The following is a 143,798-nucleotide window of genomic DNA, read 5'->3' as shown; positions in this document are numbered from 1 at the left end:
TTCTCAATAGATCCCAACAAGGGATTATTCCATGATGGAAATCATAAAAGCAATTCTCTTTTTGTGAACTTTATAATGGGGTTCAAAAGCATTGAGAAGGCTTTAGTGGAAGACGGAACGACCCTTGGTCCATTCTCTTTGGATGAGGGACCCTTTGTGTCCTTTCTTTTATGGAAGATTTGGAATCAAGTTTTTAAATATTAGTGGGATGGCTAGGAGTCCCATCATATCAAGTGTTATGGTTGGGTATCATCTTGAGTATTTGGATGGCACATCTTGGAGAATTGATCGGGATGGGATGGGACATTCACCATCTTGAGTGTCGAGATGCAAGGTGCCCCGTTCCATGGAAAAACTAGAAGAACCTCGTCCCACAATATTTAAAACCGTGCTCGGACTATATATAAGAGTGGGAATACAGGTGGTTAGGTGGACAAACAAGAAATGTGTACCGCCCGGTGCGCCGCTCTCTCTCTCTCTCTCTCCCCTCTCTTTTTTTTGTGCCTGTTGAGATGCGACTGTTGGGCATAGGGGTGCTCTTTTTCTCCCCTTTTCTATTAAGATCAATAGTTGAGATAGGTGTCATTGAGTTTTCAGATGGGAGTTTGAGTCGATCTTTTCTCTTGATGGATAAAGAAAGATGATAAAGGGATCTTTGGACCATGATGGTAAGTAGAGGAAAGATGACTCATACTAAACCACTTCTCTTAGAATCTTATTTCTTTCTTGTGCTGGGATTAGGGCTAAGTTCTCCTAGATGGTGTAGTTTTTAAGCTGTTTCCTATGTCTAGAAGAAAAAAAACTCGCACCTTTTCTCAATAACATGCTAGGCCAACTTATGTTGTGCCATGTAGTGTTATGGGATCCCATGGATTGAAGGTGTGGAGTCATTACTTGTTGTGGAGAAAGGCAATCTATACCTGCACATCTTTTAGAATTAGTTCACATGTTCTGTTCGCAACCAACTTGCTCTTTGACTAATAGAGATTTACCATGAAGGATAGCCATATGATCTTGATCATGGGATTTATAGTTTCTACTTTGGAATTTGATGTTTTGATGGCTAGTCTCCATAAAAAAAAAAGATGTTTTGATGGGTAGGACTTCTTTTGTGAAGCAAAGTATGGGAACCTGGCTAGAATATTGATTTAATCGTTCTTGTACTCTATTATTGCATGCGAATTTACCTTAAAACTCATACACGTGAACCTTTATTCCCACATTAGCTATGCAGTTTTACAACCTTTGGCCAATACTTGTTCACAAGTATATATATATGAATGTTGTCATATGCGCTTGTTTAGAGGTTTGTCAATGTTCACCAATATTTATTCGCTGCCTAAACGTAGACGTATACATCTGGCTCTTCACATGGGGCCAATGTGTAAGTTCCTACTCTTGAGGCTAGATACATGCACATGTACATGATGATGGTTGTACGGGAGCTAATGCAAGATCACAACTGCATGTGCATGAATATATATGATTTCTCTTAATAGTCTATTAGAGGCAGGTGAAGAGAGAAAAAGTGGTTAAAGTGTTAAAGAATGAGGACAAGGTTGGTCATTGATATTCATGCACACATTTGCTCCCTTTCTCCCTAATAATCCTTTTGTTTGTGTCAATATATTAAACATATTCATTTTATTGGTTTTTTATTATCCATTGATCATGTTTGTCCCTCTTGAACCAGTCATGCGCTCCTCATGTGCTGAGTACTAGTGGTTATAGTATACACATTTGATATTATAAATAAATATGCTGTGCAACTATATCACCGTGGCTTATCTATGTTTTGATTATTTATGAGAGATTTGGTGGAGTACTTGATGTTATCAAGAGGAAAGACAGCTAGGATTCTGTGGTCTCTCTTTGAGACTTTATTTAGTCAAAGCTTTTCCTTTTTGGGAGTGGTGGTGAGTAGGAAATAGAATTTGATAGAGGCTTATGTTGATGATGCTTGAAGTAGGACTTCTGCTAAATGATTCTAGCTTCATGCCTATTCTTTTATATAGTAGAAAAAGATTTCTATTTTTGTTATTTGCACATATTGAACAATTTTGTAATAATGTTATCTTATTTTTGTTTTATCTTCAAATTCCCTGTAAAAAAAGTTGGTTGGATGCAGGATCTACTCCATGAGGAGTGGTACGGACGTAGATGATATCTTCACAACCTCTCTTTGCGTTCCGGCTTTCTAGCCATTAGGATAAAAAAGTAGATTGTTCAACTCTAGCTTATGTTCGTTCACTTACCAAGCAGAGGAGAAGAGCGAGGCTATGGAATAGTGTGACTTGGCGGCTTCCTTCGATAACATGCTTATTCCTTTTTTTAAGACTATATCCGTAGCCTCATGCTAGCTTCTGTTTTGGCAAAAACCAAAAGATTCTTTAGACTCATTTGGCCTTATAGGAATGTACTGTCTGTGGAGATGTGTAGGAGCATTCTTGAATATATATTATGCCTATGCAACTTCTATTAGAGATGATGCCATTGTGATGCACCTTGTTGCATAATGCAAAGAGCATTAGTGATGATGAGAAGCACAAATATTATATTTCACTAATATGCACCCACGCAAGTTTTAATTGAACTGAATTCTCATCCTCTTTCGTTTTGAAATGCTCATTTTTTAAAATGTGCTACATGTGTTGCTTATTTTTTCAATACACAGCAATCATCATGATAAGACTGATAAGTTATTAGTTATTGGATTTCATCAATTATCAGGCTTATAATTGATTCGGCATTTCTTAGAATTATATTCCCTTTTGCTTTGGACTTTCAGATTGCCATGCTGTTGCCTCTTCAGAAGAAGTACATGCACCTGAAATCTCAGTTGGAACTCAAGTCATATGATCTTTCACTCTTCCAGAGCAGAGCTGAGCAAAATGAGCACCATAAGGTTGCAGCTTTCCTCTTACAGCTATTTACCTGGCTTACTCTGTTTCTATGTATCCAATGTTGAATCTTGAGTTTTTATTTTCATGTAATCATATTTTGTACATGATTTCTTTTTGAACTAAACATTTGCCTGAAATGCAGCTAGGTGAGCTGGTGAAGAGGATTGAACAAGAGCTTGAAGAAGCGAAACTGAAAGCAAAAGAAAAGCAACTTCATTATGAAAAATGTGTTTCCACTGTTTCCGCTCTTGAAATATCCATCAAGGAACATAGCAATCATCGTGAGAGTAGACTCAAAGATCTTGATAAAAAGATTAAAACCTTGAAATCTGATATGCAGTCAGCTTCAAAGCATCTCAAGGTTGTGGATTTTTTAAATTTCTTTTATCTTGGCAATCTGTTATAAACCATTTTCCCCTTTTGTCTTGTTAAAGTTTCCTGCATCGTTATCTTGCATACAATTGGCTATCCTTTCATTTAAATGTTTTCTACTTAGGCTAAATTTTAATTCAATTTCTCAAAATTTGGTCCAAAATTTTCTATTCCTTTATAGAATTTGACCATTCCGAATGTTATTCAATTTACATTGTTTGCTTCTTATTTGGGTTCTATTGGCTTTCTGAGAAACTGAAAGAAAAGAAAGTTTGTTACCGAGGAAGCTTCTTTTCCATTTTTGCTAATGAAAAGAACATTCAGGAAGAGAAAACCTAAGAGACAACATAGGGCTAAAATTTTCTCAAACAAGTCTAAATTTTTTCTCCAAAAGTCAGTGGTTTTGAAAGAAAGTGACAAGTAAGCAAGTGGTTCTATCTGATGGAATCATATCTTTAATCACTGTCTCAATAACTTTCTCTCCAATTTTCTTACTGAAACCATACATGAGAAAATACTCTATTTTCTGTTCAAAATATAAGTTCTGAAAAATGTAAACATTACTTTCTAATTGTTAGGTTCTTTTTATTTTTCTTTCTTGGGCAATTCCTTAAGATGCCACTGCTAGAACATTCCTTAAAGCCAATGTTATAACTGAAAGTGAGTTTTTAGGAAAACTGTTGATATGCCTTAAGAGGTGATAGTTATTACTGAATGAAGCCTTTCTTTGTCGATGACTGGTGGCATCATTGCACCTGCTGAATTAGTTATTTCTTTGATAGATACATTTCTTATTGTTTAGATTTATATGCTTGAAAAGTTATGCACTAAATTGTTTTTATTCATTTTCTCTTCTGTTATTAAGCAAATTGACTGCCTGTATATTTTTATCCATGTTATATTGATGCTATACTATGTAGAGATTTTTTTTCTGTTGCATATTTCTGCATTGTCATATCATATGTAGAGCTTTTTCTGTTACATATTTCTGCATTGTCCGAAATACTTGCTGCTGGTTATCTTGTTGTATAATTCCAGAAAACCTTCATGTTGCATTGATTTTTCCCTATTTGTTAGATAGCGTGAATTTCAACAACATGAGGTGGGTGCATGATGGAAATATGATTACTTATGTTAGAATTTTTTGTTAAATGAATTGCAGCACCTACATCATCTAAGGTTAAGGTTACATACTTGACCAAGATGATTGGGGCATTCACCCAAGTTTAAATACTAAATTACTAATACTGGAATTTTGTTTCTTATTCTCTCAAATTTATGCTTGAAGATTGTAGTGTATGTGATTAATGAAGATGTTAGTTGTAATTTTACTATTGTTGAATATTAATTTCTTTTTATTAAAAAAATTACTGGTGTGTTGGATAAAGTTTAAAAGAAAATGAAGAAGAAATGTGTTTATCTTTAAAATTTTGAAAAAAATTGACAGCTTGTATTACAATCAGTGTTAAATAGTTTCTATTCCAAAACAGTCTTTTACGTAGACTGGATAAATAACTTCCAGGCAAAAGTTTTTTTTTTCCTATCCCTCTATTTACAGATTATTGCATTTAAAGAGTCCTCTGTGATATATTTGCATATCAAGGCCTCTCTTATCCGATAGATTTCCCAATATGACCCAATTTATTTTTTGATGAACCGCAATGAAATTTATCACATTTTTTCCGGCTTCCTTGCTCACTCCGTCCTTTGGAGTTTCTAGCTATTGAGCTACTCTTTCTTCTCAATACCGTTGTCTTTGAGTTTGAGCTCTTCGCTGCTATCATTGTTGGAATTAAGAATCTAAGATCTGGATTCTATCTTGAATCAGCGTAGTTCACTAGCTAGATGCTTAGAACTGCTGGCCATGTGGGAGGAAGAATGGGAAGAAACATGATAAATATTTTATTATGATTGATGAAATGTCTGTTAGGGGTCCCATTGGGTGATTTCTGGGAGAAAAGAGGTCTTGATGTGCAAATTTGTAAAAGAGTGGTCTTTTTGTGCGATTAATCCGTAATTAGGGGTTACATGCTGCCAGCTCCAAAAGTTTTTTCCGTTACTGATGTCAAGACCTTAAAAGATATAAAATACTTAGTCAGGATGGTTATATACTGTCAGGATGACAAGATCAATACAACTGGGTTTGTTGGTGAGTTTATTATATTCTGAAGGCGGTCCTTAATGTTCTTTTTTCTTTTGAAATCTTGGGCTTTTCAATCTTCCCCATCCAAAAGCTACTCTTTCAATAGAGAAGCATGAAGAAGATGAATTTAAAGCTGGGCAAAATAAATTCTGGCTATTATGCATTTACTGTAGCCAAATATGCTTAAGAATGGCATTGGGTTAGCAAGCTGACAAACCCAAAGACACCGGTGTTGGTTATTTAGCAGAAATCTGTATACTTTCCTGTCAGCCACACTCCTCAGCAAACTTGTATACTTCCTTGTTAAGTTGCACTCTGAAAGGAAACCATATAGTTATAAACCTCTCATTTTTATATTAAAAGGTAACAAAGCTCTTCATGGCCATCAGTGGAACGTAGTATCTCAAAGAATGATACACATCTTTCGTGCTCTACAGTTTAAACATTATTTTTCTCATCTTCTTTTGCCTCTTTTTATAAGCTAATCTGTTCAGTTTACTCTTTATGAGATCCTAACTTGCCCACATAGATCCTGTAGCATAGGATGTATTTTCTCAAGTCATTTATATAGTAACATTTAATTGATTAGTGTTTGATTTTTTTTTTTGCTTCTTGCTTTTTAAATTTATGATAGGCTTCATAGTAGCTTAAATCCTTAACTAATGCACATTTAGATTAAAATCTTGTCCCATCGCGCTGGTAAGAAAAGACTTTTAGTCAACCATTTATTGAATGAAGTCTGAAGTCACTGGTATATCCTCAAAAGAAATCCTCAAAAAGAAAAAAAGAGAAGTAATCCACCCCTTAAGCCCGGCCAGCAAAGTTATGATAACATCAATAACTTAGGAGAGCTAACAGCAGTTCATTATAACAGAAATGCAGTCAAACCGATATCTGAATTTGATTTGGTAGGAGAATAGTTTTTAATTCTTTTTTTTTTTACAGTGAGGATTTTTTCAACTTGGTTGCACTCACATCTCTCAGTTTTATGTTATTTTCTTCACCTTCATTTTACAATCCTTGCAGTTTGATTTGCTGCCCCACTATAAATTGAATGATGGAAATTTAATTGGTGTTGCAATGACTTTCTTATCCATGATATCAGGGTCATGAAAGTGAAAGGGAGAAGCTTATGATGGAGAAAGATGCTGTTATTCAAGAGTTTGCTATGCTTGAAAACCAGTTAGCTTCTTCAGAAACTCTGATTAGTACTCTTACCACAGAATTGGAAAAACAAAAAAGCAAGGTATCATCAATTGTTCAGGAATGCAAACCTTTTATCTTATTGCATTCATTCAGTTTTGTGATTATCTCCTCCTCCTGGGACAGGTTGGCTCCATAAAGCAGGAATTTGATCAAGCTGAATCCGAATTGAACTTGAGTCGCTCAAAAATGAAAGAATGTGATTCACAAATAAGTCACATTGCTAAAGAGCAGCAGATGCTTCAACAGAAACTTAGTGATGCAAATGTCGAGAGAAAGAAGTTGGAAAATGAGGTAAATATCATGGGACTTTATTGATTCTGCTAAGTGAAAACTTGGAGAACTGTTATGTTCATTTCATGTAACTCCTAGGTAAAACGTATGGAGATAGAGCAGAAAGAATGTTCCTTGAAAGTCGATAAGTTACTTGAGAAACATGGATGGATCACTACTGAGAAGCAACTGTTTGGAAAAAGCGGAACAGACTATGACTTTTCATCACGTGATCCTTACAAATCAAGGGAAGAACTTGAAAACCTGCAAGCTGAACAATCTGGGTGCGTGAATTTGCGTGCAGGATCATGCTTGGTGTTGGTGTAGCTGTAAATTGTATCCCATAAATTTGCAAGCTAGTTTGAAGATTGATTACTTTGATATTTACTAATCAAAATGTTAGACAGCATTACTTATTATATGAATGTTGTTTGTAGCCTGGAGAAGAGGGTAAACAAAAAAGTTATGGCAATGTTTGAGAAAGCAGAAGATGAATACAATGATCTAATATCCAAGAAAAACATCATTGAGGCATGCTTCTCTCTGCTATCATGTTAAAGAACAGTTGTTCAAGATATTGTTTGCTTATTATTTTTTTTCTAATTTTATTTATTGAAATTCACTTCTGTAGAATGATAAGTCAAAAATTAAGAAGGTGATTGAAGAGCTGGACGAAAAGAAGAAAGAAACTCTGCAAGTAACATGGGCCAAAGTGAACAAGTGAGTGCACAATCTTCATCTTATAAATTTACATAATCAGTTAAATCTGCCATCAGTATTGCTTAGGTGGTCTTCAGAAGGGGCCATTCTATTTATGCTTTTTTGTTATTGCTTCCACTGTTAACTTTTTCCTTTGCTTTAGCTGAACTTATATTTAAGTAAGAAACATCCTTTACAGGGATTTTGGCTCCATCTTTAGTACGCTTTTGCCAGGCACAATGGCTAAGCTCGAACCTCCTGAGGGATGCAGTTTCTTAGACGGTCTTGAGGTTCGTGTAGCATTTGGATGTGTTTGGAAGCAGTCTCTATCTGAACTCAGTGGAGGACAACGATCTCTTCTTGCACTTTCTCTTATTCTGGCATTGCTTCTTTTCAAACCTGCACCACTTTATATACTAGATGAGGTATTTTAATATATATTTACTATACATGCATCTATGGTTACACCACCTACTTGTCTGTGATTGAGCAATATTTCTTGTATTTGAGACTAGAATTCTAAATTAGGACAGTGATGTTTATGTTTTTGGTCACTGGTTTCAAATAACCTGCCTGCGCAGGTAGTTTGTAGTGCATTTATTGTTGCAGATTTTACAAAGTAGCTTAACTTTGGATGTATTAGTTTTTATGTTGATCTTTTAACCTTCCTTTCATCTTCTTTTGGTATGGAGAAATCATTCTACTCACTATATTTTAGGAAATGAGGTATAAGAAGAGGAGAACATGGTTCTGAATTTTATTAAAAAAAATTCTGTATCATGCACCATAGAAAAGAAATAATCAGGAAAGTTACAAGCAGTTTTTGTTTGGCTGCCATCTTGCATTAAGTCCTCCACACAGTTTGCATTTTATGTTAGTCCTTGTAGACAGTCAGGCTGTTTATGCTCACAGTTAGGCTTGTTTCTGTACAGTTGTATCTTTTTTGTACACAATCAAGGGCCAGAGATTGAACATAAAGTAACCATTGACATCATGGACCGGGCATTAAAATTTTCAGTCAACAGGGATTACATGTAAAAGTCAATTGAGGGGAAGGACCTACATAACCCCCCAAAATAATTGTTTTGTGTATCATGGCTTCTCATAAAGGCCAGTGCTCTAAGGGTTTGAGTGGCATGTTTGCAATTGCTAAAATCCTGGGTGTTTGGGAATGGGCTGGTTCACAGATGGGCCTGAGTGTTCCAAGCGCACATAAGATATTGTTCAAACCCAGAAAAAACCTGGTGATATTTCAATAAGATAACTACTGAGGTTTATGCATAACAGAGGAAAGGTGAAGGGCCAATTTATATGAAATTACTGCATGACTGAGGGCTACTAACAGGAAATGATGGTTGAAACTAATTACAGGAAATACAATGCTAAATATGTAAATATAGGCTGGAAACTGATGGATATGAATGTTCATGGGTGGAAAGGGAGCTAACAAGGGATAAGAAAGCTTATTGTAAACAAGATGAGGGATCGCCAGGGAGGCTGGATCCCTGTTGTAAAATACCTCACCCATACATCATCATAGAAGGATGAAAACTTAGGCATGGAGAGGAGTGAGATGACCACATTGACACACCCTCTCCACCCCCTAAACATACAAATACACAAAAAGAAAAAGCACCACCACCACAACAAAAAGGTCCTAATTTGAGTTAAACCTTCAAATCAATCTCGAAATCAAATCATCTAATTTAAGTGAACCCGTATAATCTGGTTTTATATCTAAATGACTAAGTGAGATCTAGGCATGGACCTTAATATATTATATGGAAATTATATATGTAAAATCTAATGGAACCATGCTTGAATAATATGTCAAATGACAACATGACTGAAAGCTGTGTAAAGTCCAAATGTTGAACTAGAACTATGGAAATCAATCTCTCAATGAAGAAAATGAAAAGCAAGAAAAAATGCATTTGAGCCATCAATCTCCAGCCGGTGCGTGCATCCGTTTCTATTGATAATCTCATTGCTCCTAGCTTATTACCAACTCTTCCAATATGAATATTATTTTACTTTCGATCTAGGATTAAGAGATGCTTTTTAATGCTGTGTATCATATATGAAAATGTGCAGTCACTGGTTTGCCGTTTGTTTGTGCACCTTTTGAAGGTTATATTTCTTAAAAAAAGGAATATGTTTATCATTCCTACAACCCAACTTGCTTCACAATATGCCTCACAATGTCCCCAAATGAAGGACCAATAAAATCATTGTGGCCATTTTATCAGCAAATATTGATTGCCATTTGACATGCTTTACTATGTTTCACTAGTTGAAGCACCCTATTTTTAATATTCGCAACCATCTTAACCTTCAACTAACACCAGAATGAAGCATTGAACTGGTTCCAAGAATGAATGAATCTTCACTGAGAGTTTGTTTCGGCTTTGAATCTCCTGCTCATGCTTTGCCCACCCACAATGCAACTATGGCTTTTCTTCTTTGAGTTTTGTCTTTTACACTGGTTACTAACATTTTGACAATACTTATGGTAGTATGACAAGTATTTGGAAGGGCTTGTCCTGAATGCTCTTTAACTGATGACATAATCAACCAATTTTATTGTACATGCCTTTTCATTCCATAGGCTGTTGGCGGTTCAATTCCTTGATTAATATTTCATCAACATCAAATTTTGTCCAGTAGTAGATGGTAGGATATTATTATAGTCGCTTTTTTAATATCTATACACACACACACATACAAACATACATGCCCTTGAAAATACGACTTAATGCATATCTACCTTTTGAAAATCACTATTTGCATATATACTCCTGAAAGTATTCTATATTTGCAAAGATGCATTATTTTTTTGACGCTTGAAATGGTTATTTATCTGCATTGTATGGCAAAATTCTAAAGAGAGGGGCATCATTGCAAAAACAAGATATATAACTAGTGATTTTTGGAGGGTAAATATGCAGCAAGCCATATTTGCGGGGGCACATATGCAAAAGGCCCTAATAATTGAAGAACTCTGCTAATGTCCTTCATACATCTATTTCATGTCATTGTTGACAACATGTGGTGAACATGCTTGTCATTCTATGTTCCATGAAACACATATGTTGTCCGTAGTACTGGCTTGTATGCTTTTGCTAGTTGCAGGCTCAGATGAATTCTTGAAAGGTATACGCCAATTTGCTCGGGTATTTAATAGATCCATTCTTAATAACGTGTCACAACTATGCCAGCACCTCTAGATGGTAATATTGTATGGATATAGATACGGGAATCGAATTTGGACATATATCCAAGTGTCTAACTCGGCAAGAGAGAAAACGGAGATACGTAGGATATATTTATATTTAAGCAAATAATATATATTCATACCTTTAAATATTCTATAAAGTTAAATTTTAGAAGACATTGCTTTATATAGTCTTCAATATATATTTCTTATCCAAATTCTCCAATTAACTTAAGGATATAAGAAAAAATAATAGATCTCAAATTGTTTTTTATACCCACATCCTTGATAATCTTGAACAATTAGCATCTAAAATAAAAGGTCTTACTCATTGTTGGTAGAGTCCAGCTTTCCAACAATCTTTAAGTGCTGCACAGAAAGTATTTCATAAATATCTAAGTGAGTGATTCATATTTGATTTGATTATGTATCTGACATGGATTTGCAGAGCTAGATGCAAATGTCCAGTAACAGTACTAGAAGGCACACACTAACATGCTATAATCAAGTTTTTTTTGTGTGTATGGGGGGGGGGGGGGGGGGTACAAAATGGAATCCTTGAATTGAGAGTTTATGCATGTATACTTACACATATTCTTACTTTCAGCTTATTTCATATGTTTCAGACATGTTTCCAACACCATATCTAGATAATTCATTATATTACCTCTTTGCCTAGTAAATTGTTGTGCAACTTGTGTACATTTTGGTTCACACTAGTGAATCCTATTCCTTTTTTGTTCTAAAAGGCTTAAACTTCATAAAATTTCAGCTGCGACATCATTCCTATTGGTACTTTCTTCATTGAAACTTAAATTGATCTTGTGGACCACCTTACTATTTTTTTCCTTCTAAAACATGTCAAACTTAGAGTTTTGGAAGTAAATTGTTCCCATGGATCAACTTACTTTATTTTCTTTTAGTTTTCTTCTTCCTTTTTTCAAGCCATGGTTGCATGAAAGGACAAAAATTTGGCCAATTGTAACTGAAGATTGAAAGGCTTATGTGATACAGACTTATCATTAGGAGCAATTTTTGTGAATAGAGGAAGGAAAGGCTGAAGATATTTAAATGCAATTGTGGAAGAGTATTATTTCGGCATTCTAAGACATAGAATGTGACTTTCTATATAAGTGAAAAAAAGAAAAAGATAGTCATCCATATGTACTATATTTTAGGCACCCTGTTAGTAAAATGCATGCAAGTGCTTGCGTTCTTGCTATGCATTTAATGACAGAGCCTTTAATGGGCTGATTTAGATGTTGCAACAAAGGAGATGGAAGCAGAGAACCTTATGGTGGATGGATGACGCAAAGCTGGCTAATATTTTCAAAGATTTCTGATGTTAGCGTTCAGATATTAAAAGCAGCCAAGTGCATGAGGTTCCCACCATTGTGGGGTATGGGGAGGATCAGATGTATATAGCCTTACCCCAGCATGTTGAGAGGCTGTTAGCATTATGATGGCGCTTCAACCAACTCTGACGCTGGTTCAGTGGTTGCTTTCAGTTCTATCCTAACATTGATCTTTCATTTGGTTCTCACTCCCTTTGTTCTCCTAGTAGCAAGCTGTAAACTTTGATTCAGCAGGAAGCTCTAATTTGAGCATGGAGAAAGGAGATCACGAGAAGAAACTAAATATGTCTCCGGACACTCAAGCTGGAGACATGATGCCTTAAGGAGCAACTCGGGTTTGCTGTCCAAATTTCAGCAAACTAGTAGTGGAGAGAGAGAGAGAGGGAGAGCAACTAGAAGGACAATTTAGATTAATCATCTTTGGATTTTGACTATTTACCTTGATTCGGCCTCCATCAATCTCCAACTAGAGAGTTGTTGCGATCATTCTCAATCATTTGGGGGGCGAATAACTACTAAAGGTATCTTGGACGTGTGGAACTATGCTGGATCAAGGATCTCTTTCAGTTATTTGGAATCTACAATAGACTATGCCCTATGATTTAAAGAAGGTTGAAGCCTTGAGTGAGCGGAACATTTTTGTTGGTCTTTTTCCCCCACCACTTGTATCATTTTATCTTTTGAGTGGAATGGTGGCGATTTTCATTTTATTTTACTCAAAATGGAAAGCATAACTTTGTAATTTCCTCTTATTATAGTGTAGTCCAACTTACAAGTTGAAGAGTATTGGCTATGGAATTAAAACATTTGTTTTATTTTTTATTATTTTACTTAATTTTGTGCTTAGGTGTCTATCTTTGTTGTTTTAAGTTTTTAGTAATTTAATGTAGGTCTTGAAGTTGTTAGGTTCAACAACTAAAGTTAGTTCTCAACTGTAATTTTTCTTTTTCCTCCTTTTATCCTTGTTGGTGGGTTGGTGGGGCATTTTCCTCTTTCAAAAATAAATTTTATGGTATATAACTTATTCCACTAGAATTAGGATATCGCATCCTTTAGGCCCAGCATTTACCTCCTCCTGTTTCATTGGAAAATAGAAGGCCTGCTGAGCCTATTTGCGAGACAAAAGACAAGAAAAGTTAAATAAACGAAACAAAATTGAATATTAAAGGGAAGAAAAGGAGATGGAAGAAAAATAAGAAATGAAGGAAATGAAGGGAAAAAAGGTTAAAATAGGGCCAGCTGTTTAAGATGAATTTCTCTCTTTCCTTTCTTCAGTTCTTCCTATTGGTTATATCTGTTGTCTTTACTTGCCAGTTCTCGGTAAATTGTCCATTTATTTATATAAGCTATAAAGGAGATGCCATAAACCGGTTATGGAAAATTTACTGAAATTTAGTTCTCCTTCATCTCTTTTACTAATCCTTTCTTTAATAAGTTGATTGTATTCAATCTGGGTTTTGATGATTCTCCCTTGAGCGAATTGACAGTCCCTTATTCGTCATTTTTCATTTTTCTGTAAAATGTTTCTGTAACATGCAATTAAATTTCAGTTTCAAGGCTGATATTCAGCTCAGGGTTTACTAATTTCTGATCTTCTAATTTCTAAATTGGTCCAGGAGGGCTTGTCTTATCCAGCCCTTAGGTAAATCAGGTTGTGTTTCAGTAAAATTTGGGTGAGCATATTTTTGCCACTTGAATTTAGTTTAACTGAAAGGCATAAAGATGATTGTAGGTTGTAATTTTACATAATTATCTGTGAGGAGGTTAACTTTATTCTAACAGTTTTTGCTGTTTTGATTTATAAAAATTTCTTCTTGATGGTCAAACCATGTCTTTTAATGTTTATATTTCTTTCTTCAACAGGTGGATGCTGCTCTTGATCTAAACCATACACAAAATATTGGAAGAATGATCAAAGCTCATTTTCCACATTCCCAGGTTAACTTGTTTCCTATATCACTTGGCTTGAGAGTTGTATTGTATTTAATATTCTCTAACATCATTTATCCATCAGTATTTTCTGATTCTTGTGAAAAGGAAAAGTTTTGTTTTTATTTTCCTACTACTAGGAACTTTGGTCTAAGCTGTAGGCCTGGAACTGGAGGAAATGGATTCATGTAGCCGACCCAAAATAGTTTGGGATTAAGGCTTGGTTGAGTTGAGTTGAGTTCTAAGCTGTAGGCCTTAAAATGACAAACTGTATTTTTTTTTAATATCTGAAAGTTTTGGGAGTTTAGATTTCCCTTTACCATTCTTGTTACCATGCAGAAGGCATGCTTTTATTAGTTTGTATAGGTACCTATCCTGTTCTCTTGTTCATCTTTAGGTTTTGCTTGAGTGTATTATCTTTCCACCAACTAGGATTGTGACATTAATCTGAGTACAAAAATATTCATCTCTATGTAAACCATAACTTTCATGTTTTCTTCTTTTGAAGTTCCTTGTCTTCCCTATTTCATTTATTTCCCAGTATCTCGTCTTGGGCCTGCAGAGCATTGTATACTTATCACAACTTTGACTTTGTACTGAATTCTTAGTTACTGTTTTTTTACTGCAGTTCGTTGTGGTTTCTCTTAAAGAGGGGATGTTTAACAATGCTAATGTCTTATTCCGGACTAAATTTGTCGATGGAGTTTCCACAATTACAAGAACAATAGCCTCAAAACAGAGATAATATTCTGATGATCTCTCACGTTCTTCACTGGTAACTAACTCTATACTTTTGTTTTATGATATGTGTCATGCAACTGAACAGGTATTGAAGGTTAAAGTGCCTTTGCTAGAATGCCTTTATCTTCTTGAAAAATTTCCTATGTTACGCTGACTTTTCATATAGAGAACATGTGTTACTTACATTCCGTGAGTTTTCATGCCTGTAGATCATAATGAATGTCTGGGGTTTCCTAAGAAACAAATAATAAATAACCATATGGCTAGGAGCTAACTTTTTCCATGGGTTGGCATCTTGCCTTTTTTGCTGGGCACTGCACTTTGATAATGTGAATGAGCAACAATTACATGGAGCTTCCAGTCAAAGGACAACATTACACATATTGAGTGTCAACATGCGAAAATTATGACATGGTTAGGATCTTACAAAGCTTCAGGGTAATCCTTTAATACTTGTCAATAGATGCTGTTAGTCTCTTTGGGTTCTATAGTTGGACTGGACAGCTAATGGGCCTGCTACCGAGTCTGGTTCAATGTATTTGAGTTTATTGTGTAACGGGCCTAGGTCATAAAGGCCAAACCCTGGCTGCACAATTATTTTAGGTATTTTTGTCATTTTTCAACTTGTAAGTAGCCTCCCAATCAAATTACTGTGTAGAGATGGCTCCTGTCATTCTGCTTTTTCCTTTAACCATACTTTTTCCTATACTTTCTCCTTTTTTCTTTTCTTTTTCCCTTAAAGATTCTGTTATCATGTAGTTTCCTCTTACTATATGATTGAGGGCCTGAAGTCATCTCAGCTTCTCAAGTTTGAACCTTTGTTAGTCTAGAAGATTGTCATTCGACGTGATAACCATGAATGTTTCATCTAAAGACCTTCAAACTTTTAAGTATTTATAAAGCTTTAAGTTGGTGAATTTCTCACATTGGTATTATTTCTGGTATAGCCACCATTTACAAAGGTGACTGTAATTGCTATTCTTAATTTTTTTCCTTTTTGAAACAAAAAAGTTGTGCAACCCATCCTAAAGTAGTCCCATCTCTTGTGATCTTGAAAGTTGGTTCAAAATAAGGAATCTTTTAAGCGATGTTGCTTGGACAAGTGACACGAATTTTAATATCCAATTATCCAAAAGATTGACATGGGGATCTCCAAAAATTGGACATGGGGCATGTATGTGTAAATAATGTATTTATGTGTATGCATATAATGAATAATGAGCTAAACCAATTCTATATAAGATCATAAGACCTGACAAAATTGTTGCTCACGGTTACGATAAGTTTAATAGTTTTCATAAGAAGTGCCAAAAGTAGATATGTAATGATGGTGGCTTCATGATTTGATGGTATAAAGTCTTAAGGAGTGTTGTAAAGTGTTTCAAGTATTCAGAGTGTCCAAGTGTCCTATGCATTGCAATCCCAGAATTTGGAGCGTCCATATAGCATGTTGTTGAGATTCAGCACTGTTGGATGGAGTCATATTCTCCAAACTTAATAGAGGATGCCATTAATGAAGTATTTAACCCTTGTACACGATCTGTTTAAAATACGAGGATCTTAGGATTTCTACCTGCTTAAGTCCGACCAGATCCATGAATTCCTTTATTCACCCCGAGGAGATTTCATGGTTTCTTACCTCTTTAGGCTAGTGTATACACTTCTTAGAGCTCTTTGCATAAGGAAACTGCAAGAGATAAAAATATTAGAGACGAGCCAAAATGTAACTTTAGCATATCATCCATCTTAATGATTACCATAGAAAAAAAAATTGAAAAACGATACTAATTTGGTTGGGTTGATAGAAAAGGAAGAAGGTTCAGGATCTTGCCCCCTCCTTTGGAAAATTTAACCCCCAGTAAAAACCTGAGACTTTACCGTAGTTAAAGATAATTGTGCAAGACAAATTTTATGCGGAAATCCAAAGGATAAAGCATTGAAGTAGAAAGACCAAAGAAGAATAAAGAAGCAGATGGATTTTGAAACATTAAGCCATAGCTTCAACTCTCCTGGACACAAACCTCTGCTCCGCAAGATCTTGGATTAAAAATTTAGTATATTGTCTTACTTAAGAAACAAGCTAGCCTTGCCATGGGTGACAAACTGAGGTTAGGGATGTTTTAGACATTGAGAGTGTGGGCTTATTTTGTAGGTTCCTTGATGCTGCTAGACTTTACTAGCTTTAGGTGTCCAACTAAAGAAAAAGATGAGAAATATGTAAAGATGATTTTTTGGTTCAAATAAGATGTAGAAAGCCCTAAGGATCCTCTAGAAACCAGGCTATAACTCCTTATAACATCCCTTTTATTCTGTGCCAGGTCTATCAAGATACTCTTCTGTCACGCCCCTGACTCGAGATCGCGAGCTAGGGGTCGCAACAACCGCCGCATACTCATAGAAAATTCTTCCTATAAATGTGCAAAGTATCTCATCATGATATCATAAACAATCAGTGGAATAAATTTAAATAATTAACATTCAAATTCTAATTTAAATAACAAAATTAAAAGTCTTACAAAGCCAATAATATTCCAAAATCTTGCATCAACTCTAAAATAAAATCTAGTCTAAATAAAGATGTCAAAATTTTGTCTTTAATCATTCTCCCATGATAAATCTCCGAGTCAAGCTAATTCTTTGAATTTGTAAAAATAGTAAGAAATCGTATAATGAGCTAGCCAGTCCTGTAAGCAAAGAATACTTTAGCTAGATAAATCAGATAATAAATTAAATAATCATCTGCTGAAAATAAGCATATGGAATTCATAATTCAAAACCAAATCTCCGTATGCAGCATTATCAAAACATTATGGATGCCAAATTCAATTTTTCTCAAAATCTAAATGTTGTTCATAAAAATTTTGTTGAAATCATCAAATTCATTTCGATAACTATGAACTATGACTACATCAAAGTGTCACTGCATAACCCCCAATGGCAGGGTATTAAAGTGCCAATGTATAAGCCCCATTGGTAGGGTATCGAAATGCCAATGTATAACCTCCACCGGCAGGGTATCGAAATACCAACGTACAACCTCCATTAGCAGGGTATTGAAGTGCCAACATGCAATCTCCACAGGCAGGGTATCAAAACATAGTTTGGCTGCAAGTCCAAATTCATTTCTAATCAAAACTCTTTTTCTTAAAGCATGTTTAATATTATAAATCGTAAGATACATTAAAATTATACGACATCGAAATCAATCGCGCACAATCCATATCAAAACCAATATGTTCAATCAAGAATCGTACAATATTCTAGAAAGAGGCATATATAATAATAAAATAATATGCATTAAGTTCATAAATCAAGAATAATTTGATTAAGAAAATATCTATAATTTGTTGATAAATCTAGAAAAAGAGTTGCATGACTTACCTTGCAAGTGAAACCAAACTATAGGTCCAATAATTTCGACAATCTCTTTTAGAACTTAAGATTCCGACAAACGCTCAACTAAAAATCTCTGTTGAGCACTACGAGCCAAGATTGTCGAAAGTCAAAAGAAGAAGGAACCAACGGTGGTCTAGTTGTAGTGATCGGCAACACCTGTCGGCGGTGAGGCGAAAGGGGGTGGGGGTCTTTAAATAGTTGTTGTATGAAATCGGGATTGAGGAGTCTGTCTCCTACTCCAAGTTGAACAGGGCTTTATCTCTTTTTTTTTTTGTCTCTTATTCCAAGTCGAATGGGGCTCTATCCTTTTTTTTCCATCTTCTACAATTCTTACATCCAGGCCGGTGTTTTATCTCCCTTTTTTTTTGGTCTCCTACCCCAAGTCGAATGGGGGCTCTATGCTTTTTTTCCCCTATCTCCTACAACTTTTACATCTGGGCCGGTGCTTTATCTCCATTTTTTTGTGGTCTCCTACTTCAAGTCGAATGGGCCTTTACCTTTTTTTTTCCATTTCCTACAACTCTTACATCTTGGCCGGTCAAGCGAGCTAGGCTCCGTTCTTTATTAGTTGGGCTGGGTGTTACACCTTCAATTTTGTAATTCTCTTTGAGAGTGTGGGCTTATTTTATAGGTTGCTTGATGCTGCCAGACTTTACTAGCTTTAGATGTGCAACTAATGAAAAAGATGAGAAATATGTAGAGATGGTTTTCGGTTCCAACAAGGTGAAAAAAAGCCCAAGAACCCTGTAGAAATGAGGCTATAACTCCCTAGAGCATCCCCTTTCTTTTGTTCCAGGCCGGTCACAATACCTTTCAATCCTCTGTAATTCAAAGCGTTCTGCACAGCCTTCTATAAATAGGATTTATCCTTGTAGTCCGAACTCAAAATTTTGTTCTGTAAAAAGCAGTAAACTCCTGACTGGATGCACTTTCTAGTGAATATAATATTGAAATCATATTTGGACCTAAGAAAAAATAATGAGGAAAAAAATAAAATATTGGGGTTCAATTACAATGTAAATGTGATTAGGGTTCAATTAGTTTACAGCTGGTAGTTAGTTCAGACTAACCAAGGTAGTATTAAATTAGTATTTCTGATTATTTTTATTCTCTAGTTCTGATTCTTTTTAGAAATAGTCATTAGTAGTGGATGTCTTTATTCTGAACATCTTGCTTGCCTTTTGCCATGAAAAATTGGTTTCTTTTGTTGGGCTGGTCAAAAGGTACGGATAAAACTAATTCAGTTTTCTTAATAGCACCATTTAATAATCACAAAAAGAAATTATTTGGACCTATCTGGGTTTTACCACTTTTCTTGTTGCTTATGAGTTTTGGACCTGATCGGACAGTCATGTCTGAATTATACCACAATCATTTTTTTCTGATTTACTTGTTTGTAATTTCTTTTTTTCAGTGTAAGAGAAACAAAGGCGCTTTTATGACACTTTGATGTTTCTTTTATTCATGCATCAATAATTATCTGATAATGAATATTGAATTTTTGCAGTGTTAGGAGACATTCACTGTTTGTCCTAATTCATCTAATAGATGACTGTTGCCTCGGCCTAGAGGGAGATGCAAAAAGATAAATAGCCTCAAGTTTGCTCTGAGAGTACTTGTGACTTCTATTTTGTACAGTTGGTTGTTTCAGAGCAGTTGGTGTGGTAAAGAAGGCATTTTCCGAATCTGAAGCAATATCTTTGTAATAATAGAGGTTTCCTGTCTTCTCCAGTCACTGTAAGATAAACAGAATCGAGTGTATTTATTCTTACCGAAACATGTAGGTGTATTATTGGCTTTATGCCATGCTAGAAAAATGAGATTGTGTACTCTTCACTCATCTCACCTTAGCATGCATGGCTATGTTCCATGAGAAAGAAAGAGCTCGATCTCTCTCTTTTTCTCAATATTTGTTCAAATGCATTTTCCTGGTGAGACCATAACTGGTTGCGCCTGAGCTACTTCTGAAGGCTTGGAATTTTAAAATATATTAACTTTTCAGCCATCTCTTCACCAACTATGTCCTTTGAATGTTTTTGGTGGTGATTATGATGCAAATTAATTAACATATAAGGTGTGTATTTTGTCGAGAATGTTTAAAGCCCTATAATATTTTTCTGTCACCATTAGAGGATGATTAAATGGATACATTTTATGGAGATGGATTTTTGTTGATTCTATTCTTTGATTCTGTTGATTTTAATTAGGAAGAATCCTTTATGGGGAACTGATACAGATTGATCTTGTATCTGCAATCTCTACAGTCGATGAGACGATGCTATGGTTGAATGATTGCACCACAAACCTCGGGAGGTATTCCTCCAAGTGTTCATGTGTTTTTCTTAAATAATTATCACGTCATTTTATCATTTATCTAAGTGGTTTCTCCATTGTTATTCTTAAAATATACTTGTGATACTGTATATACCTGCTAAAAACTTTCTATGTAGTGCTATTAATTTTTGAAGAAATAGTTATCATGGAGTTCTCTGTTCAGCGGTGCCTGCCTTGCCATCATTCAAAGTGCTATCCGGCGGAGGTACCCAAACTCTCATGAGCTGCTCCAAAATCTGTACTGCAAGATAAAAGCATGGAGTGTCGTTAGGCGGGCCTGGGCAAAAGACGAATTGGAGAGAAGCCAATGAGTTCCGGTCTCTCCTCCATCTCGCACAAGGTCTTCTCCTCTCCATCTCCTTCCGGCGAGCGCCATTCCCTAGCTAGTAAGTAAGATTAAATATGTTACTAAGATATAGAAAAAAATATAAGATAACTTATAAGGAAGCTGGAAAAAATCCAAATTTGCTAGTAAGTAAGATTAAATATGTAACATATGATAAATTATATGATATCTTTGATTAAAAAAATGAAAATAGATACATGAAAATAGATAATGTTATAGAGAGAAAATCTAAATATGTGGATCAAGTTTGATTCTTTTAAAGCAAGGACAATAGGATACTAGTGATATTAAGATGAGAAAAAAAATATAGAGATATTATTTTGAAAATTATTAAATAACATCTCTAGTAAAGATATATTTATTGAAGAAGTAAAATCATGGAGGAGTCAAGGTTTTTTTTTAATGTAATTTATAAAAGTAAGGTTGAGATAGTTTGAAAAGAACCAGAAAAGGTAAGGTATTAGGATCAGAATACATATATATCGAGGTATGGAAAATTATGGACGGTATTGGACTAAATGGACTTACTAACATATTTAAGAAAATTTTAAAAATTAAAAAAGCGCAGATGATTGGAGGAGAAGTAATGTTACATATGATTACACATATGAAGGTGGTGTACAAAATTGTTCCAATTATTAGAAAATTAAATTTATGAGTCACTCTATGATTCAAAAAAATAATAACTATTTTAGATAACTAATTTGGATATATGTTTGAAATATCAACAATTGAGCTTATCTTTTTATTCGGACAATTGATAGTAAAATACAGAACAAAAGAAAGTCTATATAGTCTTCATTAGCTTAAAAGAACTTATAATAGGTACCAAGAAAAGTAATTTGGTAATATTTAAGAAAATAGTATGCATAAATGTTATATTAAAATAATTGAGGATATGTATGTTGGGATATTGACAAGTGTTAGAAGTTACTACTATACAACAAGTGTTTTTCCAATTACTCCAGGTTTGTTTCAATAATCAGTATCAAGTTCATATACTTTTGCATTAGTTATGGATGAACTTACTGCTAATATCAGAAAGGCGTACCATGATATATATCATTTGCAAATGGTATAGTATTGATTGATGAAAAGAGAACTACATTAAATGCTAAACTTAATGTATGGTGGTTTGAAAATAGGGGCTTAAAGATTAGTAGAAAAAGGATAGAGTATATGTAATGCAAATTTAGGGAGAATGGAAAAGAAGATGTCATATAATTAAGATTGATGACCAAGAGATGGCAAAATGTGACTATTTTCGTTACACAGAATCTATTATACAATGGAGATATAGATGAAGATACATGTAATAGAATTAGGATTGGTTGGATGAAGTAGAAAGGTACTTTTGAAATACTATATGAGAGATGCATACTGTGGAAATTTAAAGGAATAGAATAATAGCAAGACCTACTATCTTATATCGTTCAGAGTGCTTGGTAATAAAGAAAGTACATGAAAACAAGTTGAGAGTAGTGGAACTGAATAAATTAAAATGAACATTTCGTTAAACTAGAATAGATAAATAAGAAATAAATATATCAGATGATAAAATAAGAAATAAGTATATAAGAGGAGCTTAGGAGTTGCATAATATAAAATAATAAAAAATTGATTGGGTTGGTATAAAAATGTACCATGAAAATTGGAGAAGACTCTCATAAAGAATGTTACTTTGATTTACATTGAAAGTGATGAAAAAAGGAGGAAAAGATATAAGATGATATGGTGGAGATTGTGAAGAAGGATAAGCTTGGAACAACATTATAGGTGGCCCTAAATAGAAAAACCTTGGCTAGTGAGAATGCATAAAACCGACCCTAAATATATGGGAAGAGGCTAGATGGTTATGGTACATGGCCCAATCAAATTTATGAGTCTAAAATAAACCATCTTTCTCGATGAGCATGGCCTTATTTGCTATATCTTGCGACCGAGCTCGACAACTTAAATTTTATAAAACTTGAGTTGTTGCTAAAACACATGAAGTCTAATACTACAAGCACCAAAAATAAAATAAATGGATCATTAATAAACTTTAGTAATGCCACTAACAAACTATGAAAATACTTCTATTACCGGATTGTGTATAATTAAATCAATTATTAGGAATTATTTCATTGTCAAATGCGACTTTCAAGAATGAATTTGGGATTTTACAATAGTTTGAACAACATTTTAGTACATGCCACCTGCAGCTGGCCCTCTTTGCTCTCAGTTTCTTTTCTTGTTTTTTCCTTTTAAAGCAAAATAAACAAAATCCAATATGGAAGCACTGGTCGACCTGTCACCACACGCCATCTGCTACGCCCACGAACACCAACATCACCACAGCTGCCGCCCCCAGCTCAGATCGTCTACAGATCTTGAAGATGAAAACAAACTAGCATAGGAAACCAGTTTTGTTTTCAGAATATTAGAAAAAAATTAAAAAATACTAATATATAATAGAAATCGGCCTGACTAAGACACCGAGCTAGCTATGACGGCTATGATATTGATCGCTCTCAGGGTGATATGGAATGGTGGAGACTGTGCTCGAACATTTGCTCCGATGTCAGATCTGATATGAAACAACAAGAATAGGAAAGCTCTTTTACTGTAGAGTGTCCAATGGGGGACTCTCTGATACCTAAGTCAAATAGTCTCTTAGAGAATAAGAGAGTAGTTGTGAGAGTAGTAGAGTCGCAGCATAGGGAAATAAAAAAAAAACTCGAGCACTTACTTGGAGGATTCCTCGGTAGTTGTTTATATAGATGAGGGTCGGCAACCATCGATGAGAAAATCGGGTGCATGGGTAGGCCATTTTTGGTAACCGATCACGTATCTTGAAGATCACATGCGGATGGAATACCTGTGCATCTCACTTGTACAGCTCGCTTGTTCGTCATGTGATTATAAAAATCGTTCGCGATTGTGACCGAGCTGTTGCAAGTTACGAGAAAAGTTTGAAATCTGAAAAATATTTGGCACACCTCTGGGCCGGCTATGCAGCGAACTTTGACTAGTTGGTCGGACGCTTCATCGCGAGCTCCCGTTGGTCGGTCCACCATATCGGTTATGGTAAATTCCAAGGCATATCAGATATAATTAAAATTTTGAAATGATGCCCAGAGCAATCTTAGGGAAAAAGAGAAATAGAGAGTCGGGGAGGGAGTGAGCACCTCCAACCATTTCAAATAACAATGGAAGACAAACCAATGTCCAAACACATGGGGAAACACCTCCTGAGTTCTTAACATACAAACCTATCCCCAGGTGAATGAGGAATTTAACCACTAGTCTATCCTGGTCTGACTGCACATAAAACTCTTATTCTACAGTACTGCTCGCAAGAAAGAATAATGGTGAAAGGAATATAACATAGTCTGGTTACACAGTTTTACAATGTTAACTACTTTTATCAAGCCATGACAGTAACATGTTTTTCCTAGATAGCACAAGGAATCATCTCTAACAACAAGATTTCCTTATTTTGTAATTTAGACATGAATATACTTCCAGCAATGTAACAAACAAAAACTAATTTGGCTTATGTAATCTTATGGCCCACCATGATAAAGCCTTGGCTCCCAAAACTTGAAGAAAACCGACCAAGTGAAACTAACAGCAAGAGAACTTTCTGGTTGTTTGCTTTGATTCATCAGTTCCATTGCCAGTAATGCTTACCCTGTTGAGCGATAATTCTGCTTTGTAGGAATCTGAGTTTAAGACCTTTCTGCTGACATTATTGTAGATCTCCTTGATAACAATCTCAAAGGCTGTCTTCACATTTGTGGAATCTAGGGCTGAAGTCTCGATAAAAAACAGCCCTTCAGCTTCTGCAAGGCTTCTGCCATCCTCAACAGATACTTCCCTAATATTTGCCAGATCACACTTATTACCAACCAGCATCCTTGCGACTGTTGTGTCTGAATGTGCTGCGACAAGGTTCCACACAGATTTCAGATGCGTAATCACTAAAAGGCAAAAGAAATCAAAGCACATAAACATGTAGATATATGCTTAAGAAATTGACTCTTGCATCTTACAAAGTATAGATGAACATAAGCAGTTACATACTAATAGGCTTGCTTAGAATGATAATGTATCACCACCACATTCAAGTCGTCACTAATACAATCCACAAACTTGTTTCATGTTAACTGGCTTCATAAAATAGATTTAGTCTTGATAATATGATTAACGCTGATGAGGTTTCCAGATGTATATCTTGTACATTTCACCGTAACAAATTTCTACAAGGACTTCATCAATCAGTATCAGCAACTTTTGCTCAAAAATGAAATCAATATCAGCTGCTTCTTTGGACATTAAAATCTACTAATAATATCAAGGCCTAGGTTGTTTAATCAATATCTGAATTCAATTAGTTTAAACTATCAGAAGTATTAAAGGATTTGTCTCAAATTACAGAAAAAAGAAAAATCAAAAGTTGACCTCCAACTACCATATTGCTAGTCTAGATAGCTGCCTATGCAAGGTAGTTGTAGCAATTACAGGATATGTCAACCATAGTTACTTTGATTGGGTCTTGGAAGTTTTTGGGCCACTAGCATTTCCAAAGAGGATTCTTGCTAAATTACAAAGAAAAAATGGTGGAATGCCTTTAGTTCCTAGTACTTCAATTTACAGGTCAATGAACTTTCACCTTGATAATAGGCATGATTTGGAAGATGATAGGTGTAAAAAAGAAGAGAAGAAAGTTACGTCACTGGTCAAACTGTATGCACGCATCTTTGTTTGAATAAGCACTTCATATTATAAAAACGTGTGGCCTTATCATTTTGTTTTTTAAGTTCTTACAAAAATGTCAAGTCAGACATTATGTTCAGCAACAATTTTGTTATTCATATGCAGCTCTGGAGCAGCCAGTTCAACATATACATGCATATGGAGGTCACCATGTTTGGTTCTTGAAGAACTTAACCTTGACATGAGAGTGAGTGAGTGAGTGAGAGAGACAGAGAGAGACAGAGAGAGAGAGCCATCAGTTGCGACTACTAGTGCATATGGAGTATACTGTCTTGAACCCTTTCAGTGTTTGTTTCATGAAACCAAGCATGCAGAAAAGTTCCATAACAATTGCGGTGAGGAAGAGTCCTTTATATTCAAACATATCAAGCATTTTTTTGGAGACTATCAAATCAGAATAACAGAGAAAAGTTTGAAGGGGAAGAGAAAAACACAGCAAAAAATGCATATACGTAAGCAAATTAACCTTTTCCGTCAGATCTGATTATGCAAATGCAAATACAATAAATGCTGCGAGACTTGCTACAAACTATATCCAAAATTGATGATTGGTGTCAATCGTTGGGCTTAAAGCAACTAGTGCTCATATGTTGCATAGGACTCTTGCGCTGCTACTTATAAGCAAACTAGTAGGAATATCACTGAACAAAAGCATGATTAATTTGTACAGTGTTGCTCCACTTGTTGAATCATATCTTGTTAAATGTGACTGATTTAAGAGAATGGATTATTAAATGAATGACTCTATTCTCCTTAAAATTAAAATTAATTGCCAGAAACTATGTTCTGTAATCACTTTTTATTTTTTTAAATATCTTGATGTATAATTTTATATGATTGATAATAGGATCTTCTCTTCTCTTCCCCCTCCAAAATATGAACTTGATAGAGATATAATCAAGAGAATCTCGTTAACTGAATAAGAGACTTTATTAGAGACTTCATAGTGGTTATCAACATCAGGCATACATAGTACCAAAGTTGTCAAATTGCCTAGCCAGTGTTAGGCATTCAACCTTCTAAAGGCCTAGGCAGCATGGCTAGGTGGCCAAGTGGATGCTTAAAAATTCCCAAAAATTACTAAAACATTTCATGCTTTCATGTATAGTCACATATAGTTCACAAAAAAGCACATCAAAGAATATTATATGGCTAGATAGTAAGGTTGTGAATTTGTTAAGTCATGCAATAATGAAACCTTCGACTTAATTGCTTTGGTTTTCTTAATATTTTTTCTACTAAATGATTTGAAGAATTTAAAATTTCTTAGAAACATGACATGTTCAAGCATCAATCAGTTTATAAGAGAATACGTTATAAATTGCCTTCACTTCTTTCTCTCTTAAAGTAAATACTTTTTTGCTTAAATAGAGAATTACTTAACAAATTTAATGCCTCCACCTACTCAATGAACAAGGTGCCTGCCTGTGACAAAGGCAGCCCCTAGGTGGCTAGGCACCTAGGAAACCAAAACTGCCTAAAGGGCTGGAAAATGCCAGCTACCTAGGTCATTGGATTGTTGAAGGGCCTAGGTGCCTTGCACACTAGAGAGACTTCTAGATAAGCATGCATCAGATGAAGCAAATTCTGTGTAATGCTTAATATCTGGTGCTTGAAATGTCCATTTTTCTTTAAAGAATTCTTTGGGAATCTTGCTTCTTGCTTCAATAATTTTCTAGTGAGATACTAGAAGAGTTGACAGAATGACTTTGGAATCCATTAATGGGTAACATCAAAGTGGTATGAGGGAGAGTGGATCCAATAAAGCTCAACATTAATCTTAGACATGGTTATGTTACCCAAGTTCAACAGTTGCTCCACTCAGGATCTAATTAAAAAAAAGAAGGAAGAAATGCTATAAAGAAGTTGTTTAGAATAGTTTTGCTCCCATTAGAAGTTCCTCTGTCAAACTCTCGCAGGCCAGTTAACAACAAGCATGCATGTGTCGGTATATGTCTGGTAGTTTATTGAACATCATGCCATAAAAGGACAACTTAATATCAAACAACTGAGTTCCAACACACGTTGTCATGCCTAAAGATTGGAATTTTTTGGATAAAACCTTTGAATAGGCAGAACGTGGACTTCAATAAAACATCTTAATTGCTAAAGAGACATCAATGAAGGGAAATGTTAGTAAGGATGATAATACATTAGTAACCTAGAAAGCAAAGGGTGAAAAATAGACAAGAGTCCAAATTGAACTATCCTTGATAATCAGTCTAAAACAGTGAAGTCATTCATATTCTACTTTATTTGAAACTCCTATATGCTCATCCTCAGTGTCCATTTTCTTCCCCACCCAACACTGTATGCCTTTTTAGACATCAGCAACCAAACAGTCTCCTCGACATTATCCGTTAGCAGTAATATGTAAAGGCTTTACCCAGATAGCAACTTTAAGAAGGGAATTAATTATTCAATTAAAGAAGATATTAAAAGAATAAAAGAGAATAAAAAAGAAAAGGCAATTGGAAACAGCCAGAAACAAAGTAATTATATAGCAGCAAACAAGATTTCCCGAGTACAAAACATATAAAGGTTTACAGAAAAATCCTTGATCTGTCATTGTTATTTAGGAATTGGAAAATGAAAGACAGAGCAGGGAAATTGCTTGCGGATATGGCTTTGATTTCTGAAGAAAGTTCATTAATGTCTAACCCTCTAGAGCTTCAAATTTCTCAAATGAAAACTGTATTACATTTTCTTTTTTGGGAGAGGGGCAGGAATGCTATGGGTCTTTATGAGTTTTTCTTTTAGTTTGACAAAGTATTCACTGAGATCGATAAGGCTTCTATATCAAACATATGTAGGATTATTTTGATTAATGTTCTTATCCATTTTCATACAGATTGAGAAATATGACTGTATGAGAAAAGGTGCACAGTTACTCGTAAGATTATAATCCATATTATTGCTGCTTAGTCAAAACGTTCATAACAAGATATAGTTTCATTGGATCTAGAATCCAATCAGAGCAAAAGGTTATGAAGGACCCAAAATTAATGGTATGTTTCCCATTAAAAACTACATGGGGAACATATTGGAGGAAGCTGTAGCATACTCTGCTTATAACTTAAGCATTCCAAGAAAAAAAGGTCCTGCAAAGAGGATGTGTCTTGGCTCCTAAGGCACATACGTTGAATCTCAGCTTGCTCTTTGAAATCAAAAAATATTTTGCTTCCATGTACTTTCCCATGCTTAAGTTAGTTGCTGCATGTGGTGACCTTAAAACTATTGTCTGACATTACATATTCTCAAAGTGACATGAAAAAGAGGATTCGAAAAATTTTCCAATAAAATAATTCTGACTTACTTTGTGAAGTAAGTCAGAATTATCCAAAAACTAATTGTGACCTAGACGTCATGGGTTCAATACATGGAAACAACTTATTTGCACATGAGGGTAAGGCTGCATACATTTGACCCCCTGCTTGAACCTGCAATGATGGGAGCCTTGTGCATTAGGATGCCCTTTTTGACTTAGTCTGAGAAACTAAATGCATCCCTATCCCCAAAATGATCTAAAGAGAGAATGAGGGAAAAAACTTAAAAATCAATTCTAGTGATCCTACGAAGCAAAATTTAAAATTGCATCGCAAATTTGTAATTGAAATAAACGAAAAAAATGTCAAGCCTTAGGAAAAAAAAGCAATTGTGATCAAGTGTCTTACCGGAAGCTAGTATAGATGCTTAGGCCCAAACCCAAAATCATGCACCATATAGAAAAGGCAGATCGACCACATAAATAGATCCATTCTCTTAATAACTATTAGCTAATTTGCATGTTGTCTCCATCTTGTAATTTCTGAATTTCTCAAACTAAAACTGGAATTAGCACTAAGAGTATTAAGCTAGATATATGAAGGAAATCCAAACTTAAGTTTCATCAATCATTAAGGCAGAATAAATCCAGCAAGTGAATACATCGATCCCACCATTCTCCTCACCCAATTTCAGAGTTCATTTCCTTCCTCTGTTACATTTTCTCTCCATTACACTGATTACAACTGCGTTTTCCTTTATTTTTTTTAAACAAAAAAGCAGCAAACTGATTTGGAGAATCAAACCAAATTCCACAATCACTCCTATTGTAAAGGAATAACAGATCTACTGAATCATAAACACATTCCATCCAACCATACCAATCAACCAAATTCTGGATTTATTTTGTTCCTCCATTAATGTTATAATTCATCAACTCCTCCAACGACATCTATCTATCACTAGAATTAATAATCAGTAACCCCAGTCCAAGAAGAAAACCCAAATCTAAAATCCCCCATCATACATAAACAACAACAACAATAGATGCACCATAATTAGCACATCCAACACCGACATTCCCATCAACCAAGCTGTGCCTCTGTTCCCCTTCCAAGATCCGTTTCTAATTTCTCCATTCCTCCAACCAAAAATCTACTACTAGAACCAAAGATCCCTGAATCGCATAGAATTAGACCATTACCAACAATATCATCAACAAAGTCGTCACCTTTCTCATGTCCGTCCACCCGTTACGCAGTTCTCCATCTTTCTAACTAATATTAGCAGCAAAACTACATGCCCGCGACCATCAACCATACAAAAATTACAGAAAAATGAGGGAAAAAGCACAGATCTACGACAATTACGCAAAGATTCCGAAATCTATCAATTCTCCAACAAGAAAGCAGCAGACTAGTACTGGCAGCAGAAGCTGGAGAGAAAAGAGCAGCAGGGAGCATATAGTCTATATAGTAGCATTACTGTCGAGCTCGTGGAGCCAACGGGGCACTGAATCGAAGGTGGAGCGGCGGGAGATGTCATAGACGACGAGGGCACCGACGGCGCCGCGGTAGTAGGCGGAGGTGACGGCGCGGAATCGCTCCTGGCCGGCGGTGTCCCAGATCTGGGCCTTGACCTCCTTGCCGTCGATGTCGAGGGTCTGCGTCTGGAACTCCACCCCAATGGTAGCCTTGGAGTGGAGGTTGAACTCATTCCGCGCGTACCTCGACAGCAGGTTCGACTTCCCCACCGCCGAGTCCCCGATTATCACCACCTTGAAAAGATACTCCTCCTCCTCCTCCTCCCCGTCCGACGACATCCTCTCTTCTCAATTCTCTCTCTACACCGTCTTCTCTGAGTATTCCCAACTCTACAATAAAGGTGGTGGTTATTTTACGTAGTGTTTGCTTCTTTAATCTTCGTTAACGTTGGATGAATTGGTGGGGTGGAAGAGTTTTTCTGACATTCAGACACTAGTCAAAATACTGCCGTGAGACCTTCCATTCTTTCTCTTATTGGAAGTTTGGAGCCGGGCAGGAAGTCAAGACAGCACTAAAACCTCTCACCAAACAATGCATGCACTAAAACTAGCTTGAGGCCCACCATGGCTGTATAGTTTGGACACAAGTGGTGGCATGCACGTCCTTCTTTTCAAGCTAGCTAAAATGTTTGGGCTAAAAGCTAAGCCACAGTTCGGCCATGGTTATTGATTGAATTCAAAAAGGCATATGCCATCCACTGCTAAAAAATATCGGTTAATGATGGAATAGTCTTACAGATAAAGTACGTATATTGTGAGGCCAACAGAGCTGGCTAATCATTTTAGAAAAATCTTATGACTAGAAGAGAGAATTATTCGGTGTGCTTTTGGATTTATTATTTTTTGATTTTTTTTTGCATGTATTTGCAATGGCGTGTATGGTATATTCATTTCAGGAAAAAAAAAAAACCGAACCGCAATCCAACTACAATTAATAACCACCTATCCCTTGTATACCGTGCCAATTCTTAGTAATTGTTCTGAAAAACAAAATGGTGATATCAATAGCAGTGTTCTTGCAAAAACTACTGCAGAAGCACCAGTTCCTCGTACTGGAGCCTCATCATATCAGATGGCGTTTGCGCTATCTACGGTAGTATAAGGCGGCAACAACCCTGTTAAAGAGACTTGCACAAATTTTGACGAATTTTTGATTCTTGTGTAACTTGATCTCATTTTTCAATATGATTTTGGTCGACGGTAATATTGTTTGCTATATAATATTAGGATTAAATTCATACAACACAACCATCAAAGTTCCCAGGCCAGTAGAAATATATGAGCTTGCTGGGGGGGAAAAAAAAGAGGGAATGTATGAGAAATTGGTCAAACCTGTAACCCCACCTACGATCCAGAATTTTTGTTGTTTCTTTTTTGGAGACAAGCACCAACGTTTTGTTTGGCGATATTGATGGTTTTCTCGAAATTTTGTTTTCTTTCTGCTGTCGATTCTGAGATGTCGATATGAATCACCTCTATGGATTTGCAAAATAATGGACAAAAGGTGAAGGCTTGTCAAATTAGTTCTGACCAAACTCTCTGGTGTTTAAGTCGGTAGAAATTTTATGAATAGAAAACATAGGAAAATGAAAAAAAGAATGAAAACCAGAGAGGTGGTCTTCCCTAACCAAGTTAATTTTTAGTTATCTTTTTTGAAGAGCATTCACACCCATTTATAGCTGGAGTTTGAATTTTCTAGGATCGTATTCTAATAAACTCGAGATCGTGCTATAAATATAATAGACTGCTGAGATGGTATAACAACCTTGAGGATATGCTGCAACAACTTGTTACATGGCAGATTAGGAACACCTTTGAGGCGGTGGAAGCAGAATTGCTCCTCCTGCAAAAAAATCCTGTAGTCGTTGAAGTTTGAACTTCTCAAGCTTGGTAAATTGGGTGTGGATGCATTCTTCCTGAACCTTGAGCTTAGCCATTAGCTTGTTGAGGTCGAGAGGTCTAAGCCCCATGCTGTATATCTTCAAAAGATGATGGCTATTACCCAAGCGAGAGGCTAGTGTCGAGGTATCCTCGCCGAACAAGGGCTTCAATTTCATCTTAAGCTAGAGGCACTCCTTTGTGTCATGCCCACGATCTTTATAGAATTGGCGATATTTGCCCATATCTTTTTTCTTTACGGAGATTCGTAGCATCCAGGCTAGCATAGGTACCCTCGGTCTTGAATCTCCATCAGGATTTGGGTTCTTGGTGCATTGAGAGTATGCCTCTCAAGCCTCTGCAGCGGGCTCTGAGGTTGCGCAACACTCTTTTTTTTCGATTGCGCTTTGTCCTTAGTTCCCCTTTCTCATGGTCCTTGCACTTGCTGCTTATCTTTCTCGCTATCTTTTTCCAAGCAATGATGGCCCTTTTAACATTAATATATTTGTTTGCCCGAATTAGGAGCACGGCTAGATTCGTCGAAGGTTTCTTCTCCAAGGAACAATTGAAGCATGAGTTTCTGAGGCCGTTCATTATGGTCGTTATCATAGGGTGGGCCAACTCGCGCACCTCCAGCATCTCAAGGTTAAATCAACTAATATAACTTCGAAGGGACTCATATTCTCTCTGCTTGATGGAGAATAGGTTGGTCGAGGTTTTCCTCCATCTTCTGCTATTGAAGAAGAGGCCGACAAATTGGCGCTCAAGCTGATTGAAGGAGTAGATCGAGCCTGGTCAAAGGCTTGAGTACCAGAACTGTGCCACCTTTCTTAGCATGGTTGGGAAGGTGCAACACATCACGACCTCTAAAACGACTTGCAACATCGTAAGAGCGTTGAAGCTCTCAAAGTGATCTATTAGATTTGTGGTACTATATAGAGTTCGAATTGAGGTACCTGGACTCCCCAAGCAAGGGTTCTCCCATGATCTTTTAGTAAATGGAGGCTCACAAATCACCTCAAAGTTGTCTCCAACCTTGATCTTCTGCTCTTGCAGGGCTCTGTTTGGTCGTGTATCTCCTAGATTCTCAGGTCCAGATCGTCCTCCTTCTTTGAGACTCTATTTGGTCGGTCTGTAGAGAGATTTTTGAAACCAGATCTAGTATTAGAACAAGGATGAGGGTGACCCTGCCTTTGAGTCTTGTCATGACCTTTGGGGTGGAGATGGCTGCTGCCCTGGATAGGCTTATCCTAGCAGTCAAGTGGTCCTACTACCAATGGAAGGATCTATTGCTATAGCTCCTTCACTATCAAAGTAAGAGCTCGCACTTGCTGAGTTAGCAGGCCAAGTTTCTCTGCATCGGTGGTTTCTGCATCTAATTATAATGGCAGAAACTTTGGGGTGCCACTCCGAAAGCCACTAAATTACTATTAGATGGCTTCTAAGCCATTGTTTTTTCTACACACCATTTTTAGCCTTCGTTTCTCACAGACAAGACCAATTTGTTGCTGCAATTTTAGGATGTTGATGTGGATTGCCTCCGGAGATCTGCAAAATAATGGAAAAAAGGATAAAGGCTTGGTGGATTGGCTCCGGTTGGGCTTTCTGATGTCTAAGCCCTGTTTGGGGGAGCTGTTGGCAGTAGAGCTGTTGGAAGTAGAGCTGTTGGAAGTAGAGCTGTCTGAAGTAGAGCTGTTATAATAAGCTGTTTGCTGTTTGGTAACTACATTCGTAAAGTGCTGTGGTACTTTGTTTTGTGCTTGGTAAACAAACTGAGAAAGTACTTTTGTATGACAAAATTACCATAAAGGACATTGCATAGTATTATACAAGAGAACATAATAAAACATAACATATATTAGTACATAAATATAGGATATAGTATAATATTATTGTAATATAAAATAATATTATTATAATATAGCATAATAGTAATATAATTATTAGAGTAAATTAATATTTGGTAATATAACATAATATTAAATTATTTAACATAACATATTAATGTATTACGATATAATGTAATATATATTATATTTATAGTATAATACAATAATAAAGGTATAAAATATTATAATTATTAATATAAATTAATTTTTTATAATCTAACATAATATTAAATTATTTAAAATAACATATTAATGTATTATAATGTAATGTAATATAATATAATATTTATAGTATAATACAATAATAAAGGTATAAAATATTATAATTATTAGTGTAAATAATTAATAATGTTGAAATATATTTATTTATTATCTTATTTATTCATTCATTCATTCCTTTATATAAATATTTATTTATTTATTTATTTATTTTATTTTTTAAATTTTCTTTTCTTCTCTTTTTTTTCTTTCTTTTTCTTCTTTTTTTCCTTTTCTTTTCTTTTTTTCTTCTCTTCTTCTCCTTCCTTCCTCTCCCCCGTTCTTCTTTCTTCTCCTCCCGCACGACCGGCGGCGCCAGAAGGGGGCCAGGCCGCCGCGGCCGCGGGAGGGGGCCGGGTCGGGGCCGGCAGCGGCCGCGAGAGGGGGCCGGGCCGTGGCCGGCGGCGCCCGCGGCTGGCCCTGTGGGAAGTGCCCTCCTCCTGCGAGGCTGTCAGCGCCGGGTCGGGCCGTGGCGGATGTGGGAGGGGGGCGGGTCGTGACCGCCGGCGGCCGCAGGAACCCCCTTCTTCTTCCTGTTCTTCGGCCCCTCCCCACCATTGGACCTCCTTCTTCTTCGGCCCCTTCTTCTTCCTGTTCTTTGGCACCGCCCCTTTCCGTGACGGATCGTCGCCGGCGGCGGCCGCAGGAAGGGGAAGACGACATGTCTTCCTCTTCTTCGGCACCTTCCCACCATAGGGGGGGGGAGAGGGAGGGGGTGCGACGGCGGGGCAGAGGGAGAGGGTGCGGCGGCGGGGGAGAGGGAGTGGGGTTGGGTGGGAGGGGAAGAGACGGTGAGAGAGAGGTTTTTGGGAGGAATTTTTTTTAAATGGGGGTATTTTGGTCAAAAATACAGCTTTCCGAAAAAGCTGAAAACATCATTTTTGGAAAGCTCCAATTTGGAGCTTTTCTCCAAAAGCTGTTTTCAGCTTCCCGCAAAAGCTGAAACAGCTTTTCGGAAAATTTACCAAATACTCTTTTTTAGCTAAAGGTACTTGTGGAGGGCCAGAAAGTACTTTTTGGCCCTCTAAAAGCTTCCTCAAATAGGGCCTCAGTAGAAATTTTATGAATGAAAAATGAATGAGAAAGAGAGAAAGAATGAAGAACAGTGAGATAGATTCTCCTGTAACCAATTTGCTGCTGTTTTGGTTGGCCTACCCTCTGTGTCCGAACGAGGAAACCGGTTGAGTTGACTTTAAGGAACCTCGAAAGGCTGGGGATTGCAGCACGCACGAGATGTTTTCTGAACGAATTCCTAGTCACCACATGACATCGACTATTAATTGTCAATTTTTTTTTTTCCTTTTAGCATGCGATGGTATGACCGCATCATCCAATTCATATTGTCACCCTGCCAAGATACCATTTTAACTATAAATTCCTTCAACTCATAAAAAACTCTTGAATATTATAACCAGGCACCCAAATGCTCCCTAATTTGTTGATGGTGATAGTAGCTTCTAAGCAACATCTTGTCATGGGCGCGTCCTTTTTTCATCTAACACAGCTCCAAGAAAAAAGAAAAAAAGAAGACTACATCTAAATATCAAATTTAAAAAATATAATGACGAGAACCTAATGGGACAAGTGTGGTATTTAGACCATGCGCCACTATAGCCATCATGAAAAGGAACCATGCCATCCTGTCTTCATTAGTTCTATAGTGGGGTTTGATTTCTCTTTAGAAATGTCTCCCTCAGCATTTGACCAACTTGCTTGCACGTCCATATGTTGTGGATTATGCATGACCACTCCAAATTGCTTGATTAGGGTTAGGAATATTGCACATGGCAAGGGGAATTTTGGGACAGGTTGTGGCACTGTGTATGAACGTGCGGCTGCGTAAAAACTCACCTCATATCCATGGTCATACCACGTGTTTGCAAAGGTTAGCAGGGCTCTGGAGGGTCTCGAATTATTTGGGATCACACATGTATTACGGAAGACGAACAGTGCGGCTGACTGAGTCGCCTCCTTTGCAGCACATCACACTGGGATCTTTATATGAAATGGTACTATCCCTATCCCGCAGGGACTTGCTCATGCTTTGTATTTTGATGCTTCAGGGAAAAAAGGTTGGCATGGCAAGAGTCGAGATCAGCCGATCGCCGTCCCAAGAGATTTTGGTCCACATTTTTTTTTTGTACAACGGCGGTTCACACATGACGGATGTGGGCGTAGCCAACTGGTCCACATTTCAAAGGTGAGAGGAGTTTATAAGAACAAATGCTCATACCCTGATGGTCAATTAGCACTATATAATGGGAGTTAGTGGATGATGATTCATGTTTCATAAACTTCAGATAATGGGAATTCCTGGATGTAACCAACATAGTTGTGCCCTAAAACATGGTGGGCCGTCCCAGTGTATTCAAGTAGACAATGGGAATTGTCCATTAAATTTTACATATCTTGGCATGCACAAGAACCAGATTCAGGTAGATCAGATGGTTCCTTATCATAGATCAAAACGAACAATTTATTGTGTCATTTATAGCTCGATATACGGTAACAAGCCTCTAAAATGTTTTGTATGTAAACACTGGAACAATTTTAGATCATGCTGAACAGTGTAGGTCATCTGGATGGAAGACTAAAAAATAACTTGCATATGTTTAGAATAAGAATACTTTATATCCAATGTTACTGCATTTTGTATGGAAGAACTGGTAAGTAACAATGTGGAAACTGTGGTCTCCATCACACGATGTCACTATAATAACAATTTTCTTGAGAATATTACAATGCCAATAAATTTTTATTGAATGCATGGTTCATTATTGTACGCTGCTTCGTGCCATCATCAGGTATGTGAAAAGTCTATGTATTTGCAGCGCCATGGGTTCTGGGGAATGGAATTGTGTCTCTGATGTCACGGAGGCCAGTGGCAAACATAACCATCTTCTCAAACCCAAGGCTGAAACCTGAGTGTTTGACAGTACCATGTCTTCGAAGATCCAGATACCAATCATACTGTTCTTGAGGTAGACCAAGCTCCTCGATCCTGTAACAATATTTGCAGGTGGATCTTTGCCCAATTACTTATATGTTCACCGCAACATATCCAAAGTTAATTGTCTAAGAGATACAAATAATCTTAGCTCAAAAGAGAGACAAAATTGTGCACCATAGTACCCAGATAAGATCGAGTACCTCTTACTAATTATATCAATGCGCTCCTCCCTTTGGCTTCCTCTAACCAGAACTCCAGCCTGTGGATGAAAAATCCAGCTTAGTGACAGTGAAACACTAGTGGTGCAGCTATCAAAAGCTTAACTTATAACTAAAAGTCTAGACTGTGGTTGCATGTCTTGAACTTTGTTGAGCATAAAAAAATTACCTTGGGTGCAATGATATCAAAAGTAGAAACTGTTTTTCCATCATCTCTGATGCGCACATAAAATGGCTTGACCTCTTTTGGATGCTCATAGATAATCACTGGCCTTTTGTAGATCTTTTCTGCCAAATAACTGCCACCATCACAAACAAATAGCAGAGGAATGTTGACATCATGGGAAAGGCACAATGAGGTACTAATATTTAAATGCATGGCAACCATGAAGCACAAAATTATTTACCGAATTGAATTTCCCTATTCTCTAATTGAAAACATACCTCTCATGCTCCTCTGATAGACCCTGATCTACTTTTGTTTCAAATGTCTGATCGTTTACCTGTCCATCATTTTCCATTGTTCAAATTTTTCGACCAAACAGTTTCATGGCTTCTGCCAAAAAATATTCTTTACAAGTACCTGATTTAGAACCTCCAGCGCGTTTGTGTAAGTGATTCTTGCAAAAGAACTTGACCCTATTGACTGAAGGCGATCTATGCAGTCCTTGTCTATATGTTTTGACATATATTGTATGTCATCAGAACAATTCTCCAACACCGAGTGACAAATAAATTTCAAAAAGTTCTCCACACAGTTCATTACATCCTGGAAGCATCAATACAGAATTTTTTTTTTTGTCAAAAATCTTAAACTTTGAGACATACAAAAGGATAGTCAGAAGTAAAGTGAGGATAAAACTGAAATATTGAAGTACGGAACACATTTTCTCTCTTAACAAATTCATGATAGTTACCCTCGAAACTGGTAATCAAGGATGATTTAGTATCAACAATGAGCAACTGAATTGTGAAATGTTGGAAGCTGGTTCCGTGTAGGAGACTGGAAAGGCAGGGGGAGTGTAAGTGAGCGAGTGAGAGAGAAGAGGGGGGGGGGGATCATTATGAAAAATCTTGCTATTCAACACCTTATTCTTCGCTACAACTTTTCCAATGTGACAGTCAGAATGACCATTACATAACTCTGTCAATGTTTGTAGAATTTCATATTTTAAAGTATGTTCATAAAGAAATTGATGGGCTTAAGCCCTCCTTCCCCTCAAAAAACAAAGGTTCATAAAGAGAAAGAGACACGGTTAATATGAGATTTTAATGCCATCATATAAATGTACATGTATACATATGCATATATGTATATGTATTGTGGATCAAGATGTTATAGCTAAGATCTACTGTATTGACCTGTACCATTTCATGTGGTAGTAGTACGGTACCAAGGTTCGATGTGGTATATGAGCTAAATCGGTTCGTATCGGTCCAAACTGATCAAAATTGCCTCGTACTGCCCAATACCGACTAATGCTATCCAGTTTCAAATAGTACCAGGGCTGAGAGTGACAAAAAGTGTTGGAAGTCTATCTCGGTACTAGGTGCTTACTGTACCAGTACCGACCAAACCATACTGAACAAGTATCATGACAGTACGGTTGTTAATACCAGTTTTATGAGCCTTTATAGTCATTAAATATGTATGTGTTGTTGAATCTTTTTTAAGATAAATAGTTGATTATAATGTCATTATAGTGTAATAGTTTCAGCCATGCCTGTCATGGAGTAATAACATCCCCAAAACCATGTCTTTGGGTTAGCACCCCTGTAGTTCTAGGGATTGTAGTTGTCACGTCATAGGACATAAAATAGTTCATTGACGCTTGATAAAAAGTACTAAACCAATGAAAAACATGGTTCAAATTTAAGGATGAAATGAGGCGAGCAACATTGGTTGAGTGGGTGAAAAGAATCCATCAAGGATAGGTGAACTCATAATATTATACGAAAAATCTCATAGAAAAAGTTCCCAGCAGAAACTTACTGCAGTGACAGAAAGATCATACTTACTGTCATGATCCACTCACTGCCTTACAAAATCATCCCAACAGAGCACCAATAACTCAATAACCAGGCCATCAAACTGCCTGAGAGATTCATAAGGACAATGGACGAATAACGAAACACCAAGCATACCAATGCATTGCATCATGTAAGCGGGAGAGGAAGTGAGCTGAACACGAGCCAAGCCAAGCCAGGCCTAGCTCTAGCTTGGATCCATTAATAATCAAGCTGAGCTCAATCTAGCTCATTTAGTTTCAAGCCGAACTCGCACAAATAGCTTATTTAAGACACCTAGTGATAGTCTAGAATTATTTGAGGCTTTCATTTACATAGTTTGAAGTAATAATCCTAATATATTTTAATCTTATAGTTAACATACACTCGACATAACCTATACTAATCTATAACCAATAATTATAAAAATAATTGCTAGTATAATTGATATAACTAAAATAATATATAGTTATGTAGATGGCTTAAAAATTAGAATTTCAAGCTAATTCAAGCTGACTTTGAGCAAGCTAAGCATAGCTCTAGCTTGGCTCATTTTTTAACGAAGTAAACTAAACTTGAGCCAAATTCTGTGCTGAACTCAAGTTAGCTTGCAAACAGCTTGCTCAACTGCCATCGGTACGCGTAAGCAGGCCTCTAAAAGCAAATAATGCAGACAATATAATTTCTGGTTTGGACCATTAGATCTTAAAGCAACAAAAAGATAGAAAAGTTTGCAAAATTAGAATAACAACGATACTTGATAATTTTTTAAGGTGAAAACAACACAGCTTCCACAGCTTCTTTTATCACCTCACCGGTAATTTCAAAAACCATCAGCTTCCACTTGCACTAATTTTGAGTTAATAATCAGGTTAGACAAATTGTTCAAGAAGTTCTGGTCAATGCATTACAGTGACAACATTATTCTTTTCAATAATAAAAGGAAGATTGGTCTAATGCGCTCAGATTAATACCATAGTAGCATTTTATACTACTCTCTTCACTGAAGCACCAGACACAAATTTACTTGGATTTGATGCCAATGGTTACCTAGCTACATCTGGCCAGGCACCTTTCTGTTTTGATGTCTAGTTCGATTTTGACAATGTTGAGTTACTTGTTTGAGTTTGATGGTAAAGCTTAACCCCTAATTAGTGTAGACCATTTTAGGTCTAATTAAGTTTTAAACTAGTGGTTTTAAGCTTTGACAGTCTGATTAACATTGAGGATTTTTAGTGTCAACCAAGACAAGATTTTCAAATCGATGTCTATGAAAATTATGCAATTATTTTTCCAATTCATTTATGTTTCAGTACCATGTAAAAATATTGTCTGTTTTGTTCACTTTCTTCTTGGGAAGTTGACATCCTGAAGAAAACTTTTCCAAGAGCAAGAATTATGATCCTGTAACACTTTTAATCCGAGTTGCTATAAATAGATGAACTGTCCAGTTGTGAACTCAAGCTAAATATCCTTCTTTCTTTCTTTTTTACTTTTGTTCCTCCTTTTTTCTTTTGTTTGTCTAATGCGTACATCTATGTCGTCAATAAAAAAAATAAGCCTGATATTCAAGTCAACTCAAAAAGTATTAAGAAATAAGAAAGGGATAACAAGATGCAAAGAAGCATGCATAACATGACATGGACCAACCTCTAATTCTGAAAAAGCCAGTTCAGCCTCGACCATCCACATTTCTGCCAAGTGCCTTGGAGATAGAGAATCATCTGCTTGAAATATTGGTCCAAACGTGTAAACACTACTAAGTGCACATGCATAACTTTCAAGATGAAGTCTCATAGAAAATGAGAGATATGCTGGACAAGAAAAGAAATCCTTGGAGAAATCAACTTCTCCAACTTTTATGAAGGCTGATTTTTGTTGCTTTTCCAGCTGTAGAGCTAGCTCATTAGCCTTCTGAAGATCCTGTAGTGCATCAAGTAGAGCTTCTTTATTGCTGTCACTTCTTTTCAGCTCATCAATTCTATTTTTTTTCTCCCTTATTGCGGCCTTGACTACTTCAAGGTTGATGCGTTCATCATCACTTGTTTTGATTAACTTTTCCATCTCATCTGATTTGCTGAAAAGAGTCGTAACATGGAACATCTTGCTACAAACTCTTGAATCTGTAGTTGTGATGATAGGCATGTGAACATATAAGAAACCATTGTTCTGGAAGAATGTATGAGTAGCATACGATAGGACATTACGGATACGATTGACAGATGCAACCTGCATGATTAATATTGCAAATTAGAGACGCAAAAATGAACTTTGTATATACATATGCAGTTGCGCCCCCCCCCCCCCCCCCCCCCCCCCCCCCCCCAAAAAAAAAAGAAAGAAAAAAAAAGAAAAAGAAACTTGTATATAGTCTTTTGGTTTAAATGCATTTAGATGTGACAATCAATAGGAAAGAACACTTATTTGTTATGTCCAATAATGAAAACAATTACCTTTACCATGAACCATGTAATAGTTTTCTTCATTTTTATAAGAGAATAAAATTCATTTTCATATCTTTCTTCCAAAAATTTCATTTATACATCATCCTAGTTTAAATGCATAAACAGATGTGATGATAATAGATAACAGAACTAAGTTCAAGTGGCTTTACCATTCTTGTAAATCCTTAAAGAAATCTGCTCTATATTACATTTCATATTCAGACTCAAATAGTCTCCTATATTAAAGGAAATTTTATGTTTGTTTCTAATTGTATAAATTCACGGAGCAAGTTCTATTTGCTAAATGCAACTGGGTATCTGAAGTTAGCACGATGAAGCAGTCAAAATATAGAAAAGAGTACTTATTTTTGCCATTGCACTCCTATAATCCAACAAAGGAGGTAGAGTGGCCTCTTGAAGAAACATAAGAATTATGCTGTATATCAAAGCCTGTAGCACCCAGCATGGGAGGATATATGCAACCCCCTTGGCTTTGTCCATGGACCTCATTTCAGAGAGATAATTCATCAAGAACATTACATTCATTAATTCGCAAACATAATTGATGCACTAGAAGAACATCTAGATATACACTTCAACCATGGGCACTTGTGGATACTGTGCATTCAAGTTAGAATAACTGAAAAGCTACTTAAATGGTTAAAACTTTTTTTAAACTTCTTATTTCCAGCTTTATTTTAGAAAAAGGAGCGAAGAGAATAGATGGATGGGGATTTTCAAACAAGGCCATCTCAAAGAGATTCGGAATAAGAGATTATCCCAAGAAAGTGATGTAAAGTCAGCATAGATAGTATGATAATTTGAGAAAAGCCAAGTATCAGTCGACAATCGAAAATTTGATATTCAACTAACCACAGTTGTGCGAGGACGGAGGTGGGGATAAGCTCTGACAAATTCCAAAGACAACCTTGTCTTTGCTAGTGGATATTTCTTGATATCAACAATCCCAACATGTAGAATCTTCTCTACTTTAAGTCGCACAACATGTTTGCTTGGCGATGGTATCTCCTCTAGCACACCCTCCACCAGGATAGAAGTTCCAACAGACATAACTTGGCCAAGAAGAGACATGGAGGAGTCCACCACTATCTGAAAAATATTGCAAGCCAAGTCAATGAAAAGACCCTATAAAATGCATTTCGCACGTAAACCGACAACATATATTTGTAAAAACAGTGACAGCATTTCCATGTAATTTTGAAAATGCCGAGCATCTACATACTAATCTTCAACTAGCATAGTTTATCAGCAATACAGAGAGTAGGAGTAAGTTAAAGACTTTCTTCGCCCATCCTTGAGATGCTACAAGCACTAGAGTCTATGCAGTTATTTCACTAAGAATTTTTATGATCATTACCAACCTATTTCAAGACACCCAATCAATCTGTAATCAAAAATCGTATATTAGCAATCATAGATCAAGGTAGATGCCAGAAAAATATGTGTGCTTTTTGAAATACTATTGTAAAGAATTCTCATCTACACTGGTTATAAAATAATCAATAATTCTAGCAAATCCAAACCTGAAGGTTGGCGACACAGGACCCATCATTGATGCTGAAGTAAGCAACAACCAGCTCGCTTTTAGCCGGCCCTGCAACAGGTCTCGGAACAACAGCTCCATCTTTTCCCAACAAAATTCTTGCAATTGATCTGAGGAGAGGAACCCGAGACACGAGGACTTCGCAGCACGTCACATCCGGCGCCTCCGCCGGACCTTGTGTCAGCTCCGAAACACCCTCCTCTGCCTTCTCTTTCCGCCATTTGACCCATCCCCCAGCCACAACTCTCTCTCCGACCAGTCCCAGTCCCTTGTCCTCGCGACACAAGATCGACTTCAAAACCACCCTCTTTGAGTACCTGAACCATTCGACTGATTGCCGCTGCTGCTGCGCATCGAGAACTGCACCTTCTTGGGAAGCCATCTTGCTTCTTTCCGGGAAAAGACGACGGAATATGAGGTGGAGTCGCAGAGTATATAAGTAGAAGAAGAGGAAGAGATGGGGTCGGTGGTTTTCGCGCGAGGAGTTTTGGAGGCGAAGGAGAGAAGGTTTGGGGACATGGCTTCGGTTTGGGAGACTTCACCGGGGAAGAGAGAAGATTCTGTTTGCTGCGGTCGTCGCCGGAAGGTAAGGGATAGAGGAAGGGTGGAGGGAAAGGAAGCAGAGGTTTCGAGGTTCGGGTTCCGGATTTCTTCCCCGCTAGGTGTTCGTGGGAATGAAAATTTCAATTTAACGCTACGATTTGGTTTGTTCTTTTCTTGATCAACGCCACTTAAAAAACTGATCATTTCCTTTACACAAAATGACACAATAATTGCAGATAACACAGAAAAAGAGGACGGGAAGTGGCTTTTATGGCTATTTTTGATGCATTCATTCATTTAAATAGAAAACACAGCGGTTCATAGACATTGGTAGGTTCATCTACTACCACAATCTTTTTCACCAAATATCGTGATGCCATCATTATGGTTGGCTTCTCGAGAGAGGAAAGCCCACCTATGGCCCGGGTCCTACTCGATCCTATCAGATCTTCCTCAACTTTGGTATCCTTTAGCGAGGGGTCTAATAAAGGTTGTAGCACATAATGACATTAGCTCTCATACCATTTGTTAAGGATTTAATCCAAAAGCTCGGGCTGTTAGAAGGAGGATTGGCTGCTAATAAATCTGTGCCCTTTTTTATTAGTCAATATGGGACTATGATATATTTTGTAGTTTTTTTCTTGAAGTAATACTAGAGAATAAAGGAACTGTGAATCAATCTATGCTAGAGGTTCCATTCTTTGATATTAATGTCAAGTTAAGCTTCAATTAAATGTTATCTACTTCAACATTGTCTTCTTTTAAACCCAAGTTTATTGGGCCTCAACCTTTTCTCTCGCCTTCTTGGCTGCCAACCGCTTCTCCTCAGCCTGAGCTTTTCATCAAATGGCCTCGCAGATGTAGTAATTGACACCCTTTGATTTCCGTCGGTAGGAGCGGATGATCTCAACGAGCACTCGTGTAGCATAGACCCCTAGTGAGTAGAAAAAGAATAGTCAAATTCCAATAATCAAAGAAGAGCTTCGAAGTACCGAAGCTTGTGCCCCTACCTTAATAGTAGCATGGCATGACAACGAGATGATGCTCTCGACCAACCGCTTTTGAAGCTCTTCCTTTTCCTTAAGGAAGCACAATCCCCGGACCATATCCCATATGACTTGGTGGTCACCATACTGGAGCACCGAGTTGGTGATGTTGACTGGCTAATCCGGTCAGAAGGTTGCCGACCCGGGCCTTTGTGACGAAAGCTGGGATGTGGAAGTTGAAGCTTGTGAGACCCAGCAGTAGCAGCCAAGGTAGGCTTCAGTTCAAACACCTGCACCGAGGTTGGGATGGACTCTAGAGCGGATGTCGGAGCCTAGGGAGCTTTGGACTAGCCATTGAAGCTAGGGCTGCCTCAGGGGCAACTATTGAAACTTGAGTGGCCTCTAGAGTGGCCGTAGAAACTAAGGAAGTTTTAGTGGGACTGCCGGAATAACCTTAGAGGCCCCGAATGGGATCGTTTCCTGGGAAGCCTCCAAAGGAGGTGTTTGAACAAAAATGAGGAGAGTGGCGATCTCCTCCACCTCTAGTGATCCCTTCTCAGTGGGTTTCTCCTCAGTTATAGCAGCTTCTACCGAGCCTGAGGGGATAGGAAGCACTGCCTCGACAGTAGATGAACCTACCAATGTCTTCTTCTTCCTCCCCATTGGCGAGAGGGCTCCACTAGGCCTCTTCTTTGAGGAGCCGAATAGCTCGTCAACCTTGAACTTTATTGTTGCAAAGGTAAAGGGGAATAAGTTAGCCAATCAAATTATTATGCCTAAAAAAAGCAAATAAAATTATCCCTGATAGAAGCGGAACTGAGACCGACGTTCACCAGACCCTCTCATGGAGTAGCTAGGCAAAAGTTGGAGTCTTTATGTAACAATGGTTATCGACCGATTCTTGCTCCTCATCCAACGAGATGGGGAAGAAGCTCAATGCTTCTTCCTCAGTGACTTCCATCATGTTGGAAAGCCTCAAATATTTGTTGACGTCACGAAGAAGATTGGCCCTTCCAACTGTGGATGGAGGAAGGCCCGGGTAGAAGGATGTTGTAACTCTTCCTGCAAAAAAGGTACCATCACTTTTTGTTTCGAGGATGGACCTTCACTTAGAATAAGGCTTGGAACAACCCCATAATCGGATAACCTCGTGGAGTCTCCAAAAATAGGAAAACCCAACTATCATCCTCAAAGTATTGGGGATAAGCTAGGTTGGGATGAGTTATATTGAGCCAGCAGATTGACGATGATCAAAGGAATCAAGAGCCTCAGCCCCCCCACTCAAAGTTTTCTTGTAGAGGTTGAGTTGATTCTCCTAAGATGATCTCACTCGATCAGAAGGATCATGTAACTCCAAGCAAAGGTGTAGAGGGATAAAGAACTTGGGTCAAATTTGGTTGTGGTTGGACTCTTCCAGGACACTCCTTTTAGTATCGGACCCGAGACAAACTTGGATTGGGTCTTTGCAAAGCCATGGAAGTTTAGTCTGGAGAGCCCTGACCCCCTCTCTTACTGTCTGTGGACTATTCCTCGAGAGATGGATCCATCATAGAAGAACGAAAGAAAAAGAGGGAAGAAGGCTAAAGAAAAGTCTGAAACGAAGGCTTAAGAAGAAACTACTAAAGAACCACCACGGTAGAAGACTCCGATGAAGCAATGAAACTCCAGCGAAAGCGCAAGAAGGAAACGCTTTCGGTCTCTCTTTCTAAGTTTCATAGCACAAAAGATTGAAATAGGGAAGATGCACCGGTCTTTTGCCTTATATAAAGCTTCGGACGATCTGGATTGGCATGGTGATTCACCTACCCTAGTCGATCCCCACCATGTATCGCCCAAATGTTTGCTCTTTGACGGTTATCTGAATCGCTCCCGCTCCAAACATCTAATCATTGTGCCAATATTACCGTCGTGAATGATAATGCTTCGAAAAGCGCAAATGCCAGCACGTCCTTCATACATACAGTATCCAAAAGATCTCCATAGCAAAACTGAAGGATAGCTATAGCAATACGGTTTCACAGCTTGATTTGGCTTCACGGATTACCTTAGCTTGTCGGCCTCACCAGTAAGTCTACTCTACTGTCTTAGCCAACATGTTAGCTCTACCTCGAAAGTGGAGGATAAGTAATACCCCTCGAAACCAACTATAACCAACGTGGCAGATCAACCAGAGCTCACCACTAAGACCCTATTCAACTAGCCAAATCCCTCCACATGGCTAGCTTAAAGACATGCAGAGAGTTCTTCGAATTTCAAAATCTTTTTCTTGGTGCGACACATCAACCACGATTGTGAGAGGTTTCCTTACCCGCACAGGCGAGATGTATGGAGCATGATGCATGGGCTAAACATCCATGTGTGATCTTCGAGATGTGCAATAGTTTACCAAAGATAGCCAATCTGTATGTCTGAATCCTTTGACAATGGCCATCGACTCTCATGTATACAAACCAATCTTAGGAACCCTGTAGATAACTGTTGTCATACTGCTTGAAATGCCGATCAATAGAGTAAAATAGAAAACAGTATTGCGGTAAAAATTTTACTATAAAAAACTAAAGATTATTAAGTATAAAATTTTTGCCCTCTTCTCCACTTGCTTCACTTGCTCAGCTTTGCAAAAAAAAAGATTTTTTCTTTATTTTTTTCCTTTCTAAACCCTATAAACTTAAGATATACTTAACAATTGCAAATAACCAAAATAGTTGGAGGAAGCGAGGGTTTTTTTTTTAGCCTGTCTCTCTGATTCATTCAATTGCTTAATCAGAAAACAGAACGCTTGACAGAAATTGGGTATAGAAGATTGGATCGAGCATTCCACAAGCTAATAGGAAATCAAGGAGATTTTTTCTTAATTTTTTTCCTCCCTAAACCCGGTAAACTTAAGATATACTTAACAATTGCAAATAACCAAAAGAGTTGGAGGAAGCGAGGGTTTTTTTTTTTTTTGCTGTCTCTGATTCATTCAACTGCTTAATCAGAAAACAGAACCCTTGACAGAAATCGGTACAGAAGATTGGATCGAGCATTCCACAAGCTAACAGGAAATCAAGGCTTCAGGTGCTTTACTTACAGCGGGCAGCTCTAAAAGTCTTCATGTCGAGTGTGGTACGAATGGGCCTTGCATATAGCACGGTATAAACTGAGGAAAATAAGACGCTACATCACCAAAAAAATCAAAAAAAAAAAAAACCGAAATAACAAGAAATCAAACAAGTAAGTCATCAGATCGATCGCTGGATCAAGAAACAAGGAGCTAAAGAAGGTAGAGAGAAAGGTACCTCACCAACCGGACCTAGCTAGATACCGTGCTGAGCCCGCAGGCGCCGGTACTCACCGAGAAATGAAAGGCCGACGTCGGCCACGAGGCGGATCTGTCGATTGATGCCTTCGCTAGCGATATCACCGACGGAGCGGATCTCGCGCTCGATTACTTGCATCTGATGGACGAGCCTACTGCATTGTCTGGCCTTGCGGTCGAGCACCCTCACCGTCGCAAGAAGGTGCTCCTTTTGCTTCTGTAGCTGGCAAAATATTTCAGGGTTGGCGACCACGAATCTCTGGAATTCCTGCGGCTTCTGCGACTCCAACGCGATTGTCGCCTCTAAGAGATCGACATGGCGTATAGGAAAGTTATTTGAGATGATGGCGACGATGTTAGCACTCTTGGGCGAAAGCAGTGGAAGCAAGTCCTCCTTTTCCTCGATTACGAGAATCAGCGGGTCCGAAGCGGCTGTCTGGGTTTGCGGGATGGGATTCCCAGGTCGCCAGAGGCCTAGAGGGCCCGGGGAGGCCGCGGCGACGACTGCAGGAGCGGCGGAGTTCGGTGGTTGTGTGCTGGGTTCTTGAGGTGCCCGATGATGAGGGCAGATGAAGCCGGCGAAGACGGAGGTGGCAGAGATCGAGGATAGGTGCCAGGGTTCTTGAGGTGGCCCACGAAGACCTGGATGGGCCGGTGCGGCGACTGCGGCGGTGGCGAAGGCGGCAAAGGTCGGGGGTTGCGGGCCGGGTTCTTGAGGTGGTTGACGACGACCTGGAGGGCTCGGGGAGGCGGCGAAGGCGGCAAAGGTCGGGGGTTGCGGGCTGGGTTCTTGACCTGGAGAGCCCGGGGAGGAGGCGCTGGGCGCGGGGGTGGGAGGGGTGAGGGGTTGAGAGTCGGCATGTAGACATCGCCGCCGTGTGGGAGGGCTGCGCATCGCTTACCGGATCAAGAAACACTCCCGGGAGAGCGAGCGAGCGAGAGAGAAACGAACTTGTTTTTGGCGCTCAGAGCGCACCGAGAGTGAAGTAGATATCACGCTCCCCTTTCAGATCATCCATTGCTCGTCCTGAGATCTATGCAGGCGATGAATAACGGAGTTCAGATTGCTTTGAGATCTGTGTAGCAGATGAGCCAACGGTCGCCGGGCGCGAAAGAAAGCAGTTTGTTATACAATGGAAACTTAATTCTGTGACCAGGAATCACGCATTTCCATTTTCCACCCTCTATTTTTTAAGCTATCACCTATTTGATTTCCATGAAAATTCTGAATCAACCTACCATCAATCTGCCCCATATCTGTGCTGGAAATTTTTGAATTTCCTTTATGCAAAGTTTTAAAATAAAATGTTAATTCACTCTTATTCCAGAGGAAAGTGTAAATGCAATTTAGTTGCTTATTTAAGTAGCTTATTAAATTGTTCTTTCTAGTCCAAATTGATCTTTAAGGATAGTAGGCTGGTGACCATGCTTGTGGTCTCGACTTGGCTGATCATGCCATGCACCTGTACAGGCCCGACATATACGAGGGCAAGCACATTTTGCCACATACCCAAATTAAATATAAAATTAGACTTTGATTTCTGTTTGTAACAAAAGTGTTACAGACCAAGTTCAGTTTATTATTTGATTTGGAATCCTTACATATAATTTCATATTTGATTTGGAATTGTTACATATACAATATGGATATTTAATGCGCACGCGTTGGCTGGCCTTTATGAGTAGGGGTGGCAAAATATGACCCGACCCGCCAACCCGACCCGTGTTCGACCCGCCATAAACAGGTTTGGGTTTGGCCTAAACAGGTTCGGGTCATAAACAGGTCGACCCGTTTAACCTGTTTATTAATTGGGTCGGATACGGGTTTTAGATGTCTGACCCATTTAAACCGTTTAACCCGTTTAACTGTTGGGCAGGTTAAACAGGTCTAAACAGGTTAAACGGGTTAAACAGGTTAAACGGGTTAAACAGGTTAAACGGGTCTAAACAGGTCGGGTTGGGCAGGTTAAACAGGTTGGGTTGGACAGATTAAACAGGTCTAAACAGGTTAAACGGGTCAGGTTGGGCAAACAGGTTAAACAGGTCGGGTCGGGTTGGGTAAACAGGTTACCTGTTTATTAAACAGGTTAAACGGGTCGGGTCGGGTTACCTGTTTAATAAACAGGTCAGGTTCAGGTTTGCAATTCCTGACCCGTTTAATAAACAGGTCGGGTTCAGATTTATAGTTTTCTGACCCGACCTGTATTTGACCCGACCTGTTTATGCCTGACCCGATCCGATTGCCACCCCTATTTATGAGCCTACACTAGTATCAGAGCCTTTGAGGCCTTTATGGGCCGCTTCAATAGTGGATCAATCAAATCCTCGAATTTTTGAGGCCCCATGCTATTAAGTCGAAGAAAGAGTAAAAGCTCCATCCTCTATCTTTCTCTTCCATTTCTTTTCTATTTGTTTATTCACCTTTTCTCTTTTCTTTTTTCCTAATTTTTTATTTGGGCAACTGAAATAGTTAATTGAGTCAAGCCTCCCACATGATTGTACTCATGAGAGGAGGACAGATCGAGCTAGCTTGTAGGGATGATAGCATCGTAAGCCTACAAAATGGAGGCAAATTTCATTCTTAGGATAGTGTTTTATGCATGTCTCAATGCATGCACGCTATCATCCGAGCAATTGAAGAAGTTGATCGGGTCAAGCCTTTCATGCGATCATCGTTTTCGTGAGTCGACTTGTTATACTTTAGAAATGATCTCACCGTAGACCCGCATGAGAAAGGGGAATTTCTTTATATGGCAGTATTTTACACACGCTTCGTTCAAGATGAGCTTTTATTCTCTTATTTTCTAAAATTTTTTCAATAATAAAATTTCCAAAATATTTAATTTTGCAATATTAGCAATTTTTAGGTACTACACCACCAACCGTCCGCAATTTTCTTTATTAATTTTATATATATACCTTTTTTATTATAAAACTAAATCTTCTCATGTGCTATCTATATGATTATGAAGGGCAAGAAATCGATGCCGTGAAAAATCTCTCCTAAGAAAATAAGTTGAGTTAGATTGCTCAACTGCAATAAACTAAGCAACATTTGTTCTTTGACTATATATATATATATATATATATATATATATATATATATATATAGTATCGATGTAGTAAATGCCAAGCATCTATATACTAATATTCAACTAGCATAGTTTATTAGAAATACAAAGAATAAGTTAAAAAGTTTTGTTTGCCCATCCTCGAGACACTACAAGCACTATAGTCCATGCAATTATTTCACTGAGAATTTTTATGATCATTACAGAGCTAAAATCTAGAACCACATGCTCCCTGAAATGATCTTCAGATCTGCAAATATAGAAATGTACTCTTCCCCAAACGACCGTCTGCTTGGTAAAGACATGAAGATGGCAAAAACTTATGGACTTCAGCTCTATCACAATGATGCAGCTATCACGGTACTAACACCACTTAAAAAACTGATCATTCCCTTTACATCACACAGAAAATCAAAGTGTTTTTATGGCCGTCCTTGATGCGTTCATTCATTTAAGCAGAAAACATAGCAGTTCGCATAAATTGGATACAGAAGATTGAGTTGAACATCCCAAAAGCCAACAGGAGCCAACCCATGCTACAACAAACTATATATGTTTCAACTCACGGCGGCAGAACCATTGAGACAACATCCATAAGTTCCTCTTTTTTTTTTTTCTTTTCTTCTGTTCCTTATTGTGCCGTAATTCTTGATTTCTTTTGTGAGATATTAATTCTAATCATATTTTAATCATTTTCGATATCATAAGTCACATATTATGATTTGTAATTTTTTTAATAGCAGAGAGGTAAATAATCCTATTATCATTTGTTTCGTTTTGAGTGAACATACCATAATGTCAGTTTAAGACCAAATAAAAATATTGTTTTGTTAATTTGACAATCTTGCCAAGTACCAAGAATTTTCGCCTTTTCCAGAATGATGCTACGCATCTGAAATCAGCAAGGGACTGCACATTTTGGCTCGAGCAAGCACTAAGAATTTTCATCTTCTCAAAATCTTTTGGCTTAAAGATAGGGACGACAAAACAACGCCAACTTTATGTAGAGTAAATCAACAAATCTGCTAAAATATTATAAATCTCTTAATAAAATTTTATTATTTTATTCTATTTGACTAATGGTTTTCTATATACATTGAATAAATAAATTAAGTTTTGATGTTACTCGGTTCGAGGCATGTTATGGAAGACGCTTTACCAGATTTAGAGTAGAATTCGCCCTACCAGATGTAAATAGTTAATGACCGTATACTCTCAAGATGCAACAAAGCCCTTCATAGTCTTCTCCTTGAAATGAGCTCTAACGAAAGAAAATCAAGAGATCTCAATCATCTTTTTCTTAAATGCTTAATGGGTGCACTTAAGTTTACTCATTTAGTGTTCTCAATTTCAATTTGCAAATCTCTTCTCTAATTTGGTATTGATGTTGTTCTGATGGATAAAAAGTACAATCCCTTTTCTATTTATAGAGGTAAAATGATAAGTTTAATTACATGTTTATCCTTTCATTAGATGCATCAGTTTACATAATCCATATCCATCGTCGACATAATCCATCCATATCTTTTTATTGCATGCATATGAATTTGTTTCTTCTTTTTGAGATACCGCCTGAGAAATAGTTGAAGGTGTACAGTAGAATTTTAAGAAAATCATATCTATTTAGAAAACTAAGTTATTTAGAAGTCTAACATAAGAATTTACATTTAAATACATCTATATTTAGATAAATATCAAATTTAATCTCAAAATCTTGAATTATATAAAATAATAAACCAAAAATTATCTCCTCCGAAGTAAAATACTAATCATCGCAGATGAAATAGCAATAAAAAAATATCCAAAAGAATTGGAGGAAATAATGTTTACAGAATTTGGATACAGAATATTGGATCTAAGCATTCCAAAAAGCTAACAAGAAATGTTAGTCTTCGGTGCTTCCGTTGATAGCGGGCAGATTTAAACATCCAAGAAGAAAATAGAATTCAAACCTTAAAATAGAACACTAAAACCAAATAATAAAAGAAGAAACTAAAGCCCGAGGTAAGAAATCAAACAAAAACTCGAACCCAAAATTTAACGAGAAATCAAACAAGAACACGTCACATTGCTGGCGAAGAGAAAGATAAGCTCACCAACCGGAACCTAGATCCGGTGCTTACGCTGCAAGTCCAGGCGCGCCCGACGAAGGGACCCGATGAAGCCGGCCACGATTTCGATCTGGCGATCGATGCCAGCGAGAGAGAGACCATCTACGGACTGGATGTTGCCCTTTATCTCATTCATTTGACAGACGAGCTTATTGCACTCTGTGATCTTGCTGTCGAGCTCCCACGCGGTCGTAAGGAGGAGTTCCCTTCGCTTCCGTAGCTCAGAAAGGATTTCAGGGTTGCGGACCACGAAACTCTGGGATTCCTGCGGCTTGTTCGACTCCGTCGCGATCGTCGCCTCTAAGACAGGGAGCTGGTCGAGGGGAAACTGCGGTGAGATGACGGCGACGATCTTGGCAGACCCGGCCGAAGTCAGAGCACGGAAGTACTCATGATCCTTGATCAAGAAAGGCGGCGGGTGCGGAGGGGTTGGCGGCGGGTCCGAAGCGGTTGGCGGCGGGTCTGAAGGGGTTGGCGGCGATAGCGGCATGAGATCCGGATGTGGCTGGAGGATTGGAGTGTCTGGGGTGGCGGCGGCTGCAGGGACGACGGAGATCCGGGGTTGGGGGCTGGGCTGATGAGGTGGCCGATGAAGACCTTTAGGGTCCTCCCGGAGCATCGCGAGAGGCCTCGCCCTTTTCGTCCGTAGCTCAGGAATGATTTCAGGGTTGGCGACCACAAAACCCTGAAGTTCCGGCGGCCTGGCCAACTCCTCCTTCATCAAGTCCTCTAAGAGAGGGAGATCGCGTTGAGAAAAATTCTTTGAGATGATGGCGACGATCTTAGCACCCCCAGGCGAAAACAGTGCACGGCAGTCCGCCCAATCCTTGATCAAGAGAGTCACCGGGTCTGAAAAGGCTGTCGGGGTTTGCCGGATGGGATTCCGAGGTGGCTGGAGGCCTGGAGCGCCCGGGGAGGCGGCGGCGGCTGCGGTGGTGGCGGCGGATATCGGGGGTTGTGGGCTGGGTTCTTGAGGTGGTCGAGGACGAGCTGGAGGGTCCGGGGAGGCGGCGAAGGCGGGGGTGGCAGAGATCGGGGGTCGGGGCCTGGGTTCTTGAGGTGACCCACGACAACCTGGAGGGCCCGGTGAGGCGGCAACGGCGGCTGTAGGGGTGGCGGAGATCGTAGAGCCTGGGGAGGCGGCGGCGGCTGCGGGGGTGGCGGATATCGGGGGTTGTGGGCTGGGTTCTCGAGGTGACCCATGACGACCTGGAGAGCCTGGGGAGGCGGCGATGGGAGGGCCCGTGGGGGCGTCGGGGATGAGGGGTTCAGGGCTGGGATTTAGACGTCGCCGGCGGCCGGAGGGGCCCGGGACGCTGTCCATCTCTTATTGGATCAAGAAACACGACGAGAGAGCGAGCGAGAGAGATAAAAACGAAGTTGGGACCGGCGCTATATCGTTCACGGAAGGACACCTTCCTTCGCGCGAAACCAGCGCTTGATCACGCACCGCACAGCTCTCAAAGCGTTCTGAACTCTTTTATTCGTTCATCATCCGGCCCGCGGCATCATAGATCTGAAGGCGATTCGAGAGAGGTGAAGTGAATCCTTCTTTCTTTCGCGCGAAAAGATTCACCCCCTGACCCAACGAACTGGAGTCGATAGATTTCATGCACTGCTCAATAGGGTTCAGAATACTTCTGAGAGTCGTGTAGGAGATGATTATATCGTCCGCTACATTGACATCTGAAGCGGAAAAAAAAAAAAGAAAGGAGAGAGAAGCCGAGTGCTCCACCCCGTCTTCCAAGCAAATGGGATTATAGCCGTCTATCAGTTTGCTTTTCTCTCTTGCATAGATTGCATGCAATATTACAGTGCTAGATATTAGTTGCTGTAATAATAACAATAGAGCTATCAAGAGTGCTTGGATTCATTTGAGTCCTTTGAGATCAATGATATGAACTCCAAAGTAGGACTACTAAAAGCTCAAATTATATTGAAGTCTCATGCTAAACATTCAAGATATGGCATATGCTTTACTAAATGCCAAGCAAATCACTTCCTATTAACTTGTTTTAAAACACCAGTAACTCATTCTAAGATATAGCAAATGAATATCCATTCTAAGCTTGTCAATGCAAAAAAATAATAATAATGAGCCTATATATGTGCCATATGTTAATGTATTAATTATCTAGGAGTACAATGGCCCAAAAAAATTTAAAATAATCAGAAATCTATCCCACAAAATACGAAAAAAAGAGGGCCTCATATTTGCATTTTTTTTAAACTAGTGCAGATATCTTGCAAATCACCCTTTATTAATTAAGAACATCAAGTAGTATTGCTTGCAAGAATAATCCATTCTATGCGTGCTCTTTTTCAGAGATGGGAGCTTATAGTTAACTTACATTTGACTAGTCTAAAGTTTCCTATATTGGCATGAACAATGACTAAGACTCCTCCAAAGATTAGTCAAATAATAGTTAATATTGAATTTGGACGAATCATCAAGAGATATTTTAAACTAGATCTCTTTTTTCTATCCGTCCCATGTTTTGCATGTGTCTGGTTCTAGTTATATGGAGCAACTAGAATTTTTCATTCCGAAATATCCTTCACTTTGGTAAGTATATAAAATCTCCTATTCTATGTTGATTGTATTTACAATATCCATTATTTTCTACTATTTTCTGTTGATTTTATTTACACATCCATAATTTTATTATGTTCCAGAATTTCCTTTGATTTTAGCAAAATATATTCCTTTTATGTGCCTCCTTTTCTTCACTAAGTCTGTGCCCGCCCCCCTCTCCTCATGATTCAACAATATTATCATCATATACTTTTGAATATTAATGTCTTCTCTTCTTCTAAATGCTGTCCATTTTATAGGTTCTGCAGACTTGAAAACCAACTAATTCTTATCTTTGATCTATTCTTTCTAAAATTAAAGCTTCTAATATCCCTTTACTACTAGGATAAGTATTGAACAAAATGCAAGCTTTCCCACTCTACTTAGTTTATGGACTTAGCTAGGGCTGATTGTTTCAATTATTCTTGTTTTAGATTTACTTAGTTGAGGCTTTGTCTCGTTGTGAACCCAAAAAAGAAAGAAAATCTTGCAATTTGTTTTTCGTTGGTTAATATAAAAAAGGAATCAACACAATGGTTGCATTACCATTTCAATTATTGTTAAATAATGTTATCTCACAAAGTGAGAAGACATCGAGTGTAATTTGATGATTTCATATGGTCTTAATTGCAAAATATGTATCAAGATAGGTGAGATGCACGGCGCATCAGATGCCCTTGCTTGCATAATTGCTATGCATGTAGCTTATGCATGTCATGGATCTTGATGCATAACTGGGGGCTAATTTTAGAAAGGTCTATCAAATGGCTTAGTGATCATTAGATCTAACCTGATCTCTTATTTTAAATCCAACTTAATTACGAAGTAGGTAGATGCATGTCTATGTACCTTCTACAAGTCAATTCAAGTGAAATACATTTTTGTATATCTAACCAAATTTGTAATTGGTCAAATTTATGTCGCTCGAATGTTCGCTCTTTGACGGTTACCCGAATCGCCGTTGCTCCAAACTTCTAATCATTGCGTCAATATTTTCGTTGTGAACAATAATGCTTCGAAAAGTGCAAATGCGAGCACGTTCTTCGTACATACAGTATCTAAAAGATTTCTATAGCAAAACTGAAGGATAGCTATGGCGGCACGGTTTCTCAGCTTGATTTGGCTTCACGAATTATCTTAGCTTGTCGGCCTCACCAGTAAGTCTACTTCTACTGCCCCAGCCAACATGTTAGCTCTGCCTCAGTAGTGGAAGATAAGTGATACACCTCGAAACTAGCCATAGCCAATGTGGCAGATTAACCAGAGCTCGCCACGAAGCCCTTAATCAACTAGCCAAATCTCGCCACATGGCTAGCTTAAAGGCATGCGGAGAGTTCTTCGAATTTCAAAATCTCTCTCCTGGTGGCGCCTCCTTAGCCATAATCGTCAGAAGTTTCCTTAACCGCACAGGAACCGCACAGGCGAGATGCACGGGCGAAACATCCATGTGTAATCTTCAAAATGTGTGACAGTTTACCAAAGATAGCCAATCTGCATGTCTGAATCCTTTGACAATGGGCATGATCGACTCTCGACTATACAAATCAATCTTAGGGATCTTGTAGATAAGTTTTGTCACACTGCTTGAAATACTGATCATCTTCATTTAAATGGCATAGAGTAAAATAGTAAACAATATTGCGGCAAAAATTTTACTATAGAAAACTAAAGATTATTAAGTATAAAATTTTCTCTCAAATTATAGCCCCCAACACATCAAATTTTTAGAAAACCTGAATTTCTCTCTCTCTCTCTCTCTCTCTCTCTCTCTCTCTCTCTCTCTCTCTCTCTCTCTCTCTCTCTCTCTCTCTATATATATATATATATATATATATATATATATATATATATATATATAATAGAATAAATTGATTTGGACACGATTTGGTATCCTACAATAATCCTCCCATGGGAGGACCTTTTTCGCCCTCTTCTCCACTTGCTTCACTTCTTGGGCTTTAAATTTTTTTTTTTTTTTTTGTCTCTTTAAACCCTGTAAACTTAAGATATACTTAACAATTGCAAATAACCAAAAGAGTTGGAGGAAGCGAGGTTTTTTTCAGGCACAGAAGATTGGATCGAGCATTCCACAAGCTAACAGGAAATCAAGGCTTCAGGTGCTTTACTTGACAGCGGGCAGCTCTAAAAGTCTTCATATCGAGTATGGTACGAATGGGCCATGCATATAGCACGGTATGAACTGAGGAAAATAAGACGCTACATCATAAAAAAAAATCAAAAATAAAAAACCGAAATAACAAGAAATCAAACAAGTAAGTCATCAGATCGATCGCTGGATCAAGAAACAAGGGGTTAAAGAAGGTAGAGAGAAAGGTACCTCACCAACCGGACCTAGCTAGATACCGTGCTGAGCCCGCAGGCGCCGGTGCTCACGAAGAACTGAAAGGCCGGCGTCGGCCACGAGGCGGATCTGTCGATTGATGCCTTCGCTAGCGATATCACCGACGGAGCGGATCTCGCGCTCGATTACTTGCATCTGATGGACGAGCCTACTGCATTGTCTGGCCTTGCGGTCGAGCACCCTCACCGTCGCAAGAAGGTGCTCCTTTTGCTTCTGTAGCTGGCAAAATATTTCAGGGTTGGCGACCACGAATCTCTGGAATTCCTGCGGCTTCTGCGACTCCAACGCGATTGTCGCCTCTAAGAGATCGACATGGCGTATAGGAAAGTTATCAGAGATGATGGCGACGAACTTAGCACTCCCGAGCGAAAGCAGTGGAAGCAAGTCCTCCTTTTCCTCGATTACGAGAATCAGCGGGTCCGAAGCGGCTGTCTGGGTTTGCGGGATGGGATTCCGAGGTCGCCAGAGGCCTAGAGGGCCCGGGGAGGCCCCGGCGACGACTATAGGAGCGGCGGAGTTCGGTGGTTGTGGGCTGGGTTCTTGAGGTGCCCGATGATGAGGGCAGATGAAGCCGGCGAAGACGGAGGTGGCAGAGATCGAGGATAGGTGCCAGGGTTCTTGAGGTGGCCCACGAAGACCTGGATGGGCCGGTGCGGCGACTGCGGCGGTGGCGAAGGCGGCAAAGGTCGGGGGTTGCGGGCTGGGTTCTTGATCAGGTGGTTGACGACGACCTGGAGGGCTCGGGGAGGCGGCGAAGGCGGCAAAGGTCGGGGGTTGCGGGCTGGGTTCTTGACCTGGAGAGCCCGGGGAGGAGGCGCTGGGCGCGGGGGTGGGAGGGGTGAGGGGTTGAGAGTCGGCATGTAGACATCGCCGCCGTGTGGGAGGGCTGCGCATCGCTTACCGGATCAAGAAACACTCCCGGGAGAGCGAGCGAGCGAGCGAGAGAGAAACGAACTTGTTTTTGGCGCTCAGAGCGCACTGACAGTGAAATAGATATCATGCTCTGCTCTCAGATCATCCATTGCTCGTCCTGAGATCTATGCAGGCGATGAATAACGGAGTTCAGATTGCTTTGAGATCTGTGTAGCAGATGAGCCAACGGTCGCCGGGCGCGAAAGAAAGCAGTTTGTTATACAATGGAAATTTCTGTGACTAGGAATCACGCATTTCCATTTTCCACCCTCTATTTTTTAAGCTATCACTTATTTGATTTCCATGAAAATTCTGAATCAACCTACCATCAATCAACCCGATATATGTGCTGGAAATTTTTGAATTTCCTTTATGCAAAGTTTTAAAATAAAATGTTAATTCATTCTTATTCCAGAAGAAAGTGTAAATGCAATTTAGTTGCTTATTTAAGTAGCTTATTAAATTTTTGATTTTAATTTAGTTCCATATTTGAAGTGTAAATGTAAGTATTCTTGTCCTGTTCTTTCTAGTCCAAGTTGATCTTGAAGGATAGTAGGCTGGTGACCATACTCGTGCGCTCGGGTTGGCTGATCATGTCATGCACCTGTACGGGCGTGACGTATATGAGGGCAGGCACATTTTGCCACATACCCAAATTAAATATAAAATTTGAAATTGATTTCGATTTGTAACAAAAGTGTTACAGATCAAGTTCAGTTTAATATTTGATTTGGAATCGTTACATATAATTTCATATTTGATTTGGAATTGTTACATATACAAAATGGATATTTAATGCGCACGCGTTGGCTGGCCTTTATGAGCCTCCACTAGTATCAGAGCCTTTGAGGCCTTTATGGGCCGCTTCGATAGTGGATCAATCATATCTTGACATATTTGTGGTTCCGTGCTACTAAGTCTAAGAAAGAGTAAAAGCTCCATCTTCTATCTCTCTCTTCCATTTCTTTTCTATTTGCTTATTCACCTTTTCTCTTTTCAATCCATCGGGCTGAGGAGGTCAGGAGGAGGGCGGAGTTTCCCATGGAGGTCTGCTGTCATATTGCTTCCTTCATGCAAGTACTTGGACGTCTGGTCGGGTCCTCGCAGTCCAGGCCGGTGGCGGTGCGGGCGACTTATACTGCCTACCAGATCTGGCTTGCGAAGAACGCTTTGACGTTTGGAGAGACTGTTCTTCCTTCGGGGGTGGTGGTGGAGAGAGCGCGACTTTTGGCGATGGAGGTCTTTCAGGCGACCCACTCGGATGGACCCTTAATAACTCGGGATACTTGGGGCTCTACATATGCTCGTGAAGCGCCCCGCATGGTGTTTTTCACATGGGAGCCCCCAACCCTGAGTTTCCTCAATGTTAACTTCGATGGTTCCGTCTTGCAGGGCGGTGAGAGGGGAGGTGCGGGCTTTGTTGTCAGGGGCCCGGACTCCATGGTGATTACTGCCAGGGGTTCCCAGCTTTTTGATATATCGGTGCCAGGGGCGGAGCTGAGGGCAGTCTGGGCAGGTTTGAGGTATGTGTGTCGTGCATTGCAGGCTAGAGATGTTCTCTTGGAAGGCGACTCCGCGACGGTCATTGGATAGCTTTCACAGGCTTTAGGCGGGGTAGGCAATTACCGTCCATTGGTAAGAGATATCCGGGTCATGGGGTGTGACAGGATGGTTGTTCAGGAGAGGCATGTGTTTAGAAAGGCAAATGGGGCGGCGGACTGGGTCACTTCCTTTATCGTCAACCACTCAAGGGACCATCTATAGGTGGGAGAGGCGGAGTTGCCTAGGGCCCTCCGTGATATTTTGCTTTTTGATTTTCTTGGCTGTATCCGTACACGTTATGTATAATACTTCTGTTTTTAGCGAAAAAAAAGTTTATAGATGTAAAAAGATAAGTTTAATTACATGTTTATCCTTTCATTAGATGAATCGGTTTACATAATCCATATCCGCCGGTTGACATAATCCATCTATATCTTTTCATTGGATGCATACTTATTTGTTTCTTCTTTTTGAGATACCACCTGAGAAATAATTGAAGGTGTATGGTAGAATTTTAAGAAAGAAGAGGAAAATAAAGATAAAAACTAAATCATATCTGTTTAGAAAACTAATTTATTTAGGAGTCATAAGAATTTATATTTAAATACATCTATGTTTAGATAAATATCAAATGTAATCTCAAAATCTTGAATTACATATAATAATAAACCAAAAATTATCTCCTCCAAAGTAAAATACTAATCAGATGAAATAGCAATAAAAAATATCCAAAAGAATTGGAGGAAATAATGTTGACAGAAATTGGATACAGAATTGTTGGGGTCGGGGTTCCCCGACCTCAGACCTTAGCCCCCACCGAACCGGAACAGGAAAAGAAGACTACTTTCCTACAGAAGATATTGTCCGCTTTGGAAAAGTGCGTACGTATCGCGCGACGTCTGTTGTGAGCAGCTTACTCCTCTCACGGTTTTACCCTTTAAAATGCGCCTCATGAGGAAAGGGTAATCGAGCCCTTCATTTAAGGCACAAACCTTTTCGCTATTCAGTTGATATGGGACTAAGTCCGAGACCCTTTATTCTCACAATATCAGCCACTCCAGCGGGAAGGTCTGTGCCGAGGTCAAGGGTATTGGATCTCAGCATTCCAAAAAGCTAACAAGAAATGTTGTCTTCAGTGCTTCCGTTGATAACAGGCAGATTTAAACAACCAAGAAGAAAATAGAATACAAACCTTAAAATAGAACAGTAAAACCAAATAATAAAAGAAGAAACTAAAGCCCGAGGTAAGAAATCAAACAAAAACTCGAACCCAAAATTTAACGAGAAATCAAAGAAGAACACGTCACATTGCTGGCGAAGAGAAAGATAAGCTCACCAACCGGAACCTAGATCCGGTGCTTACGCTGCAAGTCCAGGCGCGCCCGACGAAGGGACCCGATGAAGCCGGCCACGATTTCGATCTGGCGATCGATGCCAGCGAGAGAGAGACCATCTACGGACTGGATGTTGCCCTTTATCTCATTCATTTGACAGACGAGCTTATTGCACTCTGTGATCTTGCTGTCGAGCTCCCACGCGGTCGTAAGGAGGAGTTCCCTTCGCTTCCGTAGCTCAGAAAGGATTTCAGGGTTGCGGACCACGAAACTCTGGGATTCCTGCGGCTTGTTCGACTCCGTCGCGATCGTCGCCTCTAAGACAGGGAGCTGGTCGAGGGGAAACTGCGGTGAGATGACGGCGACGATCTTGGCAGACCCGGCCGAAGTCAGAGCACGGAAGTACTCATGATCCTTGATCAAGAAAGGCGGCGGGTGCGGAGGGGTTGGCGGCGGGTGCGGAGGGGTTGGCGGCGGGTCTGAAGGGGTTGGCGGCGATAGCGGCATGAGATCCGGATGTGGCTGGAGGATTGAAGTGTCTGGGGTGGCGGCGGCTGCAGGGACGACGGAGATCCGGGGTTGGGGGCTGGGCTGATGAGGTGGCCGATGAAGACCTTTAGGGTCCTCCCGGAGCATCGCGAGAGGCCTCGCCCTTTTCGTCCGTAGCTCAGGAATGATTTCAGGGTTGGCGACCACAAAACCCTGGAGTTCCGGCGGCCTGGCCAACTCCTCCTTCATCAAGTCCTCTAAGAGAGGGAGATCGCGTTGAGAAAAATTCTTTGAGATGATGGCGACGATCTTAGCACCCCCAGGCGAAAACAGTGCACGGCAGTCCGCCCAATCCTTGATCAAGAGAGTCACCGGGTCTGAAAAGGCTGTCGGGGTTTGCGGGATGGGATTCCGAGGTGGCTGGAGGCCTGGAGCGCCCGGGGAGGCGGCGGCGGCTGCGGTGGTGGCGGCGGATATCGGGGGTTGTGGGCTGGGTTCTTGAGGTGGTCGAGGACGAGCTGGAGGGTCCGGGGAGGCGGCGAAGGCGGGGGTGGCAGAGATCGGGGGTCGGGGCCTGGGTTCTTGAGGTGACCCACGACAACCTGGAGGGCCCGGTGAGGCGGCAACGGCGGCTGTAGGGGTGGCGGAGATCGTAGAACCTGGGGAGGCGGCGGCGGCTGCGGGGGTGGCGGATATCGGGGGTTGTGGGCTGGGTTCTTGAGGTGACCCATGACGACCTGGAGAGCCTGGGGAGGCGGCGGTGGGAGGGCCCGTGGGGGCGTCGGGGATGAGGGGTTCAGGGCTGGGATTTAGACGTCGCCGGCGGCCGGAGGGGCCCGGGACGCTGTCCATCTCTTATTGGATCAAGAAACACGACGAGAGAGCGAGCGAGAGAGATAAAAACAAAGTTGGGACCGGCGCTATATCGTTCACGGAAGGGTACCTTCCTTCGCGCGAAACCAGCGCTTGATCACGCACCGCACAGCTCTCAAAGCGTTCTGAACTCTTTTATTCATTCATCATCCGGCCCGCGGCATCATAGATCTGAAGGCGATTCGAGAGAGGTGAAGTGAATCCTTCTTTCTTTCGCGCGAAAAGATTCACCCCCTGACCCAACGAACTGGAGTCGATAGATTTCATGCACTGCTCAATAGGGTTCAGAATACTTTTGAGAGTCGTGTAGGAGATGATTATATCGTCCGCTACATGGACATCTGAAGCGGGAAAAAAAAAAAAAAAAAAAAGGAACTTGCTCAGCGTTCCATTTATTGACCGAACTTTAACATTAAATCCCTGTTGACCGGTTGTTTAACAACCAGTCCATATATATTTTAACATTGCTTTATGGGACAAAAATGCCCCCGCCTCTCCCATTTCCACCGAAGAAGGAGAAGAAAAAGGCAGCCGCCGGCCACGGCCCACCCCCTCCCGCGCCTGCCACCGGCCACGGCCCACCCCCTCCCGCGCCCGCCGCCCGCCCCCTCCCGCACCCGCTGCCCCCTTCCGCGCCGCCGGAAATACCTCCGCCCCCACGGTGGGGAGGTGCCAAAGAAGAGGAGCCGCTGCCCCCCCCCGGTGGCCCCATCCTGCGGCCGCCACCGTCCGACCCCCTTCCGTAGCTGCCGGCCTCGCGAGAAGAGAAGGAAGAAGAAAGAAGGAGAAGGGAAGAAGAGAAGAAAAAAAAAAGAAAAAGAAAAGAAAAAACAAAATGAAAGAAAAAGAAGAAAAGGAATAAAATAAAAATAAAAATAAAGTTAACTGTGTTCCTAGACAAGTTAACTGTGTTCACAGACAACTTAACTGTGTTCACAGACCTGGAGTCGACCCCTTAACAGCACGAGTCGACCCCTGCTCACCTGAAGTCGACTCTCAGGCTTTCCTAGACAAGTTAACTGTGTTCACAAACAAGTTAATTGTGTTCCTAGATAACTTAACTATGTATCTAGACAACTGTGTTCCTAGACAAGTTAACTGTGTTCCCAAACAACTGAACTGTGTTCCTAGACAACTGTGTTCCTAGACAAGTTAACTGTGTTCCGAGACAAGTTAACTTTGTTCCCAAACAACTTAACTATGTTCCTAGACAAGTTAACTGTGTTCACAGACAACTTAACTGTGTTCCTAGACAACTGTGTTCCTAGACAAGTTAACTGTGTTCCTAGACAAGTTAACTGTGTTCATAGACAAGTTAACTGTGTTCCCAAACAACTTAACTGTGTTCCAAGACAACTGTGTTCCTAGACAAGTTAACTGTGTTCCTAGACAAGTTAACTGTGTTCCCAAACAATTTAACTGTGTTCCTAGACAAGTTAACTGTGTTCCTAGACAACTTAACTGTGTTCCCAGACAAGTTAACTGTGTTCCCAAACAACTTAACTGTGTTTCTAGACAACTGTGTTCCTAGACAAGTTAACTGTGTTCCTAGACAAGTTAACTGTGTTCCCAAACAATTTAACTGTGTTCCTAAACAACTGTGTTCCTAGACAAGTTAACTGTATTCCTAAACAACTTAACTGTGTTCCCAGACAACTTAACTGTGTTCCCAGACAAGTTAACTGTGTTCCTAGACAACTTAACTGTGTTCCTAGACAACTTAACTGTGTTCCCAGACAAGTTAACTGTGTTCCCAAACAATTTAACTGTGTTTCTAGACAACTGTGTTCCTAGACAAATTAACTGTGTTCCTAAACAAGTTAACTGTCCCAAACAACTTAACTATATTCTTAGATACCTGTGTTCCTAAACAACTTAACTGTGTTCACAGACAACTTAACTGTGTTCCTAGACAACTGTGTTCCTAGACAAGTTAACTGTGTTCCTAGACAAGTTAACTGTGTTCCCAAACAATTTAACTGTGTTCCTAAACAACTGTGTTTCTAGACAAGTTAACTGTGTTCCTAGACAAATTAACTGTGTTCCTAGACAACTTAACTGTGTTCCCAGATAAGTTAACTGTGTTCCCAAACAACTTAACTGTGTTCCTAGACAACTTAACTGTGTTTACAGACAACTTAACTGTGTTCCTAGACAAGTTAACTGTGTTCACAGACAACTTAACTGTGTTCACAGACCTGGGGTCGACCCCTGCTCACCTGGAGTCGACTCTCTCAGGCTTTCCAGAGAGCTGTTTTTCTGCCTGATTTCAGGGGTCGACTCCAGCTCTTTAGGGGTCGACCCCAGCTCTTCAGGGGTCGACCTCAGCATAAGTCTACAATAATTTTCTAATAACACTTAACAGTGTGCACAGTCGAAATAACTGTGTTCTGAGGTAGAATAAGTGTGTTTCGGGGTAGACAACTTAACTGTGTTCCCATATAAGTTAACTGTGTTCCCAAACAACTTAACTGTGTTCCTAGACAAATTAACTGTGTTCCTAGACAAGTTAACTGTGTTCCCAAACAACTTAACTGTATTCTTAGATAACTGTGTTCCTAAACAACTTAACTGTGTTCACAGACAACTTAACTGTGTTCCTAGACAACTGTGTTCCTAGACAAGTTAACTGTGTTCCTAGACAAGTTCACTGTGTTCCCAAACAATTTAACAGTGTTCCTAAACAACTGTGTTCCTAGACAAGTTAACTGTGTTCCCAGACAACTTAACTGTGTTCCCAGACAAGTTAACTGTGTTCCCAGACAAGTTAACTGTGTTCCCAAACAACTTAACTGTGTTCCTAGACAACTGTGTTCCTAGAAAAATTAACTGTGTTTCCAAACAACTTAACTGTATTCTTAGATAACTGTGTTCCTAAACAACTTAATTGTGTTCACAGACAACTTAACTGTGTTCCTAGACAACTGTGTTCCTAGACAAGTTAACTGTGTTCCTAGACAAGTTAACTGTGTTCCCAAACAATTTAACTGTGTTCCTAAACAACTGTGTTCCTAGACAAGTTAACTGTGTTCCTAGACAACTTAACTGTGTTCCCAGACAAGTTAACTATGTTCCTAAACAACTTAACTGTGTTCTCAGACAAATTAACTGTGTTCCCAAACAACTTAACTGTGTTCCTAGACAAATTAACTGTGTTTCTAGACAAGTTAACTGTGTTCCCAAACAACTTAAATGTATTCTTAGATAACTGTGTTCCTAAACAACTTAACTGTGTTCCTAGACAACTTAACTGTATTCCTAGACAAGTTAACTGTGTTCCCAAACAATTTAATTGTGTTCCTAAACAACTGTGTTCTTAGACAAGTTAACTGTGTTCCTAGACAAATTAACTGTGTTCCTAGACAACTTAACTGTGTTCCCAGACAAGTTAACTGTGTTCCCAAACAACTTAACTGTGTTCCTAAACAACTGTGTTCCTAGACAACTTACTGTGTTCACAGACAACTTAACTGTGTTCCTAGACAAGTTAACTGTGTTCCTAGACAAGTTAACTGTGTTCACAGACCTGGGGTCGACCCCTGCTCACATGGAGTCGACTCTCTCAGGCCTTCCAGAGAGCTGTTTTTCTGCCTGATTTCAGAGGTCGACTCCAGCTCTTTAGGGGTCGACCCCAGCTCTTCAGGGGTCGACCCCAGCTCTTCAGGGGTCGACCTCAGCATAAGTCTACAATAATTTTCTAATAAAGAGCTGGGGTCGACCCCAGCTCTTCAGGGGTCGACCTCAGCATAAGTCTACAATAATTTTCTAATAACACTTAACTGTGTGCACAGTCGAAATAACTGTGTTCTGGGGTAGAATAAGTGTGTTCCGAGATGATTTAAATATGTTCCAAGCTTATTTAACCGTGTGTCATGTTAGATTAAGTGTGTTCCAAACTTATTTAATTGTTTCAAGCTTATTTAACTTTATTTTTATTTTTTTCTTTTTTTCTTCTTTTTTTTTTCTTCTCTTCTTCCCTTCTTCTTCTTTCTTCTTTTTTCTCCTTCCGCGAGCTGGCGGCACACAGTTAAGTTGTCTGCGAATACAGTTAACAAGACTGTGCACACAGTTAGGTGTTCTTAGAAAATTGTTGTAGAAGTGAGCGAGTCGACTCAAGATTCTCACGAGTCGACCCCAGCAGAGCAGGAGTCGACCCCAGTTCAAACTTTTTTCTTTTCTTTTTCTTTTTTTTTCTCTTCTTCCCTTCTTCTTCTTTCTTCTCTTCCCGCGAGGCTGGCGGCGCCGGAAAGGGGTTGGGCCACGGCGGACGCTGGAGGAGGGCGGGCCGTGGCCGGCGACAGCCGCAAGACGCGGGACGGCGCCCTTCTTCCTCTTCTTCGGCACCTTCCCACCATGGGGGCAGGGGCGGAGGCATTCCCAGCGGCGTGGCCGCGGGAGGGGGCTCGGGAGGAGGCGAGCCGGGCCGGCGGCGGCCGCAGGAGGGGGCAGGCCGCGGTCGGCAGCAGCCGCGGCTGGGAGATTACAGTTTGGAAAGTCTCTGAAATTCTTCTTCTTCAGAAGGATGGGAGATCATGAGGGAAGAGGCATTTTCGGTATCTTATTTCAAAATAAAAGGGGCTCAGGGACCGGGAATTACAGTTTGGAAAGTTTCTGGACCGGTTGTTTTAGATTTAATTAACAAGGACTTTTTGTTACAGTGGAGTCTTTAGAGGGATGGGAAAGTCAATTACCCAAAAAAAAAAAGAGAGGAGAGAGAAGCCGAGTGCTCCACCCCGTCTTCCAAGCAAATGGAATTATAGCCGTCTATCAGTTTGCTTTTCTCTCTTGCATAGATTGCATGCATTACAGTGCTAGATATTAGTTGCTGTAATAATAACAATAGAGCTATCAAGAGTGCTTGGATTCATTTGAGTCCTTTGAGATCAATGATATGAACTCCAAAGTAGGACTACTAAAAGCTCAAATTATATTGAAGTCTCATGCTAAACATTCAAGATATGGCATATGCTTTACTAAATGCCAAGCAAATCACTTCCTATTAACTTGTTTTAAAACACAAGTAACTCATTCTAAGATATAGCAAATGAATATCCATTCTAAGCTTGTCAATGCAAAAAAATAATAATAATGAGCCTATATATGTGCCATATGTTAATGTATTAATTATCTAGGAGTACAATGGCCCAAAAAAATTTAAAATAATCAGAAATCTATCCCACAAAATACGAAAAAAAGAGGGCCTCATATTTGCATTTTTTTTAAACTAGTGCAGATATCTTGCAAATCACCCTTTATTAATTAAGAACATCAAGTAGTATTGCTTGCAAGAATAATCCATTCTATGCGTGCTCTTTTTCAGAGATGGGAGCTTATAGTTAACTTACATTTGACCAGTCTAAAGTTTCCTATATTGGCATGAACAATGACTAAGACTCCTCCAAAGATTAGTCAAATAATAGTTAATATTGAATTTGGACGAATCATCAAGAGATATTTTAAACTAGATCTCTTTTTTCTATCCGTCCCATGTTTTGCATGTGTCTGGTTCTAGTTATATGGAGCAACTAGAATTTTTCATTCCGAAATATCCTTCACTTTGGTAAGTATATAAAATCTCCTATTCTATGTTGATTGTATTTACAATATCCATTATTTTCTACTATTTTCTGTTGATTTTATTTACACATCCATAATTTTATTATGTTCCAGAATTTCCTTTGATTTTAGCAAAATATATTCCTTTTATGTGCCTCCTTTTCTTCACTAAGTCTGTGCCCGCCCCCCTCTCCTCATGATTCAACAATATTATCATCATATACTTTTGAATATTAATGTCTTCTCTTCTTCTAAATGCTGTCCATTTTATAGGTTCTGCAGACTTGAAAACCAACTAATTCTTATCTTTGATCTATTCTTTCTAAAATTAAAGCTTCTAATATCCCTTTACTACTAGGATAAGTATTGAACAAAATGCAAGCTTTCCCACTCTACTTAGTTTATGGACTTAGCTAGGGCTGATTGTTTCAATTATTCTTGTTTTAGATTTACTTAGTTGAGGCTTTGTCTCGTTGTGAACCCAAAAAAGAAAGAAAATCTTGCAATTTGTTTTTCGTTGGTTAATATAAAAAAGGAATCAACACAATGGTTGCATTACCATTTCAATTATTGTTAAATAATGTTATCTCACAAAGTGAGAAGACATCGAGTGTAATTTGATGATTTCATATGGTCTTAATTGCAAAATATGTATCAAGATAGGTGAGATGCACGGCGCATCAGATGCCCTTGCTTGCATAATTGCTATGCATGTAGCTTATGCATGTCATGGATCTTGATGCATAACTGGGGGCTAATTTTAGAAAGGTCTATCAAATGGCTTAGTGATCATTAGATCTAACCTGATCTCTTATTTTAAATCCAACTTAATTACGAAGTAGGTAGATGCATGTCTATGTACCTTCTACAAGTCAATTCAAGTGAAATACATTTTTGTATATCTAACCAAATTTGTAATTGGTCAAATTTATGTCGCTCGAATGTTCGCTCTTTGACGGTTACCCGAATCGCCGTTGCTCCAAACTTCTAATCATTGCGTCAATATTTTCGTTGTGAACAATAATGCTTCGAAAAGTGCAAATGCGAGCACGTTCTTCGTACATACAGTATCTAAAAGATTTCTATAGCAAAACTGAAGGATAGCTATGGCGGCACGGTTTCTCAGCTTGATTTGGCTTCACGAATTATCTTAGCTTGTCGGCCTCACCAGTAAGTCTACTTCTACTGCCCCAGCCAACATGTTAGCTCTGCCTCAGTAGTGGAAGATAAGTGATACACCTCGAAACTAGCCATAGCCAATGTGGCAGATTAACCAGAGCTCGCCACGAAGCCCTTAATCAACTAGCCAAATCTCGCCACATGGCTAGCTTAAAGGCATGCGGAGAGTTCTTCGAATTTCAAAATCTCTCTCCTGGTGGCGCCTCCTTAGCCATAATCGTCAGAAGTTTCCTTAACCGCACAGGAACCGCACAGGCGAGATGCACGGGCGAAACATCCATGTGTAATCTTCAAAATGTGTGACAGTTTACCAAAGATAGCCAATCTGCATGTCTGAATCCTTTGACAATGGGCATGATCGACTCTCGACTATACAAATCAATCTTAGGGATCTTGCAGATAAGTTTTGTCACACTGCTTGAAATACTGATCATCTTCATTTAAATGGCATAGAGTAAAATAGTAAACAATATTGCGGCAAAAATTTTACTATAGAAAACTAAAGATTATTAAGTATAAAATTTTCTCTCAAATTATAGCCCCCAACACATCAAATTTTTAGAAAACCTGAATTTCTCTCTCTCTCTCTCTCTCTCTCTCTCTCTCTCTCTATATATATATATATATATATATATATATATATATATATATATATATATATAATAGAATAAATTGATTTGGACACGATTTGGTATCCTACAATAATCCTCCCATGGGAGGACCTTTTTCGCCCTCTTCTCCACTTGCTTCACTTCTTGGGCTTTAAATTTTTTTTTTTTTTTTTGTCTCTTTAAACCCTGTAAACTTAAGATATACTTAACAATTGCAAATAACCAAAAGAGTTGGAGGAAGCGAGGTTTTTTTTTTTGTTTTTGGGCTGTCTCTGATTCATTCAATTGCTTAATCAGAAAACAGAACCCTTGACAGAAATCAGGCACAGAAGATTGGATCGAGCATTCCACAAGCTAACAGGAAATCAAGGCTTCAGGTGCTTTACTTGACAGCGGGCAGCTCTAAAAGTCTTCATATCGAGTATGGTACGAATGGGCCATGCATATAGCACGGTATGAACTGAGGAAAATAAGACGCTACATCATAAAAAAAAATCAAAAATAAAAAACCGAAATAACAAGAAATCAAACAAGTAAGTCATCAGATCGATCGCTGGATCAAGAAACAAGGGGTTAAAGAAGGTAGAGAGAAAGGTACCTCACCAACCGGACCTAGCTAGATACCGTGCTGAGCCCGCAGGCGCCGGTGCTCACGAAGAATTGAAAGGCCGGCGTCGGCCACGAGGCGGATCTGTCGATTGATGCCTTCGCTAGCGATATCACCGACGGAGCGGATCTCGCGCTCGATTACTTGCATCTGATGGACGAGCCTACTGCATTGTCTGGCCTTGCGGTCGAGCACCCTCACCGTCGCAAGAAGGTGCTCCTTTTGCTTCTGTAGCTGGCAAAATATTTCAGGGTTGGCGACCACGAATCTCTGGAATTCCTGCGGCTTCTGCGACTCCAACGCGATTGTCGCCTCTAAGAGATCGACATGGCGTATAGGAAAGTTATCAGAGATGATGGCGACGAACTTAGCACTCCCGAGCGAAAGCAGTGGAAGCAAGTCCTCCTTTTCCTCGATTACGAGAATCAGCGGGTCCGAAGCGGCTGTCTGGGTTTGCGGGATGGGATTCCGAGGTCGCCAGAGGCCTAGAGGGCCCGGGGAGGCCCCGGCGACGACTATAGGAGCGGCGGAGTTCGGTGGTTGTGGGCTGGGTTCTTGAGGTGCCCGATGATGAGGGCAGATGAAGCCGGCGAAGACGGAGGTGGCAGAGATCGAGGATAGGTGCCAGGATTCTTGAGGTGGCCCACGAAGACCTGGATGGGCCGGTGCGGCGACTGCGGCGGTGGCGAAGGCGGCAAAGGTCGGGGGTTGCGGGCTGGGTTCTTGAGGTGGTTGACGACGACCTGGAGGGATCGGGGAGGCGGCGAAGGCGGCAAAGGTCGGGGGTTGCGGGCTGGGTTCTTGATCAGGGGGTTGACGACGACCTGGAGGGCTCGGGGAGGCGGCGAAGGCGGCAAAGGTCGGGGGTTGCGGGCTGGGTTCTTGACCTGGAGAGCCCGGGGAGGAGGCGCTGGGCGCGGGGGTGGGAGGGGTGAGGGGTTGAGAGTCGGCATGTAGACATCGCCGCCGTGTGGGAGGGCTGCGCATCGCTTACCGGATCAAGAAACACTCCCGGGAGAGCGAGCGAGCGAGCGAGAGAGAAACGAACTTGTTTTTGGCGCTCAGAGCGCACTGACAGTGAAATAGATATCATGCTCTGCTCTCAGATCATCCATTGCTCGTCCTGAGATCTATGCAGGCGATGAATAACGGAGTTCAGATTGCTTTGAGATCTGTGTAGCAGATGAGCCAACGGTCGCCGGGCGCGAGAGAAAAGCAGTTTGTCATACGATGGAAATTTCTGTGACTAGGAATCACGCATTTCCATTTTCCACCCTCTATTTTTTAAGCTATCACTTATTTGATTTCCATGAAAATTCTGAATCAACCTACCATCAATCAACCCGATATATGTGCTGGAAATTTTTGAATTTCCTTTATGCAAAGTTTTAAAATAAAATGTTAATTCATTCTTATTCCAGAAGAAAGTGTAAATGCAATTTAGTTGCTTATTTAAGTAGCTTATTAAATTTTTGATTTTAATTTAGTTCCATATTTGAAGTGTAAATGTAAGTATTCTTGTCCTGTTCTTTCTAGTCCAAGTTGATCTTGAAGGATAGTAGGCTGGTGACCATACTCGTGCGCTCGGGTTGGCTGATCATGTCATGCACCTGTACGGGCGTGACGTATATGAGGGCAGGCACATTTTGCCACATACCCAAATTAAATATAAAATTTGAAATTGATTTCGATTTGTAACAAAAGTGTTACAGATCAAGTTCAGTTTAATATTTGATTTGGAATCGTTACATATAATTTCATATTTGATTTGGAATTGTTACATATACAAAATGGATATTTAACGCGCACGTGTTGGCTGGCCTTTATGAGGCGCCACTAAGAGCCTTTGAGGCCTTTATGGGCCGCTTCGATAGTGGATCAATCATGTCTTGACATATTTGTGGTTCCGTGCTACCAAGTCTAAGAAAGAGTAAAAGCTCCATCTTCTATCTCTCTCTTCCCTTTCTTTTCTCTTTGCTTATTCACCTTTTCTCTTTTCAATCCATCGGGCTGAGGAGGTCAGGAGGATGGCGGAGTTTCCCATGGAGGTCTGCTGTCATATTGCTTCCTTCCTGCAAGTACTTGGACGTCTGGTCGGGTCCTCGCAGTCCAGGCCGGTGGCGGTGCGGGCGACTTATACTGCCTACCAGATCTGGCTTGCGAAGAACGCTTTGACGTTTGGAGAGACTGTTCTTCCTTCGGGGGTGGTGGTGGAGAGAGCGCGACTTTTGGCGATGGAGGTCTTTCAGGCGACCCACTCGGATGGACCCTTAATAACTCGGGATACTTGGGGCTCTACATATGCTCATGAAGCGCCCCGCATGGTGTTTTTCACATGGGAGCCCCCAACCCTGAGTTTCCTCAATGTTAACTTCGATGGTTCCGTCTTGCAGGGCGGTGAGAGGGGAGGTGCGGGCTTTGTTGTCAGGGGCCCGGACTCCATGGTGATTACTGCCAGGGGTTCCCAGCTTTTTGATATATCGGTGCCAAGGGCGGAGCTGAGGGCAGTCTGGGCAGGTTTGAGGTATGTGTGTCGTGCATTGCAGGCTAGAGATGTTCTCTTGGAAGGCGACTCCGCGACGGTCATTGGATAGCTTTCACAGGCTTCAGGCGGGGTAGGCAATTACCGTCCATTGGTAAGAGATATCCGGGTCATGGGGTGTGACAGGATGGTTGTTCAGGAGAGGCATGTGTTTAGAGAGACAAATGTGTTTATCCTTTCATTAGATGAATCGGTTTACATAATCCATATCCGCCGGTTGACATAATCCATCTATATCTTTTCATTGGATGCATACTTATTTGTTTCTTCTTTTTGAGATACCACCTGAGAAATAATTGAAGGTGTATAGTAGAATTTTAAGAAAGAAGAGGAAAATAAAGATAAAAACTAAATCATATCTGTTTAGAAAACTAATTTATTTAGGAGTCATAAGAATTTATATTTAAATACATCTATGTTTAGATAAATATCAAATGTAATCTCAAAATCTTGAATTACATATAATAATAAACCAAAAATTATCTCCTCCAAAGTAAAATACTAATCAGATGAAATAGCAATAAAAAATATCCAAAAGAATTGGAGGAAATAATGTTGACAGAAATTGGATACAGAATTGTTGGGGTCGGGGTTCCCCGACCTTAGACCTTAGCCCCCACCGAACCGGAACAGGAAAAGAAGACTACTTTCCTACAGAAGGTATTGTCCGCTTTGGAAAAGTGCGTACGTATCGCGCGACGTCTGTTGTGAGCAGCTTACTCCTCTCACGGTTTTACCCTTTAAAATGCGCCTCATGAGGAAAGGGTAATTGAGCCCTTCATTTAAGGCACAAACTTTTTTGCTATTCAGTTGATGTGGGACTAAGTCCGAGACCCTTTATTCCCACAATATCAGCCACTCCAGCGGGAAGGTCTGTGCTGAGGTCAAGGGTATTGGATCTAAGCATTTCAAAAAGCTAACAAGAAATGTTGTCTTCAGTGCTTCCGTTGATAGCGGGCAGATTTAAACATCCAAGAATAAAATAAAATTCAAACCTTAAAATAGAACAGTAAAACCAAATAATAAAAGAAGAAACTAAAGCCTAGGCAAGAAATCAAACAAAAACTCGAGCCCAAAATGCATCGAGAAATCAAACAAGAACACGTCACATTGCTGGCAAAGAGAGAGATAACCTCACCAACCGCAACCTAGATCCGGTGCTTACGCTGCAAGTCCAGGCGCGCCCGATGAAGGGACCCGATGAAGCCGGCCACGATTTTGATCTGGCGATCGGTGCCGGCGAGAGGGTGACCATCTACGGACTGGATGTTGCCCTTTATCTCTTTCATTTGACAGACGAGCTTATTGCACTCTGTGATCTTGCTGTCGAGCTCCCGCGCGGTCCGGCGGGTCGGAAGGGCTTGGCGGCGATAGCGGCATGAGATCCGGAGGTGGCTGGAGGATTTGAGTGTCTGGGGAGGTGGCGAAGGCTGCGAGGATGGCGGAGATCACGGGTTGGGGGCTGGGTTGTCGAGGGGGCCCACGAAGACCTGGAGGGCCCTGGAAGGCGGCGGCGGCTGCAGGGACGGCGGAGATCCGGGGTTGTGGTCTAGGTTGATGAGGTGGCTGATGAAGACTTTTAGAGCCAGCCCGGAGCATCGCGAGAAGCCTCGCCCTTTTCGTCCGTAGCTCAGGAATGATTTCAGGGTTGGCGACCACAAAATCCTGGAGTTCCTGCGGCCTGGCCAACTCCTCGTTCATCAACTCCTCTAAGAGAGGGAGATCGCGTTGAGAAAAATTCTTTGAAATGATGGCGACGATCTTAGCACCCCCGGGCGAAAACAGTGCACGGCAGTCCGCCCATTCCTTGATCAAGAGAGTCACCGGGTCTGAAAAGGCTGCCGGGGTTTGCGGGATGGGATTCCGAGGTGGCTGGAGGCCTGGAGCGCCCGGGGAGGCGGCGGCGGCTGCGGTGGTGGCGGCGGATATCGGGGGTTGTGGGCTGGGTTCTTGAGGTGGTCGAGGACGAGCTGGAGGGTCCGGGGAGGCGGCGAAGGCGGGGGTGGTAGAGATCGGGGGTCGGGGCCTGGGTTCTTGAGGGGACCCACGACAACCTGGAGGGCCCGGTGGGGCGGCAACGGCTGCTGTAGGGGTGGTGGAGATAGTAGGGCCCGGGGAGACGGCGGCTGCGGCCGCTGCGGGGGTGGCGGATATCGGGGGCTGTGGGCTGGGTTCTTGAGGTAGTCGATGACGAGATGGAGGGTCCGGGAAGGCGGCGAAGGCGGGGGTGGCAGAGATCCGGGGTTGCGGGCTGGGTTCTTGAGGTGGCCCCCGACGACCTGGAGAGCCTGGGGAGGCGGCGATGGGAGGGCCCGTGGGGGCGTCGGGGATGAGGGGTTTAGGGCTGGGATTTAGACGTCGCCGGCGGGCGGATTGGGCGGAGGGGCCCGGGACGCTGTCCATCGTCTATTGGATCAAGAAACACGACGAGAGAGCGAGCGAGAGATATGGAAACGAAGTTGGGACCGGGGCTATATTGTTCACGGAAGGACACCTTTCTGCATCATGATTTTAGACCTGAATATGGCTCATTGGCTAATTGATTTGAAATGGGACATTTCAATGGTAAACATTTTAGATTTATTGAGTCATTTAGACTAGGTCAAGTCAAAGCACGATCCGAATCCAGCCTAATGCCTTTAGGTATGGACCAAGTTGCATTTAGATTTGTGTCCAAAGCAAAATAAGTGAAATGTATGCTATTCTTTATATCTTTGGTAGATGAAATAGTAATATTGTCGATGATAAGTTGAAAAATTCACATGCACCTATATATATATATATATATATATATATATATATATATATATATATATATATATATATATATATATATATATATATATATATATATATATATATATATATATATATATATCATTACTTTAATAATCAATGTCATTATCTTTAAATATCGTTAACTAACTAATCATATGCATTGAAAGTAGCATGATTCAATGTCATGCACATTTACTCTGCCAAAATTATACTGACAAGTTGCCAACTCTTTACCTAAATTAAGCTATAAAAAGCAGTAGACTCATAAGAAGCCATACATATGATACATGCGTATCTACCCATCTTTTGGTCTTTTTTTTTTTGTTTTTTTTCTTTTTTTAATAAATGTACCCTAAATTGAGCAATCTCACCACCTAGGTATATATTTAGGGGTGAGTTGTGTTTCAAAGAAACTCGGCTTTACCACCAAGATGGTATCCTGATGGTAAGGGGGCGATAATTTTGTTCGAGTTGTCCGGGTTCAAAACGCACGGGCGTCGATTAAATTCGGAGACCGGATGCCTCACGTCCGGTTAGCTCGTTGGCGGTTATGCTTTTCTTTTACTTGTAGCTTGGTAATGTCAGGTGTGACGTACTCACCTTCGGATAGATAGGGTGTGAGTAAGACAGTGTCCATCCGTATCGAACATTCTCCTGGCGGGGTGGGAGCCCAGTGGAAGCTGCTACGTGGGGGTAGCATGATTCAATGTCATGCACATTTACTCTGCTAAAATTATACTGACAAGTTGCCAACTCTTTACCTAAATTAAGCTATAAAAAGCAGTAGACTCATAAGAAGCCATACATATGATACATGCGTATCTACCCATCTTTTGGCCTTTTTTTTTTTCTTTTTTTAATAAATGTACCCTAAATTGAGCAATCTCACCACCTAGGTATATATTTAGGGGTGAGTTGTGTTTCAAAGAAACTCGGCTTTACCACCAAGATGGTAGCTTGATGGTAAGGGGGCGATAATTTTGTTCGAGTTATCCGGGTTCAAAACGCACGGGCGTCGATTAAATTCGGAGACCGGATGCCTCACGTCCGGTTAGCTCGTTGGCGGTTATGCTTTTCTTTTACTTGTAGCTTGGTAATGTCAGGTGTGACGTACTCACCTTCGGATAGATAGGGTGTGAGTAAGACAGTGTCCATCCGTATCGAACATTCTCCTGGCGGGGCGGGAGCCCAGTGGAAACTGCTACGTGGGGGTAGGCTGATCCCTTCCTTCAGTGGGAGCTGCTACGTGGGGGTAGGCTGATCCCTTCCTCCCCAATCCCTTTTTTTATAGCAAAAAAAAAAAAAAAAACTCGGCTTTTATTTGGCGCGCCGCCAACTTTGTGGGCATACAAGAAGACACTTGGAACGGCCTAAAAGCCTCCATCCCCTATCTCGACGCCAAAAAATCTTTCAAAAGCTTCAACTTTATGGAGCCATTACATACCTCCGGAGCATATCCTTTCCCTTCCCCATCCCCTTCTCCTGTGTCTAAAAATAAAACAAATTACAAACACTTTCAAGCCTCTCTCTCTTTCTCTCAATGTTCGCGGCAGTCGGCGGTCTCTCACTCATCTCGCGCCTCTATGGCATCAATGGCTCCTCCAACCCCTCCGTCGCGACCCCGGTGACTCCATCTGGGTGCCGCCTCTCGTCTCGCAGGAGGCTCTCCTCGGCAAGATCCTCGTGCACGGCGAGGCTCGTGTCCTCCGGCAGCAGCGTCGATCAGGAGGAAGCCTCTGGCGAGGGCTCAAAGACCGCCGATGAAGACGCCCGCCAAGCTCGGGTACAGTCTTCGTCACATCCTTCTCCTCCTCCTTCGAATTATCCACCTCTTGGTCTCACATGTAGGCAATGATATTGGTTTGCATCTAAAATTTAAACAATGGTTTGCTACATACTAAAAATTTAGTATCCCTACTTTTGTATGGATTGTAATTGCTTAATTGCCCAACTGAGGTTTGGACGGATTGCAAAGATTCGTGACAAATTAGGTGCATACAGATACATTTTGTTGTCCTTGGATGCAGAGTTTCTTGGATCTGTGAAATTTCAATCAGTGTGTGTTATCTAAGATAAGGAGTAAGAGTTATGAATTGTCATGTCCTCTATTATACTCCATTGCTAATCCTCCGACTCAACTTATCTGCTCAGATGGATGGAGTCCGTGATTTGTTGCTTCAATTAAAGGCTTGCAATGTTATGATGGCTTTACTAATGACTATAGTTGATACTCATGGTTTTACCTATTATCTAATTGGTTCAATGTTTACAATACATTTCTTTCTTTCAGATCATCTGCAGAAGGTGTGAGTAATAAAAAAAAATTAAAATGTTTTAGACTAATGGTCTCATGGCGTGCACTAGTTAAATATTTCAAAAACATTTTGACGAAATAGTGGTAGTACCAATAGAATATCTTGCCATTTGTGCTAGAGCAAAATGGTCTTGTTACAGCCTGGCACCAGCACATGGGTGAAACTGGATTCATATTGGTGGCACATGCACATTTTGTCTTTCCAATATCGAGAGGAAGAATGTAGAACGATAGGATTTCAAATTAATCACATGCCTCTGTGAGTTAGGAAAATGTATGACCTCTAGAATGCCTTTTTAGAGACCTTATCAGCAATAGTTTTCTTTGATATTTTAGGTGTTCTTGTGTTCTTCTTTAATGATCACATAAAGATCACAAGTTATTAGTCCATCCCATTCCATTCCATTCCATGTTGGGAAAGGATGGGGAGCACCCTGTTTGGGTGAAATTTGATATGGCTGCACATGTTATCATGACCAAATTAGTACATATGTTAGTGCTGATTGTTTGATAGGCAATTGTCGTATGTGGTTGCCTATGACACTTAGTAAGAAGGTGGTTGGCCATTAACTATTAAAATGTATAAATTAACTCTCACAAGCCCCCTCTCCCTCAAATCCTTTTGTTTTTATAATTCTGCAATATTTTCTAAATCTGATTTACTATTTTGTGGGTTTCCCATTATGCTCTATGACTACCGAAAGGTTATACATGGGATCATGGCTGAGCTGTGGTCCCATTTAGGGAATCTACAATGCTTGAATGCTTCATATAATTTTTCATGCATAATTACAAACATATCTCAAGATTTGTGTGACTACAAATTCTTCCTTCATACATACATATTGTCTCATACTTTGTCTCTGTGAAGAAGTAGAGGTCTGCTGATTGGAGGGCGGCAAGGGCATACAAAGACAGTGGCATCATCTTTGATGGACGGATTGAAGGATTCAACAATGGGGGCTTGCTGATTCGATTTTATTCACTTCTCGGCTTTCTTCCATACCCACTGCTGAGTCCATCACATTCATGTAAAGGTACTTTTTTGACCATGTTTTTTGTTGGCAGGAATTGGTTTCTTACTTAGAATTTATTATTTTACATCTCTTATGCTAAGGAAATAGTAATATTTGTGCAAGCATAGTTTCCTCTTCTTTTTTCCCAAAATAATTACCAGCAAGTTCTTTGACATGTAAAATGTTGAAGCGTCTATAATGCTCTTACAGCATTGCTTTGTTGGCATGGAGATCATATCACTGAGTTGCAAGAACCTCTTAAATGTTGGATGAAATGTAGTACAACAAAAGTTCTTTCCCCATTCATTGCCTGTCTGAGGAGAATTAATGAAATCAGACATCATATTGATAAGAATAGTTATCAACAATCATGCGTGTATCAGAAATCTAAATGAAGAAAACATGGTCATGATACAATGTACACCAATGGTGGATATTATTCTTATTGTATATCACTTAGTGGCTGTTGGGATGCTCCAATTAGATATTTGGAACAGCATAATTTTCATTAGATATTCAGAAAGGACAACATTTCCATAGAATATGACACCATTTCAAGCTAATATTATATACGTTGTTATATCAACTACGTAATAGGACGTACATGCTATAATTGGATCTATGTATATGATCACACCTATCATGCTAATTTTTAGTTTCTGTTTGATCTTAACCTCATGAAGCTTTTGACAATATCTGGTTTAGTTAAGGGTAAGGATATACCCTGATAATTTGATCTCTGTTGGTTTAACATGTGTCTTCAGATATTAGGAGAACTAAAGATGCATTAGATACTTAATGCCATAGAATAACTTGCTTATTTATTTGACATGTAAAATATGTTTTTATGTGAATTTGTGAATTATATGCATATGAAAGTTATTGTGGCGATCACACTTGATTCTGAATTGGACAACCTTCCACATAAATAACTCCTGAAGTTGGCATAAATGGCGGAGGAAGAAGATTATTGAGAGAGTTCTACAGGAGGCTTATTTGGATTTCTTCTTTTGTTTTATACTGCTAAAAAATTCCAGTCCACAAAGTAGCATAAACTAGCATTATATAAGATTAGAAATTCAATCAGAGGCAAGGCTTTACATTTTAAAGTGGAAATCTAATATTCTAATATAAAATAGTCAAATGATATTTCATGTGAAAGGTACAAGTGATATGAATGATCAGTTGGTAATCCATCAAATTACATAAGATTCTACAAAAGAAGGGCATCCCAACACCAGGCTCTGGGCACTTCAGATGTATGCAACCTTATAATCAGGTCACAATGGAGCAACTGTACCCATTGCGCCAAGGCCTACCCTTAAATGAACAAATTATATCACTAGAAACTCCTTCAGCCCATCTGCGATTCAAGTATATGGTTGGATGAAAGTTAATCTCCAAAGTTCTTTGCTAGAATCAAAATTAAAAAGAATTCCCAAAAGCCATGCTGATATCTTGGAATCTGGATCAATCTGTGATTCATCTTTTGCCTCTTTTCCATATTTGTATTTGCCTATTTTAATTTTGCTTGGAAAATGGCTTCTTGAGGTTTGAGGAATTATCTTGAAAAAATGAGTAATCCTGGCTTGTAATGTAGTATAGCACTGTGATACATTCTGATAGAATGGCCTGTACAACATGGGTTGTCACAGATCAACTGCCACAAGTATGGGCTGATTAAGAAAACATATGCATGTATCATGTCAATGACATTGAGGCAGTTTATTTATTTACTCTAGTGTATATTTTTGTTAAATCAATTCTAGTTTCACTATCATAAATTTTTTTAGTTCTTCCTCAGTCATGCTTGAGTGTAGGGTCCTTGTTCTGTACTTTCAGAAGACATTTAAGTAAAATTTATGCCATTGAATCCATGAATTTAAAGAGGGATTGAGAAAATGTCTAGTTTGGGCAGCTGCATCAGCTGTGGCGTTGTATGGGCCAATGTGCTGCTCCAACAAAACCATGTTGAATTCATTCAGATTAACTGGGTTCTTTTAGAAGTTCTTGAAGAATTGGTCATCCTATTCCATTTCTTGATAAACTATTCTTTTATGCTTTCAACATTCATTTGCATTTTGAAAAAGAAAAGGTAGTGCTGGTTGAAAATATTGATTCTTGACTGGTTGGGTTTCCTTGCTTTCTATGTTTTATTGCAAGACATGTAATATGTGTATCATTTGTTGATACTCACCGTCTTGACATTACTTCCTAATGTCTATTTTTGCATGTAGATCCCCCGAGAAACATACAGGATATAGCAAAGGATCTAGTAGGTTCATCTGTTGCTGTGAAGGTAATTAATTTGATGCTTGAACTAAATAAAATAGTTCATTATCTTTATTATCTCACTTCATACTTCATATTATTCTAACTATGCATATGGTTGTGACCATGTATATGCTTCAGTAGCATAAGAATATGGCGTAAGAGTGTCTCAGAATACATGAAATCAAGAACCATCTAAATTGCTCTCTGAAGGGCTTGAAAATGGCAACAGGTTGGCTTGAACAAATGGTACCATAATCATGTGATTTGTGTTTAGTCATGAACCTGTTTAAGGATAAATACACTCAAAGGCACCAGCATGATAAAGCATGAAGAGACCAAAGAAATATCTAAGCAGACATGGGAGGTGCTGCTCAGGCTATGTGACACATGATAGCAGTGCTCTAAGATGTCATGTCAATCAAGAAGAGAATTGTAAAAAAGAGTTTTAGAAATGGTGTGAATATATATATATAACTGTTAGTAGGAACAACTGTAATGGAAACAGATGAGGAATTCATGTAGTAGTATCAGTAAAATAGGTTTAGCCGACTGATGTTGATGAAATATCTTTTTAGCAAGTTTGGTTCATGTTGCTGTAAGATGCATGCCAGTTTGATGATAACAGCAAAAGAATTCTATCAATGCCAGGAGGATGGAATGGTTACATAGAGTGAATTCCATGAAATTGGCTTCAAAGGATGCCAAGATAAGTCATGCACAAATGTTGCAATGCAAATTGATGAGAAGGGACTGAAATAGGTAAAATCGAAAGATGATTCTGGTATGCTAGAAGTTTCTAAATGAAAGTCTATGCACAGAACTGCCAACCAATTGCATTTTTAATGGCATGTCAATTGTATTACATCTTGCCAATTTTAACATATTTACAAAGATGTACGATACAAAAGCAAGCAAGTATTTGCACGTCTTCTCCTAGTTTTAGAACTTAGTTTTAGTCAATATTGGTTTAGAGAATTTTACTTTGATTTGTAGGTTTTGATCAAAAATTCAGAAAATTCCCAAAAAGGAAAGAAGAGACAAGTTATTTGAAATCTCGTAGCTGTATTTTGAGTTATTTAGGATTTGCAGAGTTTTTGGTAGTTTTAAGCTGAACATGTTATTATATTAAGCATAATATCACACAAGGTTCATTGTCTCGGTACTGGACCTCATACCGGTACCATCCTATTGCAATGTCGGTACATTATATGGTACAAGACGGCGAGACATACCGAGTATCAGTGTAGTATGAGACTGCGTACCGGTTCGGTACCGGTACGGTGGACCTTAGCGTCACATATTTCTTCTAGTCTACTTAGCAATACCCAAAACCACCTAATTAAGCATTAATGAACTAGAGAACAGCATAAGAGTATATGATCAGTTACATAACTAGTATGAGCTGTACCGGATTGTATTGGTAAGGTGCGGGCATCAGTACTCTCCTTGTATTGGTACCATACTGACATGTGGTTTTGACCTCTCTTTTATTGTCCTGACACCAAGAGGTATAGTATATGTCCATAAAATATCATACTGTATTAGTCCATAATGCACAGCAAGTTACCAGTATAGGTACTAATACCGATACTTTAAACCTCACATTAGAGTATAAGACTGATTTTTATGAACCTGAGCTGACCCAACCCGGCACACCTGGACCTGATTGTTTACTTAATATGTATATAATACATATGATATATGTATACACTTTCATTCCTTCCACGATTCTTTTAGCATTAACCAATTAGACTTTGAAGATATACCGAATAAATTATTTTGATAGCATGAAAGGAATCAGACATACCAAGTATTGGCACCTATTTGGGACTTGGCCTGGACACAATCCATGCCTCATTTCAAACCATGCCAAGTAAAGGTCTTAATATTACATGGATCCGACTTGTAGACTGGTGCAACTTCTGAAATCTGACCTACCTCTCTCCCACCTGGACCAGAATCTGACCTAGTTCTTGGATGGGTATGTTCTATGTCAAAATCTAGAATGGACCCTCTAATGCATCTTAGTTTAGATTAGGAGGTAATGAGATATAATTGACCTGATAACATCCTTGATCTTCACCACATAAGCCCACTAGTTCGGTCACTAGTGCAAGTGTCTCATGGGAAGTCTTACCTGATTATGATTGGCTTTGTTGGTGGAAAAATGGACCACCCCACAAATGTAATTATAGCACCCAAATCCATCAGCAAGCTCGAGCTCATCCTAAGTGATTGAGCTCTTCCGCTCTCGAGCTCATCCTAAGTGATCGGGCTCTTCCGCTCTCGAGCTCATCCTAAGTGATCGAGCTCTTCCGTTCTCGAGCTCATCCTAAGTGATCGGGCTCTTCCGCTCTCGAGCTCATCCTAAGTGATCGGGCTCTTCCGCTCTCGAGCTCATAGACCAGAGAGCCGAGACCAGAGAGCCGAGACCAGAAGGCCGAGCACAGCAGGCCAAGCCCATGCCTTAGCCAAATATCCAATTTCCACCTAACCCTCTAAGGGACCTGACAACTTCACTACAACCTGCCGCTATCTCCAAGCCATCAAGGCATAAGATCTCCGCAGGTATTCGGCACGACCTGCCATTAATGCATGAGACCCCCTCAAGTCTCCGATGCATTCAGTCATTTAATGAACACGGCTCAAGGCGATCTCCGGATCACTGAACCATCAAAGCGTATGGCTCTCCCTGACCGCCGGTTCACTTGGTAATAAATGCACTTACCATCCACGGACCCCAGGCCCACCACGGCCGGCGGTTCAACCACCCCAACAGGTCCGATCGACCGTGACAACTCCCTGGTTCCGGTCTGATTCGGCCTTATTTTCCACCACGCCATTAATGGGCCAAATCGTGCCCAATTATTACAAAACAGGACAAACCTCCTGTCACCTCCCAGGTAACAAAAATCCTCCTATAAAAGGAAACCTGGGGGGAAAAGGGAGGGGGGACCAAAACGGGAGGAAAAATCCGAAGCCGGAGAGAACCCTCCTAGACCGGGTGGAAAGAAGTAAACAACACAGACAATTGAGAAAACTGATCCTCTTGATTTTATCCAAATATTCTCTCTGTCTTCTCCACATACTCTCTTCCCCGCTCTCTCCACATATTCGCCCCCTCTGACTTAGGCATCGGAGGGCCGGCGCCGGAGAGCCCGGCCACCGGTTCTTCCTGCAGGACTCGCACCCCACAGTGGAGGACGCGACCAGCCGGCGCACCGTCGACCACCCTTCCAGCGGCGGAGCTCTGCCCCTCCAGGAGGACGCCACCAGTCGGCGCGCCGTCGATCACCGCCCCTGCGGCGGAAGCCCCTCCTTCCCCGGCTTCGCGGCGGCCCCCGGGTCCAATTTCCAGCAACAGTTGGCGCTAGAGGAAGGGCCCGAGTTCGCTGCCATGAAGCTAAGAAGCAAAGGGGCTTCCAATGCCTCTCGACGTCCTCCACCCAGTCCTGAGCATTCCGTCCGGAACTCACCACCTCCGGCTGAGTCAGTTCATCAAGTTCGGCCGGAGCAGTTTGATGCCCTGGTGCAACAAGTGCAAGCCTTGGCTACCGCTGTCCAAAGCTTGCAACCCAGGGGCATCCCAACGGCACCGCCTCCTCCGGCTCCAGTTCAACCGGAGCCCCCTACAAGCGGGTTTCTCCTTCGAGTATCATGCTCCAAGTCCCAAACGCTCAGTCCAAAATTCACCATCAAGATCTCCGGTAGATCAAGTTCCACAAGTCCAACTCGAGCACTTCGATGCGCTTGTGCAGCAAGTCCAAGCGCTAGCTATTTGCAGCCCAAAGCCTGCAACAAGTGGAGGCCCCTCCTGTGCCGCCTCCACGGAATCATGTTAAGCAGAGGAAGAAACTTTCTCCTGACTCCCGAGCCATCTCGAATCAGGCATGGCTCCCGCTGCAACGACGTATGTGGGGGCAACCAGTGAGAAGTAGTAGTCCAAGTCTCACGTCAACGAGTTGGGGGGAAAGAGAAATAAAAGCTGAGGTCTGGAGAAGGAGAGTTATGGAGCTTTAAAATGGGATTGTAAGCCTCTGTGACAAAGGGTACAGCCCCATTAAATCCCATTATCCTTCCAAGTCTTCTGTCTTCCGGCAGCAAGCAAGAAACCAGCATGTACTCCCTCCTTACGGGCGTAAGTCCTTGGGACGGCGCCCGCGACATTGCTCCCCTTTCAGAGCGTCGCCATCACTGAAGCCTCCGCCGAGCTCATGCAGACCGAGCTCAGAAACCCGAGCGCAAAACACCTAAAAAATCAAGCCAAAGAAGGCCGGTGCCGAACCAAGTCCTGAGGGACTTCGAAGCTCGAGAGCTATCAAAATATCTCCAAAAGGTACAGGACGCCACTTTGGCTTCAAATAAATTCAATATTTTATCTATTTTCAGGTTAGCCAACGAGCTCGGCTCGTTCTCCTACCCTGACCACGGTCAGGATGCCCCAATATATTGGGATGCCCTGCCACAACGGGATGCCCCGATTCGTCGGGATGGCCCGAGACGTCGGGGTGCGGTCTTAAGTGACCAGACGAGCTCGGCTCGTTCTCCATCGGCTTCTACCGTCGAGCTCGGGTCGTGCTCCCCGACTATGAGTTGCGGTCCTCTCTGACCAGACGAGCTCGGCTCGTTCGCCTACCCTGACCACGGTCGGGATGCCCCGAGACGTCGGGATGCCCCGATCCGTCGGGATGCCCCGAGACGTCGGGAGGCCCCGGCTATAGGGAAGCTCGAGACGTCGAGATGAGTTGCGGTCCTCTCTGACCAGACGAGCTCGGCTCGTTCTCCATCGGCTTCCACCGACGAGCTCGGCTCGTGCTCCATCGGCTATGAGTAGCGGTCCTCTCTGACCGGACGAGCTCGGCTCGTGTTCCTACCCCGGCCTCGGCCGGGATGCCTCGAGACGTCGAGATGCCCCGATTTATCGGGCTGAACCAATACGTTGGGATGTGGTCTTCATTGGCCCAACAAGCTCGGCTCATTCTCTATTCTTGGATTTCTCTGCCGACGTCCCCAAAGAACGGACTCCGAGCAGAGGAGCGCCTTCAGTCGCCTCGGCGCAGGGACGCACTTGGTACCAGGTACCCATTTATTTAATGTCTTTACATTATTTTATTCTTGGACTTTTTTCTGCCGACGTCCCCAAAGAACGGAGTCCGAGCAGAGAAGCGTCTTCAGTCGCCTCGGCGCAAGGACGCACACGGTACAAGGTACCCATTCATTTAATGTCTTTACATTCTCATTTATCTTTACTTGGATTCTTCTCTGCCGACGTCCCCAAAGAACGGACTCCGAGCAGAAAAAGCGTCTTCAGTCGCCTTGGTGTAAGAACGCTCACAGCACCAGGACGATCGATGACTGAACTACTTCCTTCGCCCGAGCCAAAAAGCAGCTCGGACTCGGAAGTCGGGGGGTAGTGTTGGTGGAAAAATGGACCACTCCACAAATGTAATTATAGCACCCAAATCCATCAGCAAGCTCGAGCTCATCCTAAGTGATGGAGCTCTTCCGCTCTCGAGCTCATCCTAAGTGATCGGGCTCTTCCGCTCTCGAGCTCATCCTAAGTGATCGGGCTCTTCCGCTCTCGAGCTCATCCTAAGTGATCGGGCTCTTCCGCTCTCGAGCTCATCCTAAGTGATCGGGCTCTTCCGCTCTCGAGCTCATCCTAAGTGATCGGGCTCTTCCGCTCTCGAGCTCATCCTAAGTGATCGAGCTCTTCCGCTCTCGAGCTCATCCTAAGTGATCAGGCTCTTCCGCTCTCGAGCTCATCCTAAGTGATCGAGCTCTTCCGCTCTCGAGCTCATAGACCAGAGAGCCGAGACCAGAGAGCCGAGACCAGAAGGCCGAGACCAGAGAGCCGAGACCAGAGAGCCGAGACCAGAAGGCCGAGCACAGCAGGCCAAGCCCATGCCTTAGCCAAATATCCAATTTCCACCTAACCCTCTAAGGGACCTGACAACTCCACTACAACCTGCCGCTATCTCCAAGCCATCAAGGCATAAGATCTCCGCAGGTATTCGGCACGACCTGCCATTAATGCATGAGACCCCCTCAAGTCTCCGATGCATTCAGTCATTTAATGAACACGGCTCAAGGCGATCTCCGGATCACTGAACCATCAAAGCGTATGGCTCTCCCTGACCGCCGGTTCACTTGATAATAAATGCACTTACCATCCACGGACCCCAGGCCCACCACGGCCGGCGGTTCAACCACCCCAACAGGTCCGATCGACCGTGACAACTCCCTGGTTCCGGTCTGATTCGGCCTTATTTTCCACCACGCCCTTAATGGGCCAAATCGTGCCCAATTATTACAAAACAGGACAAACCTCCTGTCACCTCCCAGGTAACAAAAATCCTCCTATAAAAGGAAACCTGGGGGGAAAAGGGAGGGGGGACCAAAACGGGAGGAAAAACCCGAAGCCGGAGAGAACCCTCCTAGACCGGGTGGAAAGAAGTAAACAACACAGACAATTGAGGAAACTGATCCTCTTGATTTTATCCAAATATTCTCTCTGTCTTCTCCACATACTCTCTTCCCCGCTCTCTCCACATATTCGCCCCCTCTGACTTAGGCATCGGAGGGCCGGCGCCGGGGAGCCCGGCCACCGGTTCTTCCTGCAGGACTTGCACCCCACAGTGGAGGATGCGACCAGCCGGCGCATCGTCGACCACCCTTCCAGCGGCGGAGCTCTGCCCCTCCAGGAGGACGCCACCAGTCGGCGCGCCGTCGATCACCGCCCCTGCGGCGGAAGCCCCTCCTTCCCCGGCTTCGCGGCGGCCCCCGGGTCCAATTTCCAGCAACAGGCTTGAATGCATATGTAGTGATGATTTGAAAATTCCTCTAGAACATTTTCTTTTTGAAGGAAAGCTCCACACGTTATTTTATTTTATTGGAACGCAGCCACTTTTGAGTTTTGATAATACTTTTCTCGATTTCCTCTCACTAACATAGGGGGAATAAGAGGTACAGCCAATGTGGTAGTGGGGGGCGCTAATTTAATTATATTTAGAGAAGTAGCCAATAAAAATGCTTTTCTTTGGGTAGAATCAATGTTCACGAAACTGGTAATAGAGGACGTAACGGATCCAGGAGGAGAGAGAGAGAGAGAGAGGGCTCGAAAGCCATTATCTCATTGGCTAGGGGTTCTCTTGTTTTGAAATGAAACAGGAGATGCCCTACAATTTTCTTTGAAAATTTTGAATTGAAATCGCAAATGGTTTGCCGACTTCACCCCCCCTCCCTCTTCGTCTCTGTCTCCCCCTCTCTCTCCCTCTCCTTTCCTTCCTCTCCCTCTCTCTGTCTCTCTCTTCCTCTATGTCTCTCTGTCCCTCTCCCCCTCCCTCTATTTCGAATTGATGGACCGAACCATATCGGTAATCTACTGGTCCAGCTTGGTACACCCCGAACCGGTCGGTTCGGTACGGTTCAGCAGGCCTGAGGTGGAATTGATAGTCATGCAGATCATTAACAAAACCATACCCCCAAAAAATGTAAGTCTATTTTATTACTACATTATAAAATATTTTTATCTATTTGAGTATTAACAAAAGTTCTTTGGATAGGGATGTTAACAAACCAATCCACGGGTTTTTTATTTTTCAAGCTAAGTCTTTAAGTTCGGGCTATTTAAGATTTTTCTTTCTTCATTGCTCAAACGGTCAGACCCTTTCCATGGGCACTCGTCTTCACAGAACCTACAAAGCATTTCAGAGCAAACAAAATTTTTTGCTTGTTTTCATCATATTTGGCATTTTTTTTTGAAAAAATTACTAAAGAGTTTAGCCTCCTTACCAAGATGAAGTTCTCTTGAACTTTTCATTATTTATTTATTTATTTATTTATTATTATTTTGTTTTGCTTCCTTGGTCTGCTCTGTTCCCTGGAATTTGGTGTAACTATTATTTGTGGATCACCAAGGGATGAAAATGTATGGGAAGAAAGCTTGTTTTTTAATTCGATCTCCTACCTGTCTTATTTTCACAATGGGTTTGTGGGGAACATGGACATGACTTGTACAGTCCGCTGTATTCCCCACAATCCCCTAATGAAATAAAAAGGCCTAAACAGTCTGCAAAGCTGATTTAAAGTACAATTCTCTTTAATTTCACCAGTTTTGGGTGTGGCCGAACTGGCTGAAAACTAAAAAAATGGGCGGTCTTGTGTTGGCCCATGCCAAATCCAATTTATATTGGCCAGAACTTCAAAACCTTTGTTTCTATCTTTTCTCTAGTTCTTATAACATTTTTAATGTCTTATTTTTATATGTAGAGATGCTTCAACTATTTAACCTAGATGCAGACACTTTTCAGCATATCTAATTGATTTTTTGACACTTTTTATGATTTGTTTGCATTATTTTGCATGCTGAGCTCAGTGGGGCATCAACTGCCATGATAATATAAAAGCTCTGTCTCATATAAAATTGAAGTGGTTTTCAGTTTCATCTCTTACATGACCAAATATACATGAGTTTTTACAGAACTACCAATACACACATATAGGGTTAAGCTAGAATTCTTTTGAGAGCATTTGACATAAAATGCTTCCTAGTGAAAATCAGTGATGGACCTCTCAAAATCAAAATGCACACAATTGATCATGATCTACGTTATATAAAATGCCTGCAGACTAAATATCATTTAGTTCGAAGGCCTCTTTCTCATGCATCGAGCTTGAACAAAACGAATTGTAGGAATATAGCTAGCTGATAAGAAAACATATTATAGGTTGTATAATTTACAAATCCAACTCATTGATCTTGATCTATATATTTCAAAACATGCACATACTAAATTTCAGCTGATTTGGGTGCTTTTATACGATAAATCAAACAAACACATATACAAAGCATTACATATTTAAAAGAAGGTGGGTATTCTTTCTAATTCCAAGTATACAATTCATAAGCAGCGCAGACATTAGTGGCTGTCAAAAGTTTGACCATTATTGAACAAGTGATTTATGTGGTGGAATGAAACTTCCCTCACTTCAAACTTTATATGTTTTAAAATTATGTATGCTTTTAATAATTATTAATTTTGATTCGCTATGTGTTGAAAAGATTCTGTATCAATTCTGTAGGTGATCGAAGCAAGTGAGGAGGAAAAGAAGCTTATATTCTCTGAAAAGGATGCCATTTGGTCAAAGTATTCAAGCCAAGTCAAGGTTGGGGATGTTTTTGATGCAAGAGTGGGTTCAGTGGAAGACTATGGTGCATTTGTTCATCTACGTTTCCATGATGGTACCACTAATTCATGATGAAATTATTGACACTACTGCACTTTAAATTTATTTGTCATCTGATGTCTGATATACAATATTCCTGGATAGGTTTCTATTATCTCACTGGACTTGTACATGTCTCTGAGGTTTCTTGGGATTTGGTTCAAGATGTGAGAGATTTTCTTAATGAAGGAGACCAAGTGAGGGTCAAAATTATTCATATAGATAGGTAAGATAGATGAAAGTCTAGTCAGTTAAGTTTCTTAGTCATATTTGTTCTTAAATACGTTGTTGTATACCACTAGATAGAGATTCTTATAATGCTGTGTTTAAATAAGCTATCACCTCTGCCTTTCAATCAATATTTCAAATTTATGCAGTACAGAACGCATAGAGGTTTTCGCACTATACTTGGTAGTTTGTACAACTGCATTGTATGGAATCTTTTATCTGCAAATGCATTACAAATTGAAAATTATATGTTTTTTATACATGATTCATGTATTTGGCAGAAATTTAACTCGTGAATAAGCTATGTAACTGTTGCTAATTTATCCCTTTTATGCAGTTTGACCATCTGCTCTTCAAGTTAATACTCTTGAGAAGTGTGGAACTTACATCAGAATTACTATTAGAAAAGATGATTACTATTTTTTTTAACCTGTAAGTAGCTTGTAACAATTGCTTGTCTTTAAAAATCAGAGAAAAGTCTAGGATTGCCCTCTCAATCAAGCAGTTAGAAGATGATCCTCTTTTGGAGACACTGGACAAAGTAATTCCTCAGGTAGATTGTTGGATATAGATGTTCACAATTTCCAACCGGTGCTTTTATAATGATTTCCTTGCAGACTAAAATTGCTCATAAATTATAAATGTCAACAGGAAGGCCAGGAAGTGTCTGATGCTCTCAACATGTCTTCGAACATGAACATTGAACCTCTTCCAGGACTTGAGAGCATATGTAAAGAACTATTACAAGAGGATGGGTATGGTTTCATATCTGTAAACTCAAGTCTTAAGGATTTGTTGCATGATATAAATATTTATGTCAAGAATTTGCTTTTGAACAGTACACTAGTAGAAATGCAGATATTTACAGAATTTTAGGGCTTTCTTGCAGGAGAAATTAGTTAGAAGTAGCCTTTAATGTTCATAGGGGACATTATTGTTTATATGCAACTTACGTTTTTAATTCAAACGATTTTTAAAATATTTATGCAAATTTTCTCATGCTTGATATAAACTGACCTTTCTACTCAAATTATTCTTAAATATATGCCAATTCATAGGTGAAGATTAATTACCTTACGACATATAATGGTATTTTGAGATTTGAATATGCTCTCTCTCTCTCTTTAGGAAATATTGTGGGAGTGCCCACCATCCCGAGTCAAATAGGGGAACTCTTCACTTAGGAAAGGAGTGCCAACTGGCTGCATTAGGTGCAGTCGACATATTATTTTTACATGAGATAACTAACTTTTTGGTCTCATCTTGCGTATTTTCTCACTATTCTTTCAATTTCATGTTTTAAAAATCCTTATGTACATAGATTCATGTTGTGATAACTATCACACTTTATCTTATTGAGTTCATTTTCATGAAAATATTTGAAACAATTTATTTTTGTACTTCCATATTCACTAGATGACCTCATTACTTTTCAAGAAGAAAGTTATTCTAGATTCAACATCTGTTGCTATAAGTGAGTAACTGTCACAAAGAAATGAATCATACCACAACCGCAATCACTACCTCACCTAAATCTTGTAATAAATTTTCGTGGCGCCAGACCCTATTTCTTTGACATACAACACTGCCAATCAAAGTTCGCTGAACTAGTACTAGAGGGTGTACCAGCTAGTGACCGGCTTAGCACAATACGGGTCCATATTGTGCTACTAAATTAGGGAGAGTCAGAGAGGGAGAAAACGAGAGAGGGAGAGAGGGAGAGGAAGGGAGAAGGAGGAGGGCCAAGGGAAGCCCTAACCCAAACTTGAGAGAGAGAGAGAGAGAGAGAGAGAGAGAGAGAGAGAGAGAGAGAGAGAGGAAACGAGGGGGGAAGGGGAGGGTGAGGGAAACCCTAACCCGTGCAAGCGAGCAAGTGTGTGTGTGAGAGAGAGGGAGGGGGGGACTTACCGGACCCTTGAATGTTGGCGGTTAGAGGGCGGACCATTGCAAGCAGCGGGAAAGGGGGGGGCATGGTGTTCGCGAGCATGCGACACAGGGGGCTCTCTTGAATATCCTAAGCCCAAGGGGGGGGATCAAATCATGAGCAGGGATTTAAGCAAACCAGCATGTTTGGAATTAATAGCCTGAACCGTGCTGGTCCCCTACTGGTCCAGCTCGGTGAACCATGTTGCCAATTGAGTGCTGCAAAGCATTACTAAAATTACTTCAATTAGTGTCATATTTTTTATGATCACCTTACTATTTTTCATTCTTTTGGTATTCGTGTCTTGTTCAATGGTTAAAGCATCTATTCTACATCGACAGGCTTTTTGGGTATAGCCTTCCTTGGATTCTCACCTCTTATTCTTGACATTGTTTCCCTTTATTGCTTTGTTTGGATTTTGTCCTCTTTTCTTCTTGTTGGGCCCACTGACACCCCTAGATGCTGTTCAAGACTGTGGGAGGGTTGTTTCTAATATTCTATTATGTTTGCATATTGTTCCTTTTAGTTCAGTTTGTGAAAATCATTCTTATATTCCTTCTGACATTCTTCAACTCTTTATTCTTCAACTTCCTTCTGATTTTGCCCTGCTTCCTGCTTTGGGCGCCATACTGCTCACTCATACTGTGACTGCGCACCAGTACTTTCTTAAATGAATGTTTAAGCTTAGTACTGCCAATAATTGATGGTCTGTTTTATAATGCAACAATGCTCATGTTCTTTATAGGGCCTCATTTAGTGTTCTAACTCTGTTACCTATAAATATACTATAGTTTTACATCAGACCTGATTTCATCATCATTACTTTCTCAACTATTGATCTTTGGACATTGTAGATCTGTTCTAGCAACTATATCTGCAAGATGAAAAATTACAAATTTGTAAAAGGGACAAAGCGAAGGTTAATCAGTGTAGGAACAAAATTTTCCATAGACTACACTATGCACAAAAAAGAAATGGAAAAACATAGGTTGGATAGATACTCTGTTTATCCTTCATTTTTTCCAGTTATAGCATCATTTAGAAATGTTAGGTTATGTCCTCTGTTGTTAGATTGCAAATGTAGAACTAGAAACACTTATATATTACCTGACCTTGGTTGAAATTTTGAATATACTTCAAATAACTTTCAAGTACTACTTGGAAATTGAGAAATATATTGTGTTGAGAACTATACAATACAAAATTCTTAACTGCTGTTGACCTTCGGAAAGAACCTGAAAAAGGTATACATACAATTGATAAATATTGTCATCATCCTTTTATTCTCATATTTGATTTATAATTTGAAACCAAATAAATAGCATGAGGATTGTTATCATGTTTTCCTCATTAAATATACTTAAAGTGCAAACTTACCACTACCCTGTGCAGCATAACTGATGTAAGACTTGGGCGGCAAGGACTGGAGAAGCGTGTGGTCTCACAGGACTTGGAACTTTGGCTCTCAAATGTGAGATGGAAACTTTTATCAAGAGAAGCATTTTTCTCCTTCTGCTAAGATCTAAACATCTTTGAAGATTCATTTTGTATGCTTTTTGCCCTTGCAGATGCCAGCCAAGGACAAACAGTTCACCCTACTTGCTCGAGCTGGAAGACAGGTTGGTTTTTTCTTCTTTACTGTGAATGTCAAGTTTTCCTTCATTCTTTTGATTCAAAACATGCTAGTACTTTAATGTCAGTCATATATGGTCCTGAGAAAATCCTTGCTGCAACTATCAATGTATGGTTGTCAGATCAATTGCTACATTTAACATGCCATATTTTTTCCTCTCTAATTTATAATAGTTCATTTACTATTTAGTGTCAAGGCAGATAAATATATGGCCTTCTTTTATTGTTTATATCACATATCCGGCCACAACTCTCCGCTTAAACATATCTACTATGTGTAAATTTTGAGCCAATATCTATGGGTGTTCCTTGATGAGCAAACCAAACTCTGTATGGTGTAATCATTTTTTTTTTCACACTTTCTTTCCTGTTAGAAGTTACTTAAGGACAATTCTGAAAACTTGCAAATGGTTAGTCTTGGAATAGTTTATAAGAACTCAATTTTTTCCATTAATTATCTTTTATTTTGTATATTCGTAACCTTTTCCAGTTTACTGAATTTAGCAGTTCTTGGCCCAATTTCAAATGGCTGTAAGAGTTCAAGCATATTATGATTGCTGAGATTATAGACGTAACGTGTTCGAAAAATTTTATGCAAATCAGTGATCACTTGGTTTTTAGAACATGAGCAAGAGTTGAAAACCAACTGTTTGTTTTGTAACAGGTCCGGGAGGTGTATTTGACCACCACACTTGACCAGGATGGCATAAAGAAAGCTGTGCAGAGAGTATTAGGACGTGTTCCTTGAGCTTACATGATGTGGGATTTGAACACAGGTGTCTCTCTTAATGATCTGATGCTGCTGTCAAATTCTTGCACCACTTGTTACATACTGTCCATGATTTGTATACTGAACTTAAAATTCACATCATCAATGAGCCAACAGGTCAATTGAAAATTATTCTAGTTCTAATGTGCTTGTAGCTGGAAAACATAGGTTGAATACCCTCTTTGTATAAGCGGCGGCAGATTTTTTGCAACCGCTATAATTTTTTTTTGTCATAAATTTAATGAAGAAACAGATTAATTTATTCTCCTTTTATGTGTGCAAACTTACTCTTAGTCTTCTGTGTTGATGGTATCATATTTCTTGGCATACACATTATCATTATGGAGCAAATGAATCATTGAGGTAATATATTATCTAATGTCTTTAAGATTATTAATAATATCACTAAGTTTAAACACCTTGCTCCATTGAATGGCATATGGCTGTTCTTTAAAAGTCATTTTCCTAACATATTTAATGAATTCTAGGATTGACCCTTGTATGCTTGATTGTATTGTTCATGTTGCAAGACACATTGGCCCATTGTTGGTTACATCTAAGAATTGCTTAAAAGTTTCACCTTACACATGACCGAGTTTGTCCTTGCTATATGGGTTGGCTTTGAGGATCAAGATAGGATTGACAAAGTTTGATAACCGTGTATTTAGATATGGCTAGGATAGATGTTGCATACTCAAGTATCCTGTTTGGATAATTACCAGATATGCTCCACACGTCCCCTAATCCATTTGAGGATTAGGAAATGGCTTTTTTTCTTTTTTCCCCTTATGAATGTTTATTTTTCAGTCGTCCATGCTTAATTATAGAAGTTCTGATGCCAGTGTTATTCATGGAGTATAGATTATAATACATGGATTGTATTATAACTAAATGATGGATTTTGTCAATGCTTATGATACTGTACGAAGTATTGACTGCTTTTGTGATAACCCTTTCTACTTTATAGATGCCCATTTACAAATATATAAAAAAATTAGTATTAAATATCCTATTTCAATCTATCTGTAATGTGTTTATACATGTCTTGTATTTGTATCTGTGCTTCATAGATGACCATCTCTTGATCTTAACCCAACCTCTGAAATCTGCATGGTGTCAAATTCTTAGCTAAGATAATTGTGGACAAGAGAAGGGCCTGCCATGAAATGAAAAGGCTAGTTGGGGGTGGCCAGACCAGGTTATGTACTTTAAACCCATTCAACTGGGGAGGTTCTTTGAGACAGCCTAGACAAAATGTGAAGAATGCAGGTCTAATCTAGGCATTCATTTTCCAGGCATAAATTACAAGCTAGAGAGCCAAATTGAACATAATCCCATCTATGAGGATGTTCATACATGAGACTTGTTCAGGTGAAGATAAGGTTTTGTAGAGATTTGATGCAGATAAATTTTTCTTTGTTATGTACTGTAGTTACCTGTTGCAAAAATAAAGCATGCCCTATTATGTTTGCACGTGCGTGTGATGTAGACGACTAGATGCTAGTGGGATGGTGCACTCGTGTGTGTACAATCACTAACACATCCACAACCCTTCGAGCACTTGGTCCATGCACCTGCGTTCAAGCGTGTTGCTCTCAACAGGGGAATCTTTGCACATTTGCAGCTTTTCTAACACTTGTTCACACACTGTAGCTAATATTGTAGGAAAAGTAAATGTGCACTAAGAAGGGACTTACTGTGTCTATTTAAAGCTATGTAACTATATCATTTTGAAGACCAGAATCAAGACAATTTTAAGAACATGTTAATCACACTTGGTAAAATGCCTTCTTTATATTTGGTTTTGAAGGATATTTCTTTCTCATAAACTTGGTCATTAGCAAATATCTCCATGATAGGTAGAAAATAAAACATAAGCCCACACATGATGCGGTAGGATCATGCTACTTTAACAATTCAAACAGATTATAAGCACAAAAGATGCTATTATTCTCTTGTCTGAACTCAGCTATGCTGTGAGGTGGAATTTTGTCAGCAAACTGACCGTACTACTACAGTAATCACTGAAAAAATTGATCTCTAGGTGTAACATATCTGAATATAGGAAATATTTTCAGCAATTTGGAGATAACATAGAACAGAGAGATGAAAGATTTAAGTCCCGGTAGGATGTCCCGTGCGATGTCTGGACGGGGCAAAATCCCAAGTGTCGGAGCTCCAAATCTCTTGAGATAGGGCTGTCTTGGTTGTTTTGTGAATGGGGACGTCTTGCCCTGCACCAACAATTAGGACAGAGATATCTCGTGATGTGCCGAACAGGATGTTGGGATAATGGTAGGATAATCATGTCCCGACAATTGGGACAGCATCCGATCAGGCGTTCTGTGCGACCTTCCTACCGAGACTTGAATCATTGAACTAGATGAGATGCCCATATCTATTTAGCGGGAAAATTTCCTTGCAATCCTACATGCATAATGAGTTTAACTGTCGTATATTGTTTGAAGTCTTCAATATTACATGATGTCCTCTATGATCTTTCTCAAACAAGGAACAATCATGACTACGAGCGACAAAAATGAAAGGGTCCAACTACAATGACATATCTCTGTTATTCTCGTGATGGTATCTGTTCTATATTACGGCTTTGATACTAAATGAATGTTAAATTAAAAATTACCATGTTATGTTAGCCTCATTTGTCCCACCAGCACATGAAAAGCTTTAAACGATAGCAGTAAAATCTTACAGCTATACATAGCCAAACATCTTGAATAGTCTTTGAGTTGCAGTTAATTTGCAATTTGATTTTGTGGGAAGGGAACTTTGTTTTGCTTCTTGTAGACTCTCTTCTGGAGAGATATCAATATAGTAAACTAACATAATTCAAAGCAATCTTCCGTATAGACAGGTATTACCACATTTCTCCATCCCATTTTGTTGCAGGATAATATATACCAGAGCATCATAAAAGATCACTCATATCTTGCTAGTACAAAATCACTATAGTTGCTTAATAGCATACAAATGAGCAACTAACAAGGAATATGTTTTCTATATAGTTTGTATCACTTTATTTTCATGTAACATAATGCTTGGGGAACATTGGTGACAGGCTCTGCACTCGTGCGGTCCATGGTGCAAGCGACACGCAAAGTTGTTTCCCCCTTATGTTTAAAGCAAATGAGGTTATTCATCACCTTTGTTAAGTTCATGTCTCCTTTAACTTACTCTATTCATGTTATAATTAAGAGAAATATATCCTGAAGATAAAAGCATGGCCATTTTAGTGCTGAAACCTTCACACAAAGTGCACTCATCAGCCATGGAGGACATGATCTATGTAGTCACATAAAGAGGATTCTGCCTTCACCAAGCCAAGAAAGAAAAGCCAACAAAAAAAATGGCACGTTGCGGGGCGTCACCTTTGTGGTGCCAGAAACCACCCGGCATAATCATGATCTATGGCTATCTTGTGATGGGCAATCTTGTGCTTTGCATCTCTCTCTCTCTCTCTCTCTCTCTCTCTCTCTCTCTCTCTATATATATATATATATATATATATATATATAATGCTATGATTGTTATTATATATTGCTATATAGGAAACTCCCGAAGCTCCATGGCTCTTCGTCCGCACTTCCATTGGAAAGGTTTTTCTTTCAAGTTTTAACCTTTCAGTTGTTGTGGTAAACTTAGATCTACTTTTTTGTAGAAAAAAAAAGATCCTATCATGTAATCTTGACAGGGTGGATCAAGATACAACATCATCGTTACAGAGTTTGTCTACTTGAATCAAGATACAACATCATCATAACAGAGTACAGAGAATCAAATCTTGACAGGATACGCCAAATTAATTACCCCGTCATTTGATGGAATCGTGGCACTTTTTCTTTATATAATATATATGGGAATCCTATAGATGAATTGCATTTGGCCCAATCATTGCGATTTTCTACTGGGCAATCAAAGGTTTTACATTTCAATCTTGGATGGTGCATCTTCAAATATTTGGACTTGGGTAATTCAAGTGAAAGTGACTCCCTCTCTCTCTCTCCCTCTTCCTCTCTTAGAGGGAGAGTGGGGTTCTATTTGAGAAAAACAAAAAAAAAAAAAAAAATATTGGAAGTGCCTCATCAAGTTTCATTGAGATCATGAATTTAGCGTAAAAAGAAAGTGCCAAAAAAAATTAGTAAAAACTCTTAACCGACTAAAGCTTTAAAAGAACTTGGGGTCACAACCCAAGGACCAACCCATCTAGGGATGGATGATTTTCTTAATGAGCGAAGTAGAAGCCTTCTCAAAAAAAAACCTAAAAGATCCTTATGTTTCTCTCCTTCCAAATCTTCAACTAAATAGATATAACTAGAATATCCCAAGCAATTCTGAATTTTTTTCAGAATTTCCTTCCCTCTCCAAAAACCCCCAGAAAGAAGTTAAAAAAAAAGGAGGTATTGCTCTCCATATAATTCTCTTCTTGAAATATGTCCAAATCTGCTATAAGAACATGATAGGAATAGATGAGTGGCCAATTCATCCATATTGTGGCATAGAACACAAGCTGGATGGTTGGTTATTATCTCTTCTTCAAATTATCAGTAGTTAAAAATTTTTCTTTGTCAGCAACTAAAATTTTCACCTTTCTAGGTACTTTGGCCTTCCAAACATAAGTGAACGTGGCTTGTCCAATTTACCACCAAAGTTCAGAAACGTGTAATAAGATTTGACGGTAAAAATGTTATCGGAGGTCAATCTCTAAATTAATTGGCCTCTATGAGAAGGTCTAATAAGATTAAGACATCCATGAGTTGAACAAGCCAACCATAAAAACTTTCAACTTTTAGCGTATTTTGGCCTTCCTAACATGAGTGGATCCCTTGTCCAGTATACCACCAAAGTTCAGAAAGTTGCACTAAGATTCAACAGTAAAAATGTTATTGAGGTCCATCTCCAAATCAACTTGTCTCTTTATGAGAAGGCTTAAAAAGATTTAGGATATCTATATGCGAAATACACTCAGTAAGATCATTACCAATAGGAGACCTTCTAAAAGGGATAATCTAGGAGTGATCATTATTAACAACATGCCAATAGGAAGCCACTGAGGTATGGTGATTCATATCAATGAAATTAACCCAAAATCCACCTATCAAACCAAAACCCGACTCTTCTACTATCACCCAACTAAAAGGATTTACCACGCACGAAACTGTCTTTAGCTTTTTAAAACACTCTTGCAGAAGGATGAAGCATAAGAGACCTCCAAATGGCAGTCTCCATTCAAGAATTTCCACCACCATTTACCTAGCAAAGTTAGATTCAGATCCCTTAAGTCTCTTTAGCACATAGACCATCATGATCACTCCTTGGGGGGGGGGGGGGGGGGGGGGGGGGGGTGCGGCCGAATTTAGTCCCATATCGGCTAGTAACGGAAAGTTTCTGTGCCTTAAATTGGGGGGCGAAGTCCTTTCCTCGCGAGGCGCTTTTTGAAGGGCAAAACCGTGAGGGCATCCCCCCATCAGCGTTGGACGTGCGGGCCGAAAATGTCTCCCCCTGTAGCGCTAGATGCGCGGGCCGGAGCGCCCAAAGCGGACAATACCTCGCGAAGGGACGCAGTCTCTTTCTCTGCTCGGCTCGGTTGGGACTATGCTGTTGCGTGGGCCCAAAAAATCCCGCAACAACTTCTTTTCCAAATGGTTTTCCAATTGACCAAGCAAAAACCTCCATTAGTCATGGATTTGCCTTTCCAGAGTAAGGATTTTCTAATCAGATGAAAACTCTTTTAAAACCCAAGTAGGGGCAAAAACTGACAAGTAATAGATAAAGAAGATGAGAGCGAAGGGAGTTGACAGGTGTGAGTCTGCCAACCAATATGGAATCATGACTATCACAACTGAGGACCTCACCCAAGAAGGCTATTCAGATGATTTATTTGGATTTCTTGACCCTATGTAAGTACCCAGGATTTATCCAACACATAGTCGATATGAGACTCAATACCAGTCTGTATGGGTCCTCACATATCCTTTCCATTTAAGTTCTGGTATCCTCATCAAGCTAAGAGTTTAACTTCATTCAAATCCAATCACAAATACTATGATCAGTCCATGATCAACCCAATAGGTTAGTGTTGTAGTGTTTTCTATTCCACATAGGCTATGAACCGAATTCGCTTTGATAATATTTGTCACAATTGAGGATCTCATCCAAAAAGGCTAGCCAGAAGGTATTCGCCGCATAGACGATGTGGGACTAAATGCATGCCCACATGGATCCTCACATTGAGGTAATTGACCAATTTCTCTCTTCCTCACTTTTCTTAGCCCTAATTCCATCATTAGTGGTTGGAATCTTCTTAGTAGGTCACTAAGTTTTGTTGAAAACCCCTCCATAGTCGTTGTTATCTTTCCCCATCCCTTCTCGACGTTTCATGGCCAACATACAAGCCTTAATCACTGATGAATAGGTTGAGGGATGGTTTGATGTGGCTGAGCCCATTCTTATTTGGGTGTCCCCTGTTTTCTTATTTTTCAGCCTTTCACTAGCCAACTACCATTGATTGTCGTCTCTTATCAACCGACTGTGACTACAAGCACCACCATGGGCAGCCGCTCGCCTACCACCGCCATCATCTAGCCATTGCCCTACATTGTTCTTTCCCTATTTTGAGAAGGTGCATGGCTCTTCTATTTTCTGCTAAAAAAAAAGGAAAGAGAGAGCTCCATCCTTGTTTAATCCCCCCCCCCCCCTCTCTCTCTTCTCATTTTCTCATTTTCTCTCTCTTCTACTTTCACATTATTTGATGTTCAGTGGACTTGGCGGGTCTCTCTCGTGTAACTTTGTTCAACATTGGTAAAGGGTCCTGAATCGCCCAAATGGTTGTGCAACAAGTCGATCCCCATCCTAGTTCTTGTCGAGCATCCTTGGACTCCATCATCTTCGATCTTTATTGAGCTATCTATATTCTAGCTCGGCTCTTGTTTTATTATTTGATCTGTTAGGTTACTTAGATCGAACCTACCTAAGTTTTCAGACGCTCTACCTAGTCAATCTTGTCCTTCTTCCATCTTGGCTTTTTTCGAGCATCCTTGAAACTTATTATTGATGATCTCTATCATACAATCTTTGCTCTGATTGGGTTCCTATTCATAATCCACTAGCTGAGTCACTTAGATCATACCTACTTGGTGCTACTGAACACCGTCACTTGGCCAACCGCATCTTTTTTCTCTTAAAATTTTACAACCATCAAAGTTGTTGAATATGAATTAATTGGGCTTTGCATAGGTTTAGGTGATTCACTTAGTTGAATTTTTAGGTTTCAAGGCGAAAAAGGTAATCAATCCTTATATTCCTTATTAGTTTTCAAACTACCTATTATTTTCAATGCTCAAAATTTCATAAAAATTATAAATGATGTTTTGACATGGATGATTCTGTATAATTTTTGAATTAAATCAAGGATCAAGCATACGATATTATAAAAAATCATATTTTTTTATAAAAATAATAGTCCCATTATGTTTTAATGTTAAGGATTTGTTTATATGCTACGAACTCTAAACTATGAAAATTTGCATTTTGTCATGAAAAGAATGATTGCATGACTATTTTATTCTTAATGACTTATTGATGGACTATGAACTCTACAAAACCATTTAATGTCTTTTAATTAATTTATTTATGTATGATTTAAGATATTTTATTTTGAGAAGATATGCCTAAAGGTTTTCAGATAGTTATGTACGATCTTTAAAAGTGACGTAGATCAACACTTGGAGCTAGTTCTATACGACCCTGCTACTAGTAATAATAGTTGGCATACGATTTTGCTAATAGATAATAGTAGTTGGCATGTAATCCTACTAGCGAGTAATAGCACCCTCGCTATTAGATAATAATAGTTGATATTTTGTCGAGTACAACCCTCTCACAAGTATAATAATGACCTTGCTATTTAGTTTTTTTAGCTAAAAACGAACATTTCATACATCACGAGTACGAATACACCCAATAGAATCAGAATACAAAATATTCCGAAGTGGTTCGGGTATCTCTCTCTCTCCGGCCCATAGGGTGCCTCCTGAGTGGCTCGCTACATATGCTGCCACCCAGTCGGTTGCCCCATTAGCCTCACGATATACATGCATACCCTGGAATGTAACACCCTCCCTCACTATCAACCAAATATCGTGGAACAGGGGATGAGCTCCTCCACAACTACTTGGGCCCCTACAGATCCAGTTGATCACCGTGGCCGAATTACCCTCCAGTAGGACAGAACTCGCCTGAAGCATCCGCCTCGCGTAACACATGCCCTTCCAGGCTGCTAGCAGCTCTGCCCCAGGAACCGAGGTATCAAAAATCTGATAGTCCCCTGCTGCCACCGCATCGGAGCCCGAGCCGCTGATAACAAATCCGGCCCCTCCCCTCCTACCTCCATCCAAGACAGAGCCATCAAAATTGACCTTGAGAAAACTCGGAGGTGGGGGCTTCTAGGTAAAAAATATCTTATATGGAGCTGCCGAAGCAATGTGGGGGCTCCAGATGTCTCGAGCTGTCAAAGGTCTATAAACTGACTCTGCATGTATAATCTCTACTACCTGAGCCCGAGCCTTCTCCATCACGAATCGCGAGGACGGCCTGCTCTCTTCAAAAACTCGGGCATTCTTGGCCAACCATATCTGATACGCTGTACAAGATGCCGTAATAGCCAAGTGACGCGTCTGAGGATCACCAACCCAATGCTATACCTCCTCCAGAAAACAATCTCTCCGACTCCAAAAGTCTCTCGGGATCCCAATCAGACTCCAAGCACATGTCGCCCGCATGCACTGGAATAGTACATGATCCACTGACTCGTCCACCCTATAATTCGGGCATAAGGGAGAAATGCTCACACCTCGTCTACTCAACACTACGCTCGTCGGCAGTCGCTCCCAAGCCACCTTCCGGAGGAAGAGAGCGACCCTCTGGTGTAGTCCAAATCCCCATACCCAACCACAGTCTATGCCCGGCTCTGAATCCCATTGGAGAACACGAGATACCTCGACAATCCCAACACCGTACCTTGGCATTTAGTTTAAAAGTATTATTTTATACTATGGCATGGACAAGTGGCAAATGTTTTATGACTTTTTACCATATATATGAGATCTGCATGGTTGATGCATATATAAAGGCATGACTGGTTTCGAAACTTGTTTTATCTTATTGTACTATGAAAATTCTATTTTGCAGTAAAAGTTTTCTTTAAATGCTTCATTGTGCCATGCAAAATTTATACTTGATTTGGTAAAGTAGTATAAAGTTTACTTATTGAGTTGTGTAGCTCTCTTTTCTTTTTGTTCCTTTGAGACGAATAAGGACACTAGGAATGGAGAATAAGCCAGGCTTGGAGTTCATGCTAAGAGGCTTTGTAGCAGATAAATTTTAATTTATTAGTTGATTATGGACATGTAGTTTTACAAATTTTTGATATTACAGGTTTTCAAAAATTTAAATTTGAATTTAGAAACCCTGGACCGGCACTTGGTTCTTTATTTAATAGACAATAGACTTTGGACCCTTTGTTACATTCTATTTGAGCTGGATTTTCATAAAAGTTTATTATTACTAGCTTCGCATTATCACGAGCGGTACCTACATAGCCATATTATATCCCGGATTCATCTTATAATTAAGTGTCACTATACAGATAATTAAGTGATCATAGATTTGTGACCGTCCTCATCCATCAAATGCTCCTTTTAGCTGGATACATTATATTCGATGAAACCGTATCCATCCAACAAGCTGAGGGTGTTGTAGATAATAGACTTTGGAGATTTTTTATTATTATTATTTTTTTTTGTTGTGATGGGTAACACCCAATAAAATCAACAGAATATCTTGGAGTGCCCGGGGCAACTTTCATTCCCAACCTATATGGTACCACCCGCATGCATGGCTGGCCAGATAGGCGGATACTTTAAGTAGATACTTTTTTTTTTTGTATTTTTGAGCATAGATATTAGGGCAAGAAAAGCCCTAGCAGCCATTAATTTCGGAGCATACGACCTGTCTAGAAGCATGTTGGAGTCGTAGATTAATTGATGATGACAACAGCGACGAGGCCTCGAGGCCATGGCCCATGCACATGCTCTTCTTTGGGCATCTTGTGCCGTGACAAATAAATGCAATCCATGGAGCCTTAGTAGATGTTAAACAGTGAAAGGTGGCCATGTGCCCCCTGAAGGGATCCCCTTTGGGACCACTTCTTAATGTTTTCCCTTTCCGCTCTATTTCCCACTGTTCAGAGGCCACATGACCTCTCCCAATCACCAAGAGTACCTCAGTACCACCCAGTATAGCGTTCAAAGCCTCTTTTAGGGTGTCTGCTTGGGTCCTGCGAGCCTTTTTTTTCCCTCACGCCAATCTCAAGTGAAATATTAGATTTGTGGGACTAATTCCAGTGTTTCCCTTGTCCTTTTATGTCACTTACATGCAGCTTTGTAGTAACTCAAGGGCGAGTCTCTGGCACTTTAGAGCCAGGCTTCTCTTATTTGAATTGATATCAAGAGGTAGGGCTTGTTGGCTTTTGGATGGGGAGAAGAGACGCCATTTGGTTTGGAAGTACTGGAAATGGAATAGGCCATTCAGGGATAATTTTTCTTTTTTTTTTTTGGCTTGTTGGTGACAAGGGATAGCTCCGGTAAGATGCTGGGGATGGATGGTGCGACCTTGCTGCTCCCTCTTTGGAACATTTTGTTTTCTGACTCTTCGAGATGTATTCGTACTAGATTTAATTGTGTGTGTGTTTGGATAACATTTTTATCTCTATTTCAAGATACATTGTTTCATGTTGCTGATCTACCACACTAATTATTTCTGGATAAAAAGATAAAAAAAATGCCTTAATTTTTGTGATTATTTATATTGAAGGTGGAAAAATCTGACTTGAACTAGCCAATCTACGACATGAATGCTGGCATATTTGAGGGTAGGCGGTCGCCTCCGAGGTTGGTGGTGGATAGAGTTGTATTGCAGGCGAGGAAGGTTACCACAGCTACCACGTTGTTCTCTACTGAGATGGCCAGGAACATCTGGGGCACTCTTTCCGCTGTTATAGCGCCCAGGTTCGCCCTTGTTTCTTGGATGCCCCCACCCCTTGGTCATCTTAAAGTGAATTTCGATGGTGGTATGTCGGTGGATGGTGTATCTGGAGGTATCGGATTCGTGATCAGAGATTCTTTTGGCAGGATGGTAGCAGCCGAGGGCCGGCGTACTCCTGGGATCACTGTTGTAGGGGCAGAGCTTCGGGCTGCATGGGAGGGGCTGACATATGCAAGGAGGACCCTTGAAGCCGAGAGGGTGTATCTCAAGGGGGATTCTTCTGTGGTGATTGACTGGATCCGAGGTGTGGATAAATATGGGGATGGCCATCCTCTCATCAGAGAGACTCGCAGGCTGGTTCAGGAGATGGGTGGGCTGCATGCAGCATATGTGTTTTGGAAGGCGAATAGGGCAGCAGACTGGGTCGCCTCTTTCGTCGCCCGGCACTTCGGAGATTTTCTATGGACATCTACAGGAGATATTCCCTCTCCTTTGTATTTTTTACTTTCTCGTGATTGGGCAGGATGTACTCAAGTTAGAGCTGTATAAATTGCCGCATTTACTATATAAAAATAAAACTAGCCAATCTACTCGAACCCACTCGGAATAAATAGGTTTGGACGGGTTCTTTTGATAATTACGTTGATTTAGGTCAACCTGAAATCAACTTATTTATAAAGAGATGAGCATATAAAGGTGGACCAATGAGAACAAGCTGGCTCTCATGCCCAATATAGATGACCCTTCTCTAATTCTTTCCATATAGTTAAGTTCATTAAAAAGAAAATTATAGAGAGTGACTGACAGGACAGACCATGAGGTTTTGGAATCTGGTCTTGAACTTTTCAGTTAGTTTTAATTTAACTAATTTAGTACCATTATGTGATATGTATTTCTAAATTTATTATAGATATGATGCTTTTTTAAAATGAAATTTTATTATGTTGTTTCTCTTCTTTGAATACAATGCATGCTCTATTTTTATAGTTATACATATAATTGACGCTAGAAAACATAAAACTTAAATGGGTTGGGGATGGGTTTTCTTTTTTAATCTTATTATAAATGGGTCAGGCATAGATGGAGAGGTCTGATCAAAACTCAGCTCAATTTGACCTGAACCCTATATATATATATATATATATATATATATATATATAGGTCATTTCATGGATATAAGTGAGATAAAATTTGGGTATAACTCCCATTTCATGGAATCTGTGGAACCACTTGACTACTTTAACACCCTCCCTTTAACCAAACATTTTTAGGGCTATACAAAAATGGCTTGTTTGGGCTTTTATCTGTGACAGCATGGGATAACACCTCATTCAGGGTGTTATCTCCCTTTAATCTAAGCCAATACTCGAAATAAATAAGCCTTATGCTCGCCAAATAGCTTGTGAAGAGCAAGAATATGGAAGAATTGAGAGTTATTCTCGACAAACCTACGTATACCAGGAATAACTATTCGAATGGGAAGGTTGGCATAAAATCTATTTATTCCTTCCTCTTTTTTTAATAGACAAAAATCATCCTCAACCTAGAGCCACTCCAAAAATATTATCAAACAACAACATGAATAACTTTGGACTATCCATTCCATGTGGAAGAACTATTCTATTTCTATTCCAGTTTTTTCTTATTTGGAAAAGCAAGATCATAGTTCCTTCGCGCCAAAAATCAAATCAATTGTCGTGACCCTGATGGATTGTGCCAATCATACCTAGAGCTGTATGTGGGCCAAGCAAAGACTTCAATTTCTGGAAGAGTAGAAACAAGAGTACGTTTCAGTGCTATAAGGTGGTAATTGGTGGTCCTAGATACTGCTACGCCCTCGATAGAATAGTAGACATGAGAGGAAGTAATATAATATTCAGAGTTCATCAGGTGTTGTTTATTTTTTTGAATTGGACAACAAAATGAAAAGAAGCATAAAATCAGCTGTTTCTAGAGTAGTTCATATAATTAATGTGGAAGCATTAGAGACTTGACATGAAAATGTTTCTTTAGCAGTAGAATGAATCTTCAAAACAACTATATATAACCAAAAGTAAAAGGTTTTGGCTACTGAAAACATACATAAACTGATTAAAGCTACCACCAAATCTAAAGCATGAGGGTTGGTTGTTTCGAGCTCCAAAATTTGGACTCGATCTGCCGATCGACCAGGCAAAAAAGGAAGAGTTAACTTTGTTACCAAAAAAGAGGTGGAGTTAATCTGACTGGCTACAAAGTTCGAGCAGAAGACTTCAGCTTGAAGAATCAAATAAACTCTGATTTAATTTAATTTACATCTTTTTTTGCTAACTAGAAACACTTGTCTCATTTATGCTGGGTCAAGTTTATGGTACAAACCATGATCAGAAAGTTTGGGTATACAATGTGAATGACTCATTTTAGCAATTACCTGGAGTTGAGCTCCATTTCTCATCAAAGATATAATGATAATATTTGATGATGGACTGCTTTGAAACCAAAAAGATGCAGAAAATATAATGTAAGTTACATCATGTTTCTTCTAACAAAGAATTAAATCTTCTTGCTTGTGTTCGAAGATTTTATTGATGGTTTACATTCTTACATTCAATCCAAGTCTCGGAGCCATGCAAGTTGGACAAAGTAGACTCAAACACAAGTACTTGGCAAGTTCCTATTGGGCCTGAACTAGAGTTCCTTATTTGGTCTATTCAAAGGGGCAAAAAGAAAAGGGAATTCAGTATCTAGGACCTGATCAGATTTCAGAATCCATCGGTGAGACGTCCTCCCAAATATCTGAGAAGTTCGGTAAACATTTTTCCCAAGATGGATTTACTGCACCTTGGTACAAGAGTCAGTCTATAGGCAAGGGCACAAAGACCCAAAAAATTCTACCTAATGATATGACCTCCCCCCCCCCCCCCCCCCCACCGAGATCAAGCTTTGTGATATAACTATTCACATAAAATAAAAATGCAGTGTTTTCATATCATTCAGAACAAACATTCTCTTAGACAAAGGCAGCAGATGATCACACAACAACCTGAACAACACACAAAAAGAAATAATGAAAAAGAGAGAGAGAGACATCTAAAGATGGAGAACTCTTCTAAGCCTTCAACCACATAGGTTTCAAATGCTTGGATCTGTAGAACCCTAGCCCTCTTCATTTGACTTGGTTGGTCCAAAGCATGGCTCACTAATGGTCCCTCTCTACATGTGGCAAACGCATCGATAGTGGTAGGCACTGTTCGTGGGATCACCAGCGTCCACTGGGACTTGCTCGGCTCTGCAATGGAATCGGCACCCTCGGCACTCGTTGTAGGTGCAGATTGGAGCTGTGGAGCCTATCATCAGTCTTCTTGCACTCATATCCCTCCATCTCCACAACCCTTCTTTGTTCGAACCCTATATGAATAAGGATTACACCAAAAGAATAAAGGAAAAAACACTCTTTAACAATAACTCGCTCGAGTTAGAGAATTATAAATGCATTCCTTGGAGTTCTGTAGTTTCACCTGTGATTGGGGTTCCTTCTTCAGTGTAGGAGAATACGAGGCTGAATGTCGTGCTTCAGAGCCTGCAAGATTGCGAAAGAAACCAAGCTTTCTAAGACCAAATGATAGTTAAAGCCAGAGGAAGCAATTCATCTAGTTTAAATAAGGTAGGGTGAAGGAGATGAAGGCAGGAAGAGTTATATGACAATTACCTGAACTGCAAAGAGTCCCGAGGAGAATGGAGAGGAAGAAGAGGAGGGAGAAGGTGTTGGTGGTGGGAGGTTTTATGGCCATAACTGCTGCTTCTAGTGGCAGCAGATAGGAGATGAGAGGTGGTCTTTGAGAAGAAACAAGAGAGGATATATAAGAGGGGGTTGGTTTGGCAGTGGGGGAACAGTGTCCATTTATGGTAGAATGCCTGTTGCTAGAGCCATGCAAGCAAACAAAGCCAGGTCCCTCTAGAGAGTGCTCTCTTGGGATTGATTCCAGCGAATACTGTAAGTTACCAAACTGCAACAATAATTTACCATGCGTCATCTCCAAATCTATATAATCAATTCAGTATCTTCCATTCTTTTCTGTTTATGTCCAAGGATGCCAAGGGATCGGCTATAGACCGGATATGAGCCGGGTAGACCTTTACTTGTATCCCATACTTGCCTCAAAGCAGAGCTAGACGGGTATATACGTACATATAGACAAGACGGGTTCAGTGGATCAGGTCGAATAGAACTACAAAATTATTTTATTTTTGAATAGAAATCAATTTTTTTATCTCAAAAAACAGATTCGTGAAAAATTATATATATTCGTATCAGATTCGGATCGAAGCTATTTGTGAGCAGCTCATATTCCTATACGTTGGCTCAGCAAAATTCTGCTCAATCAGCAACTAAGTTGAGCTTTAGAATTGCCTAACTTGGTGAAAATATTTATTTCCTTTTAGAAAAGATTTAAATTTTTAAATAAAATTTTATTTATTTCATTTTTGGCAAGTTTCCCGCATTGGATTTTAAAATATAAATACTTTTGTATTTATCGATGTCTAGTTCTTCCAAGTCCAAGCCGGGCTTTTGGAGAGATAGGTTGTGACTAAATGCACGCTCGTTCAGCCTGGCCACACATCTTATTTGATTTGAATTTGAATTTGGATTCAAAATTTGATTTCAACCTATAACATAAGCATTACAGATCAATTTTAATTCGCAATTAACTTTGAAACCATAACCTAAGCATTACAAATTGATTTGAAGTTAATTTGAATTTAAATTTAAAATCTCTATCTATTGGCTGAGTTGTGCATTGTAACATATATGTACATTATGGATCATCACACGTATGTGATGTTGAGCCATTATGAGGCGCCAGCACTTAGCAGGGCCGTTATTGTGTGTGTGTGTGTGTGTGTGTGTGTGTGTGTGTGTGTGTGTGAGAGAGAGAGAGAGAGAGAGAGAGAGAGAGAGAGAGAGAGAGAGCTATTGAGGCCATTATGGGCCTCCTCCGTAGTTATCTGGATCGAGAACATTTTTTAGGACTTGAGTACATTAAATTAGACCTAAAATAGATCTTATTGAGAGAGATCTTTCATTTTTCACTTCTTTTCACTCATTCTTCTCCTTTCCCAATTTTCCTGAAGCTTTCTTGCTTTATTTTTAGGAAAACTGAAAGATAGTTGATTGGGTCAGACCATCCAGAATCTGGGCCGAGCCAGGTTCATTATACCTTAGGGATGGTCTCGGCATAGACCGGTATAAAAAAATGAATTTTATTCTTAGGGCAGTGTACATATTCATATGCCTTATCCCAAGCATACCTTTATTTTTAGTTTTTTGATTTTTATAATTTATCTTTGTATTATTTTTGAAATTAACATTTTATATATTTATTAAAAATTTCTAGGAACCATATCTCCAACATAACTTGCTCTAATTTGGCGGTGCCTCCAAGCAAGGTTATAATCAACAAATATTGTTGGCCGTTCCTGAGCTTGCTGGAATCTAATTGAAACAAAACTTATGACTCGAGCATAATCTGGCTCACTTTTTTTTTTTTTTTTTTTTCAGAAGGAGACTAATGAAGGAATGCTTTCATTAGTCACCGAATTTTATTAGGTGAAAGAAAGAATACAATAAGTCTACCAGAAAAGAAAAATTAATTACAAAAGAACAAAGAGAGAAGTGTAGGTAATGAAGAGAAATAGCAGCGTCACCGAAGAACAGCAAAACAGAAGAGTCACAAAAGAAGAGAACTTCAGCCTGATCAGTAGTCTAGTCACAGATCTAGCGCCGAGGGATTGCCAAAACCATGAAGAACAGCATCAAAAATAGCATTCAAACAGCAAATCCTTGTGACGACAGTATCAAAGTTCAACTTGGAATGCTTGAAGAGTAAGTTGGAGATCGTATCCCAGGATCAACGAAAGCAGACAAAGGCCGAAGTAGCAGCAGCATAGCAGCCAAAACAGCATCCATTGGCAGCCTAAGAGAGATCCCATCAAGTAGACTGTAAGTAGGGGTGCAAATGGATCGGGTTGGATCGGATCCTGAGTGACTCCGGTCTGATCCGATTTTTTGTTCGGATCCTAATTTTGGACCCAAATCCGATCCGGTTGAAGATCTGGTCGGGTCGGATCGGGGTCGGGTTCGGATCCGGATCTGAATCGGATCTCTTTTTTTTGTGCTTTTGGGAAAGAGTTTGGGCAAATCTAATTTGGTCATATCATAATTATGAGGTGCTGGTGACCCAACTGACCTCCAGTCAGAACAGATGACCCATGACTTACTAAGTCGGTCTACAAGCCAAATTTCATATGACACTATTTTTTATCTATATGACTAATTGGACGGAACTTGGTGTCTCCAGATCCCCTCTCACGAGGACAAAAGAATTCCCCGGCCTTCTTCCAAAATCCAACGCCATTGCAGAAAACTGGCACATGACCCATATTCAGTTCAGTGTTCCCTCACTTCCTCCCTGCAAAAGTTAAAAAAAAACAAAAACCAAAAAACAGAAGGAATAAAAAAAAAAGCCAGCGACCGAGACACCAGAAGTATCTACAGTGTAATAGATCGAGGGGAAGTCCTGACGGATCAATAGTGCCACGACCCACGCGCTCGTGCAAAAAAAAAAAAGAAAAAAAACTCTCTTTTGCATTTTCCCCTCTTTCTCTCTCTCTTCGGATCCATTCGGATCGGCTCGGATCCGTTCGGTAAATCCAGATTCGACCCAGAAAATGATTCGGGTCCAATTTTAGAACCCAACCCGACCCACAGATTCTAAAATTTGGCTTGGGTCGGATATCCGACCCATTAATTTGCAGCGTTAACTATAAGGGGATACGAGGTCCAACCCATTTGCAGCCTTAACTGTAAGGGGCAAAACCTTTGATCCTCGCTCAAAGCTTGCTAAAGCATGATCTGGCTCACTTCAACATGAACCAATGGCACTCCTACCAATTACCCAAGTAAAAGAATCAAATATTCAATTATTGCGTGAGACTTTTGTTTCCTTCGTAGAGTAGTACGAGCTGGTTACTGTTCGAGTAGCTGCATGCCGTTGAGATCAGCCATAATCTTAGAGTCACATCACACCTGTCGTTGGATCTCCGGACACCAAGAACGGGATCACATGAACTTAGGGCTTCCTCATCAGGTACAATCCATTTCTTTGTTGGCCCATGCTTGTAAAGGATGATAAATGTGTGGTTTCTTTGTCTCGCTTGGAAGATGATCAGCTTGCCTTCGATCGTATGTACTTTAACAGTATCCACACAGACCACAACTGATAAGATGGATGAGTTTAGGACACTTTGTTTTTTGTGAAGGTGACTTAATCTTTTCTCCTCAGGCAGTAGCAATGGTACTAAAGTTCCTTGCCTCAGTCACCCAGCGGACAGTAACTGATCACCTAAGTCCTGTAGAGCGCGATGTACAGGGTCCCAACTGATTTCCATCAAACTCCTCTGAATTAAGGCCCTATTGAGCTCAAACATAAATTCCTGACCAATTAGAACATCATTAGAAATACTGCATCTACCTACGTACAAATGCTCCTTGCTCAGAACTAATAAGCTTTAAAAGGATGTCCCTCAATCTGGAAACCAATATCTTGGCCGTCGCCTTATACAATATAGTACACAAACTAATCGACCGAAAGTGGCACAGTTCTGTAGCATTTTGCCGTTTCGGAGTTAGGGTGACAAAAATTCTCTTCCAGTATACACACATCACACCTGAACTAAAGAACTGTCGAACAGCCTCTAACACATCCTGCCTGATGAGCATCCAATACCTCCAGAAAAATACCAGTGGAAAACCATTCAGCCCTGGTGCCTTGTCTTTCTAAACTAGGCTTTGATCCTTTAAATCACAGAATCTTGCCATCCCGGTGGCTGGAGCTCCAACCAAGGTTACCAGCTGCCGTGGGGGACCAGAGGAAGATCCCGACGACGAGCGCGAGTGGCAAGGATGGCCAGAAAAGGAAGAAAGATGATCATAATCAATGAAAGCAGGGGAACCAGAACATATTCCTCTTGTCAACCAAAATCTGGCAATGAGCCGACCGAAAACAATAATCTAATGATCATGGAAGACGTGGGTGAGGATTGTCTGAAGGGAGGAACATTACCTCGGTTCAGATGGCGTTTAGGACGCAACGGTGGAAAAGGCATCGGACGAATATTTGGCAATTTCCGGCGAACCACGACCCAAAACTGAGATATTCGGTGTGGATCGAAAGGGAGAGATCCACCTCTTTAAATAGCCGGCAGAGGCTAGCTTTCCTAGCTCTTCTGGAGACGGGCTCCTAGCTCCTCTAAGTCGAACAGGCCAGCTCTGCACTATTTTTTTTTCTCTGAGCCAACTCTTATATATCTGGGCCAGTCAAATGGACTAGGTCCAGTTTCGAGTTGGTTGTTACAATCATATGAGTTGATACCTTCTCACACATGATCACAAATATCCAAACTCCGCTCACGTAAATCACAGGCATCTAGCACTGGCTGGAAAACTCAGAAAGCCATAAATTACAAGCCCATCAATGCATCACAAATAGGCCATGCCATGCCATGCACTAATGAAACAGAAGAAAAACATCTCAAGCCTCCCAGAGTACGTAGAAACATGAAATAATACTACAGCGCCAACATTGTCATATCTCCTACAGAACTGGAATTAGTTCTACCAGCAACTTTCCACTGATGTAGCGAATAACAAACAATGTTTTGCCTTCTTTCAGCACTGTGCCGGTGCAGGGACGTTGCATTTTTCCGGGAGCTGCATGCCATGGCAAGCTTGGGGTCGATGCCAAGGTACGTTAGCATGCTGGAGTTCTCATAGGCGCAGAGGCAGGGCAGGTCGGCATGGGAGAGCGCCAGGCAGCATGCGTCGGCCGGCTTCTCGGCGAGTTTCACCGTGCTGGTGCAGGGCTTGCAGGCCATCCGCTCGTCCTGTCATATTACAAATCCCCGGGACGCCAGACACCAATCCCATCTCCAGGGCACCACACGGCCGGCTACAGCCAGTGCCCAAGGCCACACTCCTAAGTTTTTCCACCATTTTGGTTGGACTTGCTTGGTCGCCATGGTTGTATCCTGGGGCCTCGATGGTTGGTTGCTGGATTGTGGAGTGGAAGAACCTTTGTGATGACATATCTAATACTTGTGGTGAGGTTTGGAGGCCCGTGAGTGGCCTTTGGCTGCATTAGGAACGCATCGGGGCTTTTATTCGGGTTGGTGATGGGCTTTGGAGGCCCAGGATTGGTGGTGGGTTGAATAGCGAGCCAGCCTCTCAGTGCTCAGCTGGCACTTCGCCCATCGTAAAATAATATTAATATTAATATTAATATTAATATTAATAAAAGACAACTATATCAGTAGAAATATATAGAAAAAGAGAGAGAGCAAACAAGATTATTTTATTTGATAGTTGTCCGTTTTTTGACGACGGCCATGGAGCAGCATATAACAACGATGGAACAATAATGGAGTGTGTTGTATTTTTCACTTTTTTTCTTAAAATAAAATAATTAGAGTCTCTCATGCATCTAGCTAATAAACCACGTCTCACGCCCCAAAAAAAAAACCGTCTAAGAGTGCATTACTTTATTATTTCTTAATAATTAAAAAAAACTTATAACCATAGAATTCAAATAAAGAGTAAATATGAACCAAACCGAATCACACCCCATCGACTCGCAGTACAAACGGCCTCCTTAAGCGAAACGATACCCAGAACCCTTGCCCTGTTTGTAGTTTCATGTCATTCTTATTCTTTTTTATCATCTACATCAATCCTTATAACTGTTCTTCTCTGCATATCCCTCTGTTTAAGCTTTATCTGAATCTCTCTTCCATCCCAACAAAACTCACCAAACTCTAAACACACTCTTTCTCCCCTTCAGGAGATTTGGCTTCCTCTGTACTTGCTTCTGGTTCTGCTATTGGTTCTACCTTTGGCTTCATTTCCTCTGTAGTCTCCACTGCAGCAGCAACAGCTTCTGGGGAAGCAACTTCTTCGAGCTTCTCCTCTTCTGCTGGCTTCTCCTCAGGTTCCACCACTTCTGCTTTGGCTGGTGCTGCCTCCTCTTCTACTTTGGGTTCTTCTGCGGCTGCGGCCGGGACCTCGGCTTCGACCACTTCTTTGGCAGCAGGTGAAGGAGCCTCGATTTCCACAGTGGCAGCTGAAGCTGTTTCCACCTGCGTTACAATTTTTTTCTCAAAAATGGGACCCGTAACTGGTGTGTTTTATGCATGCATGGAAGGTGTCCAGTTGAGATACGTGGAGAGTTGGCTGATGGGACTGGTGATCAATGCTCTTTGATAGGTCACCGAAGATTCTTGTTAAGTTTCCCTTGCCAATCTAAACATTTTTTCAGATAAATTGGATGTGGGCTTGATCTCACAACAACAAACAACAAAAATCGTGATGTACCATGATTGGAGGATTAATTTTTATAACTACGATTTGTACAGGACTTGTAAATTAATAATCGGCAGGAAGAACAAAGCTTAATATATAAGAAAGAAAGTAGTCTATATAAACCTGAATTAAAATGATAAGAAGAAGTGTCTTAACTAATGATAATTTAGACCACCTTGTGTAATAATTCTTACATCTCATGCACCAATCTTTTGGCATAAATCTAGAGTGCTGGGGAAAATAAGTCTTAGTAAGACTGATAGTAAACTAAAAATTATCCTAATCAACATGGTAACAATAACACGCGACAACAAATTTGATACTAGTGTGGATGAGAATCTGAAACTAAAACTGGTCGACAAAGATGCAAGACATGGAATGCTACCATGCTCAAGAACAATCAAATGAAACTAATCAATCCAGGGATGATTGATCAACCCTAAACTATCTTCTGGAGGAAGAGATGATAACAACTTGCTGACTAGCCAGTGAAAATGTGTGGTGACAAAACCAACATAATTAAATGGCTCACCTCAACACTAGCCATGGCAAGAGAATCTAAGACACTGAACTGTTGGAAACTCGAAACTGAGAAATTACGAAGCAAGCAAGCACTGGATGACTGAGATTGGTGCATGCGTGAGGTGAGCTAGTATTTATATCAGTGCCTAAAGCCTATAGCTATTGGTTGGACTATTGTTATGAGAAGAAAATATTCTCCCGTCACCCACCTATATATGTATCATTATTATTCCAAATATATAATCACATCACGAAGTTTACACCACCTTTTTGCTTAGTTTACACTGCATGCTTCCTCCCAGGTCTCTAACTACTAGCCACGTGGCGAACATATATTGGACATAATTCCAGCATGGGTCCTCTCTGGTCCCACTTATTAGAAATTAAGCAGCCAACGCATGGGCCCCACCTGCTGGTAGCGCCGAATATGTGGCCCGCCTAGGACATAGTTGACGATGATGTGACGTCGCTGGGACCTATTTCCCTTCGGGACAACGTAATTTCCGAACTGACCGCATATAAATTTCTATGCGCCCACAACTCCGTCGCATTCCCTTCGCGTCATGAGTGGCCGTCACCTTTCGCAGGTGGCGACATGCTTGACGAACGGACGTTATGTGGTTGTCAGAAGATGTAAGCTTGCTCCAGGTAATTTACGAACTTGTATTTTTTAATTTTACTAAATATATTTGTACACGTATTGAAGAATTTTAAAAAATAAAAAAAACAAACAACAACGCAGGGATCTGTTTGCAAATTTGTGGCTGTGGCATGGAGACAGCTTGGGTGGGTGGGCCCCGAGTTCGGCATCGCCCTGACGTGTGTCCACCTGTCATCCACGTGTCCCGTAGAATCCTGAGGGCCGGACGGCTCTTTGCAGCCACTTGCCGATGTCAGATATTGTCAACTAGTGTTTTCTAAAGGAAACAAAATAATAGGAGAGGATTGAATCCAAGTTGGATTGCATTTGTCAGTACACATAGTTCTAGGGTTTGATTTATGTCTATTGTTCATGCCATGCATTATATTTGCGAGTCCTTCTTGGCAAAAGTGTTAAATAAAGACATGCCTAACTCTGCAGTATATCATCATTTACATGATTATATGCAAGAAAAAAAAGAAATATAATCATTTGCATGGTACAAGATTAGTATAATAATTAAGTCAGATGAATTAATTAATATAAGCATAAGTACACCTGTGGAGATCGAAAATTAAACTATTCAAAAAATTAGTATGGCAACTTTTAATAATGATAACTTAAACAAGTTTAAACCAATAACTCAGTGATGAACAGGCTTTGCGGATTATGATTGATCTCAAGTCCAACATTATGTAGGTATCCAATGTATCCATGAAGTACCATCCTGTAGCTAACACTTTACATTAGCCATGGTCCATGAAGGAGCTACATAACAAAGCTTAGTGTTGTTATGCAGTTCCATTTGCCTTGATTTTAAAGAACAGATACACCTTCATTAGTAATCTTCAATACGGTAATTCTGATTACTAGATCATAATGGTTAAATATTTACTCACTGATATTGAACATTAAACAAATAAACTTATAACATGTTTATATTAATAATTAATAGCAAAACTTATTGATTTCTCCAACACTTCAAACGCAAAACAAGCCAAGGGGTATGGCAGGTGCGAGCCTGGGCCCCCCCCAATCAAGAAGCCATGACAGCTTGCCAGGACTCAGGCCTTAGAGACTCTAAAGAGGCCTTGGTTCGGTACTCACGTGAATCTGCCGCCCCTTGCGAGCCTAGAGGACTGGGCGGGCCCTCATGGGCCACGGCCAATCCCTTCTCTCTTTTGTCCACACTCCATGCGTAACCAACAGGACTGCCACTGCTGCTGTCCTCCAGGCAAAACACCATCATACAAAGCTGTGGAAAAGCTTCAACTTTATCAGCACGAGCAGAGACCAACTCCTTTGGCCACCACATTGCTATTAAAGAAAGCATATCACTCTTCTCATTCCCTTGTAACTATCTATCTTTTATTCTAATTACCATTAAATCCTTGGGTCCTGCTTATCACTTCTGTTTCTTTAGTTGGTGGCTCGGTACCAAGGAAATGGAGGTAAGGGAAGAGGTTATGGAGATACTCTGTTTTTGTAACAATGACATGATGATTTTTGTGTAATAATGGTGGCTGGTTTTTGTTTCTCTATTTCTAATTCTAATATTCACCCTCCTCCCCCCATCTACTATTATAATATTGGCATGGACAGAGATCTCCCTATTGTCCAATTCTAAACAATAGCAAATACCTTTGCTCACAAAAGCAATAACAAATACCAGAGCTTTGCAATATTTGCGCAACCACAATCTATATATTCATTTTACTATAAAGGTTCCCAAGGAATTCATTCTAGGAGTGGTTCCAATAAGAATTTTCTGTTCTTTTCATATATACATAGTGATGACCACCTTCAAGATTTGATCACAGCAGACCTAAGCTTTATTAACAAAGGATAGCATATCATGAATTTTCTAAATCAAAAGATTGAGCATCAAGAAGACCACTACAGTGAGCTAAGAAAAGGTTTTTGTTGGGTTTTTTTTCAGTTTAACAATAGGGTCATTAGTTTTAAAAAAAATTTGCTGATTTTAGCTGCAATGCATTATTGAGAGTTCACTATTATGGACCTATTATTTACTATGATTGGTCCACTATAGATGCTCCTAATCTCACCAAGAAGTCCAATCTCACATCAAAAGGGAAGATGGATCATGGCTCATAATGATGTCGTCACTGAGAAGCGAAGTTTAAAGCAAGAATCATGGTGTTGATCTCTTGTAGTAGCTTTTTTTCCCTCTCTCAGGTCGTTCTAGCTGTTTTGTACTGTTGAAGTGGCTTTTTATCTTTTCTTCCTTCTTTCTCTTAGCCTTTATCATTTTGGAAGCTTTAGAAAAGCTTGAGAGCCGTGGGTGATAGAATTTGAATGCCCCTCCTCGAAAGGCAATTGACCACCTTTATCTAAAGGTGGAGAGGTCAATAACAGGGAAGCCTTTCACATCTTCTGCTGCAGTCACGTTTACCAATGAAACAAGGCTAACAGAGAAGTTTCTAATGAGGCATTGCAAACCTCAGAAGAGCAGCACAAAGCTTGTAAGGGAATATTACTAGGTTTCTAATGAGGCACTTACAAAAGCAGGTATCGAAGGGCGGCGAGTGCGAAAGGCACCCATCGCTGTTGATCTAGAGAAGGTTGGATATATGAAGCCTTACCCCCATATGCAAAGAGATTTTTTTCTAGTTACAAAAGCAGGTATATTAGAAAATGAAGGGGTCTTTTGAGTGTCTAAGCTTTAGACAGTCGAATCATTTAGTTCATTAAAGCATGGAAGAGCGGAATATCATAGCTGGTGATGGTTTGTCAGATGCTCCAAATTTGAGATAGTTACATGTAAGCATATTAACTGATCTCAGAACATGGAAGCAGAGGTGGTCTGCTCATTTCATAGTCAGTCAATTGTATGAGTTAGTAAATTAATGAGACATGTTGATTCAAAATTATCTAGCGATGAATAACTCTATCGCATTCTAAAAAACAAAAAAAAAAAAACTTTGCTTGTAAAGTTTGCTCATGGTTATACCACAAGGTTCAATTTGATTTGATGGATCAGATATATTTGGGTGAAGGCTACTCCTAATTATATAAACCATTGTCTGTGAGCCCAAGAAACAGATTAATTAGCTGGTGAATTAGACTACTCTTGGATGTAGCTGCATAAACAGGCAGTCCTTGTAGTTTTATCTTTCTCCTGGAATCTATAATGCACTTCTAGAAAAGTATTCAATCTTCTTAGCAAAGCTATAAACTCATTTCCATATGACGTGCGTCCGCAAAGAATTAATAAAGAAATTCTTGAAACTTGGACTTGTCTCTGAGATCATATCCTTGTGTCTAGCAATGAGAGATTATGGATTCCAATCTTGGATAGTATATTTTCAAGCACCAAAATCCAAGTAATAATAGCGCAGGTGATCCTCCCCACCTTCATCTAAAAAAAAATCATGAAGCAATATAAACAAAATTTCATATGAACATTTTTTAAATCACTTAATTTGATGACAGAGTTGGATAGAGGTGAAGTCTTGTGCTGATACATCTAACTATAGTTAAGCTGATTTTGTGCCATAAGATTAACTTATCATCTCAATTTTATTGTCCCAACCTAGGAGCATGATTGTTCCAAAAGAGTCTGTATCGAAGATCAGTCAGATTCATATTCTGCAGACAGTCAAGAAATTTATTTAAAGGCCTGATCTCTACCAACTATTTTTTCACTGATGGTTCTGACAGCATGACTCAAGCAAACAAGCATCCTATACACATACACATGGGGATGAGAGATGGGAGACAAAAAAATTAGATGTAAACAAACCTTAGTCTCATCTTTATATATCTGGTCAAGTCATGGGGATTTGGTACCAGCAATCTGAGTTCAAGTCCTGCCTTCCTCATTTTTCAGCTAGGTTTCCTCCCATTCTATTTCTCGAAAAAGATTACAAAAAGAAAAAAAAAGGTTTATAAATCAACAAATATTCCTTCTTCATTCCATGTGTCAATTTTTGTTGGGCATTTGCTATTACTTATATACAGGGATGACAATTAATTAGGCGAGTCTGCGATAAATACTATTTTAGATTTTGTCCCTCTAATGTGGCCTAAATAACCACTTGTATATAAGTTATATTTTGTATTTTGTTTTAGTAAATCAAAACTTCACAAAGGTTAGAACAATGATCAGTTATAATAACCAATTCTAGTTATCTATAAATGAAGAAATTGAAATCCTATTTAATTAGATGGGGTTATACTAACACTAGAGCAATGTGTTCATGCCATCTCATGTCACTAAATTCTCCACTGCCTAATCTTGAGGTGTGCAACTATCATTCTTACTCTAATCTTCTCGTCCCACCCATCCTCCCTGCTTGGACTACATCTCCACCTCTGCATGTCCATCCCTACAACATCGATTTTGGAATTGGTACCTCCTTTAACTTGTGTTCTCTAATCATCCTTTGTGCTCCCTACATTAAATATAGTATAGATTCAAGAAAAAGCTATGAAAGATTACATGATATTATTTCATGTTTTTATGATTTTATTTGTGAGGACCGATGTGAGCGTGTGTTTAGTCCCATATCGATTATTCATTAGGTAGATCATGAGTATTTATATAGGATCAAAGAACCCGAATAATACCTTTCAGCTAGCTTTTTGGGTGAGGTCTTGGGTTGTAACAGAATTGATATTAGAGCTGGCTCAGCCCATGATCTATATACACTAGGGAACACTGTAGCACAAATTTATGGAGGCTGATCATGGGTTGATGATGGTGTTTGTGATTAGATTTAAATGGATTTGGATTCTTAGCCTAACGAGGATGCTAGAGCTTAACAGAGGGAGCATGTGAGCAGGGTGTATGTTTAGTCCTCATCGGTTATTCGTTGGATCGATCTTAAGTACTTACACAGAATCAAGAAACCTAAATAATAACTTTCATCTATGCCTCCACAACTATGCACACATTTTTTTTTAAAAAAAATAGATGGATCATGAACGGAAGATAAGATATAATAGAAAGGAAACGGTCCCATAAACAATCTTCGAAGTGCTGAGCCATATAAAAAGCGATCCAGTCAACTACTCCATTCACCTTCCATTAGAAATAATTAACCCGAAAGGCAACACAATTCATCGTCCCCACACACATCTTTCAAGACTGAGGCATGGTCTCAGTTGCGTCTTAAAATCCAAAAGGGGACCTTGGGTCAGTGCTCACGTGAACCGAGCTCCCCTCGTGAGTCAAGAGCACTGGGTCCTCCTGGGTCATGGCGCATCCCTGCTCTTTTCTCGAGTCTGCAGACATGGGCAACAGAAACTGCTTCTCTTTAGGATAAACACCACCACATAAAACAGTAGAAAAGCTCATACTTTATCAGCACGAGCAGACCGCCTCCTTTTGGCCACCCATTCCTCTTAAAGCATGCACAGCTCTCTTCTCTGTGTCCCCATTATAAAGGCAGGGACATCCTCCCACCCTCCACATTCCATTGAACTACCTCACTTTAATTATTATCACCACCACATTCCTGAGTTCTAACTTGTCTCACTACCTTTGCTGGTGCTCAGTTAATGGAGGTAAGTGGAGAAGCTATCAGCTATGAAGGAGTTTGCCTTTTTCTTTTTCTTTTTCTTTTGGGTGGCAACAAGTAGGGAGGGGGCTTTGTAATGGTGGTGGAGTTTTGGCTGTAGGGTGGGAAGAAGTGGCGGCAGGTCCCGGCGTTTGGGAGCTGGAATTTCTGCGACGAGGCCCGGTTCGCCCAGTACTTCGAGTCGGTGAAAGGGGCAGGTTTGATCCAAGCTCACTTCTTTGGAGGAGATGGTAAGGTTCTCTTCGAGGTGGTGTCCCAACAGCATCAAAGAAAGGTCAGTAACTCTACATACAGTTCTCATGAGAGTGTTTTCTTTTTGGAATTTTTGTGACAAACGTGATTCTTATTTTGGGTGATAATGTTGTTGCTTGCTTTACAGAGGAAGAAGGGAGGAGGGAGAAGAGAAGGAATGAAGCAGTATGAGAAGGAGAGGAAGAAGCCAGAGGCTGTAGACGAGGACTTGTACAAGATACCCCCAGAGCTCTTGTATCAAGCACCTAAGAAGGCAAGTGTTCTCATTTTGAACTTTGAAACATAAGTTGGGTTGGGTTGGGCCAACATAGAACATGACCAAAATTTGATTTGACTCAACACAAATTGTATTTAAGTTCAAAATTTTGGAGTGGGTTCAGGTTCAAGCATGAGATGTTAGGTTCATCAAGCTAGGGTTGGATGTTGGGTTCAAGCTTGGATGTTAGCTTAACCAGCCCAAGTTGCAAGAATTTAGAGCAAGGAACAAATAATAGAATCCACATTAGCTTTCAGGATTTCCTGTGGAACTCTTCTATGAGGGTCTTCTATTTTTATTTTTTTCTCTTTAAACTATGGCCAAAAAAATTTGGCATATTCAAATTAAGAGACCTCATGCTTGTTTGTTTTCTTCTATTTATCTTGTTGCAGAAGAAGTTGCTGTGGAATTTGTGGGCTCGGTGTCTAGGCCTGAACTGCGTTGCTTAAGTGGGCTATTCTGTGGTGGTGCTTTGCGTCTGTAGTTTGTACCTCCAATCTTTGATCCTTGTGTAGTGAGATATATTGTAAGATATTATATAGTGTTCTAAAGAGGAAATGGAAGAAATTACTGACTTGTTAGAGTGTCCACTAGTACTACTTTTTTGTGATTTTAAGAGATTGGAATTCATCAATCCATAAAGGCAACTGTATTTATCTATTTGCTGCTTCATCTACAGCACATTTTTGCTTTTATTTCCTTTGTTTATATTCACATAACTCTAACCTAACACTAAAGGTGGAGATGGGGAAATGATGTTGTCTAGAGAAGCGAAGTTCAAAGTTAAGAGCTAATAACTAATTGAAAATTGTTCATTCATACTAATAGCTAATTGAAACTAATTGAAAATTATAATATTTTGTAAGCTAATAACTAAATGTTAAAAAAAGGGTTTCTTTCTTCCTGAAACTTGAGACATTTATTCATTTCATGCTTTCCTCTGTACACATCTAGCTGATTGAAAATTAAAGTCAGTCACCTAACTTGATTTTGGTAGCAAATTAAGAGCTGGAACGTTTGGAACTCTACTAGGAACAGAACTCTTCTTCTATTTTCAACCAGTTGCAAATCCTTGAGAAGCTTTTGGGTGACTTGCATCCACTGTGAGTCAAGCATTTCATGAAAGCAATGCAGGCATTCTTGCAAACATTGTTCAAAATTAGTTTGTCAGAGTAGTGAGCTCGGATTTAACTCAGTGGTCACATCTCTCAACCCAGCAACCAGAGATTATTGGTTTGAGTATTTGATGGTGTATTTACTGGTGCTTGGACCTGGATAATTAGCATGTGGTCGATGATACGCAAGTGTTGTTGTGAAGAAAAATGATCAACTTCTCAAGGATTCCAGGAATAAGCAAAGCTTTGATTGTCTACTTTTGAGGCCTAAAGCTTGTCTCTTGAGACTCCTCAGTGGATTGTCATATGAACTGGATATGTAGCACCCTTATATGCTTAGGGTTGCAAATTGGTCGGGGCAAGAAACAGCATGCTTGACCTTGATTTGATCAGGTTTTATTTAGATCGGTTCAGATCGGGGAAAAGATTCTTAACCCAGCGAGTCATATGGATCAACTCCCGGCCAAATATGACTCGGACCAACAAGTAATATTTAGGTTGGGATTGTATTTTTCAATTCCGGTCAAGCATTTTGCTATTATTTTATAACTAAAAATATAATAATCAATAGCTAAATACAAAATCAATAATAATTTTTAAATAAAACTAAAAAGCTAGCTTAAACATGAATTTTCATCAAAAAAAATAATAATAATTTTATCCAATCAATTGATCATGAAAATATGCAACATATGTTTAAATATAATTAAATGAAAGTATGTGAGGAGAAGGGATTGTTGACATGAACAAAGAGGGAATAAGTTAAATGAGGTTTCATTCAATAAATTAGAAAAGATGATTACGATGAAGGAGAGAGGCTTCCTATATTTTAGCCTTTTATATTAGATTGGATCAGGTCTTCATCAAGTCAAGCCTGCTTTTTGCTAATCTAAATTAGATCTGAGTGATATATGAACTAGATTGGGCTTTCTTTTTGTTGATCTAAATCAAACCTAGATGATTCAGGAGCATAGTAGGATCAGACCGGGTCAGAAAATACATAACTCAAACCCTAGCCCTATATTTAGACCAAGTCATGTGATATAACAAACAAAATAAAATAATAGTATAAATCACCAATTTCTAAACAAATGTGACATCTAATGGCTCACATTTGCCTTACAAATCCACCACTTAACTCTATATTATAACCATTTGAGAATGTATCATCAACTTGGGCTCATCTATTGTGCTCTCCAAGATATCTTCTCTGGTTTTCCTACTGTCTTGTTACTTACTTCTAATCTACTTACTTGTGAGATGTAGCTTGGCGTCCAAGAGTTAGCAGCTCTCTTGATGTTATCTACCTTTAGTTGAGACTAGAGAAGATTTGTATCCTATTATTTTCATGTAGTGAATGAGCCTGGCCGTGCATGGCCTCGTGTGTTTTCTCTTTAAAGATTTTTCATGTAAAAATCTCCGTACGTTCTTCTCTGTGTTTGCCATTGATTTGTTTTGATCTTCTGCAGAGAAAAGGAAAGCTTGGTTCCATAAAAAGATCAGTTGTGGTTTTCTTGAGAACTATTACATGAGGGGGTCAAGAACAAAATAACTATACCAACGTGGAGGTGGTGGCTCGGAACTAAATGGAGCAGGTGTAGTCATCGTGCCAAAATCTTTTCTTCAGAAGCCATGGCTGTTCCCTTCTTCAAGGCCATCCATAGGTGGAGTGAAAGGGTTTGCACCAATGGCAGGACTGACATTGAAGCTTTAAAGAAAAAATTGTGGATCAAATAGTAAAATTTCAAACAAAAAATAAAACCTAATTAGTTTTAATGTCAACCACAGGAATTAATCCAAAAGGTTTGAAAGCAAGCACATGACAATTACCTTCATATAAGGCAAATTAAAACCCAATTTAGTTTTAATGTCAACCACAAGAATGGCAGAAATTATGATGAATTATCCCTGCTTTCAAACCTATAATTCCAACTCTCTAGCATGCAAAAGAAAAAGTGGCTCACATACATTGATTTCCCAAGTCCTTGGGTTGCATTGTTCATACTCCCTGCGTTAAAGAAAAAAACAGAAAGCAACAAGCATGGTGAGTAGCAGAGTCAAATTTCAGTAAGTGCCCACTCATAGTGAAGCAACAATATTATTTATATATTTCCAAAGAGATTCTTACAACTTCTGGCCAATGCAACAATGGCACATTGCCAGTGACTTATAAGAGACAACACAAAATTGCACCCTCTTTTGCGATCACTCTAACAAGCATATTACAATAACCCTGTCAACACAAACATTTTACTAAGAAAGAAACTGTCTAAAGAATACTTCCACAGCAAGACCCTGTAATTGGCTGCATGATTTGAAAATCTGGATTTCCTTTCTGAGTAATGTAAAATTGGAAATCGGCAAGTGATGGGTATGTACAAAAAAGAAATGTTGGAGCAAGAAGCTTTTATGTGATCCGGTAAGAAGAATGATCTTCCATTTTTTTCTGTTCTTTTCCCCCTCAAAACTCAGTTATCGACAGAAAAGTAATACCTATCTCATCTTTTACATTTTGCTTAAGGACACCGCATGTGGCACAAGTCATGAACCACATCTGATGAGCTGCTGAAATGTGCAAAATCAGCCCTATGTAGATGGTTTGACTGGTTTCTGCTAGACTGGCTTCTTGCATCGTTGCTCGTGGTCTTGGACAAGAAGCAGTGACATACATGGATCCGGTGGCTTCTGCTTTCAGTTGAGCCACTGCCCGTTACGTTTACTAATAATACCACCTCTTTGTCCCTAGTGTCTTCACACCACCAATTCTGTGGGATTCCATCAACAAACTCTTCTTGGGTATAGAAATCCTCATGATGCACAGTAACTTCTACTGTTTGTCCAGGCTTGATTATACCAACTGCCGGGTGGACCTACATAAACCAAGCAATGACAAATAACCGACAATGCTGAAAACCAAATAAGAAGGCGCAAGATCACCATGCAGAAGGAAGTAGACTATGTGCTCATCATAATATCACCTCTTGCAGCAAAATTCAAGAAACCAGACTGACCAATGGCTATAACTCAAAATTAGACACCATTATAATTTCAGTTATGTTCATTATCACTAAAACAACATTATGAAATCTCCTCTTTGATTTAGATATTGAGCACAACTATACAACTTGAAAAGCACTTTAAAAGTAAAATAAGTAAAGTCAGTTTAAAGGTACAATAAGTAATGTTAATTTAGACTAGATGTTGATACTGGCAAAATGTCATGCAGTGGCATTTTAAAATTTTATGGAACACAAAAATAATTTTGAATGCCAGGACAAGAATTTCTTAGCAATAATATCTAACAAGATGATTGAGACATGTCCACAGAAACCATCATGGTTGGCCATAATACCAAGGAAACTACATGCATAATTTCATAAAAACTAGCACAGGTAATTTGCACAATTATTAGATGCAACTGGCAAACTCAAGGAGTCCAAGGAATGTGATTGACAGAAAAGGTGCATTATACTATTAAAAAGAAAATGTAATTTGTCTTCTGCAGCAGATAGACTGACATATACTTGCCATTTTATGTTTTGGTTGGTAAACAGCCTAGATAGAGAAACAAAAGCTCTTGTGAGGCTTGTAAAAAGAGATCCCTTGCAATATAGTTTTAGTACAACAGTTTTCTTCTATTTTTTATTATATTATATGCTCAGAGATCAACACGAGTTTAGAAAGTCTTAGCAGCAAAGCATGTCGACTATGCAAAGTTCTCTTATTAGCACATTATAAAGGGAATATACTTTATGATTCAATCAAATTCCTACACACTGTTTGCATGAGATTTTCCACAGAATCTCAGCCTAGACTTGGACACTGTTTCAAGTGGGTCCAACAAATTAGGGAACTTGCAGAGATTAATAAAGTGAAAATTTAATATATGTGCAAAAAATAAATTGGTAACTTGATGAGCAGAGAAAACCTGACTGGAGAAGCTAATAAAGCCATAGGGAGTAGCTGCAAAAGATACTTTAGGAGTGAGGAAGATGGACTGAAATAGCTTATAAATATGGAGCAAAAGAGACTGGTTTTAACAAAGGAAGTTCTGCATCATCACTGGGTTAGGCTAATGCTTGAAAGACCTCAGGGAAATACAGATCACAAGTCCTGATTATTCATTTTTTTTGATATTTTTCTGCCAAGAGAAACTCAATATTTGGGAAAGCGATTACGGGCATCTAGCATACTATGTGAATGTTAACTTCAGGCATATTTAAAGTATCGATTTGTACCCTGCTATGGGCATTGGCCTACTTAAGCATGTCTGTATCATGGAGAGACCATTGCAAATTACCTGCAAAACCCAATTCTCTTTCCTATCAAAATATTTAACCCATGTAACTATTATTGTCTGTTATTTAAGGCATCAACAAGGGTGTGGATGGTACAAGGGACTCCAAAACATGGGAGGTTTGAGACAATGACACATATGAGAAGGCATATAGAATGAACAAATATTCCTTGATTCTACAATGATGATGCAGAGCACAGTGGCTTGTATTTGCCAATATCATGATAGTACAGGTCATGTCCTGGAAAATTTGATGTAGCATGGAACTTAAGGTTAATGAAGAACTTATGGCAATGCAAGATAATAAACTAGTCTCTTCTCAAAAGTTGGATAACATGGCTTATGTAGCTAATACCAAACTGCAACCCACTCTTTCAAGTAGGACAAATGTAGTAACAACTCAAGATCTTACTCAAAAAGACTAGCTAGAAGATATTTTTTGGATTTCTTGGCCCCCTATAACTACCCAAGATCTACCTAGTGTGTAAATAACGTAAGACCAAACATATGCTTGAATGGGTTCTCACATATTTCCTCCTTTTAAGCTCTGGTGTCCTTGTTAAGCTAAGGGTCCAAGTCCACTTACAAACCATGATCGGCTGGTGGTCAGCCCCAAAAAAGGCTCGTATTGTAGTATCCCTTGGTCTACATGGGATATGGACCAGGTCCGCTTTGATACCATCTGTAACAACCTAGAGTGTCACCCAAAAGGCTAACCAAAAGATATTCTTTGGATTCCTTGGCCCTATATAAGTACCCAAGATCCACCGAGTGTATAGCTAAGGTGAGACTAAACACACTCGCATGGGTCATCACAAATGCAGTCTAGAAAACCAGAATGAAAACCTCAGTAAGTCCACTGATGTGAAAGAATTGTAAAGGAAAAGAGCACAGAACAGTTAATTTTTCAAAGGTACATATGGAGATGTGTGGCCCTTCTATAGTCTTTCAAAGGTACTACTCCAATATACTTTGTCCAAAAGAATAAGCCTTTTTAGTTGCAAGTAATTAAAATGCAAACTGAAATAGCAGTTGGATAGAATTGACGAGCAAAATGATATTAGTGACCACTTTCTTAAAAAAAAAATTGTTGGCAATCTAAGAAAGAAACAAGATATTAAAATAGCAAGGTAGCATACAACCCAATCTGGAGAGTAAGCACAAGGATGAATAACCACTGTTGCAGTGAATTCTTCCATGATTATCAGCCTTGGTACGATAGCAAGAGATATTTTTCTGTTTTAATGTTATCAGATGGGATAGCATCTCAAAAAAAAAAAAGATGAAAAAAATAGCAGTAGAATGTCGATTAGAAAAATCACTAGAGGACTCCGCATCAACAGAGGCAGATGACTATAGTGAAGAGAAGGGAAGACAAGCAAGATAGAAGAGGCCATAGAGGTGGCAGGCTGTGAGGTGTAGATTGAACAGCTGAAGAAGGAAAATTGGCTAGCTATGACAAGAGATGCAAAGTAGACTTGAAAGGCTTTAAAATAATGATTCCAGGCAAGATCCTAAAGAGTCTAACCTTAGTAAAAAAGAAATTTTAGAAAAGCCTCTACCAGAGCATCAAGAACAAAATTGTCTATGAGGTGCATGCAACTATTTACCTAAGGTTATACCTGTTTGCCACAGGTACCATAGAAGAGATAAGGAAAAATCAAGACAAAAAATAGCAAAGGCTCTAAAGGTCCTTCATCATAAAGTTATACTAGAGATGCTGCCCTAGAAAAAGTAATGATGGATGAATCATTACTAGTAATAATGCTATTCAAATAAGCTGGATTGCAATGCCGTAGCATTTAGGTGTAGTAAGCATGGTCAATGCAGTCCTGAATGAATCCAGCAACAAGAAGCGTGCAACAAAAGCAATTAATTGAGATCAAAGAACTTGTTTAAACTGTTAGATGCCATGAGTGGAAGTTCAAAAACTGTTGGGATGATGCTAAAGGCTTGGAAGTTTTTTCACAGGCCTCTCCATTTCACTGTAAAGAAAGGCAGACTTCATTACAAACTGATCCAGAGGCCAACTGCAAATAGGTAAGACAATGAAGAAAATACTGTTCATTGCAAGGGTAAAGGCTTCTTATATTCATGTGATGCTCCATGTGTGCATGCGAAATCATAAGTAACCAGACAAGATCAATAGTGCATAATTAAATGCTGTTGTGTTATGACTTCACAAGTGCACTGCATCAAATATGTCTGAAAATTCTTCTAAAATTGGTATTTTGATCTCCTGGAATAAAGGAGTTAAAAATGAAGTGTGGCAGGATAAAACAGAATAAAATGAAAAAAGGTCAGTTGATTCTGGTTTTTTACACTTCATCCTAGGATAGAGAGGAATAAACCAGAATAAATCCTAGGAAAGCAACCTAGAGCATCCTAGGCAATCATTTTTTCAGCCACTAATTATTTCTCTTAATTCTTTATCATTGTTGCCTATTATTGAACAGGTCATGTGGAACCCCCTGCTATTGGTTACATATAAGGTATGATATCCCCTTGTAGCTACCAATTTGATTTTTTTCAGTCTACTCGTAAAATATATAGTGGCACCACTTTGTGATATTGTACACAGAATATCCGTCTCATGGTCTGTTGAACCAGCCAGTTCGGGGCGTACCGAACCAAACCGGTCAATTACCGGTATAGTACAATCCATCGAATCAAAATGCAGGGTGAGGGAGGAGAGTGAGGAAAAGAGAGAGGGAGAGGGAGGGGAGAAAAGGGAGAGAGGCCGAGAGAGAGAGAGAGAGAGAGAGAGAGAGAGCTCGAAAGCCCTCTTGACTTGTCAGAAAGGAGTTTTCCTATTTCATTTTGAAACAGGGATACCTCGTAATTTTTTTTTTTTGAATATTTTGAACGGAGGACGGCAAATGGTTTGCTGACTTCACCTACCATTTGCTAATTTTCAATTTGAAATCGGCAAAAAACTGAAATTAGCAAATTGTTTGTTAACTTCACTTAACTGAAAGTCGACAAATTATTTACTAACTTCAGTTTGAAATATTAAAAAAAAATGGTACAACCCGGAACAGTACGGTACGGACCCATATCAACTGACACGGACTCTGAAACTTGTTCAGCAAATCTTGATCCTACTAATGTATTGTGAGTATTTGAGATTGTACAATGAATTAGAGCAAAAATAAACATTTGCAAAGCGTGAGTTGGAATTGAGTTATTTCCATTTCAAGAATCAGAAAAACATACCTCAAGCCATAGTGGAAAGCCAAAGGAACCTCTTGCAGAAAGCTTGGATGAATTTCCATCATCCTTGATTGTGGATTGGCCTTCGCAAGTGATTTCGAAAATAGCTTTATTTTTGTCGCATTTGTTAGTGATTCGGAGGATGGAAGAATCTTGGTTTTGCAGCATTATGTTGTTTGTGCTGACAATAGTTTCTGGAACTTTAGAATATTCTTCAAGCAAAGACTTTACTTTCTCATTTGATGCAGTTATTTCTCCATATTCTTGCCTCCTTATCAACTCATCTACGTGAGCAATTTCAACATTGAATATACACCTGACTGGTTTGTGATCGCTGTCTGTTACATCCATGCAAGCTTCATACCTGATAAATGAAGATACCATGTCCCATAAGAATTAACAATAATGTATACATTCTATGTAAAATCTTGCTGTACAAGTTAATCTTACATCATAATGGAACAAACTATAGGGCATTCCAATGAGCATTCAGCCACTGAAATTGAACGGTTATCACGATATAGTATTCTGTCACACCAAGCAGGAATTCGCTTCTTCTCACTGGAATCATATCCTACAATGCAATTGATATGATAATTCAAATGTCAATGCCTGCTGGCTATGTGTCCCAACAGAATTCACAACTTATATAGTATTGATAAGCTTACATAGGCTGATATGCCTTCTTTCTATCAGTGCATGCTGAATATCTCACCAACCTAATTTACGGAAAAGGCGTTCTGTATTATAAGCTCACCTGAAAGACCTACTTGGTGCCTTTCAAACTTGTACGTGGGAGGAAATTTGATTTGCCCTTCACGCATTCCTTGAAAAACTTTGCCTGCTTTCATTTCTGCTCTAAGCTGATCCTTCTCTCTAAGCCAGTCAAAGCATCTTTGAGAAACCATGTCCCTTGCTTCATCATAACTGATACCAAAAAGGCGATAATTGAAATCACCAAAAAAAACAACCATGTCCGCTTCTGACAATTCAGGTTTCCCTTCATCAGATTGAGATCCTGTGGCCTGTTATTACCTAGCTATTGTCATACAAGCTTAAGAGAATCTTTATTTGAAGAATCATACAGTAAAACAACAAGATACAGTACATACATTTACTCCACGATGCAATTGGACAGATGTAGCACCAGCTGCAATGCATACAACAAACATGAGTACATTATAGTAAAGCTGCAATCTTTGTATTTGAGTGCATGAATGGACATGTTTCTTCATATGTAAATCAATCATGTATAGTACGTGCTTGCAGACAAGTTCAGCACCAAACCTGCAGCTCCATGAAGTCCAACAGATGGCCGGCTAAATGCCATTGTTTGATAGACATGATTAAAGTCAGCATTCCGCCGGCTAACTGCTTCCAAATGTGCAGCAAAATGACAGTTCACAAAGCATACTATACGATCATAGATTCTCATCCTCAAACCTACAGCACCCTGCAGACAAATGTTAGCCCATATATCTAGTTTATCCATAAAATGGACTAAAATAAGTCTATTCTGAAAATAATTTGTCCACAGTCTTGTTAAGAAGAAAAGGCACCAATCTAGAGAAGAGCCAAACTGATTTCCACATCCAGCATGAGCAAAATGAAACTCAATTGAAAGCTAAGCTAAACATGTGAACAGACAAATAATGCTTGCAGCAAAGCATTGGATTGGTGGACAACAATATATTAAGTGTAACCAAATGCTATCAAAAAGTTTTGAATCGTGATATTTAAGAGAAATTTAAACCTATAGACCTTACTGTCTGAATATGCCATCCTCACAAGAAACCAAGATGTAGTAAGATATATAATTGGATAAGTACTTTCAACTTAATCACTATGACTCATAATATAGAAACTGGACTGAAAGAGAATAATCGTGGGGGTACCACCAATCATCTTAGAAAAATGATGTGAAATTTACACAGGTCAAACACAAAGGAAAACACCTTAGGAATTTTGAACTCTCAGTCTCCTACAACAGAAAGTGGGTTGCAACCATGGGGCATATCCCAGTTTTCTTTAACAATATTTCACTGTGTAACTTAAAAGCCCATAAGCTTTGTGCTTCTAGATGCATTGAAGAAGAAAATAAAGTAAATTTTGAATTTTCAAAGAAAACATCCTCACATATTTCCTCCTTTTTGCTTTAATAAGTTAGTTTTCCTGCAATTGTAAGTATAGGACAGTTCTTATCTTGAGTTTAAATTTCCAGCACAAACATAAAACATTTCAACAAATGATTAATTTCAGCCATGGCTCATGTGCATTCCATAACTAAATCCTTTTCCATTAAATCATTTAAACGTCCTCGGGTTTTTTTTTCCTTTTAGGTTGAGAGAAAATAACAAATTTTTGGCTACCAGATCAAACCTCCAGGAAGCATTATCAAAAACAAAACTTGGATTTTGCTATTTGATAAGATTTAGAAGCATTTGTTTGTTGGGTTTCATAAAAACTTAAGAAAAAGGTTTGTTCAACTTTTTATTTGTAATTCTGTTGGTATAAATTATCGTACTTTTCATGAAAGTCCCTAAATTTAGGAGACGATTATTCACCAATAAGGAAAATTATATTTATTTTATTAAAATCAGCAACTTGCATTATTAGACCTTTTCTCCTAAGAAACTAACTAGGAACCCAGGCTTCTTGCTCAGGTGGTGGATGTGACTACCAATCAAGATGAACAGATTCTGCAGGTGCCATTGTTGAAACAGAAATCTCCATTATAATGAATCCATGTGGTAATTACTTATTTTGAACAAAAAGATCCTGTTGAATGTAGAGCGAACAAGTTGCAGGAAACCAAACAAGTTATAAGGATAATTAGAATGATCGCAAATACGTGTACAAGAATGCAAAGACAGAGGTATCAGTTGGTCGATAACTACAGAATTTCAGAATTACCAATTTCTTGCTTCTATTGAGTCTTATAGAATTTTAATATCACACTTTCTTGTGACTGATCAATAAAATGTTAATATCACTTGAATGTTCTATGAACTGAGAATTAATAGAGCAAATATCAGCTGCTCCTATAACTATATCTTCCATATGCTTGTTATGTTCAAGAGTTGCAATCTCAGTCCTAAGAAGCAATTCAGCTGCCATGCATTGCTCCACCACAGTTTCAATAATTACAGCTTACCTACTTTCCAAACAAATTAGAGAAAGAACCAACTTAGAAAAGGAAAAAGCCAAAAAAAATTAATAAAAGAAGCACCTTATTGCCAATTGCACGCCCAAATCCACATGGTACTGCCCCAGCATCAACATCACCAATATGTGGTCTAACATTCTTCCTAGCCCTGAGAAATTATAATTCGTAAGTTATACACAATGAATTGATAAAGATAAAAGCACACCAGCAGACTGATGTCTGAGGGATGCATTTGCAATGTTTTTTTTCTTTCTTTCTTTCTTTTTTTTTTTTTAGGGGGAGGGGGTGTGGAGAAACTGTAAAACCAACACAAAAGATAACAATCTATAAAAGATTCGTACCATGCAGCTACTAGTAGTCCTGCCAACTGCCTAGAACCAACACGTTGAAAAGATGTCCCCTCATCTAAGGTTTTGCCTATAGCATCCAACCACCATTGCCCATTAGCACTTCCCTCGAGTCCTACCTAAGATCAGTTAAAAAGCAAAAAGTGCAAATAATAAAGAACATAAGAACTTAATCTCTAATGAAATATGAATGTTATATGAACTGCTAAAGCACCATATTGGCATGTGGAATCATACTCATCAATGATGTAAACTTGAAAATAATATTTTGAACATAATATCACAATGAAAGAGTCCACATTTGTCATCTCATTAATATAATCCAAATAATCAGTTCATTAGCGTCTTATATTTTCTAAATTCAAAGCATCATTTTGTAGTATCACTTCATTCTAAAACTCTTTAAGATTAAAATGACACCACATACACCTTGTAGGTATTCCTTAATAATTCTGAAGTATGAGTTCGTTAAATTCTTGATGTGCAAATTTAATGGAAATAGAGGTTAAAAAGAAAACCTGAGCCAAAATTGAAAGGAAGGCGATGCATGTAATAATTTTCGTTAACTTGAATATTACAGAATGGAAAGATAGACCAACAGACATCTCATATAATTCAAAAATTGGTTAATGGTTTGTAGAGACAATCATAGAGTGTTCCGTGATTTTTGCAAGCCTTTAAAACTTATGGGAGCACTCAAAAATGTTTAAAGGACTCTCCTAGCAAGCAAGTGCAGGGATGAGTTTTTGAAGAGTTTTGAAAAAGGTGCAGCATCCTAGACAGAAGATTCCAACTAAGAAGGTATAAATGGGTGGATAAGCAAATGAAAGTTATAGGCAAATGCAACAAAAATAAATCAAGGCTTCAAGAAGAGATCAAAGATAGAGTCTTAAACTTAGCGGAGCAGAAATTATAAGGTAAGATCTGACAAAATTAGCATTGTATATACATATGTAACTCTCAATTAGATTTTATGGCAAAAAGACATAAAACCAACCCCATATAGTTGGGACAAGGGATGCAAATTACTGTTATATTCTTAGTTAAATGACTAAAACCTCATTTAACAAAGCTTTACAGCATGATTAATGAAGTAACTCTCTCCCCAATTGGTAGAACAGAAGAACAAAAGAAGAGGGAAAAATTATAATATCTATAATTCTATATGTTACTAAGTTATCTGCTTTCCGTTAATTAGTTTATTTTATCCAGAAATAAATGATGCATTAAGATAATATTTGTCTCTCACTAATCAAAAAGTAGATGTTTAAAAAATAAATAAATTACAAAAGGCAAAAGCATTATCATGTCAGAAGAATGATGAGCAACAAAATAATGAAGAAAATATGTCAATAAGTTCCCAAGTTATACTCTTTTCCTTGATTAGTTTATTTAATTTAGAGCACGTACAATGTATTAAGAACTTAAGATAATGTCTTTCACTAATTAAAAAAAGAAAAGAGCAGGATTTCAACTAAAATAAATTAATTGCAAAAAGCCAAAGCATTTTTATATCACAAAAATGTTGTATGGAAAAAAAATATTGCATACATTTTCCTGTTTAAGAGTAAAGTACAAATACAAGGTTTGAGCACCAGAAATCAAACAACCAATATATTGTTATAAAATGACAAAACTAATGCTTCATTTCCACATTCAAATATAAGGTTAAATATTGTGCTAGGAGAAACTCTCTACATAATAAACCAAAGTTTCCATATTTAGCCTCACTTTCTATTAATGATAAATATAAGAATCATGTTTCTCAGTGGTAACCTTGGCAGAGTAATCTACTTTTGAATGCAAAGCAAGGTATACATGATTTAAGAACAACGAATGCATTAATCACAAGAAAGATTCTTATGATTATTTAACAAGCAATACTTTCTTAGAACATTGAAGTGTGCGATTTGAAATTGTGTTGAGAGAAAATCTCATACAATCTATCAAAGTTTCCACACTTATTTCTCATTGCAGTATATGGATGAATGAAATCCAATGAGACTCTAGCTATGCAAGTTCTGCTTATTTTTATTAAGAAAAAAAATCAATTCCAATTTTGTACTTAATAAAGGCCGGGTGGAATTACCTCCCTTATCATCAAAAAAACAATTCTAATAGTAGCAATGTAGCAGAAGGATCTACTTTAAAAAGATAAAACAGACTTTTTTTCTGGAAAAAAAATGGTATGAAAGTTAGTTGTGAACATTCCGAATCCATGACATATTTACAAGTTGATACTAGTTCTAAAGGCTTGGATGGAAGCGATCAGAGAACATGAATTCACTCAAGAAGGAACTAATCAAAAGTATAGTATCGACAAAGCCTAAGAGGATGGAAAAAGACTATTTATGTCTAGTTTTTGCTGCTTCTGCTAGAAGTCATCTTGTCATGCTAGGTCACAATCAGGAAAAAAAAAGAAAGAAAAGAAAAGAAAGAAAACTTGTACAAAAAATGATGCAGAAAAATCTTACAGTTTCTTTGGCAGCAGCCATTGCAAGAAATCCGGCACCCATTTCCACCTCTTGCAACCCGACAACAACTAATCCAACCTCTGATGCTGCACTACCCAACCATGATATGAGTGAATCATGAGATGCCCTTTCCTGTCCAACATTCCAAGTTCCAGCCAAAATTTTAAGTTTTTCATATCTTGTATATGACAACTCCTTATTGGCCAACTCCAATCGCAAGATATCATCAAGAGGTCCAGGAGATGTCAGGTGCCATCCACGAATCCCACCATGATGAGCGAGCGTGAAGATATACAAACCCCCAACAGCCATCTTTATAACTGGACTGCTATGGGCAACCCATGATCCAAGCAAATTTCCCTCAAGATCCAAAACCTGAACGGTGCCACTCCCATAGCCCACCCACAACCGTGTCCCAAATGCACAAATGCACCGAACAGAAGAAGAATGATGCTGAACCTCATGTAACCGATTCCCATTTCCATCCCACTGAACAAGTGAGCCGTTTGTGCATCCACTCCAGATCATTCCATCCATAGCTAATGTCAATGATTCTGTTCTTCGATTGTCTTCCCCAAATGTTCCCTTGACTGCAACTCTGCGAACAGCATCAGCTGCTCCCATCAAAGCATTCCGAGAACGTTGAAAAAAGCTAACAGAACCTGATTTTTCCTTCTTCGATGTGGAAACAAATTTTACTTTCATCTCATCCTCTACATAATCCTGTGCTGATTGCGCCTCAATTTTTTCCACTCGGGTCTCAACCTGGCCATCTATGCCAAACACTTTCAAAAGATCCCTTGTCCGAGCATCCCTGCGGCATTGCACAGATCTGGTCTACTTAAGAAGATTGTGACATGATGAGAAAAAAAACACAGTTTAACTAAAACAGCAACTTATTAGAGTAATTTAGCCACATCAAAAGAAGTAATTCTTTTTTTAACAATCAAAAAACAAAGGAAGACTCATGAAGGACATACCAGAGTGCAAAGGATAAGCTACCAGCAGTCCACACTTTAGATCTAGAATTATCAGATAACATATATCTCACATCTACAGCAGGCAAGTTGCACACACCACCCACAGTGACCTGGCTCCTTAGGTCAATATATGCCCTCTCAACTAATAAAGCAGCCATATGTCTTTCTTCCATTGATAGAGAACGGGATTTTTCAATGGCATCCCAAGGCCAAACCTTTATGACCCCACCTTCAGAACCTGACCATATTTCACCTGGAGATCACAAATTGAAAAAACAGCATGATATGTGTCAGCACAGCTTGCACTGCAAAATAAAAACATTAAGCTGCAAGTTTTGAATAAATCCAACAAAGAAGATTCTTTTTCCCTATTTTCAATAAAATAGAATTCAAGCAACAAAAGCAGCAGAAATATGGGAAAACCATCCACCAAATACAAAACTTGTTAAAGCTAAGCATCCAATGCTATTTTATCTAACAATGATTACTCGGGAAGTAGATAACTTCAACAATATAACCACAAAGGATGCATAGGGGATAGTCATGTGTCACAGTTCAGCATAACCATAAATTTTGCTACTTCATGAATGCCCCTACATAATTGGAGCCACTGAAAGTTATGATTTTGCTACCTCTCTTTCCCCCACCATTGCGAATTGATATTTACTTATACATCAATTCCAATCAAAGCTAAAATGAGGAGGAAAGGCAATGCTCTTCGAATGCTGGTTGATTGATGAGAGATTACCATACGAAGTGATGACCATGGAGAGAACAGGAGACCGGCTGTGGGCCTGCCACGAAAGCCCTTCTCTAAACTGAACAGCATTGCCCCCACCGTCCTCCGGAGCAGAACTCTGGACCATGGGCTGCTCTATGTTCCACGACCGAATCTTCCCATCCTTGTGCCCGCTCCAAATCAACCCAGTAGCTGCGTCCACCGCCAAGCACATGGTGGGCGACGTGTGGCACGACTCCCGGAACGGCGCGCTCTCCTCGTCCCCCCTCCTTGCCGGCCCGGCAGCGCCCCAGCCGTCGAACACGTTGTCCAGATTCCACACCCGGAGCCCGGACTCGGCCCCGGCCCAGAGCTGGCCGCGAGCGCAGGCGATGGTGCGGAGGAAGGAGCCGGCCTGGGTTTCCCGGATGGGATGAGGCCGAATTTCGAGGGCGGGGGGGCGACCGGGGTGCATGGCGGCGCGGAGTGGGACGGCGCCGCCGCCGCTGCCCATGAATTCCGGTAGAGTCCCCGGGGCGCCGCCGTACTCGGACATGGCGCGCTCGAGGGTGAGGGAGCCATCGCTGCCGGAGAGGAAGCCGCCGCCGCCGCCGCCGCCGCCGCCGAAGGGGCTGCTGAAGGAGCCACCGGTGGCAACGGCGCCAGGGTGGTGGTTGTGCTGGTGGTGTTGGTGGGAAGGAGGAAGGGGAGGGTGGTGGTGGTGGTGCCCGAAGCGGAGGTCTTCGACGGAGTTAGAGTATTGGTGGTGGGAGAATGAGGGGGGAAGGGAGGGTTGGTGGTGGGGGTAGGAGAGGGAGCGGGGGCCGTCGGGGGAAGAGTCGAGGAAGGGGTTGGTGGTGGCGGAGTTGTGGTGCTCGTCGAGGCTGTGCTTGCGGAGCGGGGGGGCGTTGCGGCGGAAGGAGGAGGCGACAACGGCGTCCTTGCCGAGGGGTTGGCTGTAGCTAATGCCTTTGCGCGGCGGCGGGGGGCCGGTCGTCGCCATCTTCGTGACGCTGTCGGCGGCATCCTCGTCTTCCGTTCCTCTGTCGTCCATCTCTTCCTCGTTACTCCTCCTCCCTTTTTTTTCTTCTTCTTCTTGAATACTTGTTTATTTTTTAGTGCATGGATGGTCGACGTTGTCTTTTTCTTCGTTGCGAAGTTGTTTCGGGTTGGGATTCTTGGGAGGAGGGGGGCGATAGAGGAGGAAGGCGTCAACGAGGGGAGGAATTGGGGCGAGGAGAGAAGGAAGGAGAGGGAAGTGGAAAGCCACGAAGAGAAGCGGGGGAAAAGAGGAGGGGAGCCGAGGATGAGGCCGCCTTCCACGGGGTCAGCCCACCCGTTTCCTCTTCTGAGAGGTGGCTGGGTGGCCCTCGTCCCAGTCGTCCTTTACGTTTCTCTCTTATCTTTTTTTTAAAAAAATATTTTATTAGATTTAATATTTAAAATAACAATAATAATAATAGTAATAGTAAATTTTTAAAGAGATATTTATAAAAAAAATCTATAATAATAATTAAACAAATTCTTTTCCTTGGTCATTTAAGGTTGGGCAGCAGAGGTTTGCCTTAGTGATTTAAAAAAAATAAAAAATCTTCCTTGGTCATTTAAGATTGGCTGGGTGTAGAACTGATTTAAAAAATAAAAAGTAGGTTGCCTAACCGAGAGAAAAATGGATAATTATAGACACGTGGCAAAAGAGATTGATGTTTGTGATTCCTTTGGCACCTGGATATTTTTTTTATTCTTTTGTAAGTTAAAAAATCAATATAATTTAACTATATAAAATAAGAATAATGTCGAAACCAAATAATAAATGGACATGCAGCAACTCTTCTTTGAAAAATAAGAAAGGCAAAAAAGAGATTCAGAACCATATGAAAAAAAAAATGTTGAAGTAGTTGTGTTATAGTAATAGACTTGAAACAAATAAACGGTCTCAAAATTAATTTGGAATAATGCCTATTGTAGGAGGCTAACTCTGATTTTTGGAACTGCCTAATTTCATGTTAGTTTAGTATTGCTCATGTTCAAAATAACCGACTTCTATTGTACCAAAAAAAATAACTCACTTCTATTAACAAAGATATCAATGCATTGATCATCCTGTAAAAGAGGGATTTTGACAAGTTAAAGAGTGTGGATTACGTGATAGTTAGCTCCTTAGATATTGGCTTATGTTGGCATAACACTTGAAACTACTATAAATAAAGGGGCAATATCAGTGACATGGGAAAGTAGTAATCAAGAGATCATGTACTCTTATTTGTGCCATCATGCATGAAATATTATTGCCTTGTTGTGAAAATTCAAGCCCTTGAAATTTTTTGTATTTAATATCAGCAAATATCATGGCTGCAAATTAGTATTCTCTATTATTTTGATG

General features: G+C 39.8%; 8 protein-coding genes and 1 pseudogene across 10 annotated transcripts in view; 3 read left to right on the top strand and 6 right to left on the bottom strand.

Moving 5' to 3' along the window:
* LOC103715212 (structural maintenance of chromosomes protein 2-2-like) overlaps nucleotides 1-20,068 on the top strand; it is a 28,807-nt gene extending 8,739 nt beyond the window's left edge. The window contains exons 11-21 of the mRNA XM_008802772.5: nucleotides 2,789-2,905; nucleotides 3,046-3,264; nucleotides 6,524-6,664; nucleotides 6,748-6,915; nucleotides 6,994-7,178; nucleotides 7,332-7,425; nucleotides 7,526-7,614; nucleotides 7,793-8,018; nucleotides 14,026-14,100; nucleotides 14,720-14,866; nucleotides 19,736-20,068. Of these exons, the coding sequence (XP_008800994.4) occupies nucleotides 2,789-2,905; nucleotides 3,046-3,264; nucleotides 6,524-6,664; nucleotides 6,748-6,915; nucleotides 6,994-7,178; nucleotides 7,332-7,425; nucleotides 7,526-7,614; nucleotides 7,793-8,018; nucleotides 14,026-14,100; nucleotides 14,720-14,836 (1,431 nt within the window). The 3' untranslated portion in view covers nucleotides 14,837-14,866; nucleotides 19,736-20,068. The remainder of the gene's footprint in view (nucleotides 1-2,788; nucleotides 2,906-3,045; nucleotides 3,265-6,523; nucleotides 6,665-6,747; nucleotides 6,916-6,993; nucleotides 7,179-7,331; nucleotides 7,426-7,525; nucleotides 7,615-7,792; nucleotides 8,019-14,025; nucleotides 14,101-14,719; nucleotides 14,867-19,735) is intronic.
* A 4,188-nt stretch (nucleotides 20,069-24,256) lies between these two features.
* Nucleotides 24,257-30,883, bottom strand: LOC103699426 (ras-related protein RABA5c-like). Its single transcript, XM_039128359.3, has 2 exons — nucleotides 30,419-30,883; nucleotides 24,257-24,834 (listed from the first exon to the last, which is right to left on the bottom strand). The coding sequence occupies exons 1-2, from the start codon at nucleotides 30,753-30,755 to the stop codon at nucleotides 24,518-24,520; spliced, it is 654 nt and encodes a 217-aa protein (XP_038984287.3). The 5' UTR covers nucleotides 30,756-30,883; the 3' UTR covers nucleotides 24,257-24,517.
* A 6,201-nt stretch (nucleotides 30,884-37,084) lies between these two features.
* Nucleotides 37,085-44,392, bottom strand: LOC103715211 (asparagine--tRNA ligase, cytoplasmic 2-like). The gene is made up of 8 exons (XM_008802769.6): nucleotides 43,665-44,392; nucleotides 42,994-43,230; nucleotides 41,327-41,905; nucleotides 38,253-38,438; nucleotides 38,114-38,172; nucleotides 37,839-37,968; nucleotides 37,652-37,710; nucleotides 37,085-37,502 (listed from the first exon to the last, which is right to left on the bottom strand). The coding sequence occupies exons 1-8, from the start codon at nucleotides 44,064-44,066 to the stop codon at nucleotides 37,319-37,321; spliced, it is 1,836 nt and encodes a 611-aa protein (XP_008800991.4). The 5' UTR covers nucleotides 44,067-44,392; the 3' UTR covers nucleotides 37,085-37,318.
* A 34,049-nt stretch (nucleotides 44,393-78,441) lies between these two features.
* LOC103715210 (Nucleic acid-binding proteins superfamily) lies at nucleotides 78,442-99,862 on the top strand. 3 transcript variants are annotated; one of them, XM_008802767.6, is made up of 11 exons: nucleotides 78,442-78,839; nucleotides 80,248-80,407; nucleotides 82,624-82,685; nucleotides 91,745-91,904; nucleotides 91,994-92,114; nucleotides 92,588-92,669; nucleotides 92,768-92,871; nucleotides 95,433-95,511; nucleotides 95,609-95,659; nucleotides 96,337-96,448; nucleotides 99,518-99,862. In XM_008802767.6, the coding sequence occupies exons 1-10, from the start codon at nucleotides 78,597-78,599 to the stop codon at nucleotides 96,418-96,420; spliced, it is 1,146 nt and encodes a 381-aa protein (XP_008800989.3). In that variant the 5' UTR covers nucleotides 78,442-78,596; the 3' UTR covers nucleotides 96,421-96,448; nucleotides 99,518-99,862. The 3 variants fall into 3 exon arrangements, with proteins under 3 accessions (XP_008800989.3, XP_089782253.1, XP_089782252.1); XM_089926127.1 differs by lacking the exon at nucleotides 99,518-99,862 and adding an exon at nucleotides 97,570-97,614; XM_089926126.1 differs by lacking the exon at nucleotides 99,518-99,862 and having other exon boundaries at nucleotides 78,443-78,839; nucleotides 96,337-96,708.
* Nucleotides 99,863-110,441: 10,579 nt separating this feature from the next.
* Nucleotides 110,442-111,316, bottom strand: STOMAGEN (stomagen). Its single transcript, XM_089926377.1, has 3 exons — nucleotides 111,188-111,316; nucleotides 110,997-111,058; nucleotides 110,442-110,886 (listed from the first exon to the last, which is right to left on the bottom strand). The coding sequence occupies exons 1-3, from the start codon at nucleotides 111,267-111,269 to the stop codon at nucleotides 110,692-110,694; spliced, it is 339 nt and encodes a 112-aa protein (XP_089782503.1). The 5' UTR covers nucleotides 111,270-111,316; the 3' UTR covers nucleotides 110,442-110,691.
* A 4,631-nt stretch (nucleotides 111,317-115,947) lies between these two features.
* On the bottom strand, nucleotides 115,948-116,556 carry LOC149751590 (putative lipid-transfer protein DIR1 pseudogene; annotated as a pseudogene).
* Nucleotides 116,557-117,014: 458 nt separating this feature from the next.
* LOC103715206 (uncharacterized) lies at nucleotides 117,015-118,562 on the bottom strand. The gene is made up of 2 exons (XM_008802763.6): nucleotides 118,425-118,562; nucleotides 117,015-117,669 (listed from the first exon to the last, which is right to left on the bottom strand). The coding sequence occupies exons 1-2, from the start codon at nucleotides 118,527-118,529 to the stop codon at nucleotides 117,349-117,351; spliced, it is 426 nt and encodes a 141-aa protein (XP_008800985.4). The 5' UTR covers nucleotides 118,530-118,562; the 3' UTR covers nucleotides 117,015-117,348.
* Nucleotides 118,563-124,415: 5,853 nt separating this feature from the next.
* On the top strand, nucleotides 124,416-125,686 carry LOC103715205 (uncharacterized). Its single transcript, XM_008802761.4, has 4 exons — nucleotides 124,416-124,583; nucleotides 124,698-124,871; nucleotides 124,977-125,102; nucleotides 125,498-125,686. The coding sequence occupies exons 1-4, from the start codon at nucleotides 124,578-124,580 to the stop codon at nucleotides 125,552-125,554; spliced, it is 363 nt and encodes a 120-aa protein (XP_008800983.3). The 5' UTR covers nucleotides 124,416-124,577; the 3' UTR covers nucleotides 125,555-125,686.
* A 2,596-nt stretch (nucleotides 125,687-128,282) lies between these two features.
* On the bottom strand, nucleotides 128,283-142,787 carry LOC103715204 (type II inositol polyphosphate 5-phosphatase 15-like). The gene is made up of 11 exons (XM_008802760.6): nucleotides 141,446-142,787; nucleotides 140,698-140,950; nucleotides 139,718-140,531; nucleotides 137,238-137,362; nucleotides 136,960-137,044; nucleotides 135,018-135,183; nucleotides 134,843-134,880; nucleotides 134,488-134,755; nucleotides 134,181-134,304; nucleotides 133,734-134,094; nucleotides 128,283-129,090 (listed from the first exon to the last, which is right to left on the bottom strand). Exons 1-11 carry the CDS (start codon nucleotides 142,467-142,469, stop codon nucleotides 128,737-128,739), a joined length of 3,612 nt encoding a protein of 1,203 aa, XP_008800982.4. The 5' UTR covers nucleotides 142,470-142,787; the 3' UTR covers nucleotides 128,283-128,736.
* Nucleotides 142,788-143,798: the final 1,011 nt, after the last annotated feature.

This window comes from Phoenix dactylifera, chromosome 11 (assembly GCF_051530095.1).
Source record: "Phoenix dactylifera cultivar Ajwa chromosome 11, Ajwa_hap1_PhDact_Kaust_v1.1, whole genome shotgun sequence".
Lineage (NCBI taxonomy): Eukaryota > Viridiplantae > Streptophyta > Magnoliopsida > Arecales > Arecaceae > Phoenix > Phoenix dactylifera.
Note: the sequence above shows the minus strand (reverse complement) of the source record. Positions and strands in the feature narration are given on the sequence as shown.

Bases quoted from the DNA above. Each gene is read 5' to 3' on its own strand.
- LOC103715204 (XM_008802760.6), bottom strand. From the start codon at position 142,469: ATGGACGACAGAGGAACGGAAGACGAGGATGCCGCCGACAGCGTCACG. The intron at 137,045-137,237 runs GTACGAATCTTT...ATAATTTCTCAG, and splicing joins GGACTACTAGTAGCTGCATG to GGCTAGGAAGAATGTTAGAC. The intron at 134,756-134,842 runs GTATGTACTGTA...AGGTAATAACAG, and splicing joins AATTGCATCGTGGAGTAAAT to GCCACAGGATCTCAATCTGA.
- STOMAGEN (XM_089926377.1), bottom strand. From the start codon at position 111,269: ATGGCCATAAAACCTCCCACCACCAACACCTTCTCCCTCCTCTTCTTC. The intron at 111,059-111,187 runs GTAATTGTCATA...GCAATCTTGCAG, and splicing joins CGGGACTCTTTGCAGTTCAG to GCTCTGAAGCACGACATTCA. The intron at 110,887-110,996 runs GTGAAACTACAG...TTATTCATATAG, and splicing joins AGAAGGAACCCCAATCACAG to GGTTCGAACAAAGAAGGGTT.
- LOC103715211 (XM_008802769.6), bottom strand. From the start codon at position 44,066: ATGGCTTCCCAAGAAGGTGCAGTTCTCGATGCGCAGCAGCAGCGGCAA. The intron at 37,969-38,113 runs GTATGTTTTCAA...TGATGGTGGCAG, and splicing joins CTATCAGAGGAGCATGAGAG to TTATTTGGCAGAAAAGATCT. The intron at 37,711-37,838 runs GTAATTTTTTTA...TTTCATCCACAG, and splicing joins TTGATATCATTGCACCCAAG to GCTGGAGTTCTGGTTAGAGG.
- LOC103715205 (XM_008802761.4), top strand. The intron at 124,872-124,976 runs GTCAGTAACTCT...CTTGCTTTACAG, and splicing joins CCCAACAGCATCAAAGAAAG to AGGAAGAAGGGAGGAGGGAG. The intron at 125,103-125,497 runs GCAAGTGTTCTC...ATCTTGTTGCAG, and splicing joins TGTATCAAGCACCTAAGAAG to AAGAAGTTGCTGTGGAATTT.
- LOC103715210 (XM_008802767.6), top strand. From the start codon at position 78,597: ATGTTCGCGGCAGTCGGCGGTCTCTCACTCATCTCGCGCCTCTATGGC. The intron at 78,840-80,247 runs GTACAGTCTTCG...GTGAAGAAGTAG, and splicing joins AAGACGCCCGCCAAGCTCGG to AGGTCTGCTGATTGGAGGGC. The intron at 95,660-96,336 runs GTTGGTTTTTTC...GTTTTGTAACAG, and splicing joins TTGCTCGAGCTGGAAGACAG to GTCCGGGAGGTGTATTTGAC.
- LOC103699426 (XM_039128359.3), bottom strand. From the start codon at position 30,755: ATGTCGTCGGACGGGGAGGAGGAGGAGGAGGAGTATCTTTTCAAGGTG. The intron at 24,835-30,418 runs GTAATGCTACTA...ACCTTGTCGCAG, and splicing joins TTGGCTCCACGAGCTCGACA to CACATTCAGACACAACAGTC.
- LOC103715206 (XM_008802763.6), bottom strand. From the start codon at position 118,529: ATGCACCAATCTCAGTCATCCAGTGCTTGCTTGCTTCGTAATTTCTCA. The intron at 117,670-118,424 runs GTGAGCCATTTA...ATTGTAACGCAG, and splicing joins TTGCCATGGCTAGTGTTGAG to GTGGAAACAGCTTCAGCTGC.